The sequence below is a fragment of the Amblyomma maculatum genome, chromosome 1, assembly GCF_055883805.1.
Source record: "Amblyomma maculatum isolate TAMU_Amacu chromosome 1, ASM5588380v1, whole genome shotgun sequence".
NCBI classification, from domain to species: Eukaryota; Metazoa; Arthropoda; class Arachnida; order Ixodida; family Ixodidae; genus Amblyomma; species Amblyomma maculatum.
Window position 1 is genome coordinate 187,566,849 of NC_139344.1, and position 144,179 is coordinate 187,711,027.

The following is a 144,179-nucleotide window of genomic DNA, read 5'->3' on the forward strand; positions in this document are numbered from 1 at the left end:
GTAATATGCGCTTGTTATCGGCATTTTGTCCACTGTACTGGAATGCTGCTGAAAGGGTAAATGATGATCTTGAAGATTGGCACCACTTCACATTCTAGATCCAAAGTTTCAAGCATTTACTTAACTGCTGGAAATTTCAGTAACCATTGTGTAATGCAGCTTCTGTTTATTTGGTGTCCATCTATGACGCGTTAATAAAGCCTCAGTACGAAAGAACGCTCTTTATGCTGTGTTTTATCTCCAGGCATCAGCGCTGGATTCTTTTCCTCAACTATAGTTCTAACAGGGGGAAAATGCTGTGCGGGAGTTAGATTGTCTCGAAGGAATGTCGTTACCCATAAAGGCCGCCATTGCGGAAAGCTCTGATAAGAACACGTTCCGACACGACGCAAATGACGGAAAAGAGACAATTTTGCGAGTATGTGCAGTACGCCTATGGTTTTGGCAACAACTTTTACCAAGTTTCGTCTTATCTCATAACCTTCATCTGCCCCCCCCCCCCCAAAAAAAAAAAAAAAAAAGAAAGAAATAACAGTATTTCTTAATACCGAGTTTAAAACAGGAGGAGGCTGTCGGTTAGGGGAATAGGGCTACTGAGGTGCGCCAGTCATCATCATCATCAGCCTGACTATACCCACTGCAGAGCGAAGGCCTCTCCCATATTTCTCCACTTAACCCGGTTCTGTGCTAGCTGCATTCACTTGACCCCTGCGAACTTCTTAACCTCATCCGCCCACCTAACTTTCTGCCGGCCCCTGCCACGCTTTCCTTCCCTTGGAATCCAGTTTGTGCATGCGCCAGTGCGCATGCGCAAATGCTGATTTCGTTGTGGACGTCACGCTGGCATTGCTCCACTGTGCGAAAGGTACCCTTGGAGGCTATGCTGAAGGCCACTCCTTCATCCCGGTGTTATAGTCATGGCAACTGTGCTTCTAGCTGTTCTCTTTGACAGCGTGTAAGCGTAAGCTGGAAGTTGGAGCTTTTCTGGGTAACTAGGTAGCGAAGCTGCCGAACCAGCTCTGTAGGGAGGGGGGGGGGGGGCAGTTAATCGCGAAACTTGCGTGGCCCCCATACCTTGTGGCCCCTGCGTCAAGAGGCCGCGTGAAAGAGATGCCACGAGCGGATCGCTCGTTGATGACGGATAAGCCCACGCGCGGAGAAGCAAAGCTGGCATTATCGGCGTCGTTCGATGGGTTGCACCCTTTTGGCGGCAGCAGCCAGCAAGGTGGCTGCAGCTATCGTAGGTTCCGGCGGGAGACAGGGAGCGCTTTGGCGGCAGGCAGCCGGAAATTGCGCCAAAACGAGGTGGCGGCAGACCTGGCCGATAACGGGCCATGACGCCGACAGCCGAGTTGATTGAACGGTGACGAGACACTGTGCACCGTCATCGCACATTTTTTCCTTTTTTTTTTTTGCTTTATTTTCAACACCCATTTCACGCGCGAACAAAGCGGGCACAGAGTTGTAACAGCAGAAAGAGAGTAGAACAACCAACCATGAAGAACAAGAGCGCAGCACGGGAACCCATGAGCGCCACTGATTATGTACAGAAGTGAAACAAGAGCCAGTCGAAAACAAAGATGTAATCGCGGAGCGAGCCCCGCGTCGTGAGAGGAGAGCGCGCGCGGACGGGGAAATGAAGTGCCTCGCGCGGCGGGGCCTCGTCTGCAGGCGCACGGGAGGAAGCGTGGAAGTCCGGCTGCAGGCAAGTAATTAAATTCACGCCGTTTCACATGCCAGCGCTCAAAGCGCAAACGCCTGCCGGTTGTCTCTTCCGGCGGGAACACCGCTGGCTTTTCGTCACCGTGGCCGAACGCAGTCCTACAAACTGGTTCCCTTGCAGAGAACAGTGAGGCCTGCGGGTGCTCGGCGTCAGGTACCGAGGCGGCCTGCTCAACGCAAACAAGACAGGAACCACCTTCCTTCGGCGTGCCGCCAGGGGTCCATCGAAGAATTCCGTGTCGTGGCCTCAAAGATCCGGCCAGTAGCCGCGCTCTATAACCTCTCTGCCTGGCTCGTGAAAGCCGGCAAGATATGGCCACCGTCCTCTAGCTTTGTCTATGGTGCGTTGTGGTGCCGCTGCTCACTGTTGTGAAGGCTTACTTTTCTTCATATTTCTCAGAGTTCGTTCTCTGTTAGTCGCCTAATTTTACTTGCTTTGTTTTTCCTCTCCTCTGACAATTCCTAAGGCGTCGTTGGGCGTAAAAAGCCGCCAGAATCCTTTTGCGAATGAACCTCTGCGTGCCAAGTCAGAAATGAATTTCCGTTTATGCTTTGTTGCCCACATGCGACAAAACATCATTAAGAGCGGCAATCATTCTTACACACATGCACAGAAAGCCTGGTAAAGGCTGCTGTTGAGCTGAACTCCGAATAAACATGCACGCGTTGCGACGTAAAAGTAAAAAAAAAAAAAGAAAAAAGAAACAACAACTACCTGGTGAAGCAGAATATGGCCCAAGAGACAGCCTTTGGTGAGGTCGTCAACGTTGCCGAATGCGCCCCACACCTCTGCAACCTCGTGCTTTTCTGGTCACTCACGCCTTTTCCTATGCTCCCGTTTTCTCTTCTACCGTTAAGAAGAACGTTTACTTTGAGCGTTCGTAGCTGGTGGGCCGTTCATACTGCCCTGCGTTGCTAAAGCCTCATATTTCTCCGTTTCCTCCAGCTATGACCTCTTCGCTCTCTTTCCATTTAAGTGGTGGACTTCTAAACGCTCTTCCTTCGCTAGGACACTTGGACGCGACTCGGACGTTACCGCTGTTTTTTTTTTTTTTGTATTTAAACGTGCATGTTGCCAAAAACTGCAACGCATGCGTAATTTTCTCTTCACAGCCGAGACAATAGCGTGACGCCTCGTGGCGCAGCGGCCTGTTTGCAGTCGCAATTTCATCTACGAGGCGACCTCCCTGGCGGCACGCTGGCGCGGACCACCGAGCACCGCAGCCGCCGCCGAGGCTCAAAGAACACTTCGAGCGCGCCTCCCGGACGCACGCCAAGGATATGAACCTGCTTGGCGAGAGAAAAATAATGCTGCCCTTAAAAGAGGCTCGCATAGTACTTCATTATTACCTTGCATGCTTGCCACATGTTGAATATGAAGCATATATCCACGCAAAATAGTCAAGTGTCTTTTTTTTTTTCTTCTTAAGTGCGTTACTCTGAGTTCAACGGTCACACATTACGTGGATAAAAGGAACCGGCAGGTGAAGGTCTCATAGGGTAACGCAGCCGCTACATGGAAACAACGCGCCGGGGAGCCACTATCGTGCACTAAAGCATCGGCGTCCGGTGATACGCCTCAGCCGCCTGCTTGGCGCTGACTCAGGAGTACACAGAGCGGCCCCGTCCAAACACTTCTCTGGAGGTAGCGGTCATTCACAACCTGTTTTCACCCACACGTCAAACCAACTATTTCTCTGTCCACCCCTATTTTTCCCCCTATATTTACTTATATATTTTGTATCTAAAAAACAAAAAAACAAAAACAAAACAAAACAAAAAAACAAAAACAAATGAAGCGTCATGCTGCAGACATTAAAACAGAAGGCGAGATTGTTGTGTCGCCAAATTCGTTCGCAGAGACCCGACGTAGCAGTTAAGCAAATATGGCGGACTTTTATTACGGTTTCCAGAATGCATCAACACTAAAGTGGAGAGTATACGATTCATTCTGCGTGCGCGTGGATATAAGCGGTGCTTATAATGAACGTGCCTGTTCTCCACGTATGCTTAGATACCACCGAGAACAAAGCTGGGCAATGAACTCCACGCGTCTCGGCTGGTATAAGACCCTTTACAGCGCGAGCGCATGGGCGCTGCCATATTTGATCATGCGACCCTTCCGCCATCGCCGGCCTTCGGGCCTTCTGGTTTGATGGCTTTCGGCGCGCTGGTACTTGGCTGCACGGTGCGGCGTACCCGCTGTCGCTGGGTGCAGCGAGCTTGTAGACAGCCAAAAAACTTCACGTGAATGCCTATAGTACGTGTAGATGCTAAAAATGTTTAATTTAACCATGTAGTTCATTTATTGCGTCGTCCTAACTGTCTGCATTGGCTAGAACATTTCGACAAACCCGTCAGCCGTCGACTTGTTATTTTCTTTATTATTTTCTCAATTCCCTCTCTAGCGCTCTTTGTGGAAAACATGATTTTCTGTAAAATTGAATAGATTACAAACTGATTATCCCCTCAGACTTTTTTTTTTTATTTTCTTGCACAAAGGGTGAACGCATGTTCAGACCGTGCTGGCTGAGACGCATTATGAATGTTCACAGTTTAACATTGTGCACAATATTTACTGCTCAATATGGACGCGCGTGTAATCCCTGAACAATTGATGTTATAATTTTACCTCCTGTAAACGTCCTGGCTTCAAAAGACTATTACGCTGCTTGAAGGCCACATCAGGCGCTTAGCGGCGTTCACCTGCGCTCGGGCAAAGGTGACTGGCAACTGCACCGAAATTCAGAACCCACTGTAGGCAGCCTAAGCAAGCGGGGATATAAAAAAAACCTTATCATGGTAAATTTCATCATTGGGCCGTGCATTAGTTTCATAAAAGCAGAAGTTATTACATGTATTGCAGCAGTGCTTGTTTAATTAGGTTTGGTTTTGTTTATGGGGTTTAACGCCCCAAAGCGACTGAGGCTATGAGTGGAGGACTGCCGAAATTCCCACCCCCTTGGGGTTCTTTAATGTGCACTGATATCGCACAGCATACAGGCGCCTGGGTTTCCGGCTGCATCGAAAAGCAGCCGCCGAGGCCGGGATTAGATCTCGCATATCCTTAGGAACAGCACCTAATTAAAGCAAGCAGATTCACTGAAGCCCACACTGACTTTCCTTCTCTGCACAATCAATTCTTATAACTGCATAGACATTAATAGCAACGTCAAGGTAGTTCTTAACGCCCTGCGAAAATAACGCGGCAGCAGTGCAAAGACGCAATATACAATTTCTGAGAAAATGTCAGGGTCGTTCTTGCATTCCCATGGCTACTGCCGGTGCTAAAATGAGCTGGTGCGTGAAGTATAAGCCTTTCTCTACAATTCGCAGGCGTTTTCTGGTCCCAGAAAGGAACACGAACTCGTGATACATATTCGAGAAAAACGGTGGCCTAGGCCGTGAGGTGCACCTCATGTACAAAGCATCGTCTGTTCTTCCGCCAATAAACAACAGGGTCATTAGCTGTACTTCCTCGCAAAATACTTCGACAATACAGATGACACCCGCATCAAAGCAGCGCTGTTTAAAAGTCAGCCAGCATTCTTACACAAGATGCACAGCAGCAGTCCAAAGGCCAGCAATGACAGCCGTCCTAGTGGTGCCACCTGTTAGGGAAGAGTGGCACTACTCGCTGTAAACGGTCTTAAATGAAGAGTCGGACAGACGCCGCTTCATTCCAACACCCTGAGTTGATTACGTTCGAAGTACGCATCGAAAGAAATAACAATGAAGAACACACAAAAATAGCGTAATACTCAGATGAATCTCATTATATATAGAATCGCTTTCGCATTATGCAATAAGAAAAAATAAAATAAATAAATAAAAGTGCTTTGTGTATTCTGACCATCGGCTCAAGGCAAATATTCAGCATTTGTGGACTTGACGTCAATATGTGATGAGACACTTGAGACAATGCGCGTAAAGCTCGCCACCCGGGGAATGTATGACCAGTGGGATATATAATTTAGCTTCTGTGAAGCCTTGGTCTCGCCGAGTAACAAACAATAGAAATCAAGCCTCGCGAGAGAAGATGGATTCATCTTAGTGTTAGAGTCCAAAATGAAGTTGGCAGCTTTTCACACTTCCTTCAATTTGCTCCTTGTCAGGGGTACGTCGCTCTCGCGAGTGACAAAATACTGTGGCTGACGCGAGCGCTGAGACAGAAGGCGCCAATGTGCATGAAGTCGGTTTCAAGCCCGAATAAGCTGGTCCGAGCCGCACGAAACTTGGGACACAGCGCGTTCGAAGCGAGGCCAACGGAAAGGCGGTCTCCAAACCTGGGCGCACGGAGAATGGACAGAAGAAGCGTCTTCTTGGAGAAGAAGGGGGGGGGGGGGGGACGTGAATGAGATACAATGGCGCCTGCTGCGCCGCATACACGAAGGACGATGGTACAACGGCTTCCTGAGAGCAGCACCGGAAATGCGACACCGAGAGAACCTCAACCTGAGTCACAAACGGAAAGCTTTTTGTGTTGTGCGGTTTTTTGATGCGTGCGCACTTTCGTCCCTTCGAGCACCGAAGGCCGCACACATGTCAGCGGCTATGTATATGCAAGACGCTATAAAATAATATTCCCTACGGTGAAACATCCACTTTTCTACGTTTATAGAACCACGACAAGTGAAGGTGTTTCGTGACTGGCACTGAAGCACACGGGGAATGAATCGCGCAGTCTACGTTTTGGCACAAGCCTTTCCATGCACTCGCTGAAGACGTCTACAGGGGTCCTCAAGGATTTTAGGAGCGAAACGCCAACTTAATACGTCCAGGGTTGATAATATCCTAGATTTCCTTCCATCTGTCCGCTGTCGATACTCAAGCTCGAAATAAGATTGCGAAAATAGTATCGAGCTAATAGCGATCAAAATAAGTAAAGTCCTCCTTTGTGGTACGTAAGCGTTACCTGCATCCAGCCTCCTTGTCAATTTTATGATTTACGTTTTACTCCGTGCAACAGGGACGATGAACAGACAAAAGCTGAGGTTATGTCAAGTTCTACTTTGTCCCGCCCTCCGGATATGGAGCGACACGGCAAAAGTATTATAAACCCGCCGGTGGTCCCCAACACATAACCCGAACGAGTCCTTCGAATTCTGCTTTGCAGAACCTGTGGCTCTGCACGATGCAGATGTCCTCGTGATCGGGCGTTCGTATCACTCGGGCAGTTGTCACAGTGGCCTATATATGCTGCGCTGTTCTGCTGTTCGTGACTTGCGTCGAAGCGTGCATGCTAATTTAAGGGACGGGAAAGCAATTACTGCGCTATTTCCAACCGCAGCATTTGCGGAGTAAAGGAAGCGTGTTTCGACAGTTAAGTGAAGTGTCTTCTACAGTGCGACGGACGGTCGCCCCTCGATGTATCAGGACACGGAAGCTTACAAGGCGGAACCGCGCAGATATGTATCGGACCTTGCACAGCTGTGCTGAACGTCATGGGGGCGAAATTCGACATTCCGGATAGCTCACCCGGCATGACCATCAGTGTGTCGGCAACAGGTCCTTGCATGGGCAGAGGCTGCTCGTACACTACGTACACCTGCTAAGCTAGATCAACGGTTATGTTTTAAATCTTAGGACCATCTAGTGACTTGACGAAGACGACATCTACGAGGAAGGGGCGCCACGTTCAAGGAGAATGATGTTGGTCCCCAGAGAGACGTAGCTCGTGAATACGACCGAGCAGCGTCAGATAAGACCAGTAGCGCCCTTTTGCGACAACCTTGTCGGCCACTGCTGCCAGCCGATGGAATTGCCAAACACGGCCGAAGCTCTGCCGGCGCCCGACCTTTGGCTTGTTGCATAATTCCCGCACATTCACCGTCCATGCTGGTGCAGGTGGTGGATCTCGCCTGTCCTTGGAGCAGGAAATCGTCGCACAAGAGTCTCGACGCACCACCGTGAGCGCACCTGCTTGAGGTGAGGATCTGTTCGGCAAGTTGTCTCGAGCACCTTGGCAGTTTTTTTAGCCTAGGGTGTTGTGGAAGCAACGCTAAGCACGTGGAAGAGCGCAATCAGCTTCTGATGCTTTGGCGAGGACACAAAACTCTTGTCCAAACAAATGCGGGCCACAATGGCGACACCTTCAGCAAAGGCCGACGTGCAGCAGTTTAGACGTATGTCCAGTGGCTTAGCTGCAGAGAATAAAAAAAGAAGAAAAAAAAAAGGATATCGTGAGTCGTAGCCCTTAGTCTGCAACATGCTCACAAGTATGGTGCAGTTGCAGCGTACACTACAACACGTGATCGCAAAAAAGATGAAAAAAAAAAAAGAAAAAAAAAATCACGAGAAAAAGGCACGGGTAGCGTGAGAAATGACGCGCCTCATTCACGTGATTGATAAGGTATACATGAATAGCTGTAAGCTGCGAGGCCCTGAAATGTGCCGCATTTGCTTATTACGCGAACGACCCTTGGCGGCAGCTGTGTAGATGAGGCATCTTTTATGCCTCGATCTGTACGGTCAAAATATTACACTGAACGCTTCTAGCGTTCGACGGCGGACAAAATATGCTGCAAAATTTCTCCAGATATTCAGATAATTAACTAAAATCCCCAAATATTTAGGTATCACAGATGGGTGGTTAGTCCCAGTGGACATTTGAGGCCGTGAATAAAACGACGCAACATTAGTTTTTTTTTTTATTTTCTTTTTGTAGCGAAAAAAAAGCGCATTTTCTACAGCTTTGCAGCGGGAAGAAATCCGACGCCCTTTTCCCTTGGGAGACCGAAACTGAGCGCAAGAGATGCGCAGGAAACTCGGTACAGAAGCGACATCCGGTGAAGACGTGAGCAGTGGCAACGGCGCTCAGTTGGATTATCCAGTGGTATTGTGCCACGCCATGTACTACATCAATTCGTTTCACGCACCTGGTGCAAGGGAAAGGCCAGTCATTGCCAGCTGAGTGGTCGTTATTTATGAGATCCACGAAGCGAGATAAAGTGCATGACACGCCCCAGAAATGCAGGCAGTTCGAATTTGGCGCCGTTGCCATTGCGTCACGAAATCGTCGAAAGTCGCTTCTGTACCGAGTTCTCTGAGCGTGTCTTGCCCGAGGTTGCGGTTTCGTACGCAAAAAAAAAAAAAAAAAAGAAAAAAAGAAAAAAAAAGAAAGAAAACGTTGAATTTTCTCGCTGCAGGGCTTAAAAAAAAAGTTTTTCTTCGTTTCAAAAATTGATATGGCATCTCCTTGTTGACTTCTTGGAACTGCCCAATGAAGCTAACGACCCAACTGTTATAATTAAGAAATTAATTAGTGGGTTTTAGTAATTGGCTGGATAGTTAAAGGAGCTTTGCTGCATATCGTGTCCGCCACGGTAGAGTGTTTGTCCCTTCAAATAGCATTTTTTTTTTGCTATTTTGAGCCCACTGTTTCCGAACATTACGTTGTCTCCCCTGAAACACACTAAATAAGCGATAATCTTGAACTAGGCCAATATGCCACTGTTTTAAGAGCAAAAACGTTTTTCGCTCGCAATTTGACCTGCTAGTACACTTTTCCCGCGCAAAATGGGGTTGTAATGTGGGTTGGTTATTTGAATCGCCTGAATTTAGGCGACATTAATATGCAAAACGAGGCATATCATAATTCATAACTTCTCTTCTACTGAGCTCACACGTTACGTCGCTGAAGCAATAATGGCCCTAGACGACTTTGCAACACAAATCTATGTCTTTGTAGAGCAGGACAACACTCACGTAGTTCGCTTTAGTATGCCTTCCCTCGCTTTCAAGATGTTATTTTTTTTCTTCTTCTTTAAACGTTCTTAGTCAGTCGTAAGAGACAACAATGTCTTCAAAATCATTTTGGCGTCACCGCTACCACATTTGCGCATATGACTTGATGTAGAGGCTCGTCTTCACTCGCCTTCACTCGTACAGGTTATTTTTTCAGCATCGTTTTCGATGGCCTTTCTTGCCTGGTTTAAAATTGAACTGCGCCAAAGCGCGCAACGAGACATAACAAAAAGCTGAACTGATTTTGCGCGAACGACATGCTATTAGTTTTTACTTTTGACTAACCGCGCTGTCACGTTGAAAGAGTCTACGAAAAAAAAAAAAGAAAAAGAAATACCGCGTTGGGAGCCTCGATATTTTATTTCTTTTGGCAACCCACATTTACACCAGTAGGTCGCTCCGCCAACGAGCGACTTACGATTAACAGAAGCCCTCATTCCGCCGCACTCTCGCTACATGAATTCAGTGGCGGTGAGAGCATAATAATTATTGACGGCCATGCAAGGCAAGAACGCAGCCAGCTTACCTTGAATCTCTCGACGACGCCCGTTTCTTTCTCTTCTTGCCTCTCAGCGGCTGGCGTTATGGTGTACGCAATTCTCTGCAAAAGAAATGCCGCATTTGTGGCAATTTTTTTTTGTGACAATGGCGCGAAAGAACGCCAAGACCTCATAAGAGTAATCGTTAGGTTTACTAGAAAAATTAACGTAGGAGTAGAGTGGCATTCCGACGGGTTGGTCTCAATAAAAAAGTAAAATGTTAGATAACTGACGGCCTCGTATGCTTCCGCGCCCACCCCTGCCGGCGAATGCGAACTCTACACTCGCTGCGAACGGTGTCGTGCGGTTGGAGGTGAGCGTAAGTTTTTTTTGCACCGCTTGGTTGAAGGCGCACACTTACTTCATGAAATGGCATTTAGTATCTCTGATTTGGAAAAACGGCCGTTTGCGCGATACTCGGACAAGTAAATGTTGATTAGGGGATTAAAACAAAGATTAATTATTGAATAATTAATTAATAATAATTCCACTTGTGATTGCTGCGAAAGAGGCATAACAGAGTCACTAACGTAACGTTTGAGAAGCCATACATTCAGTCGATAAAGGTAATAAAATGAAAAAAAAAGAAAAAGGCAAATGTAAAGTAAACGTGCTAGTAATAACTAACCTATCAGAGCAAGCTGTAGTATAGCTAAAAGCAAAATAGGACAACAAAAAATTAAGGGGGCGCTCGAGCTTTGCCTAAGAGTATGCGCGAAGCGCCTTTAACACCGCCTCCACGAATGCTTTTCTTTTTTTGTTGTTGTTGTTGTCCAAGTTGTTTTTTTGGAGAAAAGAAGGTGCAGTATCTGACTTCTCAGCGGATGCCTACAATTATCTGAGGTACTGCTGTCGTCGGTTCAGGCTCCTGCTGGAAACTAGAATCCAACCTGACTAGCTGATGGAGGCCAAATGGGGAACGAAACGGTATGACACAACCTTGAACGCTGCACAAAGTATGATTTGATAACAAATTTGGTACCAAATCACGTGTTTTTTTATATTTTTACGGCACATTTTTTTGTTCTCTGTTATGGTGACGGAAATGGCTTTTCGGCCGAATGAGGTGTAGGCGATTTGCGTAATAACGCTGCGATATGGGCTAAATTTTGAAGAAAAGGGGCAAAAGAGAGAGAGCTTGAATTTTTTGTCATAAAACTACCCATATAATAATGTGCACTGCAAGATACATGAAAATAATATTAGCAGTTTGCGTTTAGTCACAAAATTGAAATACAATGTTGAAACATAAATAACCACTCGAATTGCGCTGGAATAGCGATACAGCAACACTCGGGAAACGTTTTTTTTTTGTAATTATAAGCAGTAACGTTTTCAATGTTTAACTCTTAGTAACTGAAGGGTTTAAACTGTTCAATTATCTAACTGCTAACGGTAAAAATGGTATTTCAGACAGTCAGTATGAAAATGATACTCGCTGAAAGTATGAGAATGTTTATGGCACATAGAAGTAATATATTCAGTAGCCTCTAGTTTTAAATGGTGATGAAATAATTAATGCACGAGATTATTTAGCGCGAGCTTTGCAGTAGTTTGCAGTTGTTTTTGTCCCTCTCGTGTCGTTATTTTAACCGGCCAATTGATTGTTGCCCATATGTTGAATATAAGCCTGTCTGCTTTTCTGTGAGTGCTTCGAGTTTCGTTATGTTTTTATTAGTATAAAAGAACCAAAATACGTTAGCATAAATTAGTAAAAGTCTAATCGAGAGGTTTTAGAATTATTTTAAGAGGAGCTAGTTTCAGGCGCAGTCTAATTTTGAGTCTTTCGATCAGTGTCCAGCAAAGTTTTCTAGGAAACAAGAATTCAAACACGGTTACCGCTGTACACTTCTGGAGCCTTGTCTAATTAGCACTCATTGCCATGCGCGGAATATTTGTAAATGAACTTGCATGAAACAGCGTATGAACAACCATGCTATATATATATATATATATATATATATATATATATATATATATATATAGCGGGCCTAGCGCGCGCTCTAGGCCCGCTAACATATTTATTAACCATCATCTCACGGTCATGAAACATTCTCCCTGGTCCCTGTTCTCCTGTTTTCATCGGCTCGCCGCCACGTAACGATATATATATATATATATATATATATATATATATATATATATATATATATATATATATATATATATATATATATATATATATATTGAAAGGGGGGTTTTTATTGTGCTTTAACAGGGATAATAGCCCTGTCGAAGTTTCACGGCGAACCACACAAGAACACAGCCAGTCTCAGTCTCCACAAGCGAGCACGAGCAGCGCAGCGGCACTTCGTCGTCCTTATCCTCGTCTTCGTGATACTCTCGCCTACTTAATCCTCGTCTTCGTATATCCTCGTGTAGTTCACTACAATTTCCCCCGGAGCGAGGAGGAGCCATCCTGGCGACCTATGGTGAGGGCAAGAGGAGCGGATCGTAGTACGTTTTGAGGCGGCTCACGTGCACAGTTTCGCGGCCGCGATGACGCATGTCCGAAGAGGTAGTGAGGGGCTCCACGATGTAATTCACAGGGGAGGTTTGACGGACAATGCGGTAGGGGCCGTGATACTCGGTTCGAAATTTTGATGACAATCCCGGTGGGGTGCCGGGAACCCAAAGCCAAACAAGGGATCCTGCAGGAAAAACATGTGGCGTCTGATCTTTGTCGCGGTGATGCTTTTGGCGGCCTTGAGATTCCGATGTAAAACACCGGGCCAACTGGCGACATTCCTCCGCATGTTTGGCAACGTCTGAAAGGAGAGTACACTCGGAGGAGTCGGGACGATATGGTAAAATAGTGTCCATCGTGGACGACGCCTCACGCCCATAAAGGAGGAAGAAAGGGCTAAATCCAGTAGTTGACTGCGTGGCGGTGTTATAAGCGTATGTCACGAAAGGAAGGACAGCGTCCCAGTTAGTCTGATCGGCGGCAACGTACATCGTCAGCATATTTCCGAGGGTGCCATCGAAGCGCTCAGTCAACCCGTTTGTTTGAGGGTGGTAGGCTGTTGTGGTCCGGTGTATGATGCGACATTCGGCCAGTAGAGCTTCAACGACGTTGGAAAGAAAGACGCGTCCTCGGTCACTCAGCAGCTCTCGCGGCGCGCCATGGCGAAGAACAAAATGATTTAGCAAGAACAGGGCAACTTCACGGGCAGTAGCGGCGGGTAAAGCGGCGGTCTCGGCATACCGGGTGAGGTGGTCGATGCCGACGATAATCCACCGGTTCCCAGAAACCGTGCAGGGAAGTGGCCCGTAAAGGTCAACGCCAATGCGGTCAAAAGGGCGGGCCGGGCATGGAAGTGGTTGTAAGGGGCCAGAAGCACGAGGTGTGGATGACTTTCGGCGCTGACAGGCGATGCAGGAGCGGACGTATTTGCGAATATAACCGTACATGCCGCGCCAATAGTAGCGTTGAGAGATCCTTTGAAACGTCTTCACTACACCAGGATGGGCGCACTGAGGGTCGGCATGGAAAGAGGTGCAAATTTCATGTCGTAAATGGCGGGGAATGACGAGAAGCCACCGTCGACCATCAGTCATATAATTGCGGCGGTAGAGAAGACCGTCTCGTAGGGCAAAGTGTGGTGCTTGACGGCGTAAAGCCCGAGAAGGTGCAGCAGCGTTAGGAGAAGTGGACACGATCTCGATAAGAGATGCGAGCCACGGGTCTTTTCGCTGCTCCGCAGGCATGTCAGCGATGGTTAGAGAGGAGAGGACGGGATCAGCCGCCGTGGAGCAAGCAGGTTCGTTGGAGAGGGGAGAACGGGACAGTGCGTCGGCGTCCATGTGTTTACGGCCAGAGCGATATATAACGCGGATGTCAAATTCCTGTAAGCGGAGAGCCCATCGTGCGAGGCGGCCGGACGGGTCTTTAAGAGAGGACAGCCAACATAACGCGTGGTGGTCCGTGACGACGTCAAACTGGCGACCGTAAAGGTAGGGCCGGAATTTTGTTAATGCCCACATAATTGCCAAACACTCCTTTTCTGTAACTGAGTAGTTGCGTTCAGCTTTAGAGAGGATACGACTCGCGTACGCGACGACGTATTCGTGAAAACCTTTTTTCCGTTGTGCCAAGACAGCTCCGAGGCCAACGCCACTCGCATCAGTATGGACCTCGGTGGGTGCTGTCGGGTCGTAGTGGCGAAGGATTGGTGGCGAAGTCAAAAGACGGCGCAATGCGTTGAACGCTTCGTCGCACTCGACCGACCACGCAGTTAAGTCACTGTTTCCTCCGAGTAGTTTCGTCAGGGGTGCAATTATCGAAGCAAAATTCTGCACGAAGCGCCGAAAATAGGAGCATAGACCTATGAAACTTCGAAGTTGCTTGAGAGAAACCGGCTTAGGAAACTCCGCCACTGCGCGCAGCTTGGCCGGATCAGGGCGAACACCTTCCTTAGAGACGATGTGCCCCAAAATAGTCAACTCCCTGGCACCGAAGTGACACTTCTTGAGATTCAGTTGCAGGCCGGCGTCAGTAAGACAAACCAAAACTTGCCGCAAGCGCTCTAGGTGCGTAGCGAAGTCGGTGGAAAAGACAACAATGTCGTCCAAGTAGCAGAGGCAGATGTGCCACTTGAACTTCCGCAAGATGTTATCCATCATCCTCTCGAATGTGGCGGGCGCATTGCACAGACCGAAGGGCATCACATTAAATTCATAGAGGCCATCCGGCGTCACAAATGCGGTCTTCTCTCTGTCACAGGCGGCCATTGGTACTTGCCAGTAACCTGAACGCAAATCAAGAGATGAAAAGTACTCGGCACCTTGGAGGCAATCAAGAGCGTCGTCTATACGCGGAAGGGGGTAATTGTCCTTGTGGGTAATTTTGTTGAGGCGCCGGTAATCAATACAAAAGCGAAACGAGCCATCTTTCTTTTTCACTAGCACCACTGGTGAAGACCAGAGGCTTTGTGATGGACGAATTACACCACGTTGTAGCATGTCCTCAACTTGTTCATTGATCACGCGACGCTCTGCCGCTGACACACGATAGGGGCACTGTCGAAAAGGCGAGTTAGAGCCGGTCTGAATGTAATGCGCGACTGTGGAAGTGCGGCCGAGAGGTGTGTGGGCGGCGTCGAAAGCAAAGCGAAATGTCTGTAAAAGGGCCACGAGCTGAGTCCGGTAGGTGGAAGGAAGAGCGTCATCGATGGCGGTTCGGAAGAAGTCGTCTGGCAACGAATCAGGCGTCGGATCGGACTGAAGAGCATCAATGTAGTTACTGCGGTAGGTCTCGGAGGCATCCAGGTCAGAGAGAAGGTGGGCTGGTTGAATGGAACCGGGAGATTCCCCACGTAGCAGAGTAATCGGGCGTGGGGACGGATTGTAGATGAGTAGCTTCGTGAAGCCACCGTGAACATCGAGAACAGCAGATGGCAGCGGCATGTGCTTGCGGTGGATGAAGGATGCAGACGGTGTAAATAAAACACTAACGTCTGACACGGCAGGACACGAAAGAGGCACAAGTGCACAAGCCTCTGGTGCTACGTCGACATCTTCAGCGATGGTCAGCTTTTGAGGACACCCTGAACGGTTGTCGTCGGGCAGTGCGTCGCACAGTGCAGAAAATTCTACTTCAGCTCGGGCGCAATCGATCACGGCGTTATTTTTAGACAAGAAGTCCCATCCGAGGATCACGTCGTGAGAACAAGATGACAAAACTACGAACTCGACACTGTACAAAATACCTTCAATGACGACACGCGCTGTACATGCTGCTAAAGGTGCAATCCTCTCTTCACTGGCAGTGCGGAGCGACAAACCGTTAAATGACGTCGTAACTTTTCGTAATCGTCGGCAGAGTTGCTCCTGAATCACTGACACTGCAGCACCCGTATCGACCAGCGCATATACGGACAGACCATCGATAGAAATCATTATAATGTTCGTGGGCGGAATATGAGGCCTTGAGCTTTTCGCAGAGTACGCAGTTCTTGCCTCAGGAACCGCGGAGCTCAGTTTCCCTCGTCAGCAGGTGGTGGTCGCCGGCGCATTGGTGACAGTGACCGGCGACGCGGAGAAGGAGAACGACGGGTTGTATATGAACGCTGTTCTGGGGCATACGCAGGCGGAGAGTGGGCAGAACGAAGCAGCGGTGGCGAGTAATTAGAAGACGCAGGCTCGGCCATGCGACGACGACATCGGCGGGCCACATGTCCAGCGAAACCACAGTAGTAGCAAATAGGACGATTGTCCGAAGTACGCCAAGGGTTGTAATAGCGCGCAGTGGGCGGATGAAGCGGGGTCGTTTGAGAAAGCGGTGCAGGGCGTAGAACAGGCTGCATGGGCTGTGACGGCTCAGGCGGTGGCCGCGCAGCCACAGCCGCGTAGGTCAAAGGGGCTGGAACAGCAGGTTGACTAAACTGGACTGGTGCTTCGACGTATGTCAAAGGAGCAACAGAAGGAGCTTCAGGAAGCGTGGGAAGTGCTTCCGCAACTTGTTGACGGATGACTTGCTGCAGCTTTGGCACTAAAGGAGTGGGAGCGTCAGGACGTTGGCGAACGAGGGATAGTTGACGGGCAACTTCTTCTCGAACGAACTGCTGTATTTGTGGCAGCAAGGCGGACTGGTCTGCTTCAGGTGTTAAAGCTGCAAGCGGCGCGGGGTTTGAGAGCGAAGAGCGAGTGATGTTACGGCGCTTGCGTAATTCATCAAAGTTGTGGCATGCGTTGATAACGTCGACGACCGTGGCTGGATTTTTAGCCAGAAGCATCTGGAACGCGTCATCATCAATGCCTTGCATAATGTGATCTATCTTGGTGCTCTCTGACATTGAAGCGTCCACGCGCTTGCAGAGGTCTACGACATCTTCAATATAGCTGGTAAAATTCTCACCAGGAAGCTGTGCACGGCCGCGCAGGCGTTGCTCAGCGCGCAACTTGCGCACTGCAGGCCGGCCAAAAATATCGGCAAAACTAGCTTTGAAAGTAGACCACGATGTGATATCGGCCTCGTGGTTGCGGAACCATAGGTTTGCAACGTCCGTTAGCTAGAAAATGACGTTATTGAGTTTTTGGTTGTCGTCCCAGTGGTTGTGAATACTGACCCGCTCATATGAGGTCAGCCAGTCTTCCACGTCATGGTCGCCGGTTCCGCTGAAGATAGGAGGATCACGCTGGCGCAAAGCTCCAGCGCAGAACACCGCGGATGAGGGGCCGGTTGGACTGGGGGTAGTAGCGTCGGTCATTGCTTGTGTCGGGAGTGTGCGGCTGCGGAGCTCCAGGGCGGCAGGAAATGCTCACCTCCACCAAGTGAAAGGGGGGTTTTTACTGTGCTTTAACAGGGATAATAGCCCTGTCGAAGTTTCACGGCGAACCACACAAGAACACAGCCAAAGTGAAAGGGGGGTTTTTACTGTGCTTTAACAGGGATAATAGCCCTGTCGAAGTTTCACGGCGAACCACACAAGAACACAGCCAGTCTCAGTCTCCACAAACGAGCACGAGCAGCGCAGCGGCACTTCGTCGTCCTTATCCTCGTCTTCGTGATACTCTCGCCTACTTAATCCTCGTCTTCGTATATCCTCGTGTAGTTCACTACAATATATATGTATATATATATATATATATATATATATATATATATATATATATATATATTTTGTGTATAGATGAGGAGGAGGAACAAAATACATCCCTGAGAAGTTAAAAAAATGCAAGGGTTCAACGCTGCTGAACCAAATATTGTGCGAAAGCATTAGCTGTGGGTGACCGAGAGTTCTTCACTTTTTCTTCTTCCTCAGCCCACATATAAAGCCCCGCTTTAACCAAGCCATATAAACGTGCCATAGTGGCCTATAGGGGTAGCGTGAATGCCAGAGTCCTAGCAGGCTGATTGTGACATAACCGTCCCATGTGAAACGAGATACCCAAGTTGGCAGCTCCTGCCAGCCCGTGAGTCACGTGGGGTGTGACGTCACAGCGTCACGTGGGTAGGACGTAACTGCGGCTGGGTCACGCGAAGGCTTGAATGTGCGAGTAGTATTGCCTTCGCAATAAAAATATCCAGCTTCAGCTACTAGGAGTCTATAGGAAAAGGAGTAATATCACGAAATGCTTATGGGTATGTTGCTATTAGTACACTTATATTAAGCGATATGTTTAAATCACCAGTTCGGTCTATCTCAGTGTGTTGTAACCTTTGCTTTACAAAAAAAAAAAAAAAAAAAACAAGCTCTCATTTGCGCATCACTGTAGGACTTGTGTTTGCTCGAAGCGCCAGAAAGCGGAAGCACGCCTTTGATGCATTTCTCCCGTGATGCGCGTGGCACTAAGGCGGGTGGCATGAGAACCTAAAGAAGTAGGGGAGCTTAAGCGAGTGATTGCTATACCTCATGCATCTCTTTTAGTCTGACTGTGCCCACCAATGCATGGAACAAGCTGAAAGAATTGTAGGACACCTTTAGAAACAGCCACTCCAGATAAACAAAATGCAAGCAGCGCAAGCTGATGAAACGAGGTGAAGAAGGAGTGATTGTAATAAAAGCGCTGCAGTTCATGCTGCGAAGGACCCGCTTTTTGGAAGTTTCGCGTTCATGATGGTTGCTGCATATGTCGGTTAAAATCGACGGTATGAGCATTCAGCACACGTCAACACACACACGGGCTCGCGTATCTGGCGCACAAGCCGGGTGGTATACGTGGGCGGCGTCGTAAGCATGCGAATGATGTTCACGGGGAAGTAAACCCTTGTCACTCGCCTGCAAACGGATTGTACGTATTTCGCAAATAAAATGCACACCTCGTTAGGTAACTGCGATCTTGATTCGAACGATGGCAATTTCTGTTTACTCTATACGAAACTTAAAGAGCCCTCAAAAAGAACGGTAATACAATTGAATATGCTCGTGTGTGAACATAGTTCCTTGCATGATGGTCTCTAGCGAAGTTTCTTCCAGGCGTGGTGTGAAGGGGGCACCTTGCGCACTGAGCCGCTCTCGTCGAGCACGGGGCAAGCAGAAAGCGTTACCTGCGCGCAGTTGCCTTTGGCCCGACATAGCTTGATGATGGCGACAAGGGGCACCATGGAAACCGACGAGAGCGCCAGGCCCCAGCCCATGCTTATGGCCCACGGCGGGTACCGGTAGTTGTGGTACTCCACCGGCGCCTGGTTCACCACGCCACTGATGATGACTGCCTGCGGAAGGACAGCGGTTGAGCTTCTGGAATTTAGGTAGAACAATTGAATCAAGCAACTAGTCTCAGGGATATGAAGTTTCCGCTGTAAAGAAAAAAAATATCTTTCTGGTCCAGAACACAAGCTCACGACTGTAGCAGAACAGCCACTTTTACAGGTTGAGCTAACCAGAATGGCTGGCTGATAAAAGGGCGAGGGCGGACTGACAGACGTTTCTAAACGAGGTCATCACATTGTGTTCTGAGAGCACTTCCAAATGGAGCCGGTTTCCAGAGAAAAAGCCGTTGCAGTTAACTTCTACATAAACACTGCCAAAGTGAAACATTGAAAACATCGCGGATAAGCGAGTCTTGTTTCAGTCAACGCAGCATTCCCAATGGCCTGTCTTAAATACACTTGTTGTTACGAAGTGACGCAGACGTTCAAAGCAAGCATACCTGCGTGTGGAAAGCAAGAAAACAACATCATAAACAACAGCAACAACACATTCTCTCAGTCAGGCGCTTATTTTGTTGTTTTTCCTGGCACTCGTTTTGCTATTTTTCAAAACCATGAAAGCCTAATACCAAGTCATCTTATATTAAGGAGCCTAACGTCGAAGCGCCTAATATAATGGTGGGTATTAGCCAAAACTGCAAAGACGTGGAACTTACCACAAGGAAAGTTGGAGTGATAAATTTCCAGCACAGCCTCCAGAAAATTCCCGGACGGAAACCCAACATCTCGTGGATGTTGCCGCAGAATCGGTCCAAGCCTGTCACGAGGGAGACAGTTTCGCCACAGAAACATTTGGGAATTAGGGTCCAATTCAAACTTACTGTCGCATAGACGTGTGCAGTAACGGGGGTATTTAAAGGTAGCGAGGCTTTTCCGATTGCTCCCAAACGACGAAGGTGTAGTGAGATAACTTGACATCGGGTGTGTTTTTAGTGCAGTTTTTATTGCTGAGCAGTTTTTAATATCAAAGAATGAGGATGGCGCTACAAGCCTCATTAACCAAGCCATACTAGCATGATCGCGGCGTGTAGAAAAGGCCTGTTTAAGGTCGTTATCAGTAGTAACACTACCATGGGCGCTCCAAAGCATGCAGTCTAGCAATTCGTAAGGTATCTTTCACATTTTTGTTGAGTGATGAAGAAACATCGCTGCGGAAACCTCGTAAATAAAAGTTTCTGGTTATATCTGTCGAGTAAAGAGCCATTCATGGTCGGCACTTTTCTGAAGGCAACCTAGCATGTCAATGTGTTCAGTGCGCGGTCAGCCCAAGTTGCAGGGTCAGCTCACCGTAAATCCAGGCGATGCCTATAGACTCGAATAGAGCCGCACAGAGAAGGGAGATTCCAGCGGAGTAGGTGTCCAGCCACGTGATCATGTAGCCGCCCCCCTGCGAATTGGTTGAGGGCAACCCACGGTGATTGACAGTCTATAACGCCTCAGCGTTAGCGCGCACGTTCGGCAAAAACCGCGTGGGCAGCGACAACGAAATACTCTAAAACACTCGTGCGGAAAAGAAAATGTGGCTGAGCGGAATCAAACCGCTGCCTCTGCGTTACTGAGGAGCGGTCGTCTGGTGCGATAGGCCTTACGCGACTATCTCATACCATATAGAGTGTACGCATTAAGCAACAATCAGTTGAAATTAAGAACACTCACTTGCACTATTACTTTGCACTGCTGAGTAGCCCTACCAATCAGCACTATACTAATTAAGGTGATTGCTTAGCATAAATGTCAGGCGCCACACGAATCCCCACATGCGCTTTACATTAACGGTCAAATGACGATTTTCTTTTTCTGTTATTGGCGCTTACATTGCACCGAGAGACGGATTGGACCATTCATATCCATCTTCAGTGCTCCACTGTTGCGTTGCTCCTCATATTATTGCGGGCGATTTTAATGTTCGCCATCCATGGTGGGAATGCCGTAATGCCGTAATGAAAAATATATGAGGAGATCTGGCTGGCCTTATGCATATGGAAGGACTCATCAATATCAATGGTGACTTGCCAATGTTTCTAGTCTAACATCCTACAGTAGCTCCTTGGATGTTGCGTTTATTTCCTGAAGTCTCTAGCCCTCTGTTACCTGGTGCAGTGACGCGGAAACACATGGGAGTGATCGCATACCAACGTACGTATGCATCGAGTGGTTCGCACCTACAACTTCGTCTCGTGTGCGCTGCACAGACTGACCCACTTTTAGAGCATATATATGTGGACACTTGCTGCGTGAACCTCCAGTCACCACCTGAAATGAGGGCCTGAGTACGCTTTCTTTCGGTGAGAACACGCGCTGTATTCGTGTGGCTACGCCAGTGTCTACCATCAATGTGGAATTCGAGAGGCTGCGTGCAGTCCGTCTGTACGCCGAAAGTAAACAAAGAAGAACAAAATCCGCATACGATCTCACACTTTCTCGCCGAGCTCAGCGAAAAATATTGAGTCACCTTCAGAGGCTCGCTCGACAACGCTGGAGGCAGTTCTGTTCATCGCTGGATCATCGTAAGCCACTGCATGTCGCGTATCTGACATGTTGTCGGAAGCTTGCGTTAAGCTCCGCAAGAAAGGTGCCCGTTTCGTGCTCTGACACTTTATCAACGCCCCTCTGAAGTAGAGGTAGCGGAAGATTTCTGCAAAACTGGTTGTGGGCAGAACCCAGATCCCATCGCCGAAATCGGAGCTTTTGCACCACCTACGCCGAATGACCACTGCGACTTGCTTTTTTCAATGCCTGAATTAGGCGCCGCTCTGGCCTCGTGTAAGCATCCATCTGCACCTAGTCCCGACGAAATTTTTTACTCAACTTTGTCTAACCTGAACCAGGATGGCCGAACTGCGTTGCTCAATTACTTTAATGACACGTGGGTTTCCAGTACTGTCCCAGAACACTGGAAGATCAGCCTCCTCGTTGCCCTTTCGAAGCCTGGAAAGCCTCCTTATGAGCTTAGCTCATATTGGCCATTTGCCCTAACAAGCTGCGTTGGAAAAAGTATGGAGCGAATGGTGCTGGAGAGGTTTCTATTAGGCAATGCTCTTTGATCAGACATGATGACTGGGTTTCATCGGGGACGCTCTTCCACGTTGTAGACTTCGTTGAGATATGGCAGATGAACACGAAAAGCATCATCGTCGACTGGGGGCTGCTGTATTTTTGGACACCAAGGGGGCTTACGACGACGTCCTTCATGACGTCATTCTTAATGGACTTGATAAGTTGGGCTTTAGCGGCCTGCTGTACCTGCGGATTTTGAGCTACCTCAGCGGCCGCTAATTTACATGACTCGGCCTGACAGAGAGACTCCTCGCTATTAAATCTGCCGCAGGATATCACAGGAAAGAGTCCCAAGCCCAACTTTATTTAATGTTGCGCTAATGGTCTGGTGAGTGAACTACCAACTAACATCCACATCAGTGATGTTGACGACGTTTGCATCCGCACTTGTTCCACACGCCCCCAACTGCGTGCGGGACTGAAACGAGCTGTGTCATCGACATCAACGGACCCACGGCGTCACGGTCTGCTCTTAGCAGCATAAAACTGTGCAGTGATGGTATTTACGCGCAAATCTATCTGTCGCTACACAGTAGCTATTCACGGAGTTGTGATTCCGTATATCTCCGACCACAAACTTTTGGGAATTATCATTGACCGCAGGCATTCATGGAGTCATGGTTGAAGCACAGCAATATGGCGAAGAAAAGGACTACAACTTTTGCCACGTTACTCGCTTCATAGCAGGTATAGAGTGCGATCAAATTGAGCATTCCTTGCTACAACTTTATAAGACAACCTTCGTAGGCTACATTCGATACAGCCTCCAAGTACTCGATACGTCCCAGTATTTCCTGCTTGCGGAGTTTTGAGAACGTGCGAGCGCCGCGCTTAAGATATACCCTGGCTTGCCACAATGCTCCTCTAACAAAGACACGATGGAAGAGGCCTGCCCAATATCGATATACTTGTCGCACAAACCACTTTGTGTGCATTTACGCCTACTTACAAGATACCGTCGTCACTCACTGATGAAGATTCTGCATCAGCGGTCGGACAGCAGTTTTTCAAGTGCAATCCGCTGCCATCAAACACGAATACCGTCAAGATATGCCCTCCCATATTACCCCGCCCAACCTCCATAGGTGATGACTCAACCTTCGGTGCGTATGTATGTTCCTGAGATACTAAATAAATCCTGGGTGCTAATTAGTGGACTCAAGTAACTTACTCTGACTTAAATCTGGTCAGATTATTAGAACTCTGTTCACGTATATACTGACCGATTTGTGTCACCACAAGCATCGACTGCAACCGCGGTGATATCCGATCAGAAGACGACTCCGTGATTGGTTTAAGGGCATAATTTTATATAAACCGCTGTTGGACTAGTAGTCATTCGAGAAGCTATTTGCCACATCTGTAGCGAACCACTTTAAAAATGGCGTTTACGCACAGATTCAAAGCCTACTTTAGAAATCATGTGTACCTTGCTATGCAACTGCCGAATTGTCTGGCATAAACAACACTGAGCTCCAAACATCTGCTCGTTCCTAAGGTCACAAGATGGATTCCTAAACACTACTGGATTCCTAATGAGCAGGCCGATGCCTAAGAAAAGAGTGCTCTTAGCAGTAGCCTCCGAATAGATGGGCCATATTCAAGACCGGATACAACTTGCCTTCTTGCCAACTGCACGAAGAATGCGACGGCGGCTTATTGGGCCTAACCATACGCCCGAAACATCCGTCTAAGAAGCTTAGAGTCAACGATGTCACTTTCTCTTCCGCACCGAATCCCGCACCATCATGCGTGCTTGACTCATAGACATCGCTTTAACTTGATTTGGTTTGGTTTATGGGGTTTAACGTCCCAAAGCAACTCAGGCTATGAGAGACGCCGTAGTGGAGAACTCCGGAAATTTCGACCACCTGGGGTTCTTTAATGTGCTTTAACTTGGATTTCACGCGCATGACTTTTATTGAATTGGATAGGTTGACTACACAGAATATTCCACTTGTGGTGTTACGGAGACCGTGCAGCATGGGCTTTCCCAGCATATGCGTGCGAAAGAATAACTCTTCCGGCTTCCTTGAAATGTTTAGAGAACAGGCGTCTCTCTGAGGGCTCACTACTGGGTACTTGGCAGCAGAAATGGAAGAATGTGTAGGCAGTAAGGGCTTTTTGTCACTTCTTGAGTGACATCGGACTCGACACGCGATTGGGATCAAAGTTTTCGTGCCTGCATATATTTCCATACCTCTTTTGACCACATCGTCACCCATCATGACCCTCTTTCTTCTCATCTTCCCCTTCACCAGTGCAGAGCTGCAGGCCAGATATTCAACTTCCGGCTGGCCTTTAAAAATAATAAACTAATCTGTTCAGCAATGCAATCGCATCAGCTCGTAAGGATACATTTATTTATCCGCTCTAAAAGACAGCAAACAAAAGAAAGATGACAAAAGGCGCATCTCTTGTCTTCCAGTCTTGTTCATAGCAACGACGCCCATTTAACGCGATCACTATTCCAGTAAGATACGCACAGGTTGTATCAACTCGGTGTCCAAAACTAAACAAATAAAAAGATGAATCTTGTGTCTGCACTGTATCTCGAGCGTGAATATAGGCACGCGCTAAATGGGGGCTGTACTGCTGCAGAAGTCAACATCCATCAATCTCTAGTAGACGCCCCTGTATCATATACTGATGCTACCTTCTTTCTAATTTTCCTTTTCTTCTTCAAGGCCACCTCGATAATTTCGCTAATCCCTTTTACTACCATGAGTCCGCGTACGCAGTGCACACTTAGGAAGATGTGGACGCTTCTTGTTGTTATCTAGGTGGATTTTGTTATCGAAAGTGATCTTACCTGCAAACTCTAGAATGTATTTATGACTTTAACAAAATTCGGTCGTTCAAAGATAAACATAACACGACTAGCTTCGCCGCGTACGAAGTGGGGAAAGAATCATAATGTATAATGGTCATTTCCGCCTATATCAGCATAGTTACTGCACACTGCTCGCCCCTAAATTCAAAACTTACAAAGTATCAAGGCAGTAGTTTTTACCAAGAGACAAAAAAAAAAAAAAAACAGAAAAAAAAGGAATACAGAATACTTGGAAAGGGGACACACAGCACATTTTAGTCTATCAGTGCGCGCGAAATTTACAGCCGTATTGTGTTCCGCTGTCTATAGAGGAGGCTAATTGCTACTCCTGAAAATAGTGGCCAGCTGTCTTACGCTTTTCAAGGTGCGAGATGTTGTTTCTCGAAAACTTTCTGCACAGCCTGGTTTAATCAAATGAACTAGGAATTAAGACAAAAGTCTATTCTTGTGGGTTTTAGTCCCACAAAGCAGCGCAATGATGAAAATGCTTACAGCCAGTTAAGAGCATTTTTAGAAATTTCTCGAGTTTTCTACACCGTTGAGGCTAATCTAGTTATGAACTCAGTCTGATAAAATAGAGTTAAACAGCAAATACAATTTCATGAAGGGTCTAAGGACTATAGATACAGGTGTGAAATGTAAGTACGAGAAGAACAGGTATGGTTGCCATCGCGAGGCCAGCCTTGGAGAAGAGAGGCAAATTATAGGCCCAGCCATTGAAAGAAAGAACGATGCATCTTCTGGAAAAGCAGGAACACGATTTGTATGGAGGGTGATCAGTTATCAGGTTCGGTGACTAAGCAAGTGTCACCGAACCCTGGTGGCAGCACGTACGTGGGCAGAACATAAACATCGACGAGGACATTACGAAGACATGTGCCTTTGCAGAAGCTCCAGATGCTGATGCGAATGCTTAGGAAGTCCCTAGTCAGTCATTGGATTGTATAAACGCCTCTCTCAATAGGCATGCCTTGGGAAGGGGCGAGAATATATTTGCAATGCACAGGCTGCGAAGTCCTAAGTTTCAGAAGCACCATTCGAGGTCAGCAGCCGTTTTCGCTGAGAAATAATATTAAAAAAATAATCCGTGTTGTTTCTTTATCCTGTAAAATTCTCGATTTTTCCAAACGAAAAAGAAAGAAAGAAAGAAAACGTGGTCGCAGTGTGCTTTGTTTTTACAGTTGGGTTTCAAGTGTAATATATATTTTTTTATTTCGTAATTACGATTTTTCTCAATTTGACCTAAATTTCTCTCACAGACATTTTCTTTCCTGTGGCAGCTTGAAAAATCTGTCAGTATGCAAAAAAAAAAAAAAAAAAAAAACAATGCGATCGCGGTTCTTAAAATACCCCGAAAATGAAAGAAAAATACTTTTCGCAGAAGTTTCTTCTAAATATTCGTGGAGAAGGAAAAATAAATAAGTGACGACTTCCTAAGGCCGTTTAACTTGAGAGTGATGAGCGCTGACCGTTAACCATTTACAGCAGCGGTGTCGTTACACTAACTGCACCTCTTCGAGATCATCTGTTGTCCAAAAGAAAAGACGAAACTCGTCTGATAGTAGGCCGGGAGTTATCTCTCGCACATTGTACGGCTTCGCGCAGACTGGAACGTTAGGTGAACGGCACCAGCTGGAGAGCACTCGCTTGACGACCTCCCAAAATCACCGCAGACGTTACTATCGGCATCCGCTATTCTGCTCACCAATTAAGCATCCCTATCGGGCATTCAAGATTCCACACAGGAGAAAACGATTATTAACTTCCCGCCGCCTGTTTTTGCCACCACACGTCTCTTAAAGTCTGACACTGAAGTTCTCAAAAATTAAGAACCAAACCCGACTATCCCTTATCGCAACTACAAGAAAGCACAAAATGTCTAGAGCCGCATTATTTCTTTTTGATGGTTTTTCATTAATTACGCTAATTTATTCTTCATGACATCTGCTGAAGTCGCACTTCTTCCAAAATATCCCTTTTTTCGGCTGCTTCTGGCATTTAGTATACTCGTTCACATTCTGATTACAGGGGGTGAACCATGTTTGGGGGATAATCGTCAAGACGTTGCTATCGTTTGCCTGCAACTAGTTTGTACTACCTGAATGTGCACCGCATCCCGTTAGAAAGAAAAACATAAGCTGCCATTGTATCCGTGCACCGGCATCCCTGGATTGTCAGCCGATGGGCAATCTAGAGCAACTTGCCCCTTCCAAGAACGCACGGGAGCCCTAGGTACGGCCTACCCTCCGCGCTTACTTAGTTTTGTTTTCTTTTCTAAGAAAGTCTCGTGGCACATGCGCGTGTAGTCCTGGGGTAAAGAAGTCCAGTAGCGCCGGTGGCGACTCGGGGGACTGGGCCAATTAGGCAACGCCTACGAGTCAATCGCCGCGGGCCTCTTTTTATTGCCGTGTCGCGTGTTTGCACGCGGACAGAGCGCAACGTGCGCGCGGCACCCGTAATTGCGCCCGCGGCGGAGTCGCGGTGGCCGGCGCAGCTGGTCCGCCCATCCCGGCGACAATGAAACGCCCCCGGTGCGCGGTCGGACGGAGCCGGCCGCGCTAATTAAGGAGCCACTCGTGGCCCCGGCAAGGCGGCGACGGCCGAGCACCCGCCGAGCTTCGGCTGCACGCCGCTGTCTACGCCGATGATCGCCGAGTCTCGCTGCTTCTCGACACTCTAAGTGAGCGCAAAACGGGTGTCCAGAGCTGGCGGAGGGTTTATGTCCGCCCCTGTGTTCCAGGAACTGGAGAATGGAAAGCTTCCTCCTCGTTTCGTGGAATTGTTCCTTCTTAGCAGCGGGGTCTCGCTTCGTACCCTCTTGTTGATTCATAATTTTACTCTATGTGCTTGCTGGATTTTTTATTTTGCGCCGTAAATTTGACATAGACCCCTTTCAGGCGTGTCAGTGTCCTTCGAGGCATTTAAGCATGATTCTCTCCCTCCTGCCTAAGTACTCCACTCTTCGCAATCTGCATACAGTGCTCCTGACAAGCGTGCTTCACAGCACACACGGGCGCGTGAGACGAAGCACCCTCTTCGGGAGCGTGTTAGGGAGTTGGCGATTGTGTGCGTGATGGCGTGGGTACTAATCTTATCTATTCACAAATACAGTTTAAGAATGGTGAGAAAGGTGGAAGAAGCTTTCACTGCACGTAGGCAAGGATATCGAATTACAGTTAGTTTCAAATAACTTTTGTCATCTTTCATATGTGAATCATAGTGTGTTGGCGAGCCCGTACGACTGTTGGCATCGTCCCCTCTTTAAAGCCGAATGCTGTATGCCCAAGGAAAAATCTCATCTTGCGCTACCAGTTAACCGCATCTGTCTTAGATATTGGATATTCAGATTTGCATAGAAAAGGGGGTTATTACGTGGGAAATCAAGGCGCATTTGCTGAAACTGAGGAGCAAGACTGAAGCACTGAAGAAAAGAGAACAGGAGCAATTACTTTCGTATTCCTCCTTTTTTTTATAGGGGGGAGGGGGGGGGGGAGAGAAGGGAGATGGGTGAAAAATACTTATTCGCAGTTCTGCGTTGCAATGGTGTGGTCTTCAAAAGATGCAGTAAGATGTTTTCGATAGGGTCGAGTGACGATTGCGATTTTACTTGTGACGACGTGGAGCTCTACGTGGTCCAAAACCGCAGTTTAATAACAGAGAGCCCATGTTTAAAATACGTACTTAACTGGCGCGACGCCCTGTTTTCCTGCTCTTAATATTTCACCAGACCATGTAAACAACAAGTTAATTTCTTCTTAAAGCAAAGAGAAAGATTGGCCCAGAAATCTGGTTAGCGCCTTAGTGCACGACGGGAAAAGTTTTCGTTCTGAGCTAGGACGAAAGCGGACGAGGCGAACCACTTCGCGGCTGCCTGGCATAAGTGTCGCGTGACTGAGCAGGTGTTCTGCTGTCCGTTGGCATGGTACGTCCAGCGGAGCGCGAGCTCACTGCCTGGAACGCGAGGCCGCAATCTCGAGTTCTTGAGATGCTTTGTTCCCTCTCTTTAGACTACGAAGATGTGAACAAGCATAGCGGAATTTCTGCGGCGAGCAGAGTATCAGGCATTCATGAGGCATCTGAGCAACATAAACCATTAAATATTTAACGCTGGACTAACTTGTGCGGCACACCTTTTTACGCGTGGCGAGTTTCCGGAGAGGCCACAAAAGTGAAATGAGTGGCGTAGTTCTCCTGCAGAAAATGACGACGCAAGCGCGACACGAGCCACGCAGCCCTGCTGAAAATCTTGTTTTCCTCGATGCAGAAATTTGTTTGTTGTCCTATTAAACACCAGGCGCGAGAAAGAGCCCTTCAGGCACTTTTGCACGTGCGGTCGGTGGTGGAAATGAAGCGGCCATTGGTGAAGGTACCAGCAGTAACTGACAGCGCGACGCTAAGGGCAGTTCGTGATATGCGACTTCATTTCTTTTTATTTTATTGGTGCGCAGCGGAAAGTAAAGTTACGTGGAAGGTTGAGGTCCTCAACACGATCGGGAAACTGTAACCTTTAATGCTGGAGCATGAAACTGAAGCTTGAGACATTTGTAATGCCCACGCGTACGCGCAAAATTTCTTATTTCCAGGTTACCGCAGGACGCGTATGCAGCTGGCTGTATACTATGACGTCATCGAATACCGCTTTTATTTCCTTTCTTCTGTTCTACCGTTGTCCAAGAGTAGTAGCGCTGAAGTAGCACGCCACAGACACGTTCCTCCGGTCAACCCCCCGCATCTTCCACTCTACCCTGCCACACTAGGCTCTGTGAGTTTCAAGTTCTGATTTGCTAGCAAAGTTCTAGTCTGGCTTTGTTATATACTCAGCATGGGCAGTAGTTTAGAAAGTAACGCGGGCAATGCTACCGTCACCGAGCTAGGAGGTCTGTGGTTCTGACTCATACTCTCTCACGCTTGGCTCATACCCTATAGTCGGATCCAAGTCAAGAAAAAATCGGCTTTTGACCCTCGAGGGACGCCCTGCAGTTAATGGCGTCGACCGATTCTCATGACCGCGAGCATAGTCCCCTTAGACCTGCTAGCGTGGCAACGCAGGACGTGGCTCAATGGGATAAACCGCGTGATCATCAGGGTAGGTCGACGCTGAAAGGCCACCTTTGAGAGGCCCCTTTTTTCTGGTGTTGTATTTGCTGGCGGCAGAGATTTGCACGGCCGCAGAACTGTGCCACAACTCACGATTTCAGTTGGTATATATGCGTCGCTACGGCGAAGCGATTGTCGGCAGATTAACTAATTCCACCTGTAGCTAACCACAACCTCAACCTCGGAGTTAAACGTTCAGTTCACTTTAGCTTTAGTTGCGAAATTTCAAACTACGATGCTGCCATGAGAACTCTTTTTGTGAGATATTATTTCTGACTAAATCTACTCAAAAGACACCAAAAAAGGTCACCACGTAGGGTGTAGGAAGCATGCACGCATTTTAGTACTAAATGAGCAAACATGCAATGACGAGCCCTTTCTACCATATAATGATAGCGAAAGCTCACGGGGATAAAAAGTGAGGATGCATATGTGTAGTACGAAAACAAAGAAGATCTCCGCGTAGAGAAACAGTTGGAGTTTCAATCCCTTGTTCTTTTTTTTTTTTATTTATTCCAAGATGGGGCCATACCGTATGTGTACAGAAAACCCTTATGGACAGCCTGAAGCCCTTCATTCTTTAGTGATGCAGTAAGAGCTCCGCTGTACGGCTGAGAAGCAAACCTCTCTGCCTGGTTACTTATGGCAAAGTGGACACAATGCTATGAAAAGCGATATTAAAAAAAGAAAAGAAAAGATTGCTCGCACGTTTAGCGTCAGGGCGGCTAAATACACGAAAGATGTAGCGTCACAGTATTCTATGTAACTGGTTTCTGAGTGTGTGCAATAACGCCGGCAACTACAATTCGCCGTGGCTGCTCGCTTCGCGAATGAAAGCGGCAAACATGGGCAAAATGCTGCATAGTCGGTATCGGTTTTCACTTACCCAGGCAAAATATCCATAGATTAAGTTCTAGATCTCTGCCTAAAACGAGTTAAAATTGCCAACGCTATTAGCATGGCAGCAAGAGATTGCACAATAAACGACCCACATAGGCAGCACTCGCTCGTCCGAAGTCTGCAGATTATGTCGTGAAATCTACGGACATGGATTGGACACGTTGTTTTTCTTTAATTTTTACATTTACGAGGAAGCACTCATTTTATTATACTTACAGGATAATCAAGTCAAATAACAAAGCATAAAAAAGTTTAACATTAGGTAGCCTCTCAGACGTTGGCGATTGTATTAGGAAGAGCGGTTCTACAGGAAATGTTCATGGCCGGCGCAGTTTCATGACATACAAATTCTTCTTTTAAGCTAAATGCGATCGAGAGGCTTCCGCAAAAATTAATTGCGTTTGCAAAAAAAGTCTTTCCAGCTTGAGAAGACTATCTCGGTTTCAGCCCAAAAATTTCAATTTTGAGGGCAAAATGCATCCCCCCATTCATTTTCTCGCGTGCTTGAGCCGAGGAGGGGCAAATATGCCTGTCTCGTTGAAACACAGTCTGCGAGAAATATGAATGGAAAAGCAAGAGGGCAAAAATGTACTCTCATTTGCTTCTATAAGTGCGCGTCCGTAGCGTTGTCTGCATGCCACTGACCCTGGTGACGTTGACGATGGAGACGCAGAAGGAGGCGCAGATGACCACCGCCGTGAATATTTCCCGGCGGCAGCGCCAGCGCGAGAAGAACGTCTTGAACTCGTCCATGAGGCCCGTGATGACGCTCTCCAGGCCGCCCATCTGCGAGAGCCCCCGTGAGAAGAGCCCCGCCGCGCCACCTGCGTCTCGCTCAATGCGACGAGGGCCCTGCTTGACGAGAGGCGGTTCATTGAGCGAGGCTGGCGCGCAATAAGGCGCATTCCGATAAGCATTTCTGCAGGAACGCTCAAAAGGGAGCGGGGAGGCGATCGGAGACGAAGGGAACGGCAGTAGATATGAATTTGAACAAGCCCAGAATATTATTCCATCACAGCTTCTGCCGAATGATGTTGTTTAATGCGCAGCCTATTACTATAGAGCTAATGTTCCTCCGGAGAGGCATTTGAGATTAACGCTGTTAAACAATTAACAGCCATGCAATATCGCCTGAGAAATACGGAATTTCGTAGACCACGATCTAGCCTTCTTTCTCACGTCGCTTTAGCACAGGTGCCAATTAAGCTTGGAATATTTAATAAACGCATTTGCTAGTGTATTCACCTCGACCATGCTATAGATTCTGCATGAACTAAGCACTCCAAGATTCAAGTCATCAATTGGTATTTACAGATAGTGTTTGGTCGCACATATGCTGAATCGCATATAAGCATAGCGGTGCGAACCTCGACCAGAGTCTACAGCATGCGCTTGGGAGAAATTAGGCTACAGCGAATATTTTATGCTGAAAGTAAAAAAAAAAAAAAATTTCCTCTGGAATGCGTTGAGTGACGACACCTAGTTGGTTGGCGAAACGATGATTAGTGCAGTGATGATTCCACTCATGACAGCCTCTGCACAAACACAGCATATGTAGACAAACAACGATAGGGTGCACACGTGGGTGGGGGAATCGCATACTCTGCACTGCGCTGGTCTCCGTGATACCGATTCGTCGCCAGGAAGGTGCGGTTAAGTATAAGGTTGGCCGTCTCCTCTAACCAGCAGCTTCTCGTGTATTAAGTGTTTTTACTCGAAATAAGCCAAATCCAGATATCTAAACTAAGTAAAATTTTTCTTTATTTTAAGAATAAAATTAAAATAAATTTTAAAATAAAATAATAAAATAAATAAAATAAAATCATAGAAAATTAATTTTTTTTTTTGTAATGGCACGCATATCCACATATCTTTCCTTTGAGAAAACGATTGCAGCGACAGTTTTTCCGTAGTGCCTAGAAAACCTGTGCGCAAATTGTGTCAAAAAAGAAAAGAAAAAGTAGGTTGATAGGCGGTATAGCTTGCCTAAGCCTAGATATATATGCAGAATCAATGTTTAGCAGTAATTTAGCTAAGTTTTGCTTCGTATAACTTCCTCTACTTCTCCTTTCATAGGATTTAATCTTCTCCACAACCACCAATAGCAGCACAGCGTCGGCGAAACGGCAACGAAGCGGGAAATCGAAGCGCGCTTCACTTGCTTTGTTCAGCCTTGCTTTGCCCTCTCTTGTCATGTGTAGCCGAGTATTTAAAGGGTACTTCAAGCTTTTATTACGATGAAAAAGACCTAATTAGTGCAACTTTTGACGGAGGAGACGTAGACGATGAAAACGACGTCTGAAACGCGACGTGGTGAGGCTTGCGGTGAGATAAAATATTGATCACTTTCTTCTCGCTTGCCGAAGGTTTTCACATCAGAGGAGGGTGCATTTAGAAACTCCAATTGCACGCTTGGGATTTACGTTGTCGGTCCCGCTTCTACTCTCCTTCGGCGCGAGTGCGAAAGGATTTGCGTTGCCTCAAATTTGTCAGTACTTACATAACTACATCACAGCTACGGACATGATTCCCTTGCTAATTGTATTCCAAATTTACAGACTTCCAAATTTTTGCTTCATATTTTTTCTTTCATTAACTTTTGTGATCTTAAGTCTTATATTTTTGTTTAGTTGTCAATTACTTTAATACACTAATTCAGTTTGTGTGGGACATTTGGCAGTCAACACTGAACCCTGGCCAATCCCCCTTCGTGGGTATGTGCCAAATATCAAAGCAGAAGAGGAAGAAGAAGACTGGCATCTTAGCGTGTGAAGGAGCCGGCTACTGAGACGACGCTGTCAATAAAGAAAAAAAAAACACATAAAGGGAAAACCGAGATAGCGAAACGTTCTTAAACGGTGGCCAGTGAAGCTGAACTCTTGGTCTCGGCCTGAGTTTGAAACCAACTGACGGCGAGTTTCTTATCTGGCGCATTAATTATTGTTTTAGCATCGTCTATTTGTCCCAACTTTGATTGTGCATTGTGGGATACAATCTTTGTCTGACCTAGTTAATTCGTATGATCCTCTTTCTAGTTCAAAACGATTGTGTTGCGGACGTTATGACAGAGAAATAAAATTTCATAAAGTTTAAATAATTTTGAAATAAGTTTTAAAACTTTGCATTTCATTGTACTTTATATAAAATTAACGAAAATCATTTAATGGGGCGAGTTGGGTACGGGCTATCGGACACAGCCAGGAGAGGACAGTGAAAACGGTTGTGTGGTCTTTTTGCGTGCTGTATGCATCTACCATTTCGAAGCCAATATTTAATTTAGGATGCTGCACAAAAAGGAAGTAAACTTTAGATCCCACACGTTCTAGCTTGCTTTCAAGCGTTCTAGCTTTACCGCCGTCTAAACCGGATGTTACGCTTGCGCTTGTGACAGAAACCTGATATTCGCTTTTCCCTGCTTGTGTTGGTGAAGCACCGCAGTGTGCCCGATTGTGGACATTAAATGTTCTCATCGCGTTTCTTTTAACTTCGGAGAAAAATAATTTTGACCATTATTTTGCTTTAAACAACACTGTAGAAATGGAGTGTTCGGAGCGAAACTAGTTCAAATCTAGAGTTTCGCATCGAAGAATGAAACCCTAAATTTACATCCAGATTTACATCCAGATTAGTTGCGCACCTTTTTAGCATATGGTGGCGTAGAGTTGCTCTAACTTACATCTAAAGTTCATTACACAAAAACAAGGATAGCGCTACAGCTTGTGCGGATAATAAATTTTGGCGTTTTCCTCAGTATCTGTTTACGTGGTTTTTGCACATTTCGAAGAAAAAAAAAAACTGTTTGTACGCATGTACAGCTGTCTTTTTTCCCGCAGTCTTCCTAGGCTAGCGGGAAATGGGCATGCGGATGAACAGGGTATGCGGGAGAACTAGTAATACATAGGGGTGTGCGAATAGTACTTTTTCCAAACCGAATTGAATACGAATAGTGCGCTCTTGCTGTTGAATCGAGTACAAATCGAATTCCCTGCAGGTTTGTGCGCGCTGATTACGAAACATGAAAAAGTGTCTATAATTAAATTTTATTCAGAATGCTGTTTGACGTATAGTTCACAACAATGCGCAGCTGCGTCAATTTTGAGTACAGGTGAGATCAAGTCTAAACCTTAAAAAAAAAAAAAAAAAAAAAAAAGATTGCGAAGTGCCATAATTACTAATAAGAAGAAATTAGTGCCCAGTAAAGTCGAATAGAGTTGGTACGGGTAAATGAAATTACTAGATGCAGCTTGGCTAGATGTACAGGGTCATCCATTTCTAGCTATGACATGGTAACTGCTTTCAACGCGCCATTGCATCCGACCTGGTTATGCATTAAAGCTAAGTGGCAGGTCCGGCAAAGCATCCCCTTCAGGTCCATCTGTACATGTATCGTTTGGCTTTGATATGCGTCTGCGTGCAACGCAATTTTGATTTGAACGCAGTGACCATGTTATAGCTAGATGTGGACGACCCTGTACAGCTTGGCACTACTAGAACACACAATTAGAAATAGAGTGCTGCCAACATTGCATAAGCCGAACAACATCACATCAACTAAGAGAAGATAAGAGAATGCTTTCTCGCACTAGCCATCAGAAATGTTTAAAATGCTTGACTGGATTAAGGCACCAGCACTGCTGGGAAATGGCATCGAAAATGTAGATAAAGGACTAGATTAATATGCAGACGTGTCGTAATTGTACGAGCAACGATCATTCGCAAAGATAAAATTTTATTAGGAAAGGTGGAATATTAAAAGTAGTGCAGAAGCAGTGAAACAAAGCGCATAAACATGTAGCGCCACTTCTTGGGGAATGATGGATGCGTGAGCCATGGCACGACTATGAAAAGTGGCTTCCGCGATTGTAGATATGTCCGATCTTTAAGGCCTGCAATATAAATGTTTCCATACGAATGGATCGCGTCGCGGCCACGCTGAAGCCTGTAGGCTCCCTAAAATCTCTGCTACTCGCGTAGGTTGATTGAGGCAGCAAGCTGCACGTGCTCGGAGCTGACGCTGCCTTCGAGAAAGTCGCCGGAGGTTACCGAGGCGTTCTTTCATGACAGTTACTCTAAAAGTACTCGAACATTATTCGACGTTTTGGAAAGATACTAGAGCAGTCTCGAATAATTTTTTATTTCCCCTATATGATTCGTTTAATGAATCGAATATAAGAATATTCGATTCTGTATTCTAAAATTCCAAATATTCGTACAGCCCTAGTAATACAGCTGGCGTTGTAATAGAAAGTAGATTTGCCATGAGTTTTCTGCCTCCTGTAACACGATACACAGCCCCGAATAAGCAGCGCTGTAAGCAGGCTCTGGTACCTACGATATTTTATATACCTCAGTGCCTCTTAAGTTACTCCTATGCTGCACTTATTCGGTTCAATCATGCTGTGAGTGAGTGTAGACACGGACCGCGCTGTCTAGTCCCAGCGTGAGCAGCATGACGAAGAAGAGCACGGCCCACAGGGGACCTCCGGGCAGCGTGGCAATGGCCTCGGGGTACACCTGGAACACCAGTCCATGTCCCTCGGTGGCCACCTGCTGGATGGGCACGCCTTGCTTGGCCGCCATGTAGCCGAGGTACACGAAGATCACGAAGCCGCTGTAGAAGCTCGTGAAGCTGTTCACCGCCGTCGTCATGAGGCAGTCCCTGCGTGCGCACATCGTCGCCTGCTCCGCTATAATGTCCAGTGGCAACGCCCCCGCCCTTCCTCCCTGTACTCAGTTTCCTCGGTAAAATAGTGGTCACCGTTAAAACTACGCTTACCTTTCTTGATTATTTAAATACACGCGAGTGGGTATGCTGGCATCTTTAAGCGGTGGCGACTAAAGTGTGACCTCGCTAAACTGGATCACACTTTTTAAAGATTTAACTAATGATCCTCATTAAATAAAAATTAAGATCACTAGTTTGGCGATGAACGCGATGCCCAGAAGAATAAATATCCAGGCCTAGTGTAGACCCAGTGGGGAAAGGAGCAAAAGTATTACGTGCAGGACGAGGCTTACGGCATGCCGAAGACAGACGAAAAGTGAATGGTATTCAAGGCAAGGCTCGGTAAAACAAATTTTCTTGTTTCCGCAGCAGGTATACTTCCGGTTGTATAATCGACTGGACTGTACACAGAAAACACGGTGTGCAGTAGCAACCCCCCCCCCCCCCCCCCCCACACACCCTCCCCTTTCTTCATAAAAAGCTATTCTTTCACATTCGGAGAGTCGTGTGTCAGCCGAGCTGACCGAAGTTCTGAAAACTCACTGGCAGCTAAGCTGTTTGCAAACAAGACTGCTGTCGATCAAAAATTGCCGGTCAATAGCCAGACACATAAACATGTTTTTGCATCGTGAAGTTCAAGCCCTTCGATGCTTAAAGCTGCGCTTTTTCATATGTGGTCAAATGTATTGAAGGCAGTAGAGTAGATGCTTGGACTTGACGCATGATACCAAAGAAAAAAAAAACGTAGCGCAAAAGAAGGCACGGGCACATGAAGAAGACACAGTGTGTCTTCGTTCTATAACCGTGTCTTTTTTGCACTGCAGTTTTTCGCAGCGAATTCGGAATGCACACAATCTCTCGACAAAACAAAGAATTCTGAATAGTTAGAGTAGAGTCTTTGTTCATAAGACCTGCTACTTTCTGTCAATATCGCACAGTTGTGTTGAATACACCATTGCTGAACTGGGGAAGAACAGAGGGAAGAGGAGGGCACAGCTTAGCGCTTTGTTCCATCAGATGCGTACTTATGTGTACAATTTTGACAAACAATAATGAAACATATTTACTAACTGGTGCAACTTACGGCCGTGTTAAAATTTAGTTAGCATAGCAGTTAGATGTTTTTTTTTTTTTCACGACGAAAAAAAGAACAGACTGAATACTGTCGAAAAAGCAGAAGTTTACAATCAGCTACATTACTGCCCTCGGCAAGCATTTCAGTCTCAACTCATAATGTTGGCACGTAATATTGCTGACGGTTCAAGGGCAATTACATGTGCAAAAATGACGTGTTATCAGTGCCTCGTTGCTACGAAGGCGTCATCGCTCGCCTAGTGGCAACGCGACGCAAAGCATGACCTGTTGCGTATCCCTTCTCCAATACATTATGCAACGAGGAGCATAATTTTACGGTCACGCAACAGTTGTCAGGACATACGCATCAGGCAGCTTTTGCAGCGGAGTTGCAAAAGTTTATTTTCGCCGCAGACTGCCAACGCACGGCCTGTCTGGGTTTTGGGCCTTCTGGCACTCCCCGAGACAGTTAATTCTTGGCAGTCTCTCGGTTCGCTAAAGCCGTAACTCAGCCTTTGTGTCAGGTTCGAATGATTCAGACCGCGCTTGAGACGCCATTTTAGCGGGCAAACAGAAAACTCGAATTAAGAATTCTGTCTCACGCAAGCGGCCAGTCACGAAATGGCTTGTTTTATCTGCACGGGCGAGAGCATGCCTTAGTAGACGGATAGGTTTTTCCGTTAAAGCGGTGCTGACTCGCGCAAGCATCAGCCCTATTGAGCGCCACTCCTGAATCAACGTGCATCGCACTCGACGATTCTATTAAGCAGGCGCACTACATTGACTCATACAATGACCGCTGCTAGGTTTGATGTTTTTTTTTTCTTTGCTTTTCGTTAATGTTGGTAGCCGTTCGGTATGAACAGTCGCTGTACCCACCACACTAACGGGACGGCGTGTCGTGCTTGAAAATCAGCGAGCAGTTGAGTAAAACAAGAGCCACATATTTAAGGTACGTATTACATCCAATTCCAGTGAATGCGCTTGAAACAGTTTGGTATTTGCTCCGACTTTACCGGATTAAGGTAAATCTCGTTACGAGAGACACTCGGTTATAAGAGACATTTGAAAATGGTTTGGTTGGTTTTCCTATGTCTGCCATGTTAACAACATTTCATACATGAGACATGATTACAAGAGACACTCGGTTACTAAGGGCAACTTTTTCAGGTCCGTGGAGTAAATTCTTCACTATTTAGAAAAGACACAACCCAGATGTGCTCATGCAATGCATCTGGAACGTACCGACTCGTACATGATGCACTTCAGATTCCCTTAGCTAAATTCTGTTCCATATCAGTGTCCTTTTTGTTGTGTATGTCAGGAACTGAGGAGTGCTTCCTCATGATTGGAAAGTCAAAACAGCATCGCATTACTGTTACCTACGAAGCAAATCAAAATGCATGAATGACATCCAGCATTTTTAACTCCTCACTGTTAAAATTTGATTACAAGATGAAAGCTTAGAATCCTGATGTCTATCTCTTTGTGAATCATCAAAGGGTTACGAGCCTGTAAGCATCTGAGGGTGACGAGCGTGTAAGAGTGTCTCAAAGGTATTAAAGCAACAGGAAGACTTGCAAAGTGAAGTGCTTTACCTCCAGAATTTGGGAAGGAATATCACTCTGCACTCACAAAAAATACACACAAGTATGAATAACTTCTTTAAGCTTTCCTGAACAATTTCCTGTTAATGCGTGTGAATGCATTTATATGCTGATGTGCAATGAACTGATCAACACAGTGATTTTATAATTTTCGGTTACAAGGGACCTCACTTACAAGAGACATCTTTTTCGGGTCCCTTGAGTGTCTCTTGTAACGAGGTTTTACTTATTTGACAGCTGAGAACGAGGTAGTAAGACTGGTTCCTGCAGAGGTATTAATCAACTTTCATGACCGCAGTGAGGCATGACTACGTAGACGGCATCTGCAGCCGCTCGAGGCACATGATGACGTTAAAGGTCAATTCAGAGGACCGGAGCGTGGATTGCACGCGTGGACCGCTGCCACGTGACGCAAACGTCATCCCTCATCCACTCAAGGCCACTCAGACGAGTGACATTTGCGTCGCATTGTAGCGGTTCATTCCGCTCATCTCGAAGGCGACCGCGAGGCACAATCATAAGGCTTGATTCGCCTAGGACGGCACTGATGCATTTCACAGGCTGTACAATACGAGGATCACCAGACGTCTTGCTTGGCCCCGAGAGCAAGCGTGAAAAAAAAAAAAGGAATAAACGGTAAGCCTGCGAAGGCTCGTTAAGGTCGCTGTTTATGACCCTCAGGACGGCAGCCCGAAGAGAGAAGGCTTCGTGTGCGCAGTTTCCCCCGCTTCCTTTTCCGCTGCTTGGCTGCTCGCTCCCCAATAACTACTATTTGAACACCTCACGCCAATGAGTCTGACTTGGCTCTTGCTGCCACGAACGTCCAGGGAATCAAGTACCTGCCGGAGTAGCGTTGGACTCCAAACTGGGTAATATTTTAAACACGTGCGCGCTGAAAAAGCGGTCACAAGAAAACGGAAAGAAAGGAAGCCCGAATGTTTTACTTCAGGGTTTTATTAGAAACACTCGCTCGATCTCTGTCTCGTACCAGCGGCCGCTTACTTCCGTGCTAGTTATCAGCGGGTATCAGCGTTCAATTACTTATCAGTGTTCAAGTTGGGCATATTGACACGTGTAGCACGGTATGCCGAATCGCTTTACCTTCTGCAACAGCGGCTTATGTAGCGAAGTTTTTCGTCGAGCCCATCGTCCTCCGTCACGGGACTCCCTAGGTCTTGATCACTAATCGTGGTGCCGCGCTCATGTCCCAGATAATGGCAGAGATCTTGCGTTTAAGCAACACGCACCACCGCAGAATTGCAGCATACCACCCCCAAACGAACGGGTAGGACCACGTATTCTGACTCTGCGCTCTGCCGACGCTTTAACGTTTCAGTTATGCCGGAGCCAGCATCGGGACGATGCACCTTTTTTTTTTCTTTTTTTTTTAAGGGGGGGGGGGGGGGGATAGTGTCACCCGTGCTATCCGTGTCAGTCGTGAAGGGGAAGAAGAGAAGATAGCGCGGATTGCGCGTGGTTCTGGGCCGCCGCTGCTTTGCCTGGTCGAGCTCCTGTTCTCTGGCTCCTGCTCCTCAAAGCCCCGACCCCGTCCTTTGATCCTGTCCTTCTGGACTGACGTCCGGGTAGCCGCTCTTTACCGCAATTTCTCCTCACCGTTTAGCGCGTTATTCAGGGCTGAAGCGCCTCTCTTCCCCATGTGGCCTGAGCCGCCAAATAACTCCCCCCCCCCTTCCTCCCCCTCCCCCGAAACAAACAGGCCCTCAGTGCAACGTGACGCACTTTATTTCGACCGGAACAATCTTCGCTCGCCTTCGGCATTACGCGATTTGCGCAAGGGCAACTTCGGGCTAGCATGAAGGGACCAAACGTCCCCTAGCCCCAGGTATGTGGAGCACAAGGCCAAGGGAAGGCCCACTGGAAAACCGCTTTGTGGCACTGGAAATCCCATACCAGTTCGGAATTGCAATCATGACGTGCCGTTCGGCGGATCGACAGTGCCGATGAAGCAAAGTTTTTTTGCGTACATGAGATGTTCAATGGCATTAGGCTCAAGTTTATGAGCGGTACCATACGGAATCGGGCAATAAAAATAAAAAAAAAAAACCTTTTCACAAGTTTTTTTTTTTTTTTTTTTTTTTTTTTTTTAACAAGGAAATCAGCCAGTGAGAAAGAGTATGTTTTGTGCGGTGGGCGCCACAATATAAGGTATTGCCGAGACGGGCAGATTTATTGCAGCTGTGAACAATAAAAAGGAATTGGTACCCCGCCGGGGTGGCGCAGTGGTTACGACGCTCGACTACTGTTCCCAAGGACGCGGGATCGAATCCCGGCCTCGGCGGCAGCTTTTCGGTGGAGGCGAAAAGCAAGGCGTCCGTGTGCTGTGCGATGTCAGTGCACGTTAAAGAACCCCAGGTGGTCGAAATTTCCGGAGTCCTCCACTACGGCGTCTCTCATAGCCTGAGTTGCTTTGGGACGTTAAACCCCACAAACCAACCAAAAGGAATTGGCCACAAAGCACAGATAGCACATATGCCAGTCATAAGTGAGGCTAAACTGCAGGGCTCGAATAGTTCTAGACGTAACGGACCTGCGCTGTCGCGAGTTCCGTAGCTGACGCCTCTAGGCTAACGGTGCGTATTTATTACGCAGAGTGATTCTTTAACCGTTCCAAACATGTGCATATGTTAACACCTACGAGAGACACGTCGGTGTGGTATGTGTAGGGGGCTTTTACAGCAAGGCGGGACCATGTGCGTAATATAGCTTGACGATAACGATTGATTAATTAAACTGAACTAACCAGCCATTTTATTTTTTATTTTCAAGGGGCAATGTTACAATGAGAAATTGAATGCTGCCAACTGCAAAAATAAGTCCTTGTTTTTAAGATTTCTCAATCGACGGTGTTGGTTTAGTTATGGAACGTCAAAAATACGCAGTTGAAAGCTCTCTGACTAGGCTTTTCGAATCACACACTCATAAAATGGCGTCTTTCACGTTTCTTACGCGTGAAATGCAGACGTCGTTTATGTATTTGGTAATTTTAAAAAAATAGGTCGGTTTTGACGACATTACCACGCTTAACAATTTCATTACATAATTATGTCATGCTAAAAAGCCAACTCAACGAGCTTTCAAATGCGCATTTTTGACATTGGATATTTCAAATCACACTGCCGATAAAATTAATTACATACGGGGCTCACCGCTGATGTTGACGGCCTTCAATTTCACAATACAATTTTGCCCTTTAGAAAATAAAATGTTGACTATAGTTAATTATTAGTCTAATTATCAAGCTCTGTGACGTACGTGACGAGTTCCTTGCTGTAAATCCACTTGCACAGATGTAGTTCTCGTATTTTTTTAAATACGTCGTCCGAAACGGTTAAAAAAGGGTCATCTGGTAGAACACCTCAAGCATCGTCGAACGTCTCACTCCTGCGGAATGATCAAAATTTGGGTCATTTTTATACGTGAAATAATTATTAAACGCAACCCTAGGTTTACAGGCAGCGTATTGAGAAATTTCCACTATTTGTGCACCGTGGAAATTTGTGAGTACCATGTTTATAATAGTACAGGCGGGAAAACCTTGTAATAAGGCACAAAACAAACAATCTTTTTCTATTCGTCTGACGGCTTTGAACGACATGCTTAAATGTAAGCCAAAATATTAGGTGCAATGCCTTGCGCGATGCCCAGTAAACCTGATACGCCATTTTCAGAAGCCCTCTGAGCTCAACCTGATCTTGCGTCGTCCTAATAACGAATGCCGGGCTTCATCAGAGAGCTCGGCTAATAAGGCACCCCGCGGGGCCCGCGACTGAGCGGTCGCTGGTACGCGACAAGAGAGGCCGATGCGCGCAGAGAGGGTTGGTGCGCGTACCTGTAGCAATTGTTGTGGAACGGGTTGTAAGAGGCGTACGTGAGGTGCACGCCAAATCCGACTCCCACCGAGTAGAAGACCTGCACGGCGGCGTCCACCCACACCTGCGGCAGACAAAGCACGCGCTGTGAGCAAACGCGTGGCCCCGTGCGAACCCACGCCGTGTTTACAAACGTGAGCACGCGCGTGGCTCGGCGAAGCCTGTGACGCTGCCGGCCGCCGAGGGCCGCGAACCCAGTGGCTTGTGAGTGAGCACTTGGCTGTGAGACGAAACAACGCATTTTTCATCGGAGATTAGCTTGTATTCATCTTATGACTACCGTTGTTTAAACAACGGTTTTCTCTTTAATTTTCAAACAGCGTCTGAAAAGAAAAAAGCCTTTATGCGGAGGAGAGGAAGGCGGGAAAGTGGGGAGGGCAGACCATTGGACCTGCGTGTGGAGTCCGCAGTGCCGCTATCAGTGCTTAACTGCGATGAGAAACTTCAGCACGTGCTGTCTGGTGGCCATCAGGCGTTGGTGTCGGGTTCGATCCCCGGATTAGGACAAATTTTTCTTTAACTGCGAAGATTCTGGGCAAGCTGTATAGCTTTGCTTTGTAGCCGTATGGCTGCGCTTGGGTGGATGTCAATGAGTAATTACACGCTTATTAACTGCTTGGTCTATGGCAGGATGCAGTTATGCGCGCGTAGGTCATTTCTTCATATCTGCCTAACTCATACTTGTATATTGTCTTACAAAAATTCTGGGTTATTATTATTATTTTTCTGTTGTTTCATCACTATGGTATACTCTCCCGCTATGTTTGCCCCTGTTCACGCTGATGCATTTTCGCTCCGGTTTCCTCCCCGTCGGCCGTTGTTCATGGGGCAGCCCTACACTAACCAATAATGGAGGTAGGCACCAGCTCCTTTTTTGTCACAGTAAACACTACCTCCCCCATTGGTAGCGTAGAAGAGGAAAGAAACACTGACGTACACTGTGTAATGTGAGTGGCACTGATCGAGAACAGGTGGTCGAGTCTAATGTGTTACGTCTGCTTGCGCACCTTGCGTGATAATACGTGATCATCGCTATCCATTGTAGACTGCTTTTCTGAGCTCAAAGGTTGGCTGGGTAGCACGAGGTTAACAGCGTTGAGGTGTTAATCGGCTCCCTGTGAGTGTCGTCTGTTCGTTCGTGTACGTCTTAAAGTCCCAAGGCGAGAGTGCAGCTCACCTGCGTGTCGAGCAACTTGGCGACGTTTGGCTTCAGGTAGTACTGGACGCCTTGGCCGGCACCCGGCAGCAGCACTCCGCGAAGCAGGAGCAGCGTCAGGATGAAATAGGGTGCCGTGGCCGTCACCCAGACCACCTGCGCCTCTTATCGTTCACAACTGGAGAGCGCAGCCTGCCGCCTAAACGAAGACGAGACCACACAACACAGCGCCTGTGTTGTGTGGTCTCGTCTTCGTTTTCGCGCTGTTTTTTCTTCATCTGCCGCCTACCTTTCCCGAAGAACTGACGCCCTTGAAGAGCGCCAGGTAGAGGATGATGAACACCAGTAAGACGCAGAGCAGCAGCTGCCACTTGGGGCTGCCCAGGTCGTGCATGCCGGGACTCGTGTGCAGCTCCAGCACGGCCCGACTGCGAAGCCGAACGAGCCTCCTTTCTTTGCGTTTGCCTCTACTATTAACACATGGATTCAACTAAGCGTCCGTACGCGTTTACACCGGAGGTGCTGCGCTTGAACGCTTTTTTTTCTGCTCCACCCCTTGGCATACTACCCACGTCTAGCACGCGGCTGGGAGAATGCGTATCGGCAGGGCATAAGCAGCAAGACATCGCTGACTAGGTAAAGCTCGCCAGTTTCGCAAACTTTTTGGCACGTGTTAGGCTTCAAACGCTCCTCGAGGTGTGGAGTCGGTAGAAACACTAATATGTTATACTTTAAACAAACACTACTTCGTGTTATGGAAGCCTTCTGCGTGGTTTATCAAAAAAAAGTATATATATATAGACGTGCTTATTCACAAAAGTTTGCAAACTAGGATATAGCAGCGTCCACATGGCATTTACTCGTGCCATTTGTGGTACGCTTATCACTATAGTGAGAGCAGTTTGTACCAGTAAAAGCAGTTTTCAGGCCGGCTGTTCGTCATTTATGTTTGCTGATTGGTTAAACTTATGACTATTTGTAATTTTACTGCGCCCGCGGACACGCTGTTGGAGTGGCATTTTAGACGCGTACTCATCAGTTTAGACGCCTCGACACACATATGTCCCCATGCGCAGCTGGGTCTGCATGTGGAATATATTCATGAGAGTGGGGCGCGAAGTTGTGCGAGTTGCCTGTCATAATAATTCTTCTGTTCGGCCAACATTTTGTTAAATATTCAAAGACAGCAAGCGAAAATATTCTGACTGAAAGGTGCAACACGACCTAACCGCCCCCGTAAATCTGATTGTGCCACAAAGAAAGCGCGCCCCCAGTGAAACGAACGAACTCGCCGTTGATGCTGCCCACCGCCGACTGCCGCAGGCAACAAGTCAGCGACCAGCTGACTCGCGCACTTCGGTTACTGCCTATCCAGTGTTCTTGCGCTTTTCGAGCGGAAGAAATACGCGGCGAATTCTTCGCGAATACCGCGAGCTTGCGATGGCGTTGCCGTTGATCTCCACGACACTATAGGCGAACGACGGGGTGTCCAAAAGCAGTGGTATAAATAGCGGCGGCGGGTCTGACAGCACCGGCTTGCTTCGAAGGGGCACAGAACGGTCTCAAAAGAAAGCCGGACACAGCGCGGCGACCGGTGTCGTAGGTGGCACAGTGCACGGCTCGATAGTAGCCATGGTAACCGCAGGGCCTCGTGTCCCGTCCGGAATCGCTCAGGGGCCGCCCAACCCCCCGGGTCTGCGAAGGCCTCGAGCGGTAGATAAAAGCGGGCGCACGTGGCCCACCGGGGTTTTACGGCTGGCCCAGACGGACCCTTTACGGTGGCGCGCCTTCTATCAGAGCGCGGCTGGTGGAAAGGAGACGGGCCCGCGTTCAGTTATTGTTTAAAGGCTTTTGTGTCTTCCCGAGTTGCTTTTATTAAGCCACTCGTACTGGGTGATATATACATTAGTGCGCATGAGCAAGCTGGCTGCGACCGATTCCGCAGCTACAGTTCCTGCCTGCTTCGCCCGCGAGAAAAGTGAGTTCTCCACCACTAAGAGCTTTCCTGTCGCCGCCGCGTTGTGTGCGCCGTTATGTGGAAGCCTTTCTTTATCTGCAGCCGCCGATCGGGTGTCGCCTCCTTCGCGCCCGCTTTCTTTGGTTTTGGGAACGCGCTTTTGCTCTGTTCGCCAAGGTGGGAGACAAGGGTGCGGTCTTTCTTTGCGAGTCGCTGCTGTCGGTGTCAGCTGTCGGCGAAAGCGCAAGCCACGAGTTTGAAGTAATTGTCGCAGGCAGCGGGACATCTCAGTCGCTCCGGAGAAATCGTTTATTTTCCCGCCCGGTAACGCAGGTTGCGAAAGTGTCCGGTGGAGGGCCCCGTTTGCTCGCGTCATTTTTGTGTCCTGTCTCTCACTCCCTCCCCGTTTTCTTCTCTTTCTCTCTCTTTTCTTTTTTTTTTTTTTGGCTGATGCTGCGCGTCTTTGATTCCGTACTTTCGTCTGCCAGGAAACTTGCGACAGAGCGGAACTAACATGGAGGGGAGGGGGGATCCGTTTCCGTAGCTATGAGGGACAAAGTGAGAAATCAAAACGTCTGATGAATGCAGCTTGTGTGGAGGGCACAGTAACGCGTGCTTTTCTTTATTTTGTTGACAACTCCGAAGTGCCAAATGAAGCAAAAAGAACATACAAGCGACAACCACTTTCTTGCATTTATAATCGCTAATCACACAAATGAATGATTAAATCGGCACTGTAAGTAATCTATCCGAATTTTAGCATAAAAGATATTCAACTGTAACCAAATTAATAACAACCGTTCATTTCGTTGTGTTCGCCCTATAGACACTAATGACCAAGTTGATCTAATATTTCTAGAATTCAAAAGAGCTTTTGGCAAACTCTCATGATAAATTAATCCTGAAGGTTAAAGCGATCGGTTTTCATGAGGTGTTAGCAAGACTAACTAACCGTAAAATGTATGTCCCAATCGATGGGGAGAATTGGACACTCTTGCGGTCATTTTTGGGGTGCCTCAAGGGAATATACTTGTGCCTTTATGATTTCTTTTTTTTATTAATGGGCACCGTTCAAACAGTTGTTCCTGGTGTAGAGATTTATTTGTTTGCCTGTGATCGCGTGCCGTACAGTAGCTTGGCATGTTCTAATCGCCACACTAATCCCGATATCTAACTAGCATCCTTGCATGATGACAGAAATAAGGCATGGTCCTGAAAAGAAGAAACAAACTTCCTTCGCGTGGCACGTAAAAAAAAAAAAAAAAAAAGTCTGTTTATTTCAGGTATCACCGGGCAGTCACCTACATGAATACCTAGGTGTAACATTAACAAACCCTCTGTCCTAATAAGTTCGTCCGCATTTCACAAATAAGCAATGTTTTCTACGGAATAAAATTTCGAAAGCTTTTTCTCCCGTTGAACTACTCGTCTATAATTAATTCGCTTATCGGACCTAAGCTCGAATATACACGCCTAGCGTGGGGTCCGTATAATAAAACCGATATTAAATAACATTGAAAGAATTCAAAATAAAGCCTAAGATTGATTTATTCCAAAATTTTCACCGTTCTATTCTCCGCCTGAAACAATATATTATAACAATAGCCGACCCCTTGAGGCAAGAAAGAAACATCCACCGCTAAAAAAAAAAAAAAAAAAGAACGTTTTTTTTTTTGCTCATAAATAAGCAAATTGGCGCATGATCCGGCACCTTACATGCATCTTCTTTAGCTACACGCCTCCCTATTCTCATTCTCCACGCTTTGCTCGAACTTACACGTTTAAATTTTCTTTTTCCTGCGTTAGCACAGGAGAGTGGAACTCACCGACCTATAATGAGCGACTGCGCATAGTGATCCTGCGTACCTCATTTTAGTCGTTCATTTTTCTTGCTGCCCTTGTATCTGGAATACGTACTTCTGTATTCTGCTGTGCTTGAACCTGTAATATGATCTGTAGTATGAAATAAACAAACTTGTTAAATAAAACAAGTTTACCGATACGCGGAAATAAGACGCACTGTTGTGAAGATCCTGGGAACAACCTCGTAGCAGAAACTGGCTGCGAGATATCGTGGTTTGTCATGCCTGAACCGTGTTTTATGCGTGATAAAAAGCCGAGGTCGTAGAGACCCAATGAGTTTGCCTTGAGGACGGTCCCAAATCCGCGCTCAGCATGAAGTATGCTTTGAAATATGCCCTCGCGACGCTTGCTGCAATAAATACTTTCGGGCACCGGCTTGCGATTCGTGTGACTGATAACTGTGCCAAGCGGAAATTAGAATGTCAGCTTCCCTTTTTCCTTTCTTCCTCTCGCAAATTCGTCCAATGTCGCGCATTACGGGAATGGTATATGGAAGCAGCTAACCTCTACCTTCTATTTCGAGCGTCGAGCGTCGAGCGTCGAGCGTCGTAACCACTGCGCCACCCCGGCGGGGTGGCGCAGTGGTTACGACGCTCGACTACTGTTCCCAAGGACGCGGGATCGAATCCCGGCCTCGGCGGCAGCTTTTCGGTGGAGGCGAAAAGCAAGGCGTCCGTGTGCTGTGCGATGTCAGTGCACGTTAAAGAACCCCACGTGGTCGAAATTTCCGGAGTCCTCCACTACGGCGTCTCTCATAGCCTGAGTTGCTTTGGGACGTTAAACCCCACAAACCAACCAACCAACCATCTACCTTCTATTTCGTTTATAGACACAGGCGAACACAGGTCAATGTGGTTGGGTACAATACGTAAAGAAGCTGCATTTTCTCCCATGACGACTTCCTATACAGCTGCCTATAATCGCCGAAGGACGCTGCAGCCGAGCACGAGCTCAGGGAGCCGATATTTGTGTAGCGTGCAGGAGTGCATGGTTTAGGAAAACATTAAGCATACATTTCGTGCAGCTGTACACCCAGATAGCAAAGAGAACATGATCTGCCTTCCGGAAGCTCTGCATTTAAGGGATAACGATGACGAAACTGACACATAGGCGGGAGACAAGAAAGAACTTATACCACAGTGCTGGTGGTGCAAAACGCAGAAAGAAATTATTGCATGAGCAGTCGCAGTAATCGAAAATATATAGCTTTGAACACCTGAAGAAAGAACCTGAAGCAAAATAAAACTAAAAATGCACGGAATAAATAAAACATGGACCTTAATCAACCAGGCGAAATCGCGCTTGCGACAGCCTCGATTCTAAAAGAACGTCAAAAATATCCATCTAGCTAACTATAGAGCTAGCTCAAAGACTAGATTTGCTTACACTGCTGGCGCATTTCGCTCATTAAATAACGGCATAGCGTACCTCTATCGAAGGCTTCGAATGTGAGCAGGCAGAGTGCATAATGGACAGTCGGACTGGCTACGCTACGACATTTCTCGCACTATGCTGCGAACCTGATGTCACTGCCGATATGCTCGTAGTATCAGTTGTTGCCTTGTTTACGAATAACAAAAATCAATTGATTCTCTCTCACAAGCTGTCGAACTGCTGCTTCAGTCTGAGCAAAGCGTGCCAAGCAGGCAACATTTTCTTTTATTGCAGATTCAGGAGCTCTTCTGCATTATATGTTGATCAAAACCACAAAGTAGCCTTCAGATTTTGGCCTGACAATTATTTTTTATGGTTGGTTGGTTTATGAGGTTTAACGTCCCAAAGTGCCGTAGTGGAGGACTCCGGAAATTTCGACCAGCTGGGGTTCTTTAACGCGCACTGACATCGTACAGCACACGGGCGCCTTGCTTTTCGCCTCCATCGAAAAGCGGCCGCCGAGACCGGGATTCGATCCCGCATCCTTGGGATCAGTAGTCGAACGCCGTAACCACTGCGCCACCCCGGCAGGGCTTCAATTATTTTTTATGAACTGTATTGTATATTACACGAGGAACAACTGGAATTCATGTCTGATTTCCGGTAAATGGATTACTTCTGCAAGTTGTCCGGACCACGGTAACGCTAGACTAAAACATCAGCAGCACCATGGCTGCAATACCTCTCTAAGTTACTTAGCGGGTCCAAGAAATCGCGTGGCCTGCTATGAAGTTTACTCCAGGTAATGTTTACAAAGTTGTTATCAAGGAGAACGTTCTCAGCTTCACTTCGTACGCTACATTCAGTTCGTGAGCTCAGCTTCCAGACCACATCAGAGCCAAAAAAACAAAAAACAAAAAGCAAACCAACAACAACAGCGAAGTTGTGCAAATCGAATCATTCTAGAAGCCTCATAAATGCTGAAGCAAAACATCGTCTGCTAGTTTTGGATAGAGCACTATGGCTGTTTTAACCATGTTTGATGTTTAACCCCAGCTCTCCAAAATCGCACATTACTGCCCGTAAGACATCCCGAGCTCTAGTGGGGGTTGGAAGAGCGCCAGTAAGTAGATGCGTACTGTGGTCACACATCCACACAACTATGGATGGCTAAGACACCGAGTTCGTTCAAAAGTTGCAATCTTATAAGCCTAACGTCCGTGTATCGCTGTAGTCTTGTGACGCGAAGAAAGTTTTACGCTATAGCTTGAAAGCCCCGGGTCGCAGAAAACAAGCCGTCGGATTTGTCATCGTTGTTATATAAGAATCTCGCCTAGTGGACAGGGTAATGGCGTCAGAGCCACGTGACCTCGTTCGGGAAGTGAAACACCCCCCAATGATCACGTTAAACGCTTCGTCACGCGACGAAAACATGGCAGTGAATGCGAATACAAAAGCCGCCGCGCGTGTCCAACCACTTAACTTTATAAAGCGATCGATTAAAAAGTGTTTTCAGGTTTCAGGCGGGCTTTGAACCCACACATTTTGGTTTACCAGCCAGGCACGGTATCGGCTGGGAATAAGCGGGAGTTTACATGTATGCCGAGTAAGGTGGTATCTCACGACTGCGCATGGTGAGAGCTAGAAGTAACAAAACAAGAAAACGAGCAGCAAAGTTGGCGTACCGTCTTTGCTTGGCGTGGCATAGTGGCGACGAATCGAGGAGAATCTGCGTTCCGGTGCAACGCAGCTTTGTGGATTCAGCTTTCTCCATTCGGGCGCTGCTGTATAAACTGCGCGTCTTTAATATCTTACGAGTGTATGTTAATGAGTGTATATGATTAGAAAGTACCACAGGCCGCAATCGCGACATGTTTTGTTTGTTTTTCAGATTCACTTGCAGCTATCTCTGCGTGCAGAATTGTTGAGCGTGTATGCTACATGGCTTCCATGCTAATCTTGCTAACAAATTGTGCACATAAGACAACTCGAAACAGTTACTAGCTACAACTTACGACGATCCGTACCATGTCAGTCAGCACCCATTAAACGGGGACCTATGCAAAAGACGACGGAACGGCGCTGTTCGAGCAGAGGCAAGCAACACTAACTTGCTGGATGCGTCCTGTTGAGACAAACACGAAAGCCTGGCAAATGAAGCAGACCTCAATAACATATTCCGGGGAGCCCTTACTTGAAGAACTCCAGGGCGGGCGAGGTGCGGTTGTCGGCGGCTGGCGCCTCCGAGTCGTTGTAGGCCAGCGTGCCGCTGTAGCAGGTGGCCGTGTTCCAGGGGTTGCCACACCGGGACCACGGCAGCTCAGCGCGGAAGGACGAGAACATGAAGTACAGCGCCCAGCCGATGATGACGTTGTAGTAGAAGGAAACGTACCAGGACACCAGCACTGAACAGTAGCCCACGCCTGCGCCCGCCGGCGCTCTTAGCACACAGGCCGACGATGAGACCACAATGAGCGCATCGAAAGCATATTAATGAATTTCCCCTTGCGAATTTGTCACGTCTGTACATGTTTTCGCTTCACATATTAGTAGGTGTACAAGTCGGGCGCATCTCATGGTTAAGGTGTGTAGGGCTCGTAGCGCGCCGCGCATTCGAAGGCCGCGCCACTTCCCAATGCTCCCTGCGCGGTGCCCGTTTCCCTCTCCCCGCTCGCTCGGGGATAACCGGTCCCGCGCGAGGGGGGTATAAAAGAAGGCACGCGCCGCCGTCTCGCCCCTCTTGGTCCACCAACCAACCCTGCCTCCTCGTTCCTGCTTCGCTCCTGGCGCTCTCCACGGAAACGACCCGCAGCCACCCGGAAGACGACCTAGCACCGACTTCGACGATCCCTGTGAGATTAAAGATGTTTGTCATACGGCTCACTGTGTGTTTGTCGTGCGCATCCCTCGGGTAGAGCAATCGCCCACAGGTGTAGAGCAGACCATCTCTCTTACTCGCTAGATGTAAATACATATTCGGCTTCAGAATTGTGGATACCGTAAAATACAGCTATAACCATTTCAATAATACTCATCTACTAACTATCTCATATGAGAAACTGCATGAGAGCTTTTTGGTCAGTGAAAATACATTTAGTTGAGAAAATAAATTTTCTCTCTTTACATTTCTCTTGTGTGGATCCCTAGCAGCAAGTACCTGTCTCTAGCCTTGGTTACTTAGACAGGTCGCGCAAATGTGCCCGATACTTAGCTGATGTAGTTATCGCGGTGCCTCTGACATCGACATGTTTTCCAGGAGGCGGAGGCAGTTTTTGCAGTGGTCTACATGTGCGCGAGTTTTCATAATGCGTAAAAGGTGAATGACCCTCATCCATGGGGGGTGCTCGGAATTTCCCGCGCGGCCTTCACGATGCATCCATCAGTGTCAAGCCAATGCTTCCCAGCAGCAATAATTTCAACTTTTTCGTTGTTTTCTTCGGTTGGCGCATGTACATCCTGGCGGGTAAATATATTTACTGTTTTTGCATCACCTTAGGACAGAAACCCAGACGACAGGTGGAGACAGACACAACAACAGCTCTTCACCGGGACAGTTGTCAGACGTACCTTTAAAGAGTGGGCACAGCTTCCAGACGCTGATGGGACCTTGCCTATTGTACTGTCCGAGAACGAGCTCCATGTAGAAGAGCGGAAGGGCCCCAAAGATCAACATCAGCATGTAAGGTATCAGGAACACGCCTGAGGATGTAGAGAAGAAAATGGAGTGTGGGTAACATTAGACGTAAAACCAGGCAACATCCACCAAAACTCCAGCATATGCGTATCAACCGCCGGTGCTATTCCCCCCCCCCCTTTTTTATACTATAGTGCAGCGCAACTTGTTCAAGATCACGCGCAATGTCGCCTAATCTCAAAAGAGCGCAACCGCGTCTCCTCCCTGCGCTTCCATGTACAGCACTGGTGAAAAGTTCGCGGACCAAACGGTCTGCTTTTGAGCAGCATATTGGAGCACTCACGGTGGTACCCTTAGAGACAAAAGTGACCTTGAAATGTTAGAAAGAGAACTGTTTTCATACAGTGGGGGTCCAGAGCTTGAAAGGTGCCTTGAATGCCCCACTACACGGCTGTAGCGCAAATCCTGCGGCCTGTAGATATTTCAACAAGGGTATACACTCTTTCCGGCTCTCTACAAACTATTAGACCTCAAATGGATCGAGGGCACGTGCGTACGCGTACCTCAGTTTTGCCTTGGCCTGCCTTAATCGAACGAAGCGTAAATACGAGCCGGGCCTCTTTTCCGAACAGTTGGCATTTCGAACGACGATGCTATAGGGTTTGTGAAGAGGAACATTTTCGTCCTGCTTTCTTCGTTCTTTAACTTCGCGGCATATGCAAATTTAGCCCGGGCACGTTTCTACCAAAGGAAAATATATCGACTTAATGTTGTTTCATGCAAATGAGAGGGACGTATGTTTGCAGAAGAGGAATACACACGCCTCTCCTAATCCGCCAATTGCTACCAATGTTTCGTGGGGTCACGTGACAACTGCCACGGCTGCTCTTCGCAACGCGAAAAGAAAAGAAAAAAAAGAAGATCCTCCGTAGAGCGTTCGTGCCGCAGGACTCGAAGCGGGCAAACTCGACAACAGCAGCAATAACGGCAAAGGGCGCCGATATTTGTCGAGCTGTCGAAAAGAGCGCGGCGATACCGTGTGCTTTGCATTATAATTGACCGGAGTTGTTTGAGGCGCGCATTGTACAGCGCGCCATTCATGTGAAAATCAGAGGGGGGCGCCAGTCGGTGGCACCTGACGGCAAGCGGCTCGGTCTGCGCTGCTTCAGGATTCGTTAACAGAGACCCGATTAGCGCGTCTGTAAGCGTGCCGCGCTGTGCGCGCAAGCTGCGTTTCACAGCTGACCTGAGCCTATATGCATATACAGGGCGCAGAAGCACCGTGCACCGCGTTCCGCCGTCACCATCCCACAAATACGCCCTTTGCGAGCCGCCTGCTTTTTGCTGCCTCCAATGCTCGCGGGCAGATCACCGATAAGCGTCGCCACGATCCACTGTCTCGATAGTGCTGTAGAATGTTTAAAAGGGGCCATTTTATTGCGCGGTGGAGCTCCAGAGTATCAGAAAAAAAAGGGGGGCCTAGGAGAAGTCGCCAAAATCCGTAACAAAGGATGTAGCGAGGCCGCTTGCAAGGGCTGAGTGTAGTTCTTGCGCAATTTTTTTTTTAGTATGAATAAATTAGTCTCTTATTTTGCGTCTCATACATCGACAGCGCCTTTCTAATACTGTACCCCTCTTGAACTAGGACACCGTTCTATTTTCACCAGGGCAAAGAAAGCTTGCGGGACATATTATTCGGCCGCGGCCGAAATGCGCGCAATGTATGGCGCATACTGACCCCGACCGGCGCTCCCATGATGAATGGCCTTAAAAACGGTGTTCCGACTTCTGAGGTCGCCTAGTAATGGTAACAAGTGTTGCAAACGCCTTCTAGCGTGTGTGCAAGCTTTTTTTTTTTCTATTTTCATCTTCTCTTGTATGTGCAGGATGGCCAACGGGACGTTCACCATGTCTCGCAGTCTGCTATGATGTGCGAGCCGCAGCTGCAACCAGAAGTTCACGGGACAAAGTCTTACAGCCTTCCCGCATGCCAGAAAAGACATCCGGGCAGTTTTTGTGTCGGCGCCGGACTATTTCGACGGCCGAAATCACTGGAGCGAGCTAGTCGCAAGCCATTTTTACGCACTTTGTATATATATATATATATATATATATATATATATATATATATATATATATATATATATATATATATATATATATATGAAAGAAATAAGCCAACAGTCAGCGAGGCCAAGGAAAGCGTTGGGGATGGTACTTTTTCTTTTTTTTTTTTTAATGTTTACTTGGATAATCACAGAAATTAGTAATGTAATCTGTTTAGGGGAAAGATAATTAGACACAAAGTAGAAGAATATATATATATATATATATATATATATATATATATATATATATATATATTGTTTGATTTTTTTTGCCGCTGGTATCCTTGCACGAACTGTAGCTTCAAAGAATTTATATTTAAGCTGGTTGCCGCATAGTTTTCTTTGTACAGTCTTCACCAAAAGTTCGGAGCATTAGATACCGGCTTCTGACCTACGGAGTACGGCTCGTAATACATAACCAGTGTTGTAAATCTCGGAATGCAAAAACGTTTTGGTTTCTGCTCGCTCCGATGGGTGCAACATCCAGGAATACTGCAGGACCCCGATTACAATGTTTAGACACAAACCCTCTGGATTCTTTACGTACAATTTTCTACGTACAAAGATTGTGCACGCTGCGGTTGGCATGTTTCCTTCCGCGCATGCTATGCTACCACTTCTGGGCTGTGCAATTCTTGTGTGCTTCCTTACTAGCACTTTGTCCCGAGAATAAACTTCAGGGCCGAAAAATTTGCAGGGTACGTGTAGCTAACATTCTTGACATTTTTCTCATTTCGATAATATATCCGTTTTCTCCAGCCTGCAGTTCTAGAGAGCATATGAGAGCGTGTGTTGAAGGGTTTTTATGCGTTCTTACTCTAACACTTATCACACCCATATGTAATATTCTCAAGTAACCTCTTACGGCCATTTAAAAGGTAACAAAATGAATGAAAACAATGGAAACTATTGACAAAAAGAAAACATTCGCCCAGCGATTCCGATGAAAGAGAGCGAGAAGGAAGGATGAAGCTGGCAGTAAGAATAATTATTGTGCCAGTTTTGTGACAATTCTATTCTACCTTACTAGACCGCGTAATCTTAAACACCCAGACATAATTTTTCGAATCATATTTTTATTTTTTGTTTTTGCGCGGCATCGCGAAGGATCCCATGTCGCAGAAAAGCCGGTGTCGTTGGCCGTGAGCGAAAAATTGTCATGATTCACAGCCACGTGGCCTCGCTCGGGGACCTCAAACAACACCCACGTTAACTCTTACGAGAGTATGCTTATGAGTGTGTGTGTAATTAGAGAGGGTCGCAGGCCGCTATAGTGCTATATTCGTAAGGTGGAGATTAAATGTCCACCTATTTTTTTCCAGAGCTTTCAAGAAATTTTTTAACAATTTGCTACCTCATAAGCTTAATTATCTTGCCATTGACCCTAGTGCTTTAAAACATGCTGAACGCTTTCTCATTAATCCTTCACAATTGGTCTCAGCAAACAGCCATAACTTGCTGCGTTTTGATGTGCACTCCGAAGTACCTGTGGGACCTGTACTAAGACCTTTACTAATTCTTTAATTTTTATTTAAACAATAAACTCTCCTCTCAGATATATGCTATCATTCTCCTGTTTCTTGACTACTGTGTTATTTTTAGGGAAACAAACAAAAAAAGAAATCTCATGATATTAACTGCGTTTAGGATGATCGAACTACGGCTGGGAACTGGTGTGAACTACGAGTAATGGAATTCATGGAAATTCATGTGTACCCGCATCTTTTTTGAACAGCATACATTTGGAAAAATTAAATTCTTATAAGTAGCTGGGCATGTCGCTCTATCTGACCTTACTTGGTAGGCCCAAATTAACAGTGCAAACCGCTTGCTTGACCACTTGCGTCGTTACTTTCCCAGCGCTCAATCGTCGTTAACTTTTTGATTGTACAAGAATCTAATATCTCTAAAAATAGAGTATGCATCGACTGTGTGGGATTCAAGCTACAAAAGTAATTAACGACAAAATGAACTTGTTGAATATAAGTGCGTACGATTTATTTATTGAAATTATAGCCAAACCGAAAGTATTACAGCCATGAAAGCTGATCTCAGCCCTTTGAAATGATCCGCAGAATGTCTCGCTTATGACCATTATGACCACTGCACAACGAGTTGTTTCAATTATATTATGTTTCCCATCGTATCTATCATCATCATGAAGTTGCTATGAGTAGTTCGAATACATGTGCTTTCTTGCAGCTTTTCATTCCTCGAACATAAGCTGACTAGAACCACCTTCCCTTCAATATTATTTTATTCTATGACACCTAGCATGCTCGTAATGCATTATGTAATATTACAACAAGAAATTATTTGCATTACTACAGGAACACCTATTGTATTTATTTTTGTTATGAAATGTACTCCCCTGTGAACATTTCAATTGCGCATTTTCGGTCTCGTTTTGTAACTTAACCCACTCTTCTCTTTGGAGAATGCAGTGACACTGATAGTATAGAAATAGAAGAATAGAATAATATCCAATATGTATGTTGTGAATACGTGAGCGTGTGAATAGAAAAAAAAATTAAATAAACTCCTTTCTGAGCTTTCCCATGACAGCGGGAAAAGCTGTACCACATAATTTACAAAACCGATTAGCTGCTGTACGACGTACAAAACTCGAAGTATAATACAGAAGCTTACCTCAACATTGTATTTATTCGTAATTCTGCGTGTGATATAAAAAGCAAAGCTGGGGGTGTGGTAATGTTAGCGTCTGCAAGGAATGCTGGGTGAGTTGCTTGTTAAGAACGCTAAGCGATGAACGCAAACAAAGCGAACATGAACAGTGCGCTTGCTTGTGCTTTATGGTGCAATTTAAACGTCAGAACAAGGAAGCGTTCAAGGAAGGATTAGTAATTCTGAGATCTCGAAATCACCTCTGCAAACGATATAATGTACCAAATTGACGGCCACTTATGTAAAGCAAGGTCATCGTTAGGACGCGCTCAACCAGGACTGGGAGGGCGCCCTCACCTCCACCGTTTCTGTAGCAGAGGTAGGGAAACCTCCACACGTTGGCCAGGTCGACGGCGAAGCCAATAATGGAGAGCAAGAAGTCGGCCTTGTTCTTCCACGTTGGCCGCTCGCCGGGCGCCTCGATTGGCTTCACGGGAACCGTCGACGTCACTCCGTCAGCCAGGATGACCGCCGTCTGGCCCTCGGTGCCACTCAGGTGGTCCACGTATTCTGCGCGGTCCAACGTGCAATTATGCCAACACAAACAGTCCTGCTGTTAGAACTGCATTCTCGATTGACAATTCTCGGAGGTAATGAGAAATTTACGACGAACCAGGTCTGCTCTCTCGTGGAGCTTGGTGCTGCCCTAAGTAGCGGTGTACTCACCCGAAGATAGAGGAGTGCTGGTGGACGAGCAGTAGCCGTCGTCCCGGATGGCCGAGTGGCGCATCCTGCGCACTTTGTTCTTCTCGAAGAAGACGGGGCTGTCCTTGGACGGCGCCGGCGAGCGCGGCCCGGGGCTCCTGTGCGGCAGTGGCTGGGACCGCGGGCTGGCATCGTGCACCGCCTCGTCGGCCGGCAGCAGCGGCTCAGCAGCCGGCTGCGGCGACTTGGCGGTCGCCACGCTGTTGTTGTTGGGCATTGCCTGCTCACTGGGCGCCTTCCGGGCGCACCGCTATGCGGGGCCCCGCCGAGCTGCGAGGAAACGGCGTTGCTAACAAACTCCGATAACTCAGTTGCTTCACGGGGTGCACAATATATTGTTATGAAGGCCGGACCCCAGCCGGTACGTTCGGAACAAAAATCTGGCTTTCGATGGTATCCTTTGACTCCCCTGGTATGTACACTGTCGTTAATTCTTATAGCGAACACGTGAGCGCATAGCAACTGTTTGGAGCGCCGATACGTCCGGCCGGGCCGCACTTCGGAGCCAAGTGGGCAGGCCATGCGAAGCACCACCTCCAGGTCTGTCAGTGCAAGCGCCATATCGACTCGTTGCGTGGCTGGGTCAGGCGGACCGACTTCTGAAACCGCTTGCTCCGTGTTAACCCTAAGACTGTGCACGTACCTTGACCGGATCCAATGTCTTTATATAATATACCCTGCGCAAAAGGGAAGCAAAGGCCCCCCCCCCCCCCCTCTCCATTAGCTCCCGTACCTTTACTCTGTCGTACCAGTGCCGTAATATTTAAAAGCGCAGATTTATGGCCGCTGAGATTTTTTGAATATACTGGGGCCGAGGACCCGTGATGTTGCGTTCCAAGAACCGCTTACTTGCAATCTTTACCCCCAGAAAGCCGGGGGCTGAAGGAACCGTTGTAAAAAGCCCGTTGTCGCGTAATTTTCAATTTCGCATCTGTGATGAAGCTTTTGTTTTTTAAGCGCACTATATTTTGTGTTGGAAGAGGAAAATCAACCGCACTAAAGAACACACGCGGAAGGAAGAAAACGACAGGACAAGCGCCAACTCTTATGAAAGCGCTTGTGAGAGTCAGCTTATGAGAGTTAGCACTATACAAGCTCCAACGCTTATGAGAGTTAGCGCTTGTCCTATCGTTTTCGTCCTACCGTGTTTGTTTTTCACCAAGAGTGAGTGCTTGTTCTGTCGATTTCTTCCTTCCGTGTGCGTTTTTCAGTGCGCTTGATTTTCCCCTTCCAAAGCTACCATGTCTAGCCCAGATCTATACATGTATTGTCAATATTTTCAACATCATTGCAATTCTATCGCACCAAAATAAATGTCTAATAGCCATTCTTAGTCTTTGAGCGGCGTTCTGGCCATTTTATATATATATATATGTATATATATATATATATATATATATATATATATATATATATATATATATATATATATATATATATATATATATATATATATATATATATATATATATACAAGTAATTGCTTCACACTGTTTCCAAGCTTATTTGGAGTCGACGTTTCGGCAGGAGCCCTGCCTTTCTCGAGGAAAACGATAGGACAAGTCTTGAGAAAGGCAGGGCTCCTGCCGAAACGTCGACTCCAAATAAACTTGGAAACAGTATGAAGCAATTTTTCACTTGTATGTAACCTCTAGCAACCAAGTACGTCTATTTACTTATGCTATATATATCTTGGACCAAGGTTTTAAAAAATACGGTTACCCCTAGTACAGTGAACCCAATTCAGAGCTGTTCGGAGTCGCCTATGCTAACCTCTAGTATTTTTTCGTTCACTAATGTTCATTAATTACTCAAGACTAATTAGCTATTTTCTAATTATTGGCTTGCGAGAAAAAGTGTCAATGCAAAAGCTGTAAATCTTCGCCAAAAAACGGATAGCTACGTTGTTTCCTTCACGCTACGACTTACGCCACCCTAATTATAGGCCTTCAAAAATGCTCTCACTAACCCGCTGTGCATACAGCCAGCTTCACAAGGCCCAGAAAAGGAGATTTTGTTATCGCTGGCTCGACTCAAGGCTTCAAACTGACGCTACAGTCCCGATGAGGTTTCTTTTTTTTTTCTTTTTAATTGCGCCAGACGTCGTTTTCGGCTGGTAAAAATTTCACTTTATATAAACGCTAGTTTGATGGAAACCACGTAACGACCTGTTTTTCAAGATCTGCAACTTCTGCATTCATATTTTTTCTCTCAACCCAATAATTACAAAAATAGCTAATTAGTCTTCACCAATTAGTTAACTTTAGTGAAGAAAAAATACTAGAGGTTGGCATAGGCGACTCTAAATAGCTCTGAATTGGTTTCACTCTGCTAGGGCTAACCGTATTTTTTAAAAGCTCGGTACAAGTTAGCTGGGATATATATATATATATATATATATATATATATATATATATATATATATATATATATATATATATATATATATATATATATATATATATATGAGGGGAGAGGGGGGGGGGCGCATGAGCTAATACACGAACCGTCCGTCCTCATAAGCTCACACCCCTCTTTATTCGACGCCGTCGGTAAAGTGGCCAAGTGATCAAATGAAGGCCAACTTTGGAAAGGTCACATTTTCGCCAGTTTGTTCAACTTTATATAGAGCGAGCAACCCGACATTTTCCCAACGGTTTCACATGTCGAACGTGACTGCTGCAAAGGATTGCCAGAGTCGACACCGCCTAGACGCATCCCAGGAATTGTATACCTCCTGTCACCGTCGCAGCAAATCACGTTGAACGGGAAGCGCGACAATCGATGTTGCAACCCGCTCAGCAAAACAAATGAAAGAATCTTTGAACGGGGACAATCCCGGGTTATTTTTCTTTTTCGTGACAAAAAGCTTTATCTCTTGCGGCGAATCTAACCGTTTCTTTGGCCACGTTGAAAAAACAAAAACAAAAACAAGAAGCCAGTGTCTGAGCCAAGTGAACATCGGCCGCAATGTATGTGCCGCAAAGCACGTGGAGGCGCCGCGAGGAGCTTATTCTGGCGCGTATGTCGGGACAGACGCGCGCGAAACGGTCTCCGCGGGGTGGTATATAGTATGTATAATAAATGGGCGTTTTGCGTCATTTGCGAATCGCGCGGAAGAGCCTCTGTGCAAATTGGTTTTCAGCATACGGGAGCGAACCAAACACTAAAGGAGGGGAAATAAAAATGCCGGGAAGAGTGGAAAAGCGGCGGAATTAAGCTGCCGCGAATGGGGGCGAAACAAAGAGGAGCGTGGTTTGCACGCGAAGGAGACGGACAGCGCTGGATCAGAACGAAAGAAATAAGAGAGAGAGAATGGAAAGGGGCTTTCTTATGCATCGGTTCGCGGTCCGTAATCGTTGTCGGCAGATAATGATCCGGAGAGTCCACCGCGCGCGCCCTAAATCTCGGCCAGAGAGCTGCTGTGATCCTGCAGGTTGTTCCCTATGATTGTCTTTCGCGTTTTGTGGCGATTATTTCGGCGCGTGCGCTCCGCGCCGAGAAATATGACACTCGGGAAAATGATAACGAGCGGCCTTGAGGCAGCCATTTGGAGCGCTCCACTGACCAGAAATCGATAGTTTTCGAGAACGAGCTGGCCGCGACTTGCCGGCAGGTGGCAGGTCAGGGAGTACGATATATTTTCACATTCGCTCGATTGCTCCGTATCGAAGGGCGCACCTATCGTTCGCGTAACGCAGAAGCGCTTGCGACAGGGAAACATGCACTGCGGTTTATATAGGTAGCGTCAAGACTGTACCCACTTGCGTGCCAAAAGACAGTGACTAAATGCAGCAGTCTTCTGCAGGTTCCATATCTACAGCGCGATAAACGAGACAAGAGAGAAAACATATAACGACAAACAGAGCGCTGACTGCACAACTGATTTTTCATTGCTTGTCCAGCCGGTATATATACCCCACTGGAAGGCAGAGATAGAAATCACGGCATAAAGAACATGAGTAGGCACAAAATTCACACTATTACAGGGTCGCATAAACATTCGCATTCGAGATAAGCTGTTCCTTTTGTTTGACAATGCCACAGATGGTGCACTTATGCACTGTTCCGAGAGCCTCGCTATCATTTGGGCTTCCACCACCTCCCTTGTCAACTGGTCACGATGACTTCCTAATATTATACACTCATTGTACAAAGGTTGGCAGGCACTGCTATCGCCACCTTCCTTTGCACCTGCTGCAGTGCTTGGCTACATGACCGGTAATAGGGCCATGCGTAACGTTATCACAATGTTCTTTTAATCTTTCGTCAAGACATTGGCCAGTCTGGCCGATGCAACGCTTCCCACATGATAGCGGCAGGGAATATAGATCACACCTTCCTGGCACTTTATAAGCTTTTTTGCGTGTCTTTTTTTTTTTTTTTTGCAGCCGCGTGGTTCATCGTTAGCCGAATTAACTTTCCTGACTAGTTTTAATAGTCGGTTAGGAGCCGAAAAGACAATGTCGACTCCGGCATGCTTGCCAAGCCTTCTCAGGTTATGTGATACCTGATGCATATATGGCACCACAGCAAACTTCACCTTCTTTTTATCTCGCCTTTTTTTGCCTTTCATCTCAGCTTTCCCTTTTTTCTGCACTTAATCAGCCACAGAAAAAAGACGAGATAAAAAGAAGAAGTTTGGTATGGCGCCATATATGCATCAGGTAGCCCATTACCTGAGAAGAAGTGGAAAACTGGAATGTGTGCGAAGCCGGCCGTCTCCGTTCGGCAGTCAAAAAATCTTCTTACCATCAAGAGATTCGGAACACCGGACAAGCATTATAAGCCGCACGAAGCGGCTCAGAAGCAGACCCCGTGGGCTCTAAACTTTTGACAAAGACTGTACATTGCGGCTGCGGGTTGACGACAGAACTTGCGAGGCCAAAACAGCCAGCCCATCTTCGGTGCCTATCGATGGACGGAAGCCAATTTGTGCGGGGTGGTAGAAACCGTGGTGCTCCAGCCACCAGAACAATCGTGTAGCTAACATTTTTTTTTCTGTCAGCTTGTACAGTGTTGAAGTTAGAGTAATAGGCCGGAACTTTTGGAGGTCCGTCGGTGACTTCCCTTGTTTTGGAATTGGGATCAAAATGGCTGATTTCTAGGTCTCTGGTACAGAGCCGTCTAGCCATACTTTTTTAATGGTGTTCAGAAGTTGAGGGAGTACAGCGTTTCTCAGGGTCTTGCACACTTCATATGGAATGGCATTCGGACCGGGTGATGTCTTCCGTTTGGCCTCATCTATTTCCACAAGCAACTCGGGCATGGAGAAAGGACTGGCAATACCGTTGATGTCGTCTGCTGTTGAAAGTCTGTCTATGTGTGCTGGAATTCCTACAACGTTAGAAATTGTAGTTGAGGGAGGCAACACATCATACTTCGGAAAAAAAAAAAAAAAAACTTCCGTGCCGCTTCTCTGACAAAATCGTCCGGAAACAAGTTAGCTGCGAAGCACGCGGTAGTCGCTGCGTCTGGGCGACGGCGACCTTGTTTCATTGCCCAAAAAGTTCGCCAGAGAGATGAATTTGAAGAATTGGTATTAAACTGCTCATACCAAGTATGCCACTGCCGTCGTGCTAGATTCCGTTCATACTTGCGAGCCTTAGCAGTAATATGATTCACCCTTGTACGTCCCTGGGCTGATGTAGAGTCTTGTGAAGCTGCCAACTCGGCTTGTCGGCGAGGAGCCCACATGTTGAGCAGACCGATGTCAGGAACCGGTCGATCGACATCTGTAGTTGTAGCCCTGTCTAACGGGCATTATATGCGGTCTACGAGCAGTGGTGACGACTCCACAGGTATATCGTGCAGAATAGTGTGGAAACTATCCCAGTTGACCACCGTGCATTTACGGCGTAACCGGTGGGCTCGTGATGGATGGACACCGATGATGATTGGATGATAGTCACTCCCCCACCAATCAGGTTCAATGCGCCACGAGGGAGTGCCAGGGCCAGACTACCACGTCAAATCAGGAGCATATGTGGCAGTGCGGCTGTTGCAAACAGCCCACGTTGCTGTGCCGGGATGGTTTAGAAGAGTAAATGACGCATCCGCGATGGCATCCCGCACACACCTACCACGGGGGCTTGAAGTAGGGTACCCCTAATCTTGGTGTGGTGCATTGAAATCACTTCTGACTATAATCGGGCAAACGGAGTATTTCCTACGCCCATTCAACAGCCAGCTCAGATTAATATGTGAGGGGGCGCCACCTGCTGGCTTAAAGTGAAAAGACGCTACCACAAATGTTACCTTTGGAAATTTAACAGCAACTGCAACGACCTCCTGGTATGAGTTTCACCCGTTTTCCAGAGAGAGGCACACGTGAGGGAATCGTGTCTCAATATACACCGCCGCTTTTACTGGAGGGGAAGCAGTATGCACACGACGGTCAATAATCGATGGGCGCGCGTAACTACTAAAGCCTGGAATTGTTGGCAAGACGTTGGTCTCCTGAAGTAACAGGGCCCATACCTGAAGCTTGTGAAAACGAAGGCGGGTTTTGAGCTCCCCAACTTTAGTGGAGAGGCATCTGCAGTCCCATTGGAGAACACCAGAAAAAGCTCCTAAAAGCCATCTTTCGTTAGAAGTGCAAACGTTGCGAGAGAAAGATGACAGGTTGGACAGCTGTGCCACCATGAAACGGAGCAAGGAAGCTGTAGAATTATCTGGGATCGCAGAAGACACTTTGGGAGTAGCACTGAGTGAAGCAGCTGAACGGGACATAGTCGCGGTGGTGATTCAGCAGTTTCATTTGCGGTGATAGATCCCTCAGCGTGCCTTCGGCGTGCAAGCAGTTCCCGATGCTGTCGAAGATTAGTAACCTCTGCCTAGAGGAGTGCAATCTGGTTTTCCACTTCAGTTATGTTGTTGTCGGGAGGTTCCGGCATGCTACGCTGTTTTTTTAGGTGGCTGGCGTCGGCGGTTCCAACGCACTTTGTCGCTAATGTCTGTTGCTCAGCGATTCCATGCGAGTGCGGCTCTCCAAGTTCCAGCCACTCCTCATCATCCAATTGGAGAGCGTCAAACCGGTTGTAAGTATGCACAGGTGCTGTATTTACATTCTGAGACAATTGCTTAGGATTTGCGCAATGAATAGTTTTGTGTTGCCTTCTGTTTTGTTGGGTAGGTTGGAGATTTTATATCATGATCGTCAGCCTTGCAGAGGCCACATTGGTCTTCCTCCACGGCTGACTGCATCAAATTACTATGATTTCATGTGGGAATATGTCTCCCTTGCCAACAGTATAGCTTTCCGTATATTTAGTGATCGAAACCTATAGAACCGAGGCTTGGGAAGCATACCCTGCCATATTAGGGAGCGCGCTAAGGACTGTTTGCTCGTTTTTTCCTCCCATGTAGAGTCAGCAACCATTCTGCAAGCAAATGGAGGCACAGAACTAAACCTACTTAAAATGTCAAAATCGACTACACGCCCCACTTTTGTGCATGCTAACAACATTTAGTAGCAGGTGAGCCTACCGCGTCACATCTACCTCATCCTTTTCCGACTCTTGACGTTTGGAGAGTTCGCTCACTTCACTCACAAAACATTGCCAAGCACTTTTGCCACTGCTGTAGCAGTTGCAAAAGCATGCAGCGCCCCTACTGGTGAGTTTATCGGGATTGTTTTCCTACCTCTTGCTGATCACACCTTATGTGACCGTTAGCATATATATATATATATATATAAACATTAACAGCCTTCCAAAAGAGGGAGTACCCATAGAGATATGGGACCTCACCAATCTACCGGCTGCTTTTGCCGCGTTTCGCAAATGCATGCCCTTTGAAACTTGTCGAAACTTCGGTGAGCGGCTGGAATCTCGCCACTTGTCCATTTTATGTTGTCCGGCCCCCTCAGCAAGAAGGTACCAAGCGATGTCTAAGATATGAAAATGGCGCGGCTGAACACATACTGAGTTCACATTGTGCATGCAAACCTCAAACTGAAGCCGATTCTATAGGTTGTTTAACTGAATGAACACCAGTTCGGTGGTTCCGCTGTAATAAAATCTTTTTGTGCTTTATCATGATGCTTTCTTTCTACAAAAGGCTGGGCGACAACCAGTTTCCATAATCTATTTTCGTTTGTCACTCGACTACTCGAACAATGACCATCTCTCCACGTTCTAGCCAACAGGTCGAAGGAAACTCGATTGACATTCTGGCTGAAAACATTACCTCGTGGCATGGGCTCTCATTGGATAAACTGCATTTATTTTTATTAATTGGACTAAAAAGAGTTATCTCGAGTCACGCTTCATGAACGAAAAGAACGAACGACTCGCAGCTACAAGCCTTCCCTTTCTAGTTTTGCTCTGTTTTGATTACCCCGAATGTGACTTAGTCTCTTGTAACAATTCAAAAGGCGCATTGGTCTCGCCCCTAGTTAGTGCCCCGTGCGCGTCGTTTCTTTCGTGCCCCGTTTCTATGCGGCGTTTTTTCACCATGTTTACCATTCATCAAGCGCAAATGCACACTATTATCAGTATTACCTTCATGGTGATTTTGTAGCTCCCTAATTCACAGACCTCTTTTCTAGGCCTGCAACGTGGTGTTTTTTTTTTTCCTTTCTTCATCACAACTACTTTTTTATCTCATTGTCACGTTTGTTGCTATTTCGCTCCTTGCTGAATGGACCTGCAATTTGATTCGATTCGCACGACAAGAAAATGATCCTTTGAATGCGATTTTAAGCCAGACTGCGCAGAGCTTGCTCTGTTCGATCAGGCTTAATTACATCGTGAGAGATTATACTCTCTTATTGCTCACTCGGTAATAAGTAACTGATCGCTTATTACAGAGCTGTATCTATCGTCAGAATGTGTTCTCACCCACCGGATAGAGTGCGATATTGAGGGTCGCAGTACTGTTTATCTGTCATTCATATCATCTAATTTTACTTAGTGTTATTCGGAGGGCACGATTGGGAACACTAACCAATTGATGGCAACGGCGCCTCTTGTTTCTCTCCAAAACAAATGGTATTCAGTGTTTTCCAAGGTGGGGCTATCCCGAGCGAACATGGCATGCAGCGCTTGAGTAAGCAGTAAAACTGTTTTATTTTCTAAGGCCCACCCATAACGCCGCTTTGTCGCCTTTTGTCTCACTACTCAAGTAATTTTCATTTGAATGGACACTACTGTAGTTGGCCTGTATACTGACGAGACCCATCGCGTTATAATAAAAACTTTATAACCAAAAATGCAGCTGTTACAAGCTAGAAGTGTCAAACAAATCAAGCTGCTGCCACCGGCCTATTTCATAGGTAGAATGTCGGCCGAGCTCCACCGCCACTCACTTAAAAAAGGTACTTTTCGGTAACGAGCGAATAACGAGTTTGAATCCGATGTTAAGAAGGTTTTAAAATCCAGTTTCTTAGGAGAACGACATGTCTTATTTTCTGCAGCGCGAACGAGCCCAGAAAGAGCCAGAGAATCAGTTTTTGCTCAGAACGTCAATTGCGCCGAGTTGTTCTCACAGCCTCTTTAAGAACCCAAGGCGCAAAAATATTATTGTCGTTTAGAACAAGCCACCGAGCGCAAATATAAAAAAATCTACGGTAATCTTGGAGCTAATAGACTGACTGAGTCGAAATTTTTGAAAAATGAGGCGAGAATTTCGCACCTTTTCCATCGGTTCCTGTTCCCCAGGGCTCACTAATGTGGCTAAAAGAAGGTGATACGGTTAAGCTTGAACTTAATTTTGGTGAAAATGCGACGCCTTGTGCTAACTAACTATCAAGTTAATGTAAATGCACATTTAGATGTTAGGGGCGCCAAGCAACAAAATGACGCGTATTGCTCCATGTCGCGCTTTTACCTTTAAACGGTCTCATAGCGACGCATATTGTACCTCTTAAACGGGCTCTTTCAAAACATTGAAAGAGCAGTAAGTTTCACCTAATTTGGGGCCAAACACTTCTGTGCCCCTTTTCACTAAGGCTGTGCAGTGACAGCAGCGTTATCCAATCCCCGGCTTGATCTGAAGCGCGATTCATGTCTGCACGTAAGCTGGCGGCGGCCAACTGCGCGACGACATGGCGTGAGCCTTCTGTTTGTGCTAGGGACTTTGTGAATTAAGCAGCTGTACTTTGCAACGAGAATGAGCAGAGCGAATAACGGTTGCACCTGACAGGACCTCTATTCCTGCATCTCGATTCAAGATGCTTCGTCCTGGATACTTCTGGTGCCACTATCGGCTGCGGTTTTTATTTAATCATACCTCGGCAAAATACGAGTGCTTCCTCAGGCTCACTCACAAATTTTGGTCAACCTAAAGGATCACTCAAACTCACTTACACATGTTTGGGTTTATCGAACTCGGGAACTCAAACTCATTTAGACTCACAACTTATTCTGACTCACGACTCGTCCAGAGTCAACCACTCTCTGCGACTCATGACTCACTTTGATTCGCAACTCATCTGGGCTCATTCACTTCGACTCACAACTCATCTGAAATGATTCATTTCGACTCACGACTCACTTCGATTCCCAACACATTTGGACTTGCTCACTAATATCGACTCACAACACATATTGACTCATTCATTTCGACTCACGACTCGTCTGGACTCACTCACTCATTTGGGCTTACTCATTTCGACTAAAGAGTCATACGGACGTAGTCCCTCGTTGAACTGAGCAATTTCTTCAGCCCAAATGTTCATAGCTAAAGAAATTATCTTCAGGTACGAGGTAAGAGGCTTCCATATTGTGCTCTGGCTTACTGGAAAGTTTTCCATGTCAGCGAAGTGCAACGTGGGAGTTTTACTTCGTTTTTAGACAAAATTAAATTATAATATTATCGGTTGTCATCAAGCCTAAGCAGAACATCAGAAAGAGCTTGACTAGGCTTCTATATGTATATCAGTTGCAACATTCAACAAATGCGAAATTCACAAAATACGCCAGGGAACGCACGCATGAAGACCCCCGTTCTACAGAATTCTCACTTCCGGTCATAGAGAAACATTCCTAAGCCACCATACCTGCAAGCGTTCTTTGCCGCAACAATAGGTTTTTCGTCCCCTCCGCTGTCAGCAAATGAGGAAAAAAAAAGAAGAAAAAAAAGGCGCACACCGTCGTCACGAAAAGACAGACCATAATCTGAGCCTGAGCCCAGACTCACGACTCAAATCATGATCTGAATTCAAGTCTGGACTCGCGCTCATGACTCAGGTCAGGATCTCAATGTGAGTCCAGACTCATTCACGACTTAGGTCACCATCGGAACGTTAGCCCAGACTCACAACTCAGATCATGATCTGAATGTGAGTCCGGACTCACTAGTGGCTCATATCATGATCTTAGTGTGAGCAAGAGTGAACTCGAGTGAGTTGACTCATGAATGATCCCGCCGAACAATGTAATTAATAATGTTTAGCAGTCTAAAAGAAGGTAATCCGTTATGGCATCACCAAAAAGGAATTGCTTTACGACTTTGCTTTGTCGACCACCCGCTATACACCTTTACGTGTATTTCAGGCGCTCGATTAGCTTCCGCACGCATAGTGCGTGGCTGTTTCATGCCGTCGGAAACAAAGGTGATGGCCGGAAAAACAAATAAGGAAGTTGTCAGACAGCAGCGCACTAATTAGTATCTCACTAATAGCCACAGCAGTAATCGTTATGGAGTTAGTTACGCATACATTTGCCGGCTAGTGTTCTCATGAGTGTCGCATGCAAGGCTGGAGCCAGCAGCGTAGCCGCGTTGATAAATCATCATCATCATCAACAATAGCAACAACACACACACACACACACACAAAAAAAAAACGGCAACAAGAGCTTCCAGAAACTGCAAAGTCGCCGCCTTATTTATGCTATAACTGAAAGAAGCAAGCCTGCAGCCCTACCAAAGTGGAAATAGATGCAGGGAAATTTTACACGTTTTCTAGTATTAAGAGCTGACCAAAACTCGCAGGTGGCCCGCACTATGCCACATAAGGTAAGCAGTTGTTTAGTCATTTTGCCAGAGCGGCCGAGTACAGCGTCACAACGCTTTCGACTGCTTTCAAGGTCTGCAAATTTTATGACTGACTAATAAATGCTTAACAAGAGTGGAATTCTACGTACACCAATAAAACGCGCGAGAGAGTGCCTCGGCGTTTGCAAAGAAGAGAACGGCAGGCTAGCGAGAATCGAACTGAGGACGAAAACTCATACCTGCAGCTTACGATCCTGGCAGTCACGGCGGCAGTTGGTCTCGGAAAGAGCGCCGGGAGCACTCTCGGTGCGGGAAGACCTCGGTGCGGACATCGGCCGCGCCACTGAACAGGAACCTTTTAACAAGCCACCGGCTGAGAGTCGCTGCTGGTGGCCGCGGGCACCCCGCGGCCGCTCACCAACCATGAGATGAACCCCCCGCTTACATGACCGCGGGGCACCGGACCTGTACCGACTCGAGGGACGCTCTGGCTGCGATGCCGCTTTGCCAGCGCCAGATTAACAACCACCGTATCGGGCGCCGTGTCCCTCTCGGACAGAACTAACAGGCCAGTACTTCCTTATTTTTATCAGTGGCGCGCAGTCAGCACATTTAAGGTGAGAGATATACTGTAGCTCTGAGCGGGCCAATGTTTCAGCTTCTCGTGCGACTATGATATAGGCGCACCTCGCAAAACCTTCTTACAGGGATTACTATATATAGTTCGAAAAGCGCGCGATACTAGTCTACATGTCAACATTCGCTATCACAAAGGAGAATCTGAATGAATTTCCAATGCCGGCAATGCCAAGAACATTTGCCGGAACACCTGTCAAAGGATGGAGAAAGGACGACAGCCATGGCCCAGGTTCACGTCGATCCGAAAAGGTTGTCCACCGAGCAATTCCTGTCTGCGACTCGATGCGGCAAACGCTCCAGACCTTTCATGTGCCTGTGCTGGCTATTACGGAACAACCGCGCGCAGAGCAAAAGGAAGCTTAAAGCTCCATTTTAGAGCTCGTCAAGAGTACAATGTCTCGAAGACTTCGCGCAACACCTGTAAAGTTCATGATTCATAAGGACAGTACCTTCCGCAAAGTTGCTGCGAATTCAGAGCAATTAGGGAAATAAAGCTTCTTGGTGCTGCGTATAAAAATAATTTTATAAACGCTAATGAAAGCGCAATTAAACGGGCCACTTCTCGGTTGTTCTGTGGTACAATGCAGCAGCGATTAAGCACTAAACACCTAAGCTTTTGCTTCCAAGGGTATGCAGGGCGCGTTAGCGATAAGGGGTCCCTCCGGGCTCCAAAGCTGCCATTCTCGAGACTGCCTGAGACGTCTGTGTTCGCAGTGTCCATGGCGGGAACTTTGCGACCCGGATTCGACAGTGCCATCTGTGATAGAGTTGGCCCCTAGGACAGCCTATGGATACCTACTGCTTATGCCAACGTCTACGGCGACGCTGCTCAAGCAAGCAACGGGCGCTTGAAAGCTGCGCTCTAAAATAATCTCGCAGCTGCTTCGAGGCAAATCAAGCACTCCATGAACTACGGGCAGAGGGAGGGATAGGACAGTTGTGAAGCCACGAGAGGAAACAATTTTTTCCGATTTTACGATACATTCAACTTATAGGCACTGAGTTGCACGTTCCAGCTCATTTCTTTTAGCGGAAAAAGGCTGCCACCAAGAAAATGGGCGCAAAAATCCTCACGTTCTCGTTTCACGCGTGTACAGGATTGAAAACCCCTCCAATTTTTTGATAACCTAGCACAAGGGCACAAATAAACCTAAAATTTCTCCTGAAAAATAAAACCTTTCTAGAGGAAATCATTTTAGAGTATTAAAGAATATAGCGGAAATGATTAGGAAAAAAAATGGGTGGGGGGGGGGGGGGGGAGGGGACAGTGTTTTTTAATGGAATCGCTGGGATCAAGAAGCCCTGTCTACATAGACAGGACCCTGTTTGTGGGTGTGTTATACTTACTTGGGGCTGCTTGCTTCGTATGAACACTATTTTTTTCCCCTTTTTCTTTCACAAAGAACGTTTCGTCCTCGAGATGCATCCATTGCGTTGGTTTTATTTTGAGGAAAAGAGAAATGCGGATCAGAAGTATTGGCAACTCCGGAGGAAGTTACGTGTCTGGCAACACTGTTCCTATCCAGGATCGCGGCGGGGCTTTCTCTTGGTACCGTGCTTCGATGTCTAAGTTGTGATGTGGAATGTACGGCGCCTTCTCGAAGGCGAGCGGAATAGCGGCCACTCGCATCTGAATGATGAAGAACCACACTTATGACTACACCGACATTGTCACCCTGTACAGCTGCGTGTGCAGAAACAGCCGCCCGGGTTGCAACGCGAACCTCAACAGATCGCACTCACTATTAAATGCCTCTACAAAGGGCTCAGCATACTAGGTGGCCAGTGCACATGATTAGTGAAACATCGCACTAATGTAATGCTGCGCGTTACATCATTTGAGCAGCACGAAATTACATGGCATAAGAAACGACGAACTTGCTATGCTTGCTTTACCGGCTGTTCCGTAAGCCTCGCTTCCCCGCCTAGCATTCCGAAACCTGGAGCCTTCTGTGTGGGTCCAGTCGCATCGACATTGAACCGCACGATATTTTGAGTAGCGTGCGGCTTTCGTATAATTTTCCTCTGCAAAAACCAACGCTATTTATGCGTGATACAACAAGATAAGGTGAATAACTGTTTGTATTCAGAGCAACGCATGCAGGAGCAGTACCGATCCAAAACTATTGATAGCACTATCGATACTATCGATAGTTGGGTCACTATCGAGCTATCAATGGTAAAACTATCGATAGTAATTTCGATAGTTTGTCGATAGCGCCATCGATAGTACTATCTGCAGTAATTTTGATAGTGCTATCGATAGCATAAAATTAACTACGCGAACTCACTGCAGCATAAACCTCGGTCCCTGTGTGCATGGCGTGGTGACGGGGTTGGTAACTGTGACAGGACTCTCCCTTATCGTAGTTTACGCGTCATCGAGACCTGCAGATGCGCAGTTGTGTTGAAAAAATATTAGCACTGGTGACGTTTTACCCGGAACGGCACGACAGCAAGGCTCAGCGCACCCGTTGCGAACACGCCGATAACAAAAGTGACAATTCTGCTCGCACAGCACATCGCTGTGCCAGCCGCGGGGTGCAGTTTTTGCCGCTCTGATGAAGTCACTGTGTTATCGTTTTTAATTCGAAAGCATTACTTCGCTATGTTCATAGATTTCTGTCCGCACACTGCGTCCGCAGGCCGCGTCGGCAGACCGCGTAAGCAAAATCGTGTCCGCAGCAGCTGTGAGTAATTGAGAAATGGTAGAGGTTAAATAGTAGTGTCAATCGATAGAGAGTGACGTAATTTTGTGTCCGAAAAAATAACTAGGCCGATAAGTTAATTAGGTAATTAATTAGAGGATGTAAAAGTAAAGGCGAAAATGGTCTCATTAGCCAATGGCTTGGCGCCACATTTGAATGTATCAAATACTGAAATAGGTTATTAAATCAGTCAATTAAGGTGACGTCAAGGATGTGACGTCATGCAACCTGAAGTCGGGCCAAAAGGGGCATAGAAGGGATTGGCACGCAATTTGAAAGTACCAAAGACTAAAGTAGTTAATTAAGGCAGTCAGGGTGACGTCAACGATGTGATGTCACGCAACCGGAAGTAGAGCAGAAAGAGGGCATGTCTTTGGTACTTTATGGGTAAACACGGTATGGGTAAACAGGAAGTGAATTAGGCAAGTAGAAGCAACCAGAAAGAACCATCAGCAGCTTCTGTGCTTTCGCATTACTACAATGCAGATTCTGCAGTGCTCTTTAATTTTCAACACAACTGTATTTCTGGATGAAGTGTTAAGTGTCCTAAATGTCCTATTTATGCTGGCAATAGCGATCCTAGACGGACCGTTTGGCACGCCGGCTTGTGAGCCGAAATCAGTTGGAATTGACGCTTCCGCGGGTATGCTTGACAAGGACCGTGCATGCTCTTGTAGTATTGCTTTTGCATTCAAAACAGTAGAAACGCTTGGTTATGCCAGGTAAGCTTGTACAAAATGTTCAGCGTCAGGTCGAGCAAGTTGTAGATTATGGTAGTCTTATAATTGTCCACTTTTGGAAACTCTTAATAGCAGCATTGTTGAAAACCAGTTCTAGTTCCTTAGCTCACATTTTGGTCTGAATTGTTTCAGGGACGTTTCAACCTTACGTGGTTCCTCAAAAAGAAGTAATCGATATTCCGAGCGCAGTTTCGAGTTGTTTTCCCTGGATGTGGCTGGCGCCAAGGTAATGCATGTTGCTTCTACTCGTGTACGATACAGTAGTGCTGCGTGATAGGCTATTTTACTTTTTATTTCTCCTTACGGCCTCAGTACAATGTAAATACATCATATCCATCGATACATAGGTGGTGCGGGAGAGACCTCTCTTTCTCAGTCTACTTTGTTTATGTCTAGAAACGTCATGAGAATCATGTGTGCGTTAAAAGTCACACAGCGGTCGCCTTTCCCGAGCTTGGTTACCTGTGCATTCAAGAATTTAGTTGCGAAAACTATTTCATTAACCAAAAATTGTTCACAAATTACACAAACTGAGTATTGCTGATGCTTTGACAAATGTTGACCGCAAATATTTTGGCATTATCGCTGATCAAGAACTACATAATTATTCACAGCACTATAGATAGTAACACTATATATTGCACTATTCATAGCACTATCCATACTGCTAGTTTACCGATAGTACCAGCGATAGTTTATCAAAAGTTTTTTTTACACAATCGATAGTTTTGCATCACTAATGAGCTATTTAGCGCTCGTGCTAATTTACACGGACAAATGCGCCTATGCAGATCGATTCGCAGTCTGTGTTTTATGACCGTCGGTTGCCTACTAGTGATGCAAAACTATCGGTAAATTGACTATCGATTGAATCGATAGCTTTTTTTTTTAACTATCCAAAGCGTAAAAACTAACCATAGTACTACTATCAATGGTATTATAAATAAACTTTTGATAGTAGTATCAATAGTGCTATCGATACTGCAATAGATAGTGTTACTACCGATAGTGAAATCGGTAGTATTACTATACTGCTGTGAATAAATATGTAGTTTTTTTGCCAGCGATAATTAAGGCCAAAACATTTGCGATAACCTACTGACAGCAATACTCAGTTCGTGTAATTTATGAACAATTTTTTGGTGAATGAAATAAATTATTTATTTCGCAATGAAATTTTTGGTTGCAAAAGTGATCAAGCTCGTGGAAGGCGACCGCGATGTGACCTTTAACGTTCATATGCTTCACATGTGCTTTCTTACGCATAGACAAAGTAGAATGAGAAAGAGGGGTCTCGCCCGCACCATCTGTGTATAGATGGACATAATGCCTTTACAGTGCACTGAGGCCACGAGAGGTAATAAAAAGAAAAATAGCCTTTCACGCACTGCTACTGTATCGCACCAATATTTTTCTATAGATATATATGCCGTAAGAAAATGAATATATATATATATATATATATATATATATATATATATATATATATATATATATATGTGTGAAGGAAAGAAGCCAACAGTCGGCGAGGCCAAGGAAAGCGCTGGGGATGATACTTTATGTATTTTTATACATATATATATATATATATATATATATATATATATATATATATATATATATATATATATATATATATATATATATATATATATTTTCTTACGTCACCCGAGTCGAATTAACTTGCGTTAGCTTTTCACCAGCCACATCGAGCGAAAAAATGTCCCGAAAATGCGGTCGGAATATCAATAACCTTTTTTTTTTTTTAGATAAGGTTTAAAGGCCCCGCAACAACACAGGATAAAATAGCAGCTAAGAAACTATGGAACCACTTCTGAACAATGTTGCTCTTATCTGTTCTGAAGAGTTGGCAATTATTACACCCACATAATCTACATCATCTGCGTCCTGACGCTGAACGTTCTGAACAAGCTTACCTGGCATAACCGGCCGTTGCTACTGTTTTGAAAGCAGAAGCAATAAATACTACAAAGAGCATGCACGGACCTCGTCAAGCATACCGGCGGAAGCGTCAATTCCAACTGATTTCGGCTCAGAAGCAGGCGCGCCAAACGGTACGTCTCGGATCGCTGTTGCCAAAACAAATAAGACATTCGCGATACTTAAAATTTGATCTAGCACCTCCACCTGATTTACAGTTGCGTTGTAAAAAACTTGAAGAGCACTGCAGAATCTGCATTGGAGTAATGCGAAAACACGGATGCTGCTGTTGGTTGCTTCTAGTTGCTTAATTCACTTCTGGTTTACTCATTTTATTCTTTGGTACTTTGAAATTGCGTGCCAATCCCTTCCTATGCCATTTTTTAACTCCACTTCCAGTTGCATGACGTCACATCCTCAACGTCACATTAATTCACTTCTTGTTTACCCTTTTTAGTCTTTGGTACTTTCAAATTGCGCTCCAATCCCTTCCTATGCCCTTTTTCGGCTCAGCTTGCGGCTACATGACGTCACATGCTTGACGTCACCCTGACTGCCTTAATTAACTACTTTAGTCTTTAGTACTTTCAAATTGCGCGCCAGTCCCTTCCTATATCCTTTTTTGGCTCCACTTCAGGTTGCGTGATGTCACATTCGTGACGTCGCCTTAATTGACTGATTTATTTAACTATTATAGTATTTGATACATTCAAATGTGGCGGCAAGCCATTGGCTAATGAGACCATTTTCGCCTTTACGTTTTCATTTTTGCCTCTAATCAATTACCTAATTAACTTATAGGCCTAATTCTTTTTTCGGGCACAACATTACGTCACCCTCTATCGATTGAGACCAGTCATTAACCTCTACCGCTTCTCAATTACAACTGCTGCTGATAGCTTTTACATTTTTTGCCTGTAATTAACTTATTGGCCTAATTATTTTTTCGGACACAACATTACGTCACCCTCTGTCATTGACTCTACTCATTAACCTTATACCACTTCGCAATTACAACTGCTGCGGACACGATTTTGCTGCCGCGGTCTGCGGACAGAAATCTGTGAACATAGCGAAGTAATGCTTTCGCATTAAAAAAATTTACGCAATGACATCACCAGAGCGGCGAAAACTGCGCCGGTCGATTGGCACGGCGATGCGCTTCGTGAGTACGATTGGCCCTTTTGTTATCGGCGTGTTCGTTAGCGCTGCGCTGAGCGTTGTCGGCCGCTCCGGGAATGCGTCACCAGTGCTAACCTTTTTTAAACACTGTACGTCTGCAGGTCTCAGTGAGGCGCAAACTACGATAATGGAGAGTGCTGTCATAGTTACCACCGCCACCACCACACCTCGCATTTAGGGAACCAAGTTTATGCTGCAATCAGTTCGCGCGGTTGATTTTATGCTATCGATAGCACTATCAAAATTATTATCCCGACAGTACCATCGATAGAGCTATCGATATACTATCCAAAGTACTATTGATATTACTACTGATTGTACTATCGATAGCTTTTTTATCATCGATAGTTCGATAGGAACCCAACTATCGATAGTATCGATAGTACTATCGATAGTTTTGCAGCACTATCAATGCATGCAGAAAAACAGGCAGCGACGGAACATGGCGTGGGTAGCATCCAGGTTTCAAGCAAGACTGAATTTAAAGGGAAGCAGTAGAGACCCCTTCACGGAGGGGCCTGCGAAACTCGATGAAGTCGTGAGCTCTGCTGTGTAGGGCCGCCCAAGATAGACAGGTCATGGCAGAGAGTTCTGACAAAATGTGATTCACTGGAGAAGGTAATGGCAACCCACTCCAGTATTTCCTGCCAAGAAAACCCTATGGCCAGTCACAATACCATTAATGATATGGCGACGGAAGATGAGCCCCCAGGTTGGAAGGCGTCCCACATGTTACTGGGGATGAACAAAGGGCGATTCCTAGTAGCTCCAGGACGAATGAAGCGGCTGGGCTAAAGCCAAAAGGACGCTCAGTTGTGGATGTGTCGGGAAGCGACCGGAAAGTCCGATGTTGCAAGGAGATATATCACATAGCAACATGGAATGTAAGATCTTTGACGCAAGGTAAACTGGATGTCGTCAAGCGAGAAATGGACAGATTGAACATTATATCTTGGGTATCAGCGAGCTCAAGTGGACCAGAATGGGAGAATTTAATTCCGGCGACCATTATCTCTTTTATTGTGGGCACGAATCCAAGAGAAGGAATAGGGTCGCTCTCATAGCAAACAGAAGAATGGGCAAAGCAGTGCTAGGGTACAACCCCAAAAACGACCGAATGATTTCACTTTGGATCTAAGGTCACCCTTTCAACATAACAGTTATCCAAGTCTATGCACCAACCACTACTGCTGGAGAAGCTGACGTCCAGAGATTTTATGCGGACCTGCATTGCCTTTTAGACAACACTCCATCATCAGACATCCTTTTTCTCATAGGAGACTGGAATGCTAAGGTGGGGAGTGTAGAAATATCCGGAATTACAGGCAAGTTCGGTCTTGGTGAGCCAAATGAAGCTGGGCAGAGGCTAGTAGCGTTTTGTCAAGAAAACAACCTGACCATAGCGAATACTTATTTTCAACAGCACAAGAGGCGCCTGTACACATGGACTTCACCGGACGGTCAGTACAGGAATCAGATCGATTATATTCTTTGCCGGTTGAGATGGAGAAGCGCTATACAAGCAGTAAAAACAAGGCCTGGGGCCGATTGTAGCACTGATCATCAGCTTCTTGTTGCCAAATTTAAGCTTCGATAGAGGAAAACACAGAAAACTAGAAGGCCTTTCAGGTATGATCTGGATCAAATTCCATCAGAATATGCTGTGGAAGTGAGGAATCGATTTCAAGAATTAGACCTAGAAGACAGAGAGCCTGAAGAGATGTGGACTGATGTTCGTGATATAATACAAGAAGGTGCTGCTAAAGTAGTTCCAAAGCAAAAGAAATGCAAGAAAGCAAATTGGTTATCTGAAGAGGCTTTGCAAATAGTTGAGGAAAGGAGGATGGCAAAGGTTATGGGGAAAAGAGAAAGATACAAGGTTCTTAATGCTGATTTTCAGAAAATAGCAAGGAGAGATAAGAATGCCTTCCTGAACACACAGTGCCAAGCAGTTGTGGACAACAGCCAACTGAGGAACACAAGAGCTCTGTATAAGACAATCAAAGATATCAAAGGAAGCTTTTGTGCTAAGCTGGGCGTGATAAAGGACAAACGAGGCAAGGACCTCACTGAAGCCTCAAAGATAAAGAAGAGGCGGCAGGAATACACAGAAGAACTGTAAAAGAAGGACCCGGATGTGCAAACCCAACATAAGATGGTTGTGATTACTGATCTCGAGCCGGGCATCCTGAAGAGTGAAGTTGAATGGGCCTTAGCCAGCCTTGTTAAGAACAAAGCTAGCGGAATTGATGGCATTCCAACTGAGTTGCTTCAAAACCTCAACCATGACGCTGTTAATATTCTGCATACATTATGTCAGAAGATTTGGACAACCCTGCAGTGGCCACAGGATTGGAGGAGGTCAGTTTACATCCCCATTCCAAAGAAAGGCAGTGCCAAAGATTGTTCCAAATACCACACGATCGCTCTTATTTCGCATGCTAGCAAGGTGATGTTGAAAATCCTCCAAGGTAGGCTGCAGCAGTATGAGGATCGGGAGCTTCCGGACGTGCAAGCTGGGTTTCGCAAGGGTAGAGGATCTAGAGACCAGATTGCCAACCTTCGCTGGATTGTAGAAAAGGCAAGAGAGTTCCAGAAACCCACATACTTCTGCTTTATTGATTATGCAAAAGCGTTTGACTGCGTAGATCACAACAGATTGTGGCAAGCTCTCCAAGAGATGGGAGTTCCAATGCACCTCATCCGTCTCCTCAGGAACTTGTATGAAGGGAAAGAGGCCACAGTCAGAACTGGGCATGGTCTTACTGATTGGTTTCCGATTGAGAAAGGAATGAGACAAGGCCGCATACCGTCGCCCTGCCTATTTAACCTATATGCTGAGTGCATCATGAGGACGGCCGGTCTGGGCGAGTCTTCAGCTGGAGTGAAGGTTGCTGGAAAACGTATCAACAACTTTAGATATGCGGATGATACCACTTTAATGGCAGAAAGTGAAGTGGAACTCAAGAGACTTCTGATGTGCGTACAAGAAGAGAGTGAGAAGTTTGGGCTTAAATTGAACATTAAAAAGACAAAGATCATGGCGTCGTGCCCTATCAAGTCCTGGAGCATCAATGGACAAGAAGTGGAAGCTGTGACAGATTTTCTCTTCTTGGGCTCCAAGATTACCCCGGAAGGAGACTGCAGCCATGAAATTAGGAGACGCCTGCTTCTGGGAAAGAGAGCAATGGTTAGCCTTGACGGCCTAGTAAAGAGCAGAGACATTAGTCTGCCAACCAAGATCCGTATAACTCGTGCTATGGTATTTCCAGTTGTGATGTATGGATGCGAGAGTTGGACTGTGAAGAAGGCTGACCGGCGAAGAATTGACGCGTTTGAATAGTGGTGCTGGCGAAGACTCTTGAGAGCTCCTTGGACTGCCAGAAGATCAAATCAGTCGATATTGTCGACCATAAACCCTGACTGCTCATTGGAGGGTCAAATTCTAAAGTTAAAGCTCAGCTACTTTGGTCATCTGATGAGAAGAGAGGAGTCGCTGCAGAAAGATTTGATGTTGGGAAAGGTTGAGGGTCGCCGGAGAAGGGGTAGGCAGCGAACGCGATGGTTAGATGGCATCCTCGAGGCGCTGCAGATGAAGTTATGTGATGTTAGGAAGATGGCGAGAGACCGGAAAGCGTGGCGTGAGATGGTCCATAGGGTCACGAAGAGTCGGGCATGACTGAACGACTGAACTGAACTGAAGCAGTAGATAAAGGGGGTGGGGGTGTTGTTGTAGTTAACGAAACAAGTAAAAGTTAAACACGGAAATTTCTGTTTTTGATGCCCGTCTTACGGATGCCTCACTATTTAGTTCATCGCATAACAGCCGTCCATCGGCACCGTTCTGAGCCCACCTTGGCTTCGACGTGCCTGCTGAACGAGGGACTGTCAGTCGCTCGAGCATATTACACGGAAAAAGGTTAACCATTATTTACAGCAAACCAAAAACAGCTGAAGGTACCACCGAATGAAAGCCCTGGGACATGTTCAGTGACGGTGCGCCCCGAAGACGGAGTTATGATGACAACGCGATAATGCGACATTGAATCAGTGATTACAAGGTGTGCTAACGATGAAAAAGTCATCTCGCGTAAAGTGGTTCGCAGCCACTTTTTGTTTTTGAAGGCCTTTTCACTGCGTTTTCCAGTCGCGTCGTCTGCTTTTCTGCGGAAACGAGAAAATGACACTGCGCGAGCTGAGCAGTGAGATGACACATCAAATGAAGCAAACTTCCTTCGACGTTTGCTTTTTCGTTGTTCCTCTTCACACTGTGCATCACGACTAACTGAGGATACAGATCGCTTTACAGTACATGAGTAACGGAAAATTAGAGCGCACTGTTATGCTGAACCTGTGTCGGCGGGTTGAGCACGGTCCGCTACATGTAACGAACAGTGCGAATACTTGGCGAGGTATCGTGCCTATTCATTGGACGACGAAGTAAGAGTCACTGTACAAGATCGCCGGTAAAGAGCAGATTATGAGCTTGCATGCTATCTCGGCCTTGACATTCAGACTAAGAATAGCGGCGTCGAGGAGGAACCGTACCGCAATTTACTACCGCCGGAAGTTGAAAACCACTCTAAAATGTTGTCTCACAGAGCAAATACATTCGTGGGTGCAGAATGACAAACTGTTGGAAACATGTACAGTTACTTACCGAAATAAGAACTTTTATCAAACAAATCCTTTAACAAATTTGGTGGCGACTCAGGTATGCGGGAACAACCACACTATGCATTTTTTTTTATTCTGCGCAAAAAGCTGTGCACCAAGAGTTCTGAGTCCGAATTGCATGGGTTAAGCCACGGCTATCAAAAGAGAGCAGGATTTTCCCGCTCTTTTCCATCCAAGAGCACCTCGAAACGACTGAAGATTTGCTCTTGTGTCTTGAACAGTGTGCTGTTGTGTGCATTCTTGGTAGTAACTGTAGTGCGCACTCCGTATATACCTCAGCTGTTGACAGGGAAACCAAATGTTTGCAGAAATCACCCGATTAATTATTTCGCACCCATGAAGGTTCATTTTGTCTGTTTATTAGAAGGAACAGGTTAAACGTTAACCTTGTGATCTTTTTAAATTATCGTCTTGTTAGCCCCTTGGTATCAATATTTTTAAAATCGGTTTATTTTGTGATAATTAGGTCCGCGGAGTATCTTCGGTTTTTTTTTAGGGCTTATTCGCGAAACTTAGGGTTATGACGGCATTGCGAAGGTTTCGAGTCGAGTGTCAGATAACCGAAGATCCTGGTATGCCGTTAAGTAATCTGACTTCTTTCTTACTGCACGGTCACAACAGAAAGTATATCCACCTGAAGTCGCGTGACTACCTATTAGAGTGTCGGCGAATCCGACTGTGCGCATTAATAACGCTTCAGCCTTCGTTGTCGCACATTGCTAGAAACGATAACTATCACGCTGGATTCTTCGCACTGAGGACCGTGTAATAGCAGTGTTGGTTTGACGGCGACGAATGTACATAGAGAATTCGGAAATGCACGAAAATTTGGTTGCAAAGTTGTCAATGGTATCAGGAGAAAAGAGGGGTGTATCCTATCGTAAGCAGCGTTCTAAATAATGGGGCGTGTAAAGATCTGCGCGTCAGCAGCAATCAAATCAAACGTACCGTGTCCAGCAGCGTTCTCTGATGCCGATCAAGGATCGCTTCTAAACTTACACGGCCCCAGTCGATGTCCTTCTCGTTTGGCCGGAAATGTCTTGCGGAGTTTTTCGCGCTAATTCAGAGTCCGGGGGATACTCAGAGAAATTCTCTATTTATGGTTAATGGGAAATTTAGCGTTTCTCTGCAGCGCTCTACTAATACCTGATACAACTGGCCTATTTTCAGATGTATAACTTTGGATTATATTTCAAGCATGCAATGAAATCAGTGCGAACAAAAAAACAACAACAAAGGAAACAACAAAAAAGGCTGATTGCTTAATGTGACCGACAGCAATACTACCGCTGTTAAATCACCAACATGCGTACCAGCCTTCCTTCTTTAACCCTCGACTGGTGTTACGCCAAACAATACAGCCACAACGGTTGGCAGGAGCAGCCGCCCTACTTGGGACCACCGGCGAAGTGGTCGCAAAGCAACGGCTTCGCTCCGCCGCTTCTTTTCTGAACTTTTCGCGTGTCGGCGGAGATTCATTTCAACGGCAAATACGATTTGTCTGCGCTCGCCAGAAATCGGTCTACACCCGCCGCTCTTCCGCAGGCCTGCCCGAACGTAGGTGGCTCGTTTAATTCGTGCGCGGTTTTGCATCGGTTCGCTGAGACGGAAACCACGTAGTTACATGCATCGCGTTCCGGCTGCCAGTGGCAGCCTGATCAGGGGCAGTCGTGGAGCGCCCAGCTGCTTCTCCGACCTCAGACCATGGCTAGAGAAAGCCGACGATTGGTGAACCATGATGTGCGCCAGGGTTGAGAGAACACAAATCGCGTCAGTCCACCGGGACACGAGGCCGAAAACCCTTCGGGGCTCTTCCTGTATATCCTATATAGTTTAGTTTCCCCACATGCTCTTTTTCACCCAGAAAGGCATGAATCCCTCTTATCAGTCTCAGTATATATGTATATATATATATATATATATATATATATATATATATATATATATATATATATATATATATATATATATATATATATATATATATATATATATATATATATATATATATATATATAACACAAACAAACAAGACTTTTCTGCGCCTTGAAGCCAGCTTGACTAGGAGCAAGATGTGCCAAAGGGACTGAACCGACGGGAGGAGTCAATGGGATGGAACACACGACACGGGCGCGTTAAAGGGCCCAGAAGTGGGGCACTGTGATCGCGGGCTTGATTAAATAAAAGCTAACCCAATTTGTGACGACGGCTGCTCACACAGAGCGCACCTTTAGCGCCGGCCGAGATGGACGGCCGAGGTGCCGGACCCTGGAGCTCTTCATTTCCAGCTCGTCGGAGGTGACGCGCGCAAACAGACGCACGCGAGCTGGCGCTGCTCGAGCGCGCGGGCTCGCCCCTCGTGGAGGGAAAGGGGGAAGAAATTTCAGGAAGTACATGAAACAGTTGGAGCAGGTAAGGCTACAGGTAATGAAGTGTAACGCACGCCTCTCTCGTCCGTACAATGTTGATTCCAAGGCTGCGCTCTGCCTTGACCCAGTATACGATCAGGGAGCAAAAGGTGCTTCGAACGCAGGAAATTATAGCCCCAGGTCGTGGATTTCGTTTCTTATGTTACTATTCCTGCTTTTTATCGCTTTCGGTCGGATGAGCGCACTCAGCGTGTTATTGCTCCCTTTTGGACTTTATTTTCTCCCATTTCAACAATAATCTCAAGAGCAGGAAGATCCTCGGTGTTTGCCGAAACTCGGAAAAGGAAACTCTCCCTTTACATGGGTTCTCTTTTTTTCTTTCTCGCTTGCAAAGAAACCTAGCTCTTTCTGTGGGCTGAGCCATCCGCGCCTCCCCTGTCACTTTATTTTTTCATTCTTCCATGGTAAAAAAGAAGGAAGATTTTACACGGGGGGTGCTGCTTGACCAGGTGATTTCTTTATCGTCGAACCAAACTATTTCCAGAGATCTTTGCCTCTATTCCTTGCCGATATGGGTTTTCAATCCATTTACTTTTTTGTACTCACCAACGTTCGAACCTTGTTTATCAAGCCATGCCAAGGGAAGGTAAAGAATAGTTCAAAACCTCAAGATCGTCATGAACGAAAACTAATCTCAAACGTGAGGCTCAATAGACCGAACTCACTAAAGGTCGCATCGTGTCTCGACCATAACGGTGCAGTTTCCACCTTCCTCCTGCCTTTGTTGTTGTACCTCTGAGCCCTTTTTTTTCCTTTCCCCTTTCCGTAGAGGCCAGAACTAAATTTTACAGTGCGTCTTTTTTCGCTCACACAAGGTAGGTTCCTTTCTTTCTTTCTTTCTTTCTTTCTTCCTTTCTTTCTTTCTTTCTTTCTTTCTTTCTTTCTTTCTTTCTTTCTTTCTTTCTTTCTTTCTTTCTTTCTTTCTTTCTTTCTTTCTTTCTTTCTTTCTTTCTTTCTTTCTTTCTTTCGCTTTTTTTTCCCCTTCTTTTTGGCTTCAGGTCACAAACGGGGCCGCAAGATTGATCTGCCGGACAGCCATTTGACTCTTAGTGGCCTGTTGGGGCCATGGCCTTTGCCATGTTTCCTTCGTGGCACGGATCGATACTCTAAATAGTGTGGATTACACGCTTGCTCCCGTACACCTTGAAAAAGGCGGCCAACTTTTCTAATTTTATGCGCCTTGTCTGCTCGTCTGAAAAAGAATGAACAGCGTTCTCGCATAGCGCTCGGGGATACAAGCAAAAGTATTGAAACGCTGCTAAAAAGAGAACTCCGCTTTCCTGAAAGAGCTAGCTTAAGCTGTCGATGCTTTTGGTGCCCAGGGTGTTCTTCAAACACTTTAAAAACAAAATATCGGACTTACTGCAGGCAATAAAGCATAAAGTCAAGTCCAGCTTACTTGGACTCCACTCTTAGTTGTGAGCCAGCTGTGGAGCGTTGTAAGGTGTCGTTACGAACGTATCAATGAAAATGGTCTAACCTTCGGATGTGGAACAAAATCTTCCTTTTAGAGTTTGCCCTACGCTCGCGACGAGCAGTTCAGACTGGCACAGGAAACCAGCGTGACACGTTTCTGACCATAAATAGTACAAAGCTGCGAGAGGGCAGAGGGGCATCTACCGATATTTCGACTGTTGTGTTGCAGTCTTACGTTGTGCGAAAACATGGGTACATAACTTGTTTGTGGGCATATTTTGCAAACTGTACTTGAGATGCATTTGAGACGACTACGAACGTAAGGTGTGCAGAGCGGACTTAGAACGAGTAACATCATACCAGAAAGTCTCTGGCGTACAGGGACCGTGGAAGCATGATGTGTATCCCAAATGCTAGCCTTGTATTTTAACTTAGCCCGACGGTCAATATCTGGAGTGTACGTGCTATTAAAATTATTAACCTTTACCCCGTCAAAATAGGGTGATGGAGAAGGTGAAAATAAAAGCGACGCTCGCGCCTCACTAAGTTATCACCCGCTTTACAGTGGGCAGCGGCAGAGTTCAGAAGGTCTCGTGTTACGCGCATTATACAGTGAAAAGCAGGAAATAAAGAATGAGACGTCGAAGATGCCAATAACGCGACACTGCGCAGCAGCATTAACGGTGCGATATATAACTATTGATCAATAAAGGACGCTGATAACGTGTCTGTCATTTGTCATGGGGTGATTTAAAACTATCGATTGTGGAGGTCTTGTCTGTGTCCAGTAACTGATAACTTACCGTGTGGACACCATAGTTTTTCCTTGTGATAGACATAGTCCAGTATTGTCTGCGGCAATGGCAACGTGGCGATTCGAACTCGCGAAGAAAAGCTAGTGTGCTGACAAATAGAAGGTGCCTTTTATATTCAAGTTTGAAGCGATTTAGGATGTAGGAATATACACTGTAAAAAATATATGTTAAACAAGATAATAAAAAACAGATTTTCTGTTTTGGGTACTGAAATATTCTTGAAATAAAGATAACAGAATATTATTTCTTTATAAGACAGGCTTTTTTTCAGTTCGTGCTATATATGTACTTTTCCTTGAAACTAACAGAAAATATTTATGTAAGAAACATCCTTGTTTTTGAATTTAACGGAAAGGGTCTCTTTTAGTGAATCTTTTCTCGAACACCTGTATCGCGAACGTCTTTCGACACTGGGCTATGAAAAGGTTAACTCGATCCGTTTTGTTTGCAGCACCATGAAAGGTAAGAACGACCTATGTTATTGTCAGGATGGCTACACTACAAGATTGTGCTCCTACGCTCCTATAAAAATTCGGTGGCAGGCTAGCCCCCGCTGCAAGCGGCGGTGACCTACCTGTCCCAGCCCCATCAAGGGTTAGTTAATACTCCCCTAATGGGGCTGGGACAGGTAGGTCACCTCCGCTTGCTGCGGGGGCTAGCCTGCCACCGAATTTTTATCTGTTGTAGGCCGTCATTGCACCCGCCACCGTTTCGGTGGTGGACGACGGCTGTTGTTGCGGCGCGCGTCTCTCATTCCCTCTCCCTTTTCTTTCTTCTCTATTTTTTCTTCTGTCTGCCCGAGGCAGCGGAGGTGGCTCAGCTACAGAGCCAGTAGCAGGTCCGTGCATTTTCTTTTCCTTCTTCCTACAGCCACAACAACATATCACCGAGCGAGGCACAGTTGAGCACGAGCTCAATAATGTAGTACGTACGATCCTGATTATTTCTCAGGTCACCCTTACCTTTTGTAGTGCTGCAAACAGCTGGTGCCCCGTCGTGATGACGCAGTTGTCAGGGCGCTCGACTACTCTGCCCAAGTATGCGGGATTGACTATTTTGTGCAGCATTCAGTGTGGCGTCATACCATTTTGCTCCCCATTTAACATCCTTTTTCTAGTCCAGATGGAGACTAGTTTGGGGTTGCGATTCAAACCGACGACGTACACACATCTGACAACTGGAGGTGTTCACTGAGAGTGAAGACACTGCGCCTTCCTTTCCCCAACCACCAACTTAAACAAAAAAAAATGTATAAAAGCATTCGCGGAATAAAAAGGCGGCGTGTTAAAGACGCTTCGCGTCTACTCTATTTCTGCGTCATGTTTACGGCCCCCATGGCGATATGCTTTCGTACCTAAATCTGTGAATGCATAATTGCCCATTTCTACCGAACTTAGCCGTTACATTTATTTCCACGCGATTGAATTTAAACTATACTGGTGAGAATCAGGTTTATGCAGGTCCCATTACAAATTATTGTTACAGCCGGAGAACGCAAGTTATGAAGTCTCCGGGACTGCATGGAAGAAACCCTGTGTACTCTCGAATCATTCGTATAAAGGAATACAGCCCAGAAACACTGTGTTTTAATGAGACAGTCCTCAATGCCCTTCGCAGTTTTTCCATTTCACTAAAAATTGTTTGAAATACGTTGCTTCCTGATTGAGCTTTATCGTCTTTTTGTGTCATCCGCGATATGATAAAGGTGATTGCGAAAATGTCTCTGTGCTGCCCGATGCGACAGCGCATAAGGAACTCTACGCGTACCAAAATGATTCCGAAGTTTTCATTTGCTGAGTCTCTCACAGATAATTTGCAACGTCGAGACAAAACATGACTAGATGCAATATTGCTACGAGTGGAGAAGGCTCGTTTGTGGAAGGTGAAGGGAAGTGCGTCGAATGATGGGCTCTCATTTCCTGGCTACTTGGCTATCTCTCAAATGCACATATCTTTAATCCTCTGTTGATAATGTATTTCTCCCTGTTACAATATTGTGCCAAATTTTAAAGTTCGTGGGCGATTCACAAATGCCGTAGAATCTTCATACCTGCGTGGTGCGTTATGTACAAGGACCTTATTGAAGTAGTCGTAATTATTAGTGCAATATAAATTATGCAGCATATTTTTAAATATTTTGAAAGCTGAAGTAGAGGAGAATAGGTGGACAAAGTTAAAAAATATAAAAAATGATTTCTTTAATTGTCCTCAGAAATTTTCAATGTTTGCTGCTTTCTTGAAATTAGCGCGATCGTATTGCCGCGAAACCTTCAAAACAGTATTTGTTGTTTTTTTAACAGCCGCCGGCATACAGGCTTATCACTCTGATTCTGGACCGCGTATCAGTTCCGTAATCTTTGTTTGTTAATGCTCGATGTCGCGAGTCACACCTTTATCAGTTTTGTTGTAGCGCAAGGTGCACCGAGATCTGTCTCGAAAGTTCCGGCCACTCGGGTGTCTTTCCACAAGGTTCCAGCCCGTGCTGGTAGCTGTTTGCGACGTTATCTAGATTGTTCTGTGCCCCCAGCGCATTCTTTGTTCGACGATCGACGATCGACGAGCACGTTTGTTTCTATCGCCGCCGCCGAGTTGCTTAGTTCTTTTGCGGGCGCAAGTCAGCCCAAATAAAGAGTTTCTTTAGTGCAATCATCGACCCCCTTCATTTGTGTCGTCGACCTCGTCACCACTACGTGACATCTGGTGGAGGTGCTGCCTTTGATTCTTCAAGCGAAGACCCAAGCCGTGTTCCTGTCGCCCTGGAAGACCAGCCTACAGGTCACCGAGCCAGCCGCCGACTTCAAGGCCTACAACCCGAACACGGTCTGCTGCCTGACACCATTCGATCTCGGAAGGCATCGACGCTGACAATAGCCCAGCCTACAGCACCGGTTGTTTTCGTCCAACCCCGTGAACCCCCCTGCTTCCATGGACTACCGGATGAAGATGCGGGAAATTGGATGGACCTTTTCGACCGTGTGGCAGATTTCAACGGCTGGAACGACGCTGCGAAACTCAGGCAGGTCTACTTTGTTCTTCAAGGACATGCCAGAATTTGGTTTGAAAATCACGAGACTTCTTTCAAGGATTGGGAGATTTTCAAAGCACAGTTCTTGATGGCCTTTACAAGTTCTGTCCGAAAAGAAAGAGCTCAGGCCCTCCTCCAATCAAGACTTCAACTTCCTAACGAGCCTCTCCTGGCATACGTTGAGGAGATGAAGCGTCTCTTTCGCCGCGCCGACCCTAACATGACCGAAGATGAGAGAGTCAAATTTTTTATGCGAGGCGTTAAAGAATCGCTTTTCGCAAGTCTTTTCCGAAATCCGCCAAAAACAGTGGCGGAATTTGAAACGGAGGCGTCTACTATCGAGAAGACGTTGGCCACCCGGATGCGCCACTACGAGCGACCACTTCAGCCGTACTGCTCAACCCACTACCCCAGCGCATCTGCAAGCGGAGAGAACCTTCGGGACCTCATCCGGGAGATCGTGCGAGAGGAGCTCCGCCGATTGATGCCATCATCGCAACAACCCCAGGTGGCGACGCTCGTGGACGTCGTCCGTGAAGAAGTCCAGCAGGCGCTGGGCGTTCCTCAAGCGACGGCTGTGACTGTTCCAGCACAAGAGGCAACATCAATGAACTACGCTGGTGCATTACGTCGCCCTGCGCCCCGACGTGATGACTTTCCGAGCCCTCACCGCTACCATCCTGTTCCTGAAAACCCCCCCTTGGCCCCCGCCCGCCAAGCCTACCAACGACCCCCAAACCCCAGGAAGTGCGACGCCTGGAGGACTGCAAACAACCGGCCATTATGCTTCCACTGCGATGAGGCCGGCCACATTCTGCGACACTGCCCGTACCGACGAATCGGTCTCCGCGGATTTGCAGTCGACGCTCCACGACCACGCCCAGGTGAACGACCACAAGAAATTGACAACTATCTGCGTAGCGGTGAGATTGTGCCACCAAGCCGTCGGTTCAGATCTCCATCGCCGTACAGGGCCCGCTTTGCGTCGCCAGGCCATACCTATGATGAGAGTATGCGCGGAAGGTCCCCAAGCCCGCGCAGGGGAAACTGAACAGAGCAACCTTTGGAGGTGAGGTTGCTCAACGGCAAAAAGACGAACATCCTCCGCCGCCGACGACCACTAACGACGACGCAGCCATTTCACCGCCGCTCCACACGACGTCATCGACGACATCACGGCCATACTGCAAGCTGACCACGCCGCCCAGCGCAGTAACTACGGTATGCCCCGGCCATGACCTGAAGAAACGACGGAGCCGAGATCGGACACTAAGGCCCACGTGCAATGCGAGGACGCGAACAAGTTACCTTGAAGTTGATATCGACGGTCGCAGAGTCACTGCCCTAGTAGACACCGGAGCTGACTATTCAGTCATTAGTGGACCGTTAGCCACTCAGCTCAGAAAAGTTACCACCGCTTGGGATGGCCCGCTGATTCGCACCGCAGGTGGCAACCTGATTACTCCATCGGGACGATGCACTGCAAGAATAAACGTAAATGGGCGTACTTACCCCACCAGCTTTGTGGTCTTGAACAGTGCTCCCGCGACGTGATTTTAGGCATGGACTTCCTAAATGAACATAGGGCTATCATCGACCTGCGATCCAAGCTCATCAAGCTCTCTGCAGACAAAGCCATTCCTGCTACGACGACGTCGATGCAACACATCGCTCTAAACGTCCTCGATGAAGAATTGACCATCCCGCCCCGATCAAGCATCGCAGTCTGCGTAGGTAGCGCAAACATCGAAACCGCTGAAGGCATCGTCGCAGGAAATACCCAATTACTCTTAGAACGAGGTGTCGGCATCGCAAGAGGCATCGCGAAATTCCGGAGAGGTAAAGCTCAGGTGCTGGTAACAAACTTCACCGAAGAATACCGGCATCTCAACAAGGGCACGACGATCGCTTTTCTCGACGAATTAGCCGACCTCAAAGATGTATTCACCCTCCACGACCAAACGCTGGAAGACGCACCGGACCTATTCCGTCAGCCCACATTTGACATCAACCCGGCATTGACCCACAACAGGAAAGACCAGATTCTCAGTCTGCTTCGAAGCTACGGGGAGTGCTTCTCATTGTCATCGAAGGTACGACAAACACCACTGGTTTGAAAATCACGAGACTTCTTTCAAGGATTGGGAGATTTTCAAAGCACAGTTCTTGATGGCCTTTGCAAGTTCTGTCCGAAAAGAAAGAGCTCAGGCCCTCCTCCAATCAAGACTTCAACTTCCTAACGAGCCTCTCCTGGCATACGTTGAGGAGATGAAGCGTCTCTTTCGCCGCGCCGACCCGAACACGCCCGACCTCTGCGCCAGAGCCCTTATCGTGTATCGCCGCGAGAACGCCAGGCCATTCGCGATCAAGTTGAGGAAATGCTGCGTGATGACGTAATCCAGCCATCGAACAGCCCCTGGGCGGCACCAGTCGTTTTGGTCAAGAAGAAAGACAGCACACTTCGCTTCTGCGTTGATTACCGCCGCTTGAATAGCATAACGAAGAAGGATGTCTACCCGCTTCCCCGCATCGACGACACTCTCGACCAGCTCTGCAATGCAAGGTACTTCTCATCGATGGACCTGAAGAGCGGATATTGGCAAATTGAGGTCGACGAAAGAGATCGCGAGAAGACCGCATTCATCACACCGGACGGCCTTTATGAATTTAAGGTGATGCCATTTGGCCTCTGCTCCACACCAGCCACGTTTCAACGAGTAATGGACACAGTCCTGGCAGGCTTGAAGTGGCAAATTTGTCTGGTATATTTGGACGACGTTGTTGTCTTCTCGTCAAAGTTTGAAGACCACCTAAAACGACTACAGACAGTGCTGGAAGCCATCAAGTCATCGGGGCTAACGCTAAAAGCAGAGAAGTGTCACTTCGCCTACGAAGAACTCCGATTCCTAGGTCACATCGTTAGCAAGGACGGTATTCGCCCAGACCCGGAGAAAACAGCTGCAATCGCACAATTCCCACCGCCTGCCGACAAGAAAGCTGTGCGCCGATTCCTTGGGCTGTGCGCTTATTATCGACGATTTGTCAGAAACTTTTCGCGGATCGCCGAACCGTTGACGCAGCTTACAAAGGCTGACGTACCTTTTAAATGGGAAGCGCCGCAGGGAGAAGCCTTCGACGAACTTAAGCGCCGCCTGCAATGCCCTCCTGTACTTGGCCACGATGAAAACGCCGAGACCGAAATTCACACCGACGCGAGCAGTGTAGGCCTAGGAGCCATTCTCGTCCAGAAGACTGCCGGACAGGAAAAAGTAATCGCCTACGCTAGCAGGTCTCTCACAAAAGCCGAAGTCAATTACTCGACGACCGAGGAGTGCCTTGCGATCATCTGGGCTACTTCTAAGTTTCGTCCATACCTATACGGCCGACCATTCAAGGTGGTAAGCGACCATCACGTGCTCTGCTGGCTGGCTAATTTGAAAGATCCTTCCGGCCGCCTTGCCAGATGGAGCCTACGACTTCAAGAATTTGACATGACTGTAGTCTATAAGTCGGGCCGGAAGCATCCCGACGCAGACTGCTTATCCCGTGCTCCCGTCGATTCTCCCCCGAAGGACGATGACGATGACGCCTTTTTGGGACCGGTAAGCGCCAGCAGTTTCGCAGAACAACAGCGATCAGATCCTGAGCTGAAAGCGCTAGCCGATTACTTGGAAGGAAAGACCGCTTCCCCTCCTGGTGTGTTCAGGCGACATTTATCATCCTTCACGTTAAGCAATGGCCTCCTCGTGAAGAACTTTGCACCCAACAAGACCGCGCAGCTTCCCGTAGTGCCTAAAACCCTTCGGCAAGAAATTCTGCAGGCGTTGCACGATGAGCCCACAGCAGGCCACCTCGGATATGCGCGCACGTTGCGTCGAATCCAGGAGAAGTATTACTGGCCGCGACTGCCTGCCGAAGTTTCCCACTACGTGAAGACGTGTCGTGAGTGCCAACGACGCAAGACGCCACCGATCAGACCAGCGGGACTACTAAACCCGATTCCACCCCCAATCCTGCCCTTTCAACAAATTGGGATGGATCTCCTCGGCCCCTTTCCATCTTCGTCTATGGGTAACAAGTGGATCATCGTGGCCACTGACTACCTTACCCGTTACGCCGAAGCAAGAGCACTACCAAATGGTACCGCGGCAGAAGTCGCAAAATTTTTTGTCGAACAAATTCTCTTGCGACACGGCGCCCCAGAAGTGCTACGATACTACGTGACAGTACATAGATACTACGTGACAGTATCTATGTTTGAAATGTTATATAACCCTTAGCTGCTTGATAGATAACTGTGCTGGGAACATAGTGTGGAATTATTGGTGCTCTGCCATAAACTATTTTTTGAAATAAGGGAATAAAGGTAGGTGAAAGTTTTGTTCCCTATGCCGAATTTGAGAAATTCTATAAAAACATCCACACTGCTCAGAAAATCGAAAACTAACCAAATACAAATAAAAACATACATATATTTATTGAGACAATTTTCAGCTACCTAACGCTAACACATTTTGTGTAATTCATAACCAAAGGTGTCCAAAACAGCAAAGAAGATAAGCGCGGCACTCCACCTCTTCGTCATTATTAATTCCCTGTGCCTCGAAATAATTTTCGCGTTTAAAAACAATTGCAGATCTCTTCTTTCCAGTCACTTGGCAACAATATATAAAATATTGAAATAAATATAAAAGGTCAGCCGACCATCCTTTGTTCGATCTTACGTGAAAACACCCAGTATATGGATTGCTGGTGGCAATTTCTGAACTGCGGAGAGTGGTCCTGATGCGGACACTTACGGTGAGAATGTTTGACAAAAGCTGTATAAAGTCAGTTCATGGCCTTTTTTCTAAATGCACCCGAGACAGGGAAAATATGCTGTGATGTAAAGGCAAAGTCTGTTGAAATAAGTTGAAGGGGGATTTTGCTTTAGTTAGCCAAAACAATGAATATTTGACATTGAGCGAAATTTTGCAGAATACTACATCGTGTCATAGACATTTATTGTCTCCTGTATTAATTCATTTTTATTCTCGATTGATAGCAGTGAATCACTGAAATATCAAATTCCATGATCCCTTGAGCCCTTATTGCTTTTCTTCAGCAGGAATTCGATCTTTTCCTTAAGGCATGCATACCCTGGGTAGATAATATAGTAATAATGGCAAGTGGCATATGATATGAATAAGGTTCAGCCGATATATTTCTGTTTCAGTGCCATGATAACTTCACTGTACTGTACTGTGTGCTGAAATTATCATTTTTAGGCATGACTGCTGTAACTGCATATGGCGCATTGGTGATAATATTGTTGCGATTAAATATTGGAACTGTCGACACTTCAGACATTTAACTTTTGAAATTGAATGGTATTATCCAAATAGTATTCTGGTGCACTAATCTAGGCTCTTCTTTCTTTTTCTTTAGGGCAGTTTCTGCAATGAACAACGAAAGAAGCACGAAAACACAAGAAATGTCAAGATATGGCCTTTGTCTCCCAAAGGTTGTGACTGGCTTGGCAAATGCCCTGCAAAATAAAGATTCAGAATTTCTAATAAAATGCTTACCTTGAACTCCTTGTGTTAACTTGAAATTACCTGTAGGTAATTTCCCTCTTCGTGTACCCTCCCAAGCTCAGTGTACTGCTGGATTGCTGCTGTTTTACAGAAATATAGCTTGCGCTAAACTTATTATACTATTAATGGGTTCCGTTCCCGCCTAAATCCACTGCTGGGTTTAGGAGGAATGAAACTCATTAAAAGGTTAGAGCAAAATATTTCTACAAAATTGCAGCAAAGCAATGAATAAAAAATTGTGTACAATTACACAATACACTGTAAAAAATGTGTGTGGAATTACAGGTATTTTTAAAAAACATTTCTGTCCCCGTACAGAGAATATCTGTTCAACTTCATTGATCGAAATGCGTTCACGAAAAACAACAACAACAACAACAACAATTTTCTGTTTTCCAATCGAAACCTTCCAATAAAGCAAGGTAAACAATTCGATATTTTATGCCGGCTGTAGTATTTTGTACCGCAAACTGGTTTTTACTTGAATATTAGATAAATTGTCAATAGAAAGCGAAATGGTATGACAACCCCGAAGGCGCTATCCGCTGATCGGCTGTATAACAATTTCGATTCGAAAGAAGATAACTAGTGGCGCCACATTAAAGTCAGTTGTTGGTAACTATGAGCATATATTAGGCCAAACGAGAAGGGGGGTTGGCTCCCTGCTACAGTGGTATCTGTTATGCCTTTTTCACTTGAATTTTGGTAGCTAGATAACGGCTGTTGCTCGGCCAACTTTATGAATGCCATCGAGTGCTGCCAGCGCCGAGAGATATTTGTGATGAGAAGTTTTTCACTTTAAAAGTGGTGTTCATCGAAGAAATTGGCGCTTGACGCAATTTTATTGCTGTTACAGGCAGAAAAACATGTGAAATGGAAGACAAGTAAAAAAAGATATATTTGTGTCATTCTTTTAACTGCGACAGAAAAAAAAAAGGCAGAAAACGCCGTATAACAGAAAATTTTTGTCAATTTACAAAACTTTTCTATTTCTGAGTTGTAAAGAGAAAAAACTAAAATCACAGAAAAATTAAAAACAGACAACAGTAGAATAGAAAAATTTTGTATTTTTCAGCAAAAACTTTTTACAGTGAGCTTGTTATATAACATGATGCCAGGAACAGAACATATCTGTAAACCTAAAAAAGCCTTCACAGCAAACTTATCTGAAATTGCAAGCTAGCCAATTTCTTTAAAAAATACTAAAAATATAAAATCTCTGTTGAATTGCAGAAAAAATATTGACGGCAAAATCTGTGAAATCACATCTGGCCCGTTTATTAACAAAAGACAAGGAAACTTAAAATTCTGTTGAATTACAGAAAACGTGCGAACAGAAAATATTGGCAAGTTTACAGAGAAATTGAATACAGAAAACAAATGATGACATAACTATTATGTCATTACATTTGCCGTGAAATTTCTGCTTTTTTTTTTCCTTTTTTACAGTGTAGTTTGAACGCATTAATATATCGGAATTGAAGAAAAACGTTTTATATTGTGTTTCAGTGCAGAGGTTGTATGCAAGCCGAAGTATTTCCTTTTCCAGGACAGCACGTTTTTGTATATTTGTGTTCGTTGTGGTGGCTGACATTAAAGTTCGTTAAAATGAAAACGGGAAAGAAGGTTATATAAATTTATTTAGCCGTCATGGTAAGATCGATTTGTGGCGGGACCTTAAAGAAATTATTTTGTATACATATAGAGGAACATTATTAATTTGTTTGTCCCACTGCAGATGTTTCGAAAACACAACCCCGAGAAATTTAAACATTAATGTTTCAATGATCTGCGGTTTATGACTGATATATAAAGGTCCGGATAACTTTCAAGGTGAGCGAAGGTCAAACTTAGTACAATGTGCTATCGGGAAATGGTGCATGCACACGGCTTGCTGACCGCTTTATTAATTACGTGTGGTAATTATTTGAAGATAATTAGTTGATTAAAATTAAATATTGAGATTTATGCTGCAGTATTCCGTTATAAATAGTTGGACAGCTTGTCGAATGAAATTGCTCTTGACTAATTTTAGGCATTATTTCATACCGTTAATCTAGTAACTGTGATAAAAATGGAACTTAAGGCCACAGAATCAAGTGATACATCGTTGGATAGCTTATGCCAAGTTGAGTTGCCCCAAAATAATTGTAAGTCCTAATTAATTACCATAGATTAGTAAACTGTGATTATAAATGAATGTTAAGCTACAACGTCAAGTCATATATCGTTGAAAAGGTTTCAGTGAGTAGAATCCGAAAATATGTATTATCTTACAACTCTTGCTCATTCTAGGGTGTAACCAGTGATAAACCCGTTTTTCTATTCAGCTATGAATAATAATATTCTGGTTAATTCCTTTCGAAAGAAGGTTAAGGGCAAGTCAGCGATGCGGTCACACTGCTAAAGTTCGAATAATTTAGTAATTGACAGAATTTTAAATGCTTGGATAATTTTGAAATTGACAGAATTTTAGGTTTTTTAAGTGGCGGCGATGCATAGCTTTGAAATAATCTGAGCCTTACAGTCTGTATGGTTTGATTCCGGACTATGCAAGGCAGCAAAGTGAACAGTAGATCACACTCAGAAGCAGTACAATACAGGTGTAATGACTGCGAAGGATGGCATTGTACAAAGGAAGTTGCATTAATGAAATAAAATATTAGATGAGCTTGTGCTACCATTCGAAACGCTTTGAGCAGTTTTTTTTTTTTTTTTTCTGTACCTAATAAGTGCGATAAGCGCACTTCATCTTTTGAATTAAGACGAACTTTTAGAATCAGAGTTGACAAATGCAAACAAAGAGGACAGTGAGAAATTCGTTTCAAACGCTAACATTCTTTTTTAGCTCCTCGTAGCTTTGCCAGCCAATCAGAAGCATCATTCCTTGCATCTGCTTAATAATGCTGGCAAGATGCGCTTCTGCAGCCAGGTGGGCATTTCTTTTGACAATAAACAGTGCACGACGCTGCACATCGGCACTCAGAGTACTACGTCACGGCTTTTCGATTAGATGGGGCGGGTGTCAGGGAGCACCGAGAACGGTTGTTCTTTCATGACCGCGCGGGGCAACCAGATGCTTTTCATCTGAGGCCTCCCGTCGATAATCGGAATGCCTCAGGGTTACGTAAGGCTCTGACGCCAGCGGATGACGGCCGTATTAGTGACGCGGGCGGTATACTTAAGATCAACGAAGCAATGTTCAGCCTCATCTTTTCGATCCGACCGGGGCTGACATTAACGTGGCTTAGTGGCTCGCTATAGGGTGCCTCGATGTTGTCCGTGGACAACATCGAGGCACCCTAGCTCGCTAAGCGTTACAGTGCCGTATGAGAGGCTCACGCGATGCAAACGTCTCGGCCTTTTTTGCGTTTACTGGCAGTGCTTGCGATTAGAGTTAGTTATTTATTTTTTTTTCTGTTCGCACTTCGCAGAAACCACTTGGATGCTTTTGGCGTGAGAAATAAGACCGAGAAACCAGTTTCACCAGCGGGAACTGTATGCCACAAGACTGACTTGAGGTCTTATACTAGCTTACGTTGTGTGTATGATAACCAACATCATTCGAGAGATTTTGCTCCTTTCGGGGAGCGGTTACTAACTAGTGGTGGATTGCGCTTCAAGACTCCAAAGAAGTTTTATTTGTGCGCTCTTTACTCCCAGTGTGCTCTATTTCATTAGGCATCCCTGCGCAATGTGGCAAATTTTATCGTCTTTGAACAAAGCATCATCTACGGCGTTTTGTTTTGCAGGTGATTAAAAGTGAAGCCGCGCGCGACAACCAAGAAACGTCAAATGCGCGCCCCCGAGCACTGCTGAGCTGTGAAGCTATGAAAAGCGAGAGAATTTGCGTCAAAATCGAGCAGGTATGAGAATCGTCTCTCCCCCTTCCTCAAAACCTCCGAAGTGTGTTTATATACAGGGATAAAAACGAGAAGACAAACACTGTAAAAGTGCAGAGACGACAAGCGCCCCTGAATAGTGGCACGTCAGGACTAAAATTAAAAACGGCTGACGTGAATTGCAAATGGGGCCGAGCGGAAGATGCCCTCGAGAGAAGTCGAGGAGCACAATGGCTGCTGGAGCGCGAAGAGGGGAGTGGAGGGACCCCGGCGGCAGCGGGGGACTCGAGGAGACCCCATTCTTCGCACTCGCATAGCACGGGAAGAGGTGGCTCCAAATGTCGTCCGCGTCTATTTCGGACAGCGCGTTTGGGAAATCTGACGTCAGGACCCGTGCCCGGCCAGGGGCACCGGTCCCCACGCATATGTAAAGGCGCGCGTGATGATTCTGCACCCGCTGTCATGGCCGCATTCGGGGCCAGCCGGGCGAGATTGAGGTCGACCTGGCTTGGGAAATCGGCACCCCTGAAAGAAGGGGGAGGCCGCCGAGCGGCACAGGAGCGTAGCAGGAGGCACGCCGAAACGTCCTCATCGCGTGGACGACAAAAACGGACGAATGGTGCAGAGAGCTGCGGCTCGAACGCGTTTGCCGCCTCGATTCGACTACACTGAGCTATAATTAATTGTAATTTGATGTTCGATCTCCGTCTCTCGCTGAGATGCCTCCCGAATAGGCCAGACAATGTACCGAAGCCTCACGCACAACTTCGCAGCTTCCAAAGTTCCATCCTCACTTTTTCTTTATTGAGCCCCTCACTGCTTTCCTTTTTATTTACCTAAAGTTCCACACAGGCATCACGTAAATGTGTCGACAGTTTAGAATAAGGGTTAATATACCAACGGCGTATATATAGGAAAAATAATACGCGGCTCACTTACGCAAATATAAACTATCTTCGTGCCTGCTAACTGCATTTCAATAAATCTCGATGACAAATGCGTTTTTTAATTAATCTTACTGGTTCTTTCGGGTTTCGACCTGCTACAGTTTCTCGCAACCCATCTTCCGTAATTCCCGCAACAGCCCTTTTAAATATATAACCAAACAAATATATAATAAACATCTGCACTGCAGCGATCTGCTCCATTTGTGTTGACAGGAAAACTGCTATTCCACGCTATTTATTTAACAACGATGAAAAAGTGCTAAAAGCTAAATATTTCGTCACCTTTCGCTATAATAGATGCGCAAAAAGTCGCAGCTCACATAGCGATTGCGAAAACGTACAGGATGAAGCTTCCGGCTAGCCTTCCAACTTGTTGCCGTCTGTTACTTCTGCAATTTCCTCCTGTGATGCCATTCCACTTGTTGCGGGCTTGGACAGGAGCAGTGTTTTTCAGCTGAAGCTAGGGTTAATGTTCCCTTAGGTCTCAATCTATTTATTTAGCTTTCACAGTATTAAGCTTGTCATGGGCAAGGACGTGTATGAATCCTCAGCATCTATACTAAATACAAAACACGACAAGTTCATGAATATTGTGAAAGAATGCGTCACCAAACAGAACGACGAAGTGAAATTCATTGCAGGAGCGGGATTTCATCAGGTTTTTTTTTTTATATAATTGCTCTTATTTACCTGAATACGACGTTTGTGGAATGGGATGATACAATCCAGTAACAGGCACACCGCCTGTTACTGGATTGGGTCCCGTGTAGCTCCAATTCTCAGCATCATCCTTGAAAAAGTGGGAGGCTATGTCACGATACCTTAATGAGCTGTCATTACGGATGTGGAGCTACGTGGATGATTTTCTGGCACTTGTTGGTAAAGGACGGATAGACAAAACGTACTTTCGACATCTTGAAGGCGTTTAAAGAGAAAGCCAGGACCTAAAGTTTATATTGCAATTACCTGTGAATGGCGAGCTCCAATTTTTCCATACCAGATTAAGGTTTACAGAAGGGCATGTTAGCTGGGTTATTAAACTGAGGTGGTGGTGATAAATCTTTAATCTTCAAGAGACACAGGATATGCGTCAACTGTCCGTCTACACGGCAGCATGGAGTCGGCAGCATACTGTCGGCGTTCGGTCACACTATAGCTGTCAATCAAATGGCGTCATGATGACGTCATTAACCAACATTTAACCAACTGCGCCACGGCCGGGGAATTTTTTTTTTCAGCATGGTATTTATTACACGCCTTTAAATGCAGGAAATAGCTGTATACATTATTTACAAAGTAATCAGCCTGTAATTAATCACAATCCTCCTTGTCTACTCTGAGGAAGGCAGGTAAAAATAAAAAATCTTGTCTCTACCGGGATTCGAACCACTGTTCCTTGCATCCCCGGCCGAGCGCCATGCCCGGGATTGTGAAACGCACGTCCTAATTATCCTTGTCTACCGTGAGGATGATAGTAGCGATGCCAATGACGCTGCAATTACTGATAACGAAAATGATGACATTAGCAATGACAATGACGGTGCACTTAACTGGTAATGTTAATGAGAGTAAACGTGATGCACCGTGTGCACCAGCAACGCTCAGGCTTTTGCATGTCTGCAGTGTAGAGTCCACAGTGCTCTCGGAATTTTTGGAACGTATAAAACATCTCGAGCTGGTTGGTCCATCACAGAGCAAAACAGCGCAAACTTCACAACGGACAGAGAAGGGCAGACGAGACACAGGCGCTGTGTCTCGTCTGCCCTTCTCTGTCCGTTGTGAAGTTTGCGCTGTTTTGCTCTGTTTGGAACGTAGGCATAAGGACAGCCCTGATGTATGCCAGTGCGTCACAGGTCATCGTTCGTGAATCAGTAGTGGTGTCGTCTATGAGGTTCCTATTTTATGAAAAAAAAAAAAAAAAGAAAGCGCACATTGACCAAACGGGGCACTGTGTGAACGTTCGCATGACGGAGCACAATAACTTGTCTTCGGACATCATTCAGCAGAGTATTCAGCATTGCTGAACACTGCGCTGAATGCGAAAGTGAAAATAAGATATGTAAACTCTTGTTCGAAAACACTGCGGTTCTTTACGGACAACAGGATCAGTGAATGTGAGAAATATGGAACCGTATTTTAGTAAAAAAAAAAAAAATAAAAAAAGGTGTGTTATCGCGCCAGATACCAGAGATTACGGTGTAGGACAAGGAGGTAATCATTTTAAAGAACATGTAATGTGTCGCTTTTGTAGGAAGATACGTTAGCGTGCCTAAAAGCTGGTTTCTGAATTTTTTCTTATTTTTTTCCGGGGAAGGGGGGGGGGGGGGAGGTGGAGGGGTTGTTTTTTGCGTTATGTGCGTTTGCGGGCTGTTTTTCTGATGCTCTGTATGCCTTGCATGTTTTTCACACACGTACCGTTCATTCGTGCCCTTCACAGAAAAACATAGTTGGCTTAGTTACGAGATAGGGCTTGCAGTGTAGTGTCCGCTCTTCCTAGTCCTTCGTCTGTGTGCACTGATTTTTCTGCTTCAAAAGTGAACCACATCGAGCTAGTCAAACTCGCCATTCTTCTGCATAGTTTTACCTTAAAAGAAAAAAAAAAACGAGCCTATCATCAAGTAGACCCTTTTCTCTTAAGAATATTCTGGTATTTAGAGCCACTCGCGCTAGCGGCCGGGGAGGTGGCAAATTGCTAACAATAATTTCTTCAAACAAATTACAAAGGTGACACACAAATTCTACGAACAGACTGTTAGCTCCTGACATCGCAATTTTACAGTGCGCTCCCCTTACTATTGTGGATGTATACTTACTTCCCTGAAGTTGTCCGCAGTACACATTGTTAAGGTAGTATATAGTGTTCTGACAACAAAGTGATTATTGCTGGCGATTTCAATTCTCATCATATTCTTCAGCGTTATCGTTCAGATTTATGCGGATTCTTCGCACCTGGATAACTGCAAGTGACGTTCGCTGCTGCATCTGTTCAAGCATAACTTAAGTACATGCGTACCAGTTCTCTCTCTGTCTTTGATTTAATATTGGCAGCGGATGGGTGAGGGTCTCGTTATGGTTTACCGGAGAATATGATACGCACAGCAACCAACAACGTTTAAAATAGTGTCCTTTGATGATGACTATTTCAGCATAAGAATTCATCCATGATGGAAAATAGCGCGAAAGTACACGAAGGACGGAAGGAAGTAAGACACGGACTTCCGTCCTTCGTGTACTTTCGCGCTATTTTCCATCATGAATGTTAACCAACTCGCCCAACTTTCGGCATTACTTAAAGGATTCATCGCCACGAACTGCAGCTTATTTAGCTAAGTTGGCTAAATGCCAAGTATGCGCGCAAGCGCGTCACACTTCCTTCCGCTTTCCTTTCGAGTCCAGGGTTTCAAAGCCAGGCTTGAGGCATAAATCTGAGAAATTGGTTACTTGGGAACTTTGTGGCAGTGGACTATAAAACTGTGGGACCGCTTAATGCGGCTTAAGAGGGAGTAATGCGATATCCGTATGTTCGGATCCATTGCGCACGGATGAAAGTTAATGTAGGCGGCGACGTGCAACGCACAGCGAGAGAGAGAGAGAGTGAGAGGGAGAGGCAGCAAAATGTGCACTGTGACTGGCTGTGGTGGTAGCTACGAGGTTACTTGCTACTCATGGAAATTCCTGGGTTAGAATCCTCTCCGATGTTTCTTTTTTTTTTTTTCTTGGGGAGTCAAAGGTCGATACTTCTTACTATGCTCCTGGGTTTCCTTTAACACCGTGAAGGATTGCTTTCATGCTTTCAGACTAAAAACTTCCGCATTCCTCTTTCTCCTCCGGTGCATCATCTGATAGCTTGAATCGTGCTTCAGCAGGTACTTCCTTCTTCGTAATATATGCCACTGGGTGCTCCATATTCACCGTGAAATCACCGGTCAGTAAAAATATCACCTCCCGCTTGTAGAATGAGGATTCTGAAAAAGCTTACCGTTGTAGTAGAGCTGTCTGGGTCTTCAACTAGAGTTTACAAAATAGGGCAAATTACAGTTTTCGCCGCTTCATTTAAAAGAAGTATCGGCGAAAATGAGGATGGGTGCAGTGCAGATCTCAACATTTATCTCTCAAGCCCAATTATACGGCAAACTTTGTACATGTTTATGAAACGTGACCACAATTTGTCAGCCTCTAATGCAAAATAATCAGTGGCGTTGCCACCCCACGAGGCAAAAGATAAACTGGATCTGATAGTGCAGGGTCTTGCTCCGCGCTTTCAAGCGTGCACGCTGGCTTCGTTAGTGAACATGCGCCGTGCGCAGACTTCGCAGCAGTGGCGCCATCTGAATTACATTTTGTAGTTTTTTGCCTGAAACAGGCAGCTCGTGGATGCGGGGGTGTCGCAGTTGGTAGGTTGAAAACCTAGTGCAAGACCTGAGATGTTAACGTTGTTTACTTATTCTTAGGGGCAACCAGTCGCTCTCAAATTTGGAAAGTCGCGAATATTACCTCGGTCCTCATATACCAATAGGGAAGGTTTCGATTTTGATTTTGATAATTGCCTGATTTCTCCCATGCCAAGCTTAGCCATACGCATCGTTCACATCAGCCTCACAGTTCATGTCATGTCTCCACAAGCCTTCAGTGACGCACAAATTAAGGTTCATAGAGGGCACTCGATCCGGACAGTTCATTTTAGACTTAGAGAGTAGAGTTAGGGTGGCACTGGGGAAGGAAGAGGGCTCGGCTTTCGTCATTCCAGATATCTATAGCATATCCCAGTCGAAAAAAAACTACAGAACTGTGTCAAAAGTACGACAAAGTATCTTGTAGTTCTGTCGCAGTTCTTCTGTAGTTCTGTAGTTTTTCTGTAGTATGTTTCTGTTGTCTGTAGTTCTGTAGTTCTGTAGCACTTTGCTGTTGTAACTACAGAAATATCTGATGTTACTACAGAATGTTCTGTTGTCGCAACAGGTTTCCCGTCAAAAACCACACAGAAATTCTGTCGTAACATCAGAACATTTTCTGTAGTTTTTTTCGACTGGGATATGACAGTGTAGTACAGTCCATACTGCTCAACAAGCTACACAATATTAGGCCACTTTTTTTTTTTGGTATGAAATCGTTCTACACTGCCCTCACTGATTTCGGCGCTGTTTGCCGCGAATAAACTGAAGCCTCGGCCCATCCGAAGTTTCACCTTGAAATGACCTTGGCCGAATTCGAACATTGATAAGTATAGCTCGGGTGAGAATTGTCTTGGTCCATGGACAAAAGTGGGCCAGGGCGTTGCCAACATTGTCCTGACCCTCTCCAAAGAGATGCTTGGCCCACCCGCAAAACTGACTTTGCCGAATTCGAGAATGCAGTTGAACCCCGTTGAAAACCAAACGCGCGCGCTCTCAAGATGAACTTGGCCCACCATGAAATTTGAGTGCCCAGCTCCAAAATTGATTGACAATTTTGACAATATAAAATGAAATTACTTGTGCGGGTAGACTAGTATGAACAGTCACTCCAAAGCTGGGTGTTAATTGCACGAACATTAACAAATGTATATATCATAAATAAAGAAGAAGGTCACCAAAGTGAGACTGATGCAGGACCTTCTAATATGAGAAAAAAATGTGATGAAGATGAAAATCAAGGAGAAGCTGCAACACCATATGTACGTATATAGTTTATCAAGAAAAGAGAGCAAATAACTGATTTAGGCGCATCAGCGAGAATGGCTCAATGATTTTAAATACTTTCTTACCCTTGACTGCACAAAGAAGCAAACATATTAATAAAAGCAGCACCAAACTCTTTCTATGAGCGGGGAAAACAGGGTACATATCCTATTCAATACTCATCTTTCTACAATATTCTTAAGCAAAAGCATGGTTTCACTTAGACGTCGCTCCCACCGTTCGCACCCGCCTTTTCTCACTGCCACCCATCTTTTCACTAAAGTTGGCTTTGCAAGATCAAGGCGACGCGGCGAAGAAAGACTGGTCTTGGAGACGATTTTGGAACACGCTCGGCGGGATTATCGTGACATGTGAGAGCAAGTTTATCTTGCTCTCCGCGTTTAATGAAATATGCAGTTCACAAGCCTGTCGCAAGGGCGCGGCGTATTGTGTGTGTCTTCGCATAACCTGGCTTGGCGCTGTGTGATGAGACTCCTCGGCAGGAGCCCAAATTCCTTCAATCATAATACCCACTACAACAACCCTTTTGGCGCTCTCGTCCTCCTTCCTCCTTCTCCAGAGCTCGTCTCTTCGGTCTCAGAGTATGAGGGACTGTTTAATAATACTTGCTGGGGACAAGTTAGTGCATGTTTACTTGAACGAATGTAGTGCCAAAACGGACAGCACACAGACAGATAGAAATGATAGGTGCAACCTGCAACTGTTTATTCACAGCAGATGGAAGTGAATATAAGGCATACGAATCTAAAGAGGAGAAACCACAAAGAACTAGGGCGAACCAAAGCTTAAGGAAACAAAAACCTTAAACAGGAGTAGGGATAAGATAGCCGGGAATTGCCGGAGACATGCTATATCAACGAAAAGGTAGGGGTTGTGTAAACGCACCATCTATTGCCATGGATAATAAGGAAAGGGCGTTTTTAGATAAAACGTGGTAGACGTGCGTGCCTAGTTCTGTGCGCTGATCAAATTACGTACCTCCCGCGTGCATGTTTTGGTTCCTCCACTCTAAATTCCTACGTCTTATATCCACTTCCATCCGCTGTGAATAAAACCGTTGCTAGTTATGCCTGTCCCGTCTATCTGTCTGTGAGCTGTAAGTATTGCCGCAACATCCGTTCATGTGGGACTGCTCTTTGCCAACCCCAAGAAACTTAGAAAACAGAAGGCGTATAGCTTTTGAAAAGACGGCTAATGGTATACTGCGATTACAGTCTGTCGAGAAAAACCGTTTACTTTCCATTGAGTGGCGCACGGGTTCCTCCATTGCCGGCGGCTGCTCCCGCGTCGACGTGCGGTAGCCGTCGGTGTCGTTGCGGGCAGCCCCACAGAGCATGTGGGCGCGCCAAGGTGCCGGGCGGCGCCCACACTGCGCGCCGTCCATCACTGCGGCGTCTGGGCGTAATATATGGCACCACGTTGCGGTAATCAATGCCGCCGGTGATCTGTTCTGGAGAGGCGTGAACAGGATGCCGTAAACTGACACTGGCTGCTACCGTCGCGTGTGCTGAGAGCGTGTTGTAAATGGCAGTTTAACGGGAAAGCAAACATTTTTCGCAACTTTCGCGCACGATAACGCCGTCACGCGGCCCCCTGCGGTGCCGCTCTTGAGGTGATTCCGACGAACGGCGTCCGCCTTCGTGCGGCGTCTCCAGCACAACTTCGGTTCATTCGAGCAACGCTTGCATTGTATAATTTCGTTTGGGGCTGCGTTTTGCTCACGGCGATGACAACAGGTTAATATATTATACACATGTGCGTGCGAATCCCGCAATAAAGGCAGAAAAATAAAGAGCAATTGAATTTTATATCTGTAGCAACGTTCGAACAGTGCGGTCAACCGCGGTATAAACCTGCGCACCTCAAAATTCTAGGCTCAGAGAGGAGTGGATGACCAAATTACTCACCGTGAAAAGCATCGCGATAAAGTGAGGATGACCAATAAACACAAATGCCAGCAAAAAAAATTAAGCGGCACAACTGAGCTTTGTTTCCGACTTTCTTCATTATTCTCGTTTTTTCTGCGCTGCTTTAAATTCAGCGTAACCAAGGTTGCCCTGGAAGTCTGTGACCAAAGCCATGACGGTTTACAGTGGGAATTTCTACTGCGAGAAATTGTAATGACTGGCGTAGCTACTCTGATGAAGGCAACATTTTTGCGCAGGTACCACTTGACGGTATAAAGAAAAATATGAGGTCACCAAGTCAAACGTGGCTACCAAAACGTCAGTACGTACCGAGGTTTCGGTAGCTACGATTTCATTAAACTTTCTCTTGGTCAGGGACCCTATATTTTTATTTATACCACCACCTAACTAGACAATGTTTCGTCCACTCTTGATTGCACCACCTGATGGTACAGGTACTTTTTGAGAAATTAAGATCATTGGTTTCCTGCATGTATGCAGCTTGCAGCCAGTAGTTTCCAGGTGCAAACTAGATTAGGAGCGTGTACTGAAATTCACGGAGACGTGGAGCTACGTTCACAGCCTGTGCCAGCACCTTCAGCTTCGTTTGCGCACCGAAAAGTGACATCTACGGGCTCTTTTTAAAGCAGGATCTGCCTCGCTTGTCACGCGATAGTCACTGAAGAATGTCTGCTTCAACCATGATTATGTCAGTCAGAATTGTGGTCTATCGGTGCACGGTACTCCTAAAAAGATCAGAAAGGTTAAAATGATCACTGCACACCGTCATTGATACTTTTTAATGATTTTGTTGTAGCGCCCAGACTAGTAAATCAGATGCGATGTCATGCGTGGTCAAGCGAAGCGAAAAACGGCGATGTGAGCTTCACATGCTTGTACTATGAGCTTGAATGCACAAGCGACGTATTCAAATGCTGGAGTCCGCGACAAGTGAACCGGACAAGAGTCGAAAATTTTTCCTGCATCCTCGTTGTTGTTTTTTTTTTTTCTTTCTCCGCAGGTGTGTCCAGTTTTTCTGCCCTGCCCTGAGTGGCGCGATTAGAGCCGCCTTGAAACGTCTCGCATCTGCTGCACCACACCATCAGCAGCCGGAGACCGTCACACCCGAGCCGAACATGCCCCCATCACGCCTACAGTGCCTGCTAACAAAGGGCTTGTACGCTGACTGACGATACCACGCATATCTTCGCGCCCCAGCACACTAGAGCGAATATTTTAACGCAGCTTCAAGAAGCGTAGCCCAGCAAAACACACGTCTAGAGGGGACTGCCGGATCCGCTCAAGGGTGGCCATTTGTATTCCATTCCCAGTGACGCCCCTTATAGCCTAGGAAAGTTGCGAATAGAAGTAAATTGGATACTCTCAGTCATTGGGCAGGAAACCAAAGCACGTCAAATTCAAACTTTTAAGCGCAGCAACATGCCGTGCTGTTTCTACGCCTCTTTTCCTTCCTCCGTTCTTTTTTTTTTTTTTTGCTTGACTGGTTGTTTGTTTCTGTGATTCTCAACGGTGCGGGGCAGAGATCTGTCAAAAACTAAACTTCACAGATAATAATGACCTCTAATTATAAAGGTAAAATAATGAAATAACACGACTCAAAACGTTTCACATAGTTCCAGTCATTATTATAGAGCCGTGCTTCCAGGAGCCTAGAATATCAATCCAATCAATACTGCCAGAAAAAAAAACAAAACAAAAAAACACCGAGCAACGCTCTGTTAGCAAAAAGTTTGCCTAAATGGTAGACTCTTAAGCTTCGCCGAAAGAGTGGGCACGATCGCGCATTTAACACCGCCTTGTCATTGTGCGTTTTTTCTTTTCGTTTCCTTGTTTGGATTACTAACATTTTAAATGGTTTCCGTGACATCAGCACACATGCTAAACACACTTTAGGAAGTCATACGCACCACAACGCGTTCACTAAGGTGCCCCTCTAACATGATTGGTACCAGCGCAAGGGTACTGTCACTGATGTACAGCCTTTGTCAAAATATACGGCCCAAGGGGTTCTCTTCTAAGCACTCTAACTAAGCCCCTGGAAGCAATACTGGCATATATAGGTAAGCATAAAGAAGAATAGGGACTAGGTTTGTCGTTTACTAGATCTCGAACGGTGCAGATGCGTACTGAGCCCCGTTACGGGGCTTAGAAGCCAAACCCTTGGGCTGTATATTTTTGACAAAGACTGTACCTTTCGTGCATTACAAGTTATTCTCTTGTTCTGTCGGTTTTACCTTTCTACTGTGTCTTTTAATCTCCTACATTTATTTATTTATTTATTTATTTATTTATTTATTTATTTATACATACATACATACATACATACATACATACATACATACATACATACATACATACATACATACATACATACATACATACATACATACATACATACATACATACATACATACATACATACATACATACATACATACATACATACATACATACATACATACATACATACATACATACATACATAGTACTTGCAGCTCCCTCAATGGGGCGTTATTGTAGGGGGCTTTTTGTAAACAAGCTTGTTTTGTGTTGGGAAAAAGTTCTTTTCAGGCATATTCGTTGAATGCCCGCCTGAAATGCACAGGGCTCTGGTTTGAACCACATAGCAGCAAGTTTGTTTTAATGAAATGTATATCTTTTCGACACGTTTTTTTTTTTTTTAATATTTAACGTGCTCTGACATCGCACAACACACGGAAGCCACTTCGTTTCGCCTCCATCAAAACGCAGCCGCCGATGGAGGCGAAACGAAGTGGCGTCCGTGTGCTGTGCGATGTCAGCGCACGATAAAAGATCCCCAGGTGGTCGAAATTACTCCGTAGCCCTCCACTACCGACTCCCCTTTCTCTCTTTTCACTTTCACTCCCACCTTCCTCCCTTCCCTTACGGCGCGGTTCAGGTGTCCACAGCGCAAGTGTGACAGGTACTGCGCCACGATGCACCACGCAGCAGAGTAGGCGACGACACACAGGAGAAGCACACAATACACACACACATAAACAAGTACAGTGCTGCACTGACAACTGATTATTTGAAGACCAACATCCTCTTCTTTCTCTACTTCTAAGCACACACACCACTTCTTCTTTGACTGTCCTCCCAGTGATCTAAAACGTCTTTCTCTTTCTTCGAAAGGAGAACAGAAGGCATACTAACGCAGTCATCACCAGCTAAGGATATCTCCCAGGCTTCCAAAATCTCTCTGGTTAATCTGTCCCTGTTCTTCCTTAAAACTGCTACTTTATTATGCTCTGCAGGAGACATTCCTTTTTCACATAGTGCAGTCTTTGCAGTGTAACGCAAGGTTACTCCCTGACTCATCCAATATCGTAGAGGTATGTTCTCTAATTCTATCATTTATGCGTCTTCCTGTCTGGCCGATGTAATTCTTGCCACAAGACAAGGGGATGCGATAAACAATCCCTTGGATGCACTATGGATATCTTTTTCGATGCGCTATTTTGCATCTCGATCTATTGCCATTCCCATTTGCACGCGCACACATACTTCTAGCTTTGTTGGGAGCCGTAGGGATTATACGAACGCCGTACTTCTTCCAAATCTTCATCATGCTGTGGTTGAAGCCATGGCTATAGGGCACCAAAGAGCTCTTCTTCCTCAGCAGCAGATGTCCATTCTCGATCCTTTGTCTCTTATTCTGTGTCAACAAGCCTTCAGCTATGCCCCGCCGGGGTGGCGCAATGGTTACGGCGCTCGACTACTGTGCCCAAGGAAGCGGGATCGAATCCCGGCCTCGGTGGCTGCGTTTCGATGGAGGCGAAACGGAGTGGCGTCCGTGTGCTGTACAATGTCAGTGCACTTTAAAGAACCCCAGGTGGTCGAAATTTCCGAAGTCCTCCACAACGGCGTCTCTCATAGCCTGAGTCGCTTTGAGACGTTAAACCCCACGAACCACGAACCAACCAACCTTCAGCTATTTGGCATATGAATTCATCAGGAAATCCTGGTCTATAAGCCTCTCATAGTGGTTTAAGAAACCTTGCCTACTAGTGTGATGGCATTATTTCTTAAGAGCTGAAAGCAAAGCAGCCTTCGCTATGCCTTTCTTCACTGTCTCCGAATGATATTTCTACGTGCTTAGTACGCACAGTGGGGTTTATTTACAGAGGAATCGATGGAAGCAGGACCGCGACAACAAACGTCCTTCTTACCTAGTTCTTCCTCTTCCTCTGCCGATCGTTCGACAGTTCAACTTCTTCTTCCGTCGATGTGCTATAGTGCGTGACATTTCCCTCCTCGCGGACGAAGCCCGTCGGCGAGTTAAATAGATCACTTTGGATGAAACCGTTTGAGGCAGGCGACATGCACCACATAAGACTGGCGTGATTATCGACCACTTGCAGTTAGGCATTCTATTACGTAGTTCAAGTCACTGATGCACTCTAACACAACAAACGTCCTTCTGACCTCGTTCTTCCTCTTCCTCTACCGATCGTCCGACAGTTCATCTTCTTCTTACGTCGATGTCCTATGGTGCGTGACATTATGACGTATATGGCAGGAATTGCTTCTCCTCTCGGGGCTGATAACTTCAACATAGATGTCCAGATAAGAATTCAAGGCGCAAATCCAGGAACCATAGAACACCTTCTTCTGGGAATTTTTCAAAGATTTTGTCCTGATCTTCGATTCACTTGGGAAGTCGCCAGGATGGCTCCTTCTTTACCAGGGGGGAAAATGTAATGTGGTAATATTCGTCATCATAACCACTGGCATGCATCGCGTGCTGGCGCACTCGAGGACGAAGGAGTTGGTCGCTGTCCTGGCGATTCGCTACGCTCCGCTGCGTGTGCAGACTGAATAAACACACCCCTACAATATATATAAATATGCGTCTGTGTGTGTGTGTGTGTGTGTGTGTGTGTGTGTGTGTGTGTGTGTGTGTGTGGTGTGTGTGTGTGTGTGTGTGTGTGTGTGTGTGCGTGTGTGTGTGCGTGTGTGTGCGTGCGTGTGTGTGCGTGTGTGTGCGTGTGTGTGTGCGTGTGTGTGCGTGTGTGTGTGTGTGTGTGTGCGTGCGTGTGTGTGTGTGTGCGTGCGTGTGTGTGTGTGTGTGTGTGCGTGCGTGTGTGTGTGTGTGTGTGTGTGTGTGTGTGTGTGTGTGTGTGTGTGTGTGTGTGTGTGTGTGTGTGTGTGTGTGTGTGTGTGTGTGTGTGTGTGTGTGTGTGTGTGTGTGTGTGTGTGTGTGTGTGTGTGTGTGTGTGTGTGTGTGTGTGTGCGTGTGTGTGTGCGTGTGTGTGCGTGCGTGTGTGTGCGTGTGTGTGCGTGTGTGTGTGCGTGTGTGTGCGTGTGTGTGTGTGTGTGTGCGTGCGTGTGTGTGTGTGTGTGTGCGTGCGTGTGTGTGTGTGTGTGTGTGCGTGCGTGTGTGTGTGTGTGTGTGTGTGTGTGTGTGTGTGTGTGTGTGTGTGTGTGTGTATGTGTGTGTGTGTGTGTGTGTGTGTGTGTGTGTGTGTGTGTGTGTGTGTGTGTGTGTGTGTGTGTGTGGTGTGTGTGTGTGTGTGTGTGTGTGTGTGCGTGCGTGTGTGTGCGTGTGTGTGCGTGCGTGTGTGTGCGTGTGTGTGTGCGTGTGTGTGCGTGTGTGTGTGTGTGTGTGCGTGCGTGTGTGTGTGTGTGCGTGCGTGTGTGTGTGTGTGTGTGCGTGCGTGTGTGTGTGTGTGTGTGTGCGTGCGTGTGTGTGTGTGTGTGTGTGTGTGTGTGTGTGTGTGTGTGTGTATGTGTGTGTGTGTGTGTGTGTGTGTGTGCGTGCGTGTGTGTGTGTGCGTGCGTGTGTGTGTGTGTGTGTGTGTGTGTGTGTGTGTGTGTGTGTGTGTGTGTGTGTGTGTGTGTGTGTGTGTGTGTGTGTGTGTGTGTGTGTGTGTGTGTGTGTGTGTGTGTGTGTGTGTGTGTGTGTGTGTGTGTGTGTGTGTGTGTGTGTGTGTGTGTGTGTGTGTGTGTGTGTGTGTGCAGCTGCATTCAATGGTTCGAATATACGAAGTTTGCAGGCATAACGTACGAAATAGTTTCACTCTGTCAGTTAAATATGGATGCGATTAGAGATCAGAACTTTAGGCTTATCCTCACTGCGCCGGAGGAGTGCAATGAAGCTCATAAAGACGCGCCGCTGTTGTCGAATGTTTAGGTTCCCACTGGCTTTACATACATTCTGTCGCGGATCGCCCGGTGCTGCCAAACAACTCGTCATGCGCTATATATTCGATGACATCGTTTTTTTTTTTCTTCCGTGCAAGGATTTTTTGCTTGAAACGTAGCGGTATACATGACGTAATCGTTGCGGCCCTAGGGCTCTAGTCCGGCGCCGTGCACTGCGAAGAAGCCTGAAAGCCTACGTGACATTATAAGGCGATTATATCGCAAATTCAAATGTTCACGGGAAAATACATGACATTCTTTACCGGCAAGTTCCTTGCATTTGCCCCCTCTAAGCTCTAAGCTTGTCGAACTCTAAGCTCTCTTCACCTGTCCTGGCACCACCGCAGTTGATCGGAATTTCCAGAGCCCTCCGCTACGGCTTCCCTCATAGCCTGATTCGCTTTGGGCCATTAAACCTTCTAAAGCAGACTAAATAATATTAACGATACAGATTCTTACACAAACATTCCAAGAAATTGTGCGGCTGCACACCAACCCGGTGTTGTAAAGTGAACATTTAGTGAGATGAGCAGACTACAAACAGGATGGTGACGTTTGCGAGCCACCTTCGAGGGGGGGGCGCATAAAGCCTAAGGGTTCTCCTGTGAGACTCCACAGGGCAGGTCGGGATGGACACTACGTGGCCCTTCGTCGGACCGGGGTTAGTCGAGAGGGCGGGCCACTTGCCGGTCCCCCTCCTCCGGTGACGGGGCCGGCCTCGCCTCCCGGGGAGCCCCATTAGCGCCTCTACGCTTGTTGCCGCCAACGCGGGGTTTGTTTCGCAACGCCGCCGATTCGCCGCGTCGTCCTTACCCTGAAGTCTGGCACCAACGCAGCCGCTGTGGCTCGGAAGGGCTCGGCGTGAAAAGCGTTCCCGGGGGTCACCCGCGGATCAATAGCGACTTCTGGCCAGTGTCGGCAGTCATTATCTCCGATGCGCTGCGCTTATGTGTGTACGCACAGTGCAGTGACTGATAAGATGAGAATGTGCACCCTCTCGAGTTGACTCTGCTACTTATAGTGACTCTCCGGCCCGAGCAGCACTGAGAGCGCTGCTGGAAGCGAGTAGCATCTAGCTCGCGTATCCGGCATCGCGTGAGGATCGCGCTCTGTAGAAAGGGAAAAGGCAGCGGCGCCTTTGGAGACGCTTGATCAGAGGGCCCCTGACTGAGACGCTAGTCAACAAATCTGCGCAGCGATAGGCGAGTTGTTGCGCTGCATTGCACCGTCCGTGTCGCTGCACACACGCCGGCTGACGTGGAATCAGTGTTGCTACAACGAACACTTTTCTGCATGTAGTGAACTGCGCCCATATGGTGACCATGGTGAAATAATTCTACGACAATTCGTTTTTGTTTTATCTAGTCGCAAGCTGTGCCAGTGCAAAAAACACCTCGACATCAAATACGGAAGACGTAAATAGCTCCCCGGCAAGTTCCCGAGCACCAAGCATATATATATATATATATATATTGTTAACCACTTAAACAAAAAAAAAGGCACTGATACCAGAGAACAACTGATATACTGTCGCTAAACTGGCTAAACACTCTGAAAGATTTGACATTTTTGACGGCTTTCATCAAGTTACCACTAAATTCACGCGGACTCATCATCATCATCCGGACTATAACCACTCCAGGGAATAGGCCTCTCATATACTTCTCCAATACCCGGTCTTGGGCTAGCTGCATTCACTTGACCATCAGAAACTACTTAACCTTCTCCGCCCACCTTATTTCCTGCTGTCCTTGCTACGTTTGCCTTCCAGTGGAGTTCAATTTGTTACCCTTAGCGACCATAGCTTATCCTCCCTTCGCATTACATGTCCTCCCTATTCTTTCTACGTGAGTTCGATTTCGAACTCAAGTGTTTTCCTTAACCCGCTCTGCACTCTTCCTATCTCTTAGCTTTTCCTCTACCATTTTTCGTTCCATAGCCCTCTGCGTTGTCCTCAACTTTCGTTAGCCCCCGCGTTTCTCCTCCATAGGTGAGTACCGGTAGATACAACTGATATATGCTTTCCTTTCGAAGGATAGTGGTTAGTACTGCCTAAACGCGCTTCATCCCAATCTGTTTCTTCTAGTTTTTCCCTTTCATGGTCCGGATCTGTAGCTACTACCTATCCTAAGCAAACGTATTCCCTTACCACTTCCAGCTCCTCGCTACGCATTGTAAATTGCTGTTCCTTTTTTGAGGCGGTTGAACATTACCTTAGTCTTCGCATATGAATTTTTAGGCCTGCCCTTCTGCTTCTACTGTCCAAGTAATTAATCATTCCATGAACTTCGTCCCCTGAGTTACTTAGCAAGGCAATGTCATCAGCAAATGGTATACTGAGGTATTCTCCATCAACCTTCACCTCTAGCTACTCCCCTTCCAATTCTCTGAATACTTCCTCTAAGCAAGCAGTGTATAGTACTGCGGAGATCGTGTCCCCTTGCCCAACACCTTTCTTTAATTGAATTTCTTTACTTTATGACGGACTATGGCTGCTGTGCAGGCACTCTATATATCTTCTAGTACTGTCACACATGGCTCATCTACACTACGATTTCTTTATGCCTGCATTTCTGCGAGGTCTCGACTGAGTTAAATGCTTTTTTTTTTTTTCGTAATCCATCAATGTATAAGACCGCGCCGACCTTGTCATACTCTCCCGAAAAGAACACATGTGGTTGAGCTGAGGACGAGCTGGGTAGAATGGAAAGCGTCCCAAGTAAACCATTTGCTTCCTTTTTTCCATTCGACAGTAATCATTTCTAGCTGCATGTGCAAGGCGTCAAATTTTATTCATCGCCAGTGTTTCATACTTGATCTGCATCTTGTCCTCTTTCTCGTTTTCTGACCGTATTTCCGAGGACCCAGATAAAATAAATAATCACCAACCTCTTTTGTCTGTCGTTCTCATAAATGTGTAGTTTGACCTTACATTCGCTACGACCTAGGATGCCTGATCAAACAACGCCATGTTTTAGGACTAAACTAACGAGTTCCCCTCGCCGTCCAGCAGCCGGCGCCGATTCGTCATTTTGCTTAGTGACTCTAATTTTGCTCTGTCAAGGGACCGCGGCGCTCATTTTCCGAGAACTCATTTCAGAACAAGCGCGCACCGCGCCTCTCAGCGATGCTGCTGCCCCGACGGTGCATCTCAAGATCGATGCTTTTTCGCGGGCTTTCATAAAGGCAGATATGAACGGCTCCGTGCTCTCCCCACCATGAACCCCTCTTCGAAAAAAAAAAAGTCGATAGGGAGCGAGTGGCCCTCCGTGCGAGTCGGGCCACGCGTAGCCTTGACTCAGCCGTGAAAATTCACCGTAGATGATCGCCATACCGTGCTTGAAGTACGACCTCTCGGTTCACCACACCATACAGAGAAGACCGAGTGATGTTTCAATAAATGAGCGCCTCTTCATGGAGAGGGGTCATACTGATAGCCGGAGACGTCATCTGAGCTTGCTTTGTGAATAACGAAAAATGAGGAATGGTGAGAGTACAGACATTTAGAAGAGATCAGTTAGTGGTTAGGAACAAGAGACTTTTAAAAAGATCAAACCCCTCAAAAGTCTAGCAGCGGACGCTGTATCGAGAGCAGATCCCATAAATAGCATTCTCTTACAGTTTTGCGGCAGTAGATTAGCGTTCCAGGTCACCCATTGCAAATGTTAGAAAATTATGCCCGAGTAAACAAAACATAAAGAACCCACACAACACGAGTGCTTGTTCTTGACGATTGTTAAGTAAACGCGCACACCACGCGCACCACCATGAGTGTCTGCACAATACATTTTAAGCCCTATTAAAGGTAAAAATAAGCTTGTTTCTTAGGTAACTGTCGGGCCACTTGGTATCTCCTCGTGAGACAAAACGGCGGAACACAATAAAGTGACTCATTGAGAAGCGATCGTGCATGCACACTCTTCAATCGTCATTTACACTACTTTGTCCGGCGATTGCGACAGCATAACGTATCCATAACTTTTAAAATAGGGCAAAATACACACAAGAAGGCGCTAAGGAGCACATAGCCACCATAACATATAGCACTGACCTTCAAATACGTTTATAGAAGAAATATTGCGTGTGTGCATAGTTTAATGCTCTACAGATGGAAAAAGAGATGTAATGCGTAAGGTAGGAAATTTGATGAATGACCAACGAGGCCGCCCCTCTAGACGGTCCGCTATAATTCAAGGCCAGCTTTCTGGGACACCCGTTATTTCTGGGGAGAAGTTAGGATATCGTGAGATACTTCTATGCGCAGGTTGATGGGACTGGTCAAAGCTTCTAATGCGTTCGCAAAAGTTTGTTTTTTAGGTTAGTCTTGCGCTCGTAACGGGCACTTAGGAGTGCCTATTAATCCAACAGGGTGTTTTCTTTTTTTTTTTTTTTTAATTAAATGGAAGAAAACTACGAGCCTGCCGAGGGAGGATATGAGGCGTCTGGCATAAAATGTCGAGTCAAAGGAGGAGAGGAGGGATTGTCACCATTTCTGGAAGAGAGAGCGCTGACAATTAGGTAGGTACAGCCACGTTTCGAGAAATATTTTCTCGGCACAGCATCCCTATGCCATCAACAAACAAGCATCGGACAGTTCACGCTGAAAGCCTGCTGTATCTGACTTCGGCAAAATCTTGAGAAAAAAAAAACAAAAAAACTATATAGTTGCCTTGAGAAATATAGTCCCCGGAGTCGACTTTTTTAACGCCTTGACTTGGGCCTCGAGTTCGGTTCACGGTGAAGTGAAATCAAGCCCTCACGAAGCTTGTATTCTATGTCGCACAGGGAGAACCATGCCGTACCATGGCGACAAGAAAAGCACATTACACGTCTCGAACTCGTGTCATAGATAATGTGCGCAATATGAAAACAAGAGGGACTTGGAGACTGCGAGCCAGAGTTGGACTGAGGCACTAGTACAGGCAGATCCTTATTTCATAAACTTTTAAATGTATCCACGTTAGCGCTGACGTGCCTGTCTCGGATGAACGACGCTCTCTCCGCCGTCTCTATAATCAAAGTATTAGCGGAGAAAGTAGCTTTTATTTCCATGTTTCTCAAGTACTCCGTAAAGTAGGTAAGGTTAAACGCGGAAGCAGAATAAGAGATTGGATACACGGTTTCCGACTTTCCGACAGCTCAGTGTTTCCAAGAAAGGAAAAACGAGAAAATTTCCGTAAAGCAAACACGAACAAACGCGACGCAAAATAGTAAAGAATACATAAACAGACAACAAAGCTGGTCATCAAGAAAAGCAAGGAATGCAAGTGGCACCGTGTACAGGCACTATCCGGGCTGACCGGAAAGTCTTTCACAGCAATGGAAACCCTCTGCGGGAAGTTTTAAAGAAGTCGCATTCAGTGGAAAGCTGACAGTGAAACAGAAGAGTGGAATATTTGACAGATGGAGGCGTCATATGTGGCTGTCATTCACGAAGTTTATTTACTTGTAATTAATTTAGACGGACGCCTATTTCGGCTTTCATTGCATTTCTACGGGTGTCTGCGAGTGCTGTATGGCTTGCTGAAAAGAAAAATGACTCATACAAAGCCTTTTGCCCTTGCCTTGGTGTTTTATTTCCCTCAGTAACCCCAAGAAAAAACTCCCCCACTTCCATCATTTTCAAGAGTGCAGTCCTGTTCTTTTTTCTTCTTTTTTTATTTTACTTCAAGAAGGGGGGCAGGGTAGCCAGAAACTGAATCTTTTGTTTTTATAACATTTGCGCATCGCGGTAGAGTTTCCGCTCTTTCTTCTTCATCTTTTTTTTTTTTTTTTTTTTTCCGGCTTTCGGCGCTTGTCGTGATTCGTCTCGTGCTTGGTTCTGCGGGCAAATATGCAGGAAGTAGGCAGTAGATTGACCTGCCCGGTTCGACGCGGAAGGCAAGTTTTACATAATGTCCATCTCCAAATAAGCCGAAAAAAATGCGTTGCTTTATGACTCACGGTAACACTGACCAGATTACTTCGTGCAACAACAATGTCCAGGTGCTCGCCAGCTGAATATTGCTACCTGACTAAATAGCGCGTTATTCAACAGCAATAACGGAAGCGAAGAAGAGCTGGCGTGCAATATTAGCCTGTTTTAATGTAGGGGGATCATATCGATCAGGGCTGGGGCTCTCAAACTTTTTGCCTCACTTTTCCTCAGCAGTTATCAGTTTGTTATCAAGAAGTGACCAATACTGGTACCATCTGCTTTACAGTCCTATTGAATATGGTTGGTCCGATATACGCAGTTAGTCCTAATCTCTTGCCTTGCTCCCATTAGGATAATGTCAGAGGGCAAGTTGATGTATGTATGTATGTATGTATGTATGTATGTATGTATGTATGTATGTATGTATGTATGTATGTATGTATGTATGTATGTATGTATGTATGTATGTATGTATGTATGTATGTATGTATGTATGTATGTACGTACGTACGTACGTACGTATGTATGTATATATGTATGCATGTGTATGCATGTATGTATGTATGTATGTATGTATGCACGTATGTATGTACGTATGTATGTATGTGTGTATGTATGTATGTATGTATGTATGTATGTATGTATGTATGTATGTATGTATGTATGTATGTATGTATGTATGTATGTATGTATGTATGTATGTATGTATGTATGTATGTATGTATGTATGTATGTATGTATGTATGTATGTATGTATGTATGTGAGGGTACCTTTTGAAACGGGGTGGTAGCAGTTGCTATCATGCTCGTTTTATTGCGATAGCAATACTGCGCCAGGTTTGGAGCCGTCGCGTATCCCCGGGCGGACGCCGTGTTTGACCTTGAACAGCAACCGCTTCAGCCGAGCTCCGCCAGATGGCGGCACCGTCGGCGCGCCGCGCCGAATAGATGGTTCGCCGCTGCTTCGGCCTCGCCGTGTTTGCTTTGCTATGCAGGCTGCTAAAGAGAGGTGTCAGCGACAAGCTGCGGCAAGGAAGCGAAAACGTGCACAAGAGACAGTGGAAGAACGTGAAGAACGTCGTGCACAAGATGAAGCTCGGCAACAACGTTCTAGCTCTCCTAGTGCTTCCACCTCGTCGGCTACTGATGAGCACATGACTGCTCAGAAACGCCGCAGTGCCACCAAGCGAAGACAGCGCGCTGAAGAATCGCCAGAAGAACAGTCGTAACCATTGTGTGTCATGTGTTATTCTATAGCCAAATTATCGAACCACACAAGCTACGCCACAAGCGAACACACAAGCGTAGCCATGCGGCCATTGCTAACGCAATTTACCAGGTTTAACCAAGCCACTGCCATTTTCCCCCTATATCGTAATTATTGTTTTAGATCGGTTAACTATACCATCATTCTATTTATTGAATTTTTGTTTCTACCTTACTAACATTATGTTACTTTTCTCCTTGAAGAGTGAACACACAAACGCCCCTCACTGACAAAAAAGTATAACAAGTCTTTCCCTCAGGTTATACATGTTTATTCTTGCCGTAAAAATGAGCTCTGGCATTGCACTTGAAAAACACGTATACATGGGAAGTTAAACCATCGGCTTCAACTTATAATTCACTTAGCGCCAGTTCTTTTCGCGGACGAGAACTGGGTCTGTGAAGAAACGAATAAGCCGCGCGTGTGTGGTACAGTTACCCTCGCACTGCTCACGGACTGCATCAAAGAAGCGCGAATTCAGTTTGAGAGGAAATGAATTGACCTAACAACAGCCGCTGTCTTTTATTTTTGCTGCTTGTCTCATTGCGTCCTGTTTCTATTCTTATAGCCGCAGCAACAAGAAACAAGACGACCACCGAGAATGCAGCCCCGCCTGTCCCGTATTCGCACAAATTTGTGAAACGACTACGTGCGCACTGCCCACGGACGGGCGACTTACCAGAAGGGATCGAAAAAAGCGGTGTAGCTTATAAGCCACTAGAATCGCAGGAATACGACAGAAGATGCATGAGGCTACTCTGGCGCCACCTCACTTCTTACCTTCTCAGTGGGAAGCTTAAGCGACGGCTCCAACTTGCGCACCTGATCCCATTTCAGCCGACCTAGTTAAAACGAATCGGAATTTGGAAGAGTTCGTAAACAACGCACACTCTCGCGCCTCGTGCTATCTGCGCGCCAGTTGCATATCTTATTTACGAGTTTCAAGATTGGGATGTACGGAAAATAAGTCTAAAGACGTAAAGGAAGTCTAAGGTGGCGACTAGCGGTCACTGGCATAGAACACCGAGCGAACAGTGACCGCACGCATATACAGCGCAGCTGGCAATAGCAACGCTTTTTGTTTTTGTTTTTTCGGTAGACTGAAGCACCGCGCAAATGAATGAAAAGTTTGGAGATCACCGCAGGAAATACGTTGGGGAGAATGCGAAAGTATTAGCGCTGCCACGACGTTTGTGTAATTTTTTTATTTTTAATGTGTTTACTTTTCCATCATATTATTTTACTTTATCATTTTAGTGTTTATTAAAATTGTCTATTTTACTGCTTATTTTTCTTTTCACTTTTATTACTGCTATTATTCATTATCATCGGCATTATTTTATTTTCATGATTATTAATTACCATCATCGCTAATTAATAATATTTTAAGCCTACTAATTGGTTTGCTGGAAAGAAAAGACGCCGTATCTGTCACGCTTTCAGTGTGGACATCTCTACTACACCGCCCTAAGGTTCGCATACAGTCGCGGCTTCACTTTTTGCGTCAACGTTTTGCGCCCACGGTTTGGGCTCACAAATATAGCGTATTAATACTTTCGCATTAAGAAATTTCAAGGTTTAATGGTAGCCGTGGGCGAAAAAGACACAACGGAACCACAACTGCACATCAATGAGAAAGTAAGATAAAAAAATATCATAGTCGACCAATTGATCCCGTATGCGGTGGACGAGTGTTAATCACCGCACAAAGTGCCTGTTTGGGATCCGAACTGACAGCGACAAATCGCCTCTTTGATGTCTCGTTCATGAGGTAGGCCCGGGCCCTGAGCAGAGTGAAATCCTTTGCATAACCCTCGCGTCAGGATTTCCCTGCAGCGTGAACGTAGTCAACTGTGCCCGCGTGTCGGCGTATGGTGCATATGTTGTGAATGGGCGAACGACATCCTGACCTTGAATTGGTGCGCCGCTGCGGGCTTCACCCGCGCTATATCAGTGGTTCTAGAATGCCTTCCCAAGCTTGCGAGATCTGAGCTCATTTTCTCAAGCGACAGCTGTGCTAGGTCGAGGCTTCTTCCCTTAGGGTATATGGCGGATACTCCAGAGAAGGACAATGCCTCAACGAACGTCTCTTGGGCGGCTTCGCAAGCTGTGTTGGTTGAGGATGTGCGGCATCAAAACGGAATTCTGCGGCTTTAGGGAGCCTTCTATGTTAACCGCATAATTGGCTTGTATCAACATATTGATCCATTCGAGCAACCAGGATACCAATTTCGCTTAAAACGGCACTTTTGTAAACTCCCCAAACAACAATATACCGCAATATCTAGCCATCGCCTACCCATGAGCCACCTGGCATTAATAGAAAAAAGGGACTAGCTTGGACCATGTCTCGGGGACCAAAAAAAAAAAAAAAAACAGAAAAAAGTTAGAAAGTATATGCATTTGTTTGTTTGCGTCTGGTGTGGTTTGATAAGAGAATTATTCAACTTTAATGACAGGATATTGTCACGCTTGCAAGGTTCAAAAGCAGTGTGTTGTACTATCCGGCAAATACACAGCTTGCGCCATACAACCGCAGCTAGGTCCGGCGCTATTATGTAGTGGTCATCCGGAAGTCGACGTTGCATATCACTGTACGAAGAGATAGCAACCCCCTGTTCTTATCGGGCGCAAAAAAACTTCCTTACGTCAGCGAAGAAAAGAACGAATAATTCATTATCTGGGCCTTTTTTCTTCTGCACGACAGTCGTTTGACCTTGGGGACGCGAAAATTCGAGAGGAAGCGTGCGCTAAACATTTTCTTGCTGCCTCTTCTTTTGTTTTTGTTTGTTTGTGTTTTTTTCGATCGCAACGTTTGGGAAGGCATTTTTCGCGATTGTGAGGCCCACAGTTAATTGTCTTCTCAACAGAGGTGGGCGATGGCTCGGTGCTTATGACATAGTCGGTATTTTGCTAGGCGTCGGCCGACCTTGCAAGTGTTAAATGCGTGCGTAGGCACAGTTCTCTGGTCGTGGAAGTGATTGTATACAACTCCGTCCCCTTCAAAGCAGCGAAAATTAAAGCAGTCCTTTTTGGTGTCACGATTTGGGCGAGGAAAATTACAACTGTAGTTTTCTCAGCAATAAATTAGTCTCTTGCTGCAGGAGAAACAACAATCGTATCGACTGGAAGCAAAAATCGCTCAGAGTTGTCTTAGTGACCCTTCAGTGTATGAGCAACAGAAACGTGTGCGACCTCATAAGGGCCTCCTAGCGTTGGAGCTAATTCTGCACCCCTGTTGGAAACAAACTAGTAGGCAAGTCGCGGAAGAAAAAAAAAAAGAAAAAAAAAAGGCGCACTCGATTACTCACCCTGTTCGGTGGAACAAGTGTCCATACAGCTCTCCGTGATAAAGGAACAAGCCCGATGTCAAGGAAAACAGTATCTTTCTGGTGAATTCAACTGGCGATGGCTATGTAAGGCATTTATGAAATTTCAATGGCGATATCTTACATATATCGGTGGCTCAGAAAATTGCGAGCACTTATAATGATAGTATACATCTCGTACAAGTCACCATATCCATTTTAATGGATTTAGTTCATCCCACCTCTCAGCTAAGCGTAAATGCTGCATGTTTCACAGAATACCGCCACTACTGCTAAAAGATTGCATTTTGAGATCGCATCCAGATTGAACACTTTTGTTTCCTGAACTAATACAGATTATTCGTTTTGTAACCAGGAATTCCCTGCAGCTTTGCTACGTGACAATTTTTTATTTCCTGCCTTAATTTTTCGCTTTATCTGGTTTAGTGCCACGGTTATTACTCTTTCGCCTCCTCCCTCTCGACTGAACAGGCTCGATGCGCACTGCATGGACACGAGCTCTGAGGGACGATTGTAGACGGGGCAGAACAGAGCTTGTTCTATTGTCCGTTCTAGTAGCCTTCATTGCTCGCCGGAAAAGTGCGGCCGTTTTGAATCTAATCTGAGTTTGTGCATCCGCTCCGTATTCCCTCGCTTTCTTTAGGAGGCGCACTTGCTGGCATCGCTGCGGCTTCTTGACGTTCTCCGGACATTTGTTCATGATTTCTTCGTGCCATTCGGCTATCAAAATTTTTTTCTTTTAAACGACCCTGCGAAAGAGTGGCAAAACAAGGGTCGAGTTATGGCTCAAGCAATTAAACCATTATTGGTATACCTTACTGCTTGCAGTGGCCACGATGTAACGCTTTCGCAATATAAGTCGCTTGCTCCCTCTCCGCCCAGATCCAAAGATGAGTTATTTCGTTTTTCGACCCTGACTGCCCTTGATACGCCTTCTTTGTTATTCACTTCGGGATAATCGAGTCTGCTACTCAGCGTCCGACGTGCCCTGCTTTGCGTCATCGTTAGTCATTTCGAGCTCGTGATGCTGTCCTCTCGAGTGCACTCGCCCAGCGGTGTAAAGCGGAGGAGCCCAGTTTTCTTAGCCTGCCACTAAATAATGAAAACCGAAATCTGAACTTACGAACTCTGCTCTCACACGATTCCCCGTAAAAAAAAAAAAAAAAAAAAAAGAAAAAAAAAAAAATGTCCCTGTTGACAAAGGGCTCCGACTTGCTTGCAGATTTTGTCGTGAATTTATAGTTGCATGTACTGATTCTTTTTTTTTTTTTCGTGAGGTCTGCTCCTTTCCCGCACTCTTTCCTCTCCACTCCATCGACGTCGCACAATCAGCGCAAGTCATCACACGCTGCCTTCTGGTTACGTCAAGTGCGAAACTCTGAAACGCAATACAGTTGGGAGTAAGGACTCAAAACGCGAGTCAACATTCTCGGTGAGAATTAAGCAAAGAGAGAGAAGAGGGCCTTCGAAACTCGAGAGCACGAGTGCTGCACGGTCATTCGATTGCCTTTGCGAAATGTGCCGACGATGCGTTTCACGCCAGCAGCCAGACGATGGCACAGTTTGAGTGCGTCATCCCAATGGGACAGGCTCGCGCATTTACCTTTTCCCTAAGCCTCTGTAGCAATGCCTCCTTTCAGCGGCTCTTTACGCTATGGTGCGGCATAAGAACAACAACAGCAAAAGCAGCCCTAAATAAATGAGCTCACGCTGCGGACATAGTTGTTGAAACGTGTCTAACGAAGAGGTTTGCTGTGCACGCGTGCTTAGCAAGGAAGAAGTAAGCGAGGCACTAGTTAAGCGGGAACCCGTATGATGCACGCGGTGCTTTGTGACTGGGGCGCCACATTCATATTCGCCTCATCGCACCTCTGCGCATATGCATTAACGCTCCCATTAAGTTGTATCCAGTCGCGGGTTGTTCGTCGTTGCTGCGCATTCTTCCCTGTCGGAAGTGACGGTACTTTGTTATAAGCTGACACCTCGGGTGTGATTCAGCATCATGGCTGGCACATTTTACAATGGGACCACTCTAAAGTCTTTCAGCACGACGACCAGTTGTATCAGAGTGGGCCTGAGCTGCTTATCTGCGCCATAACGAATGCTCGTATGGCACGTCTTGGCTGCAGCAGGTAGTTAATTAAGCCGCTTCTGGGCACCCTATGTTTAGATATTGGTACATGCTAAATTCCCCACCCCCTCCTCTGATCCAGCGCTTTGTTATTGAAAACAGCTTTCTCCAAGGAGATCCGCTGCAAAACCCGCTTTACTGTATTGAGAGCAGACTCTGCTTGCTATGCCCACTAATGCGCATGAACAAAACACAAAAGCAGAACCGCCATTTCTCAAAGAAAATTGCCAAGCCCTGACTGTAACGCAGCGCTCTATATAACGTTCCCGTAAATACCGATAGGTTAGTGATATCGTTAGACGGGCTCAGCGCAACCTTGCGACATATTAGTTAGCGTGTGTGGGGTCTGTTCTAATGGGCTGGCTTCATGGAACCTCTTTTTCCATCAATCGTTGCGTAAAGTGTAGTTATGCTTCGAAGCATTCCTGTGCTTGTGCAGTGCGTTATCTCGTCCACGGGCTCCTTTGACGGACCTGTTTGAAAGGAGATCTAGCCTCCGAGAGGGCACAGAGCGACTGAAACCATCAATGGGCGGTGAATGCGGCAAACGGGCCGTTCCGCAGACATGCTACATGCCGGGGTCGAGAACCGAGTTTCGAAACTGCCGCCGGGGTCCCGGCACCGAGTTCTCGGCGTCGCAGAAGAGGCCTCCAAAGCGGACTCTAATCTGTCGGCTAATTACTTTGGGCTCGCTTTCATTGCAACAAACGACGTCCTTTCTTAAGATACAAGACGAGGTCTAGTGAACAACGGAAGACACGGAAGCGTACGGCTTTCTGCGCTGTCTGCACTCAAGACTCGGGGGCATCAAATTGAATGGCCTTCCCCGGCAGAAGTGGCGCGAGGCCGAAGAAAAAATGAGGGAGGGAACTGGTGGGGCACCATGGCCGCTGTCGTATATTGCGGCCGCAGGTGCTCCCCAGAATGCGGCCGGTCGCTCTCAAATGATGCATTCTTGGCCAACTCGGCCGATATAAGGCAACGCAGGGGACGCCCTTCCCTGGGAAGGAAGACAATGGGGGACCTGGCGGGGACCCGTCTTGGCGAAAATAATGAGCAACCATTTAGAATGTGCCGAGTTTGAGGCGAGCTCCCGAAATAGCGCGGAAAAGTCGGCGCCCTCCTCCCGATTCTTCTCGGCCTAATTTCGCACGACGTCCTTTAATCGATACACATGCAAGAACGTGTCCGTTGTTCGTTTCTTCCTCACCACTTGGGGACACAGTGTCCGCGCGGCGAATGGTCGGACCAGATAGAACAGCCCGAGGGAAGCGTCGTGCTTCTTCGCCCCCTTGTGCCGGGGACCCTCTGAGAACATGCGGCTGCCTCGTTCGGTGTTATGCTCCACTGCTCCGTGTTCTTGGGTCGGCCCCCCACAATTACTTTGAGTTCGCGCAGGCTCACTGCCGGGTGCTGGTGTGACGAAGGAAACTTTCGTGCAGGCAGGTACAGCGGCCCTGCTGTTTATTGTACACCCCCCCCCCCCCAGCCACCAACATGCCGCGTTTTCTCCTTGTGAGCCTCTGACATTGTGATCCCTCGTACCTTTCAATGCAGAAACGGTCACACTCGCAGTCATGTTATAAATGCGCATGCACTGTGTAAATTGTCATAGCGTATATATCATACATGACCGCATAGAGCAAAGGTGCATAATAGATTATTCACTTTTCAAGCAGCACCGTCATCAGGGCACAAGTGATGAGCACCTGTAGATTTAAAAGCGTGAACTTATACATGGCCACGCAGGCAGGAGCATAGGCTACGCTGCTGCTACCGATATCCTCTAGATGGGAGCTTGAAAGAAGTAGTGAATGACGCAGAAAAAGATGGCATTGATGGCATATAATACAAGTACAGTAACTATAGAGACACTGTAACTAGGACATGCATGGGAGCTTCCTCAATAAGGTGCAGAGGAAAGGTGCGCTAATCCGCCACGCCCACGGTTTTCTGTCAGAACATGCTTTAACATTTATTTATTTATTTATTTATTTATTTATTTATTTATTTATTTATTTATTTATTTATTTATTTATTTATTTATTTATTTATTTATTTATTTATTTATTTATTTATTTATTTATTGAACGCCTTTCACGCGCACTTTACCCGCCGGAAGACCGTATTTGTTGTGAGGCGGCGGTCCCCAGTCTGTGTGCCTGTCTGTAGGTAGGGCGTAAAGTGGTAAACAAGCAGCAATCGCTGTATTCCACGGGTGGTAATGTATTCCTGCATTGGTTGTGGCCAGCGTTTATCTGCTCCTGCTCACAGTTGGCGCCAATTTATTGCCCCGCTATGGAAGCAAAAGCTGTGGTCAAGCCACCAGTTCACGTTTCGTTTGTGAGGTGCCGCAAGAAATTCCTTGGATTCGAATTTGTAGCAAGACAATAGCTGCTCATCTGCTTCGCGGATCAACAGCAAGGCTTCTAGAATGTACATCAGTGAGCGAATCCCGTGCACAACTTCCACAGGACACACTACGACCGCGATAAAGAACCGTGAATTATAAACGAACATCACTTGGGAGTTTAAAACATTCATAATCAAAGTTGAGAGTTCTACGAAGTTGCAATGGTACTCCCTTTAAGCGGCGGTATACCAACCAGACGCGCCCATATTTGCTGGATATGGTGAAAAGAATTAACAACACAATATATTAATGTGGCATAAATATTAAACTGATCTTCGCTGGATTAATGGCTCCCCTGATCATAAGGTGAGCGGTAGCCACGAAACGTTTTCCGGGATGAAACACTAAGGGTCTGTTGTTAGCAGGGGTCGACCGGTACTAAACCGAATGCAATACAGCTTACAGGACCACAGTACCTGCAATAACACCGCTTCCGCAGCAGAGTCTGATTGACTCAGGTTTTCGTGGACTAACGATTACAGAACGCGTATTGAGACATTCAGAATTTTTGCTTTTATAGGGACGCCTTTTTGAATGTCTGCTGTGCAACTAAGACCATCCTACGTTATGACAACGTTTGACTTTTAAAGTTAGCGCACCCTAACTAAAAATAGCCAAAATGTACCTAGTTTTTTGGTTTCGCCTTTGCGACGACATCGTGGACTGCGTGTCTATTTCCTGAAGGATGGCGAACAGTGTTGTGTATGAGACGAATGCTTTCCTTAAATGCCAAGTAAATTAAAGTTTAGCCTCTATTTTACCCTGAAGCATAAAAAAGTTGTTTTAGGGATGTTTAAAGTCACCGCCATAAAAGTGCAAGTTAATCGTTGTGCTCACCCTTTCAACGCGGCGCTACATTGATACGACTTGTCGGAAGCGTTTTGAAAGCGTTCTAGCAAACGTTTGCCGCTACACCAACCCTTTCCAAGGAAGTAAAACGCTTATCTCCAGGCAAACAGTGAAAAGAAAATGGAGGCTTTGATTCCTTAATTGTGTTCACGCAGTTTCATACAGCCTCATTAAGAATGCGGGAAAGATTGGATGAAAGTTGTGTCCACTGCTCTAAACCAGCTGAAGAAACTTTGCAGGTTCTCGAAAGTTTCTTTCAAACACAAATGCGGAAGCACAAGTTGAGTGCGCAGGTTGCGCTGCCTTCTGCTCTTTGCTCTCTTGAGGCAAGAGACGAACCGGCAGGCTATACTAGACTGGCTGCGCGGACAGGACAGGTAAAAAACCACTGGTTTTCTGGATTGCAAACAGTGCCTATGTTTCATTCCAAAACCAGTGCTGTACTATTGGAAGAACCAACTGACACGAGATGTCAATGAACCAGAAAATATAGCATAATTTGAGAGTAACTGCGTCTGTTCATCGTACATCTCATAGCCATTGCGCTTACGTTCTTTATTATATATAGCCTATTAATCTGGCTCTTCTTTTCTCGCTCTCATTATAGTGCATGATGGCGCGCACATACCATGCGAGAGTATCACTGAATAAATCAGTTGGAAGAAACGCTTGTCCTCTTTTGTGTGCATGTGTCAAATCGTAGTGCAGGGTAGGAGGCCAGATTTTATTCATTCCGACCAACCTCTCTGCCTTTCCTTTCAATAAATTCATCTATCTATCTTCATAGCCCAATCCCTTGCGCGCTACAGTGAAACTAAATAGGAGGAGTTAAGCACAGCGTAAGACATCGCGGCGGCCCACTTCCAAGTGGATCAAGCTCCGTTCTAAGCGACCTCCGGGTAACTGATTTATTATACTCTTGGTGTTGGAGAGCGGTGCTGCTTTTCTGAAACCGCGATGTCAGTTGGAAAGGTGCAGGAAGGCTTTTCCCGTTTGGAAAGGGTTGTATATATCCTCACACTAACCAAGCATCACATTCGGTATGATTATACAAAGAGTGCCAGGAAATGCACACTCCCTTCCGCATCTCCAGTTTTTATAGCGGGGTCACGTTAAGTGAAAGAGAGCGGGGGATGCCATTGTACGCTGGTTAAATATTCTTCTGACCTTTCATTAGAAGCGTTTTATTGTAGTGCATGAAATTCTGTGCGGAAGGCAGCCGCTTTTCTCTTTTTTTTTTTTTTTTCTTTAACGCGACAGCGTTGAGACCCCGTTGAGCGAGAAAGCTGCCTGCAGCTGTCGCCCCGCTGTGGAGTGACTGATGGACAGAAACTGTGATGCGGGTCTTCTCTGAATGGACAGTTCTACATAATTTACGGATAGCCTTCGGCCCTATTCTCCCCACGCTGGGAGTTCAAAGAAGCCGCAGGCAATAGTTCCGCGATCGATCAGCGGCCGCTCGAACAGCTGGCGGTCCTTACGGAGTCGCATCTGGAGGAAAGTGGGGTTACAGTGGAAACGCTTTCTCGTTTGTCCGAGAAACGCGCGATCGAATCGCGCTACCTTGTTACCCGCGTCGAGCGCCAGGGTCATGTCCCTTTTAGTCTTGACTTTGAGAACGCGAGTTGTTCGAGGAGGCGCTAAGAGTCCGTGCGTGGGAGACAGCGGGTGTTTCGGAGATTCCCCCTCAGGACGTCGAGTTGCATATTCTCAAAGGCAGCAGCTGTGCAGCTGTCTTGATGCAGCGAGGCTGGACTGAATTTTGCAGCCTCGTCGTTTTGAATATTCGCTCTCCTGATATAAACTCCCTCGCCGTGCCTTTTCGCAGGCTGTTACCTCTGCACACGGTAGGTGAGCTTCATATTTTACACCGCTGCTCACCGTATTGCACGCACTAGTAATGCACAAGGACACTGGCCCTCGCCCGCTTCTTTTCTTTCTGTTACTGTTTTCGTTCGGTGCTGCATTTCGCCGGGCCTAGCGCTTGCGGCTCGTGACAACGTATTTTGCTTCATTTTTTCCGCCATTTGGTAATAGCCTGTTGGAACAGTGGCTAATCGGGCTATTCTGAAACTGTGCATTCCGTGCAACCCCTATTCAAATCCTTTGAGAAGGGGATCGAACCCGGAATCCTTGAATACCGAGTAAGACACGCTATCCCTAGGCCAAGAAGACACGTTTGTAAGACTCGATCAACGCAAGGAGACTTCGATCTATGTTCGAGGGTGTTCCACGTAATGTGGTTTGCTTAAGGCAGTATGTGCTGATCAGTGAGTGTGCGACGATAAAGGCAAAAATTAAGGAATTAATGATTAGTTGAGTAGAAAGTGAATCTACTGGCATGCGAAAAATTGGAGAGAGCTTGGAACCGCTGCATGTACTGTTTTAGCGCGAGAGGGGCACCCCCATGTAGTAAACAGTTGTCATGTTGCATCGGCGTCGACCGCTTGTGCGATTTTGAAAAAACTTAGAAGTAGAAAACAACATGAGACATTGGAGCGTCTCATATTTCCATAAGACGGCTGTTCTTCTAAAATCCAGAGACAGGCTAACCAGGGAACTGTGGGAGGCTTACTGCATCGAATCAGGAAAATGGACATGTGTAAGCAACCCTTCGGTGACGCTATCTAAACAAGGGGAACTATTGGAAACATAAATGAGAAGAAAAATTATCTTTTATGTCAGATGTAACATGTTTACCCACAGACAAGATAGCAACATTGCTGACTTGTTGGTTTTTGTGATGTTTTTATGTGTGAAATTTATATGTGTGTTTTCTGCAATAAAATTTCAGTTGATAGTAAAATAAAATTGCGCTCCAGTGTCTCGTGTCGTTTTCTACATTTAAGTTATTCAGAAGCTCGACGGTGTTTGAACATGTCAATCACCAACTAGCCCAATTTGAAACCCTATTTGAGCGCTTGAAGACTCGCAGCATCGAAAAACCATAAGCATGCATGCCTCTGGCGGGTGGTACATGGCTGGCACTGATTGGTTTGGCCTCATTCATCGATCGCGCATGGAAGTCGCCGGACGTGTGACTCTTCAGTGGATTGTGTGATGTCATGTGACTGCATGGCCCAGTTGGAAGGAGCTGTTCACTTTGGTAGCTCCTTTCATATGGAATGGCGTGACTGGAATCAAATGCACCGGTAATATGTCAACCTCCGTTTTGAAGTCTCGCAGCGTCAAAAATAATGAGCATGCCTCTCTTAGACGGTAGTTGGCATGTGACACGGCCAGAACGTGATTGATTTTAAGTTCACTGGCGAGCCGTCCTCATTTATTTTTCGCTAATAAAAGTCACCGAACTTGTGATTGGTCGGCGGATTCTGTGACATCACGACATCATATGACATGGTCGAATTGGAAGTAGCTGTCAAGAAGGGAAGCTCCTTTTATATGGAAGGAAAAGGTTCCCTCAACACGGTAGATGCTCCGGGGAAAAATGTCTTCTGTGCAGTGATCAGCAGGGTGGATAGTTTGGCGTGCACGTGCATGAGTCAACCGCTCGTCTTGCACAGTGTCAAAAAGGCTTCTTTCATTGTTGGCTCCGCTACAGAAAGAAACGCTCCGCATTTTGAGCAAGAAAACGTATTTCTTTATTCGCGAATAAGGAACCACGTTAAGTAATATAAAACTGCGTTAACGACTTCCCCGTTGTGGCGGTCGCTGTTCAGAACCTCATCGCAATCCCATTCATCTGTTTCAGTTATGTGATCTAACTTTTCTTTTATTTCTAGTTGTAATCGTTCCACATCGCTTCCAAAAAATTCACGCAAGGAAAAAATATTAGTGACCGGCCCTTTATCTCGTAATACGCAACAACTTAGCATTCGTCACAGGTCAGGGTGGTCGTTCTTGCAACCGTGGCTAGTAGCCGGCGGTGTCAACTCGTCGGGCGCGTGACTGCAAAGAGACGCGGGCAAATCCAGTGGGTTTCGCTAAAGAATTTGAGTTTCTCTGTTTTCTATTGCTTTTTTTAATTCTTGGCTTTCAAAAATTATCCAGAAATATGCGTTTCTTTGTGTTTTAGAAAGCACGCGGAGGCACTGAATACGGATAGCTTAGCCTGCTGGCCCTAGTTTAAAAAGGTCGTTTTTCGATATTTCCAATGCACATGGTTAACATGGACAGCGTTAAAGGGGACTTCGCACCGAAATTCTGGTGCCGGCGTCGACGTTGAGAGCGGAAAATCGCGGCCTTGGCGCTGAAAGGTGGTATAGATGGCATGGCCGAGCACAGATTCTATGATGGTTCGTGCTAATTAACTAGATCACGTGACATCAGAAAGTTGAGAAGAGCTGCCAACTCGTGTTACTCATTCGATGTGGGAAGGTGGAATAAGGAATCAACCTTACAGTTCCCTTGGAGTCAGCTACACTACACCTATAATAAGCTTCTACGCAGGCACGTTCATACAGCTTGGTTAAAGCGGCTCTTTACACGTAAGACGTGATGTTGGGCTAGTCGGTTCATAGTTATAACAAAACAGAACTGCGCTAAGGAAACGGGGCAAGAAGGCACGAATACAAACACACAAAAGTTATCGAGGCTTTTTTCATCTAAACAATGGGCGATAAGTGCGTTAGCGCGCCTTCTTTATCTCTTTCAAGGCAAGAGATTAACTTCTTAGATGGTCACATCCGAGCTTTCCATGGGTCGTAACCACACGTGGTCTTGTTGACAATGTCATTGCCGTGCGCACGTTGCTTTTTCTTGTCTCTTCGTTTTTTTTTTTTTTTTTGTGATAACTTTTATAAGCATTCTGCTTTCGCTAAATAAAGTCAGTTCGAAGTCCGCGTTTTGTGTGTGTATTCGTGCCTTCTTGTCCCGTTTCCTTCGCGCAGTTCTGTTTTGTTATAATCTTTACATGTCACATACGGTGGTACCAATTGCTGTGATTCCGAGTGTACGAACGACGCCGAATACAACAGTAAAACCGGATAGATTTTCGTGTAGTGTCGTGTAGCAGTACCCATTGCTGTGATTGCCCTCTGGCGGTGGTGAAGTGGTTAGGGCGCTCGACTTCTGTGCCCAGGGATGCGGGACCGAATCCTGGCCGCGGCGGCTGCTTTTCGATGGAGGCTGAGAGCTGGGCACTCATGCACTGTGCGGTGGTAGTACACGTTGAAGAACCCCAACTGGTCTAAATTTCCGGAGTCCTTCACTAAGGCGTCTCTCATAGCCTGAGTCGCTTTGAGACGTTAAATCCCATAAACCAAGCCATTTCTGTGATCGGGCGAGCTGCTGAGACCGTCGTGCCGGATGTCAAGAACCGCGATATGGGGCCGAATCTGGAAGCAGGTGCCTCGGACTACCCACGCAAGAGGTCATCAGGCTGTAATTACCGTGTTGGGTCTTGCCAACATTCGCCAAGCGGAAGACTGAAAAGAAAGCACCCATTTCGGATGTCTCCTCCCGTGCCGAGCACCGCCACGGCGCAGCGGACACTCTCCCGTTTCATAGTAAACTTGTGGGGGAACAAAGCAACGGTTTCTGCCTATGCTGCCCTCTTAAGTGGCGGCCGCGTGCGTCGTGTCTGATGAGCAAAGGTGTGGACTACGCGCACGTGGACCACCGGCTGACTTTACAAGCGGGTACCGCTGTGAACGCAACACCGGCGACCACCTCTTACTCACCCTCAAGCCCGAACCTCTTGACCGGACGTGTCCCCATGAACAACGAATGTGTGAAAGTTCGAGAAAATGAGGAAACCAAGAGACTCCCTTGTCATCTGGCCCGTCCTCCATCTAGGGAATATAGGGAATGGGAACTATGCAAAACTCTCCGACTAGTGTGTTCCAGGAGACGTAAAAAAGGGCTGCTCCCGTAGTCGGTCTCCAACTATCTGAAAGCTACCATGTAAATAGTGGATATAAAATTTTACAAGCTCAACTATCCTTGAACCAAATTTTACGAGCTTTCGCCATCAGTCGCAGCCACAGTCGCTGCTGCCGCTTAGATCTTGGCTCGCTTCCGCGCTTGGTAAGCTTCTCGGCAACGCATTCTCGATCTGGATTATCGTTCTTCGATGATCTCGGCAGCCTGCCTGGCACGATTGCGGTCCCTGTCTTCAGCGAGATGTGTGTGGCAAATTTACAACTGCATGAAGACAACTATGTTCACTGTACAGCGCGAGAGTGTTGCAGTGGGAACCTGATTAAGACGACGATGTTTGCTGCCCAACGCAAAAGTGTGTTGCAGTTTTACGCGAGGCGTGATCGGCTGCGGCGATAGCATAGTGCTATCGTACCTGGGCACGACGATGAAGAAGACGATATTTGCTCACAGAGCGAGAGTTGAAGGTGAAATGTTCAGAGCCAGGTTACCTTGAGGTTTGGCATGGGAGCAGTATAGCTTACGCTCTAAATGCTTTATCTCGTTTCGTATCGTTAAGTCCGCTTCCTGTTCTTGCCTCGACAAAGCAACCGGGGCTACTAAACGACGTCTAAGCCGTGACACCATAATGACGAGGTCGACGACAGACCTCCATGTAGCGCCAGATTTCCCTTCTTTCTTATTAAAATTCTCATGCAGCCGTTCTCATGCAGCGTTTGGGTGGTGTCACGTAATTTCGCTTCTCATTTAGCATTTATCAGCTAGTCTAGCTGGAGACTAGTTTGTAATAGAGATTCAAACCGACGACATATGTACCTCCGGTTGTATGTCACTTTACTACACCACATAACCTAGCGCAGCAGGAGCCGTTAGAAGAAAAACAGTAGAGAGGGCGCCGTCAGAGGAGAAGGAGGAGAGCGCTGTCAAGGGTACGGAGAGCATCGCGTTACTGGTCGCGTGTTAGCGCGCAACACATGAGGAAGCATGGGGAGTGGCGTCGCGGAAGCTCATTGCGCGAACGAGCTTTCGCATTCGAACACGTAGGTGGTCCTAAGTCTCACTGCTTATTTTTTTTTTCTATAAAACGAGACGGGCACACGCCGAGGCGCGCGCGCTAACGGACCGCGCCTCGGTCGACTGGCCGCTGTGGTTCAGCACCAAGGACCGAATGACCGACTACAACGAAATAACCAAGGCGTTTCGCCTAGCTCGCAGAACTCTTCCACCCCCTTGCTCGGGGCTCAGTCGAGAGCAAGCCGTTTTATTCAGACAGCTACAGACGGGCTCACTCCCCAGCCCGTCGCTGATGCACAGAATGTATCCCGAGACGCACCCGACAGACAAGTGCAGAGTCTGCCGAACGGAGACGGCCGGCTTCGCACACATTCTGTGGAATTAAAACAAGTACCAGGAAGAAGCTAAGTCTGGGAGGATCCCGCCGCGACTGGAAGCAGCCGCAGAGAGCGACAATCAAACGGAACAACTCTGGGTCGTCCAGCAGGTCACCAAGGCGCTGGCCCGGCAGGGAACCAGCGAGCCGGCAACGGCGAGCGGGGACCCAGGCCGCGCGGCCGGTGCCCAGAGGACGACGTAGGCCCCGTCCGGAGCGCGTGCGCGCGAGCGCGCGTTCAACTGCAGGCCCCAAATAAACGTTTTAACAATCCAGCGAAACTGCTCGGATGAGCAGGCAAGCATATCAAGGGTGTTGGACCGCCCTATTCATATCTCTAGAACAGCCGGGCAGAAACTCTGACATGTAGTCTGCGCACTTTTGCGTATTACTGTACGCAACGAAAATCCGCATACTTCACTTCACCGGTATACTTATACTTCACCGTATTACGCCCATCATGCTCGAAGCTACCCATAAAGCCTGCCGGTGTCGTTGGCGCATGTCCCAATCATCGACGTTTACGCTGCAGCAAAGATGCTAGATACATAACTCCATTGTAATTACCATTTTTTATCGCTGGAGACGCCATTCCCGCTAATCTGAGATAGCAGTACGATTGGCATGCTCTATTTTAGCTGACGGAGAACGATATCAACAGTGTAGGGTCCAACGTGAAAATTCGGTTTTACTTTATACCTGCATGACCAAGCGGAAGTCATTGCTTTGGTTTCTTAGCGAAATAAACATGTCCACTAAAATGTGTTTCTCATGGAAAGGCGTGTACGTGGAAGAACCCCGCCTCATTTTCGTAACAGCCAGGACGATGAAGGTAAAAATGCATATGTTGCCCAAGGTATACCCGAGCAACAACTCGAACAGTGTGTGCGACGAGAATGTGGCAAATGGTGAGGCGCAGCTAAGCACGCACGTAAGTAAGCAAGTGCGCAACGCATGGTGCAGCAGAGCCCTCTTGACGAAACTGGAGCGCGTGCGGCGAGGATAAAGCCCTCGAGAATCTGACGCATCTCTTTGGAACAACTTGAGACTGCCTGAGGTGCGCACCCGGGGTGTTTAAAGATGCTCCCAAGAGCGGCATGGATTTTACCTGTCCCAGCTGCCAAGAACACCGCCAAATGCTCCGTAAATGCTGAAAAAGAAAGTTTGGCGGGAAGGGATCGACAGCAGCAAGCACAAGTAGTATATGCCAGCGGCAAGCTGCTTCTGGGTTTACGCGCCTTGCTGCCCGAACGTTCACCGCCTGTAGAAATATGCATTGTGGCGCCCCGCCTAATGTTTTCTTCTTTTTATGTGTGTGAGTGTATTTGTGTACCAATTATTGAGGGCCTCAAGACATCCGTGTGCTTCGTGTGTTTGCGTTTTACCGCCTCAGAATTCATCAGAAGCTTGAATCGAAGCGCAAAATAAAGAAACGAAACTGTGTGGCAGAACAATACATGGCTTTCCACGGGCCGTCGGCATAGGTGCCAACGCTCTAGAAGCGTAGAAGAATCTCAATATATTCAGGCTGACAGGCGCCGAAAAATGCCAGCGCAAAGTGCACCACGCCTCCTCAGTATGCGCCGCAGTTGACAAGCCACGTCGCGTTTACACGTTTATGTGATAAACAGCCCAACAAATAGTCACTGAAATTTAATGCCAGCGCACATAAAAGCAGAAAAAGTCTGTAGCAGAATGCAAAGAGAGCTACAAACAGCATGGACCTTACCTTTCTTTTTCCCTGGTGAAGGAAGGTGTGCGAGCCATTCGGTGGCTCGTTATGCAGGTGCGCGAAAAATGTATGTCAGTATATATATGTTGAAAGCAACAGTCACATGTGTATTCAATGCTACAGAAATAAAATGAAGTAAGTACCGAAGCATGTTTTCATAAGATATAATAGCAATTGCTAACCCACAAAAAAAGGAAAGCGGCCATTCTTCGTCTTGTTCATTTGTTTATTTTATTAAAATAGAAAACTGAGGTCCGTAGCTTCAGGTGTTTGAGATTGTTGAAATTTTTACAGATACGGTGCAGAGGACTAAAGGTGGCTCACATGGTCACCTGACTAGGTGCTAGGCACCCTGCATTCATACAGACACAGTTTGGACACAATGCAAATGCAATATCGCAGACAAAATACACAATATTGCAGGAAGACTAAAATGGTTTTCGCATAGCAATGAAGATAAGTAAAGAACACTTTTGTAACAAAGTACTCTTATTGAAGGTAAGAAATAACCACAAATAAGGTCACTTGCCAGAGTGAGACGAGAAATATCCCAAGAAAGGTGCTTAATCTTCTATGCAACAACAAATATCGCTTTGTTGCCAGCATTGCTTTGTTCCACACACGAGCTGGCTTAAACTTAATACAAGAAAAACATTTTCGCCTGTTTTCGCAATCTTTGCCCCAGAACGTAGCCTACCAGAAAAGTTTAGAATATGAGAAAAAGACTCGCCAGGAGGAACCAAGGATGGGCTGGAAGATGAATGCCCCTAAAGCACCAAGTCCACTACGACACCCTGCAAAACATCTGTTATGGGCCCTACTTTCTGACTATAACGCCTGCATGCAAAGAACAAAGCATATGCATGCTCAAAAAATGTTGGAAGCATTCTGAGACACCTTTTAATTGAGAGGAAACTGCGGGATATTGTAAGGTAACGTTATGCACGTTGAGTGGCAAAAATTTGCTTTTAAGCTTTTTCCTGCACTTTTCGCGAGTAGTTAAACCTGACGCATTAAACCAATGGGGTGCCTTACTGAAAATAACTGCAAGAAAAATGTGGAGTATATTTATATACTTTTATGAACACGTTGACAGAAATGGCTTAAACTCCCGAAGCTTAGTAATATTTCGCTTCTGAAGTTTGTCTTCCGCTTACAGCCTGTAATTGGGACTGCCATAGAAAAGCAATGGGCTGCGCTTTTAAATAATTTTGATGAAGCTGTGCAATATATTAAGATACTTTTTTACGAAGATACTGATGGAAATGGTCTGAGCTTTTGATGGGTAGAAAATTATTTCTGCTGGAGTTTGTTCTGCCCTCACAACGAGTAATTAAGACTGTCATAGGAAGCCAATGGTTTGCGTTTTTGGAAATAATTGGGAGGGGGCGACTGTGAACATTGTAAGATCCCCTTTATGAGCATACTTATGAAAATTTTCGGAATGTTAGATGCGTAGCAAGCGTTTTGTGTTGGATTTTCTACTGCGCTCACAGCAAACAAGTCAAGCTGCCTCCGAAAACCCGCGTGCGTGTTTTTTTATAATATCAATAAATTAGAAGCCTGCCTAGGGCAGGTCTGCGGGATATTGACTGTAATCGTGATGATGTATTCTACGTGAAAAAATTGTGTTCAAAGCTCTTTCCCAGAAAACGTTTTAAATTTCTTGCTCCTACGACGGGCTTGATCCGAACCGTCCGCGGTCATACACTCAAGCTCCTGTGAACTGCCAAGAAGCGCGACCTCTGTTGGCTGAGATACTCGACAATATTCCGCTTCGTTAGTTTAGAATAGGAGGCTAAGCAACAAAAGATGATGCAGGGTGGCTGGTATTCCAGCAAGTGCTTCCTGTCCGGTCGTCGCCGAGCCGGACAGCCGACGTCGTTCAACGTAAGTTGTGTTCAGGAAATGAGCTATCAAACAAGGCGTTACTACTCTCGCAGCAGTGTTGGAGCTTTACCGGTGACAACACGGCCATCATCCCAGCATATCTGAACGCTACGAGATCCCGAGGATGTGCATTTAATCAGGTGAACAATGACCGAGAGTCTTCATTACTCCCTCACCTTTATGTTTATGGTAACGAGCTTTGAGGCCATACTCTGCGCGCGCGTGTGCAGGAGCGGCAATGAGCAAACACAACGTACCCGAGGAGAATAAGAAGCGCGCGCTTTTCACCGAGGCGCAAAAGAAGCAGATGTTTGGCTAGCGTTGCATTTTTTCTGAGTCAGTGAAGCCACGTCATCACTGTGCGCGCATCGACAGCTCAGTGATGAAGAGCCCCCCCCCCCCCCCCCCTCCTCTCCCCCTCCCCCTCCTTTCCCCCTCTTTAAGCCAGACAAACCTCTATATTGAACACAACGCTCTGTTAACAAACACGAAGCTCACGGGGGGGCATCGGTATCCCGGATATGTTAATGCCGTAATGACGTATTTAGGCAATGTGTAGATGACAGAGGCGATTAACGATAGATGCGAAGCCAAGGGGCGATAACTGTCACAGCGCGCGCGTCGCTGCGTATAGCCTTAATATTATCACCTACCACTTGTTTACCTTTCTGGGGATTAGCGAAAGCGTGATCCTTAAAACGACGCGGGAGCCTCCCTGGGGCTCATTAACGAAGTGGCACACGGGTAGCTGCTTCGGGTCTCGCCGCTCCCCAGATCGCGCTTTTTAGGTCACTCGCGTTTGCTTTTCAGGTTAAGATTTGGCGTCGGCTGTGGGTGCACCGGATACCAACTTTATGAACGACTATTGACATCGCGTAATGGTCATCGGGAGGCTGTGGAAGGGGACTTTCTCTGTGCCTGTGAATACGTTGCACTCGATACGCAGTTCTGCAGTTTTCCATTCAAATATGCGAGTCACGGGCGGGGTGTGGCGGGTGTTACAACCCGTGGATGATCAAATGCTGATGTTGCGTGATTGGTGATCGCTCTTCTTTAGATAGCGACCATACATCACTACAGGCGTCATCATATTATCGACAACGTGACTGGAACAAGTATAGGTTATATTTTCTTTAGCGGAACGAACTGGAAAAATAGGCTTTAGCATCAGCTTGCTGGTTTCGCCTAAAATGTGATAACTGTGATAAATACGATAGCACTGCAGCCAGCGTTGCAAATTAACACCGCGAATAAGCTGACTAAATCTTAAACGAAGCTTATCGTTTTTTTTTTCTTTTTCTGTACCAGTCGTGATATAAGGATGTAGCTCGAGGCATGTAAACAAATTATTTCCATGCAAACAATACATAACGTTTCGAATACACGTAAACTAGGGTTGGCCTGTATTTGGTTCTTTCTACGTAAACACGCTACGTAAAAAAAAAAAAAAAAAAAAAAAAAAACATGCTCGCTTTAATAAGCTCATAGTAGCCTGGCCTCATAAATGACAAAAAACATGATACCAGGCGATTCGTGATCCGCTCGGGCGTTAAATAAAAGTCGAGCAAACCAATGGCCGTTAGCAGCAGTTGTATTCCTGGAAACGCACGGAAAACGCCGGAAAGTCCCGAAATCAGCCACGCTATTGTTGCACACGCCGATGTATGCCGGAAAGTTTCCACTGCATAGCGAGATGAAGGCTGGTTCCAGGAGTCACGACAGCCTACCGGAGGAGTTTGCCGTAAGCTGTGTGATGCCTGTCGGCTTAGTCAATGCATGGGGCTCACAATGGTAATGAAAAAAAAAGTTAGGCTTTATTGAAAGTAAAACTTTCTGGCGCTCTGCCAAGGAAATACGAAGAAAAAAAAAATTAAGGCTGGGATACGGGACTTGAACGAGAGGCCCTTCCGTAATAATGCTATCCGGCGAACTCTTCAAAGGTCATCCTGATTCATACTTATTTAGTTGAGTGAAATAAGAGTTGTTCAGAACCAGTAGTTCAAGAAGTTTCTGTCGATTTCCTCGCATTATTTCATGCGCGTTAGCATGTTCTAGTGCCGATTCTTTGCTTATTGTGTTGTTTCATCCCTTGCGCAATGCATTTAAGACGCAGTGTCATTTCGTTCGTGTTCATCCTCTATGTAAATACTTGGAAGCGCGCGAAACTAGCGCCGAGGTTTATCTGACACCGTCATACGTTAAATCTCCTGCAGCGAAAACTAGACAAGCCTTAACGTGCACTTGACTGCAGTCACAAGTCTCTATGCGCTGAAAGTATTTACCTCTCAGCGCAGTTACTAAGTTTCTTAACCAATGGTCGGCGCTGGTCTTCGCAAGCTATTCATCGCAGTCACTTTTTAAGATTTTTTCTACTTATAACCGTATCATCGAAGGTTAAAAGTCATGGTTGGAAATTAGATCGCATGCGCTACTATGGTTCTCGAGCGCTCGAACCTTCTTTCGACGCACATTTTCCATAGGAGTGTGTGCGCGCTGGCTATGAGTATAAACAGGCTTTTGCAGCCAACCCAAATAGCCGGTCAACTTGCGACATCCCCCCCTCCCCCTCACGCCACCGTTTTCTACGCCTCGCCGAGGCTACAGCGAACTGACGGTTGCGCAGGGGACCTAGCACTGCAAGAGCGGTGGTAAACGCTAATGGGCCACATTCACCGGTTCATGCAAATATTTAAAGCCTGAACACTTGTGCGAAACTCCAGGTATTGGCATGCGCGTTAAATATTACAATACAAGTTTGCGGGCCATCAAGGCTTGGAAACGACCTAGGCGCAGTTTGCCCAAGTTATTTAACTCCAAATTTTTCAAGCGGAGTTTCAGGCGATGGCGCTTGACCTACGCAAGCTAGAACACTCTTTTTCTGTAGTGGCAGTCATTACGGACTCTTTATCTTTGTACTCCTCCCTCTGTTCGACTGTCAAC

At 46.3% G+C, this 144,179-nt stretch overlaps 1 protein-coding gene across 1 annotated transcript; it reads right to left on the minus strand.

The window, feature by feature from the left end:
- Nucleotides 1-3,599: 3,599 nt before the first annotated feature.
- Nucleotides 3,600-59,046, minus strand: LOC146205156 (sodium-dependent noradrenaline transporter-like). The gene is made up of 14 exons (XM_084589842.1): nt 58,791-59,046; nt 58,422-58,634; nt 53,265-53,396; nt 51,892-52,120; nt 44,793-44,931; nt 44,525-44,659; nt 43,308-43,411; nt 36,473-36,710; nt 31,697-31,837; nt 20,452-20,551; nt 19,821-19,921; nt 19,000-19,167; nt 9,995-10,069; nt 3,600-7,865 (listed from the first exon to the last, which is right to left on the minus strand). Exons 1-14 carry the CDS (start codon nt 59,044-59,046, stop codon nt 7,842-7,844), a joined length of 2,055 nt encoding a protein of 684 aa, XP_084445968.1. The 3' UTR covers nt 3,600-7,841.
- Between the last annotated feature and the right edge of the window lie 85,133 nt (nt 59,047-144,179).

Coding starts and splice junctions, on each gene's coding strand:
- LOC146205156 (XM_084589842.1), bottom strand. CDS start 59,046: ATGCCCAACAACAACAGCGTGGCGACCGCCAAGTCGCCGCAGCCGGCT. Junction 44,660..44,792: donor GCGTCAGTTCTTCGGGAAAG/GTAGGCGGCAGA, acceptor TAAGAGGCGCAG/GTGGTCTGGGTGACGGCCAC. Junction 10,070..18,999: donor CCAAAGGCAACTGCGCGCAG/GTAACGCTTTCT, acceptor TTTCTTTTGCAG/AGAATTGCGTACACCATAAC.